The sequence below is a fragment of the Pholis gunnellus genome (genome assembly GCF_910591455.1).
Source record: "Pholis gunnellus genome assembly, chromosome: 9".
Lineage (NCBI taxonomy): Eukaryota > Metazoa > Chordata > Actinopteri > Perciformes > Pholidae > Pholis > Pholis gunnellus.
The window spans coordinates 8,891,868-9,036,046 of NC_136535.1; the positions used below are offsets into that span (position 1 = coordinate 8,891,868).

Consider the following 144,179-nt stretch of genomic DNA (forward strand, 5'->3'; position numbering starts at 1 on the left):
CAGGGGGCTGCCCGTGGAAATGAGGAACCTTTATCTGAGCCCTGGCTGAGCAAAGATTTAGGGGTCTGAATAAGCCAGACATGGCAGTAATTCCACATATTTCTTTGCATTTTAAAATGAATGACAATAGAAGCACAATGCCAATGTGAAATTGAAATTTTGATCAGAGTTCAAGGATTTTGTGAGTTCGGTTTGATAATATTTGTTTATTACCCTTTGTTGATACACAGGAAGCTGGAATTTGTTTTCATTCTGACTCAGGCTACAATATTTGGCAGAATTTCTGTTATCTTAACTCTTTCCTTGTTTTCTCTGGGAGTCTGGACTTGACTTTATAGCCCGAGTTGTGATATTGAGCTGTACAAATGAATTCAACTTTGTACAACTCTTGTTGAATTGAAAATTCATTCTCCAACTTTTCTTTCACAGTTGATACATACATTTATTGCACTCATAAATTATGCTCTTCATGAGATTCCAGTTGTGGGAGAGGCTCGAATTCAGAACAGTCATTTCCAACTAAAACTCTCCATATCTACCTCAGGCTATAGTCTGAGATTGAATGCCATTAATGTAACATTTATGTGTACGGTAGTTGAGATTGGATGTTTGAAAAATAAGGAATATGGTGTGTTGACATCTAAGATAAGCTTCTGAACTTTTTATTTCAATCCAGCTACTTTTGAGACTTTGTATGGCTTTAGATTTGATTTGAGATTGCTTCTAGTGTTACTTACTTGACCAAAATTATTGAAATATTATTAGTTGATTAACTCCATCCACTTTGTGCATGGATGCTTTTTCTGACCGTAAGCTGTTTCCTGCCTTTCTTGTGGGAAGCTGTTCCTGGTGGCATGTCCAACCTGGTGAGACATGAGTTTCTCCAGTTTGTTATTACTATTATACATGCTCTAAACTGGTGTATCTGAACCTCAAGGCATGCGTATTTAATGTATGGGAGAGAAATCTGCCGTGCTGCCGTTTTAGGACCTGTTGCTGAAGTGCTCTTGCAGTGGGACCAACCAAGCCAGGCTGGATGAGAGAGGAAGCAGGAGTGGCATAGCTATGCAAAGCCTTTTCCGGTCCATAAATGCCATGTTTATTTTTGAAGTTCTGGCCTGGTGTGCACCACTTGTCTTTTAAAGAAAATGGTGGGTGTATAAAGCCTGTCACAGCGCTGACAGGGATGGTCAGGCCTTTATAGCCCTGGGATGTAGGAGCAGGATGTTCATCAGTTCAAAGAGGTTTTAGCCACGTGTAGCTCAGGCTGAGTGATCATGTCAGCAGAAGGGCAAACTTCTTCCCTTCTGGAAAAGAAAAAAAGGGTTATTTATGACATTGGTGTCCTCCATGCCACAATGTGCTACACCACTCAGCACTGATATATGATGGAAGAAGCATTTCAACGTAGAAATTTAGCATAATTTTTGCTGAATACATTAACATTGATGTTTTTATGAGTTAACATCTTTTAAAAGTTTTTATTACAAAGTTTCAGAGATTTCCATTTCTTTCATATAAAAAACCCTTAAAGATTACACACTCATTTATTTGACTGGTGCAACTGTAAATCACAAGGTTATATACTATACTTATGTGTTTACTTCCTCCATTACGATGCCAGTAGCGCGACTGGGTCTAGATAGAGGCGCTGGGTGGTTTCCAAAGAGTTCTTTTCCACAGCTGAAGCCACTTCACCATGCCTGTTTCCACCACAGTGCACCACAGGCCCTTCTGTGAGGTTGCAGAGCTTCCGTTGTGTGCCTCTCAGAGCCTCTCAGGCCCTCCTCAAGATAACACTACGGCCAACGCTGTCGAAGGATCAAAGATCACCCTACGCCTAACAAACAGCTAGACACTTGGCCTATCAGAAACATCTGGGAGTGGTTGGCTGCAGCTGTTGGTGCATGCCCACACCCTTGCAACAATCAGGACTCAGGCCAGATGTGGAGATCATCTCACGTAAGGTACAGATGTTTCTGCTCCTCACCCCAAGGAGAAGTAGGATGCTTTCTGAAGTCCTATTATATTTAGAATGTTTGTATTGCACCCAGATTGGGTTCATTGCTTTGGTAAATGCCACTGGCTTGTGGGTTGTCACTATTCAGCAAGCTGATTGAAAACAGTGCTGCTTGCAGAAATGCTTTTGGAAAACAGTGCAAAAATGTCAATTCTTTTCCAAATGGGTGAGTGTGAACCACTAAATATCACCTAGTCTGACCCTACTGATGATATAGAGGCGAGAATGTTGCAGAACCTTTTCATTCTACATAATAAGCACTTATATTGCAGTTCTGGAAATACGCTGCCTAAAATGGTGCTTGTTGAAGAAATGTTTACCACAGGACACTTCATTACGACCCATATCCTCTCAATGTCGATTCCCAACAGCTGTTTCACTAGATTATTGCTGTGATCGTCCCACATAGTAGAACAATTCAGATCATTGACAGAAATTACACTTAAGTGCAAGTAAAAGTTCAAAAATCATATGTGGTGAAATACAGAAGTACCAGCTGTAAAATGTAATTGTAGAAAAATGCTCAGGATGAGTGTACTCCTTTCTGTGTGTTAAATTGTTGATGCATTAATGTGTCAGCCGGTTCAGCTGGTGCTGATTTTCACTAATGTATATAGTGTTGAGTAGTTTAAACTAGGGCAATGTGTGAGCGGATATGTTTTTATGTAAATGGTGTAACTACAAAGTGACTAAGTGCATCCTTTCTGATGCAGCGGAGTGAAAATTACAATTATTCCTTCAGAAATATAAATTGCACATAATGATTCCAGCTAAAATGTATGAGTTTGAAAGGTTATGAGTTAATACATGAGTTTTACATATTTTAGCTATTAGGATTTTCCATATGTAATGACAGTATTAGCTAATCTGCTATTATGATGTTTAAAGAAAATGGTCCAAAGAAACTTTTCACGCACACATTATGATATGCAATGAGAGATGAACATAGAACATAATGATAATTGGCTTTGTGTCAGTGTACAATTTACATGAGAATCCACTGTGGACATGTAAAGTTAATGATACATAGACATGAAGACACCGATTAGTGATTGTAGAGTTGACATATTAATGCACTATATGATGTTAATACCAGACCTGAGATGGTCTGGAGAGAGTCTTCCGCTCCTGCAGGCTCCCTGTGGTGATTAGAAAAACACTTTGGTGGATATTACACCCAGTTATTCAATCCCTCTGCTGTCTCTGCCTGTTCCCTCTCTCTGCACACCATTAAAACAACATCTTTGGCCCAAGCTCACCGAGCATGACATAGGAAGTAAAGTTTAGTGATGTACCCTCGCCATGACCCCCTCCTCCCCATTCTCATGAATGAAATGGTTTTGTTCTGTACATCAAAGGAAGGTCTTCTATTTGTTCTGGCTTTTACTTTCTGTATATCTCTTCTTCAAATGTTCCGTGCAGTGTAAGAATGATGAGTTAGAGCCTTCTTGTAAGACTTGTGGGTTGGGATAACATCAGTGCCCTTGATATGCATTCTTTTTTTGTCTCGGATTTAGATGATTCCCCCATAGCACGGGTCCCATGTCTGCACTATTGCTTTTGCTGTCCCTACGTCACTAGCTTATCCTCCAGTTGCCTCATGGTCTTCAAAGTGGGATCATGCCTGTACCCAAGGGCCATCACATTTTTCATGTAAATGCATACCTCTGCAGTAGAACCCGCAGTCAGGTTGGTTTTAACAGCAGACTTTGGCAATGGATCTAAATGGGCCTGGGGTGTGGCAACTAGGTTGAGCACCTGGTATAGAGGCCTGCTTAGTGTCTCCCTTTCCTGGCAGGTGTTTTAGGTAGAACCACCTAGGGAGAGGCCAAACAGTAGACCCAGGAGACACTGGAGGGGTCACATCTTTTAGCTAGCCCGGGATTTCCTGGGGATCCCAAATAAAGAGATTGAGGAAACTGGTGGGGGAAAACATGTTACAACGCTGACAGGGATAAGAAGCTCCAATGTGATTGGATAAAAAACAAATTACTATAAAGAACTGTCAGTTAAGTTTTGCATGTTTATAGTGTTTTGTAATCATTGGAAAGTAACTTCCAATGTGCACAAGAGCTGGACTGGAAGGGCAAAACAAGAACTATAACTTTTAGCAGGGGGGTCTGGGATCCCAAAGAGGGAGAAGGCTGAACAGACCATTCTAATCTGGTTTAGCAATTGGTTTTCTTGTGTTTCTTGTGTTTTCTCAATGGAAATGGAGAATCTCCTATCTGACTTGCATGCTGTTTGAATGAAGCTCTAGCATAAGTTCAGACAGGAAGACTATACTGTCCCATGCCTAAGCCCATAGCTTATTTACCATACATCTGCCATCACTCCTCATGCAGGCACATTCATTATTTCCTTGCTGTTATTGTTTGGGGCTGTCAATCATATCAGCTGTCTAGATCAGCTGGTCTCTCTAGCCAATAGCACAACGACACAAGGACATCGTTAGCCTATCATCTTGCTGCTGTCTTTCTTTAAATATGATTCTCTCTCTACCTTCAGTTCGTTCAAGCTGCTGTTATGCAACCCTCCACCTCCCCATCTCCGCCCAATCTTCGCAGATTCATCAGCTTCATCAACTCATCATTCTATCAACCTCATCAGCCACCATCACCACCAGTGTCTGGACTCCACGGGGGGATTTATATATGTTGCCGCTCAGGTCAATCACAACTCGCTCACAAATCTCCTCGTTGAGTTCAAGTTTCTGTGTAACTCATTAACGCAGCATCTGTCGTAATAAATGTTAACTACTAATCATTCACTTGTCTCTCCTGATTGAACTGTATGGGAGGTGTTGTGCAAGTGGTCGGGCAAGTGCTTGCCTGTGAATTAAAAAATTGAGCTTCAAACTAAATCAAAGATTTGTTGAGTGTCTAGTTTTGCTTCTTGTGTTTTTTGTTTTCAGCCTTTCACGAACTGATGGGTAACTGGACTACCTCACTGACATGCAGAAGCCATGGGCTGTCTCCTATCTTGCATCCCAAGCTTCTTCCACCCTTCCTTGATCATACAACTGCTATATATTTTATAGCCTCACCATTTGTTAATTATTTGGCTACAGGCGGTTGCTCTAGGTTCCTGAACTGATGAGTCAGAGAACAAAATGACTCCCTGTGCTTTAGGAAGAGGATCTGGGCTCAAACCCTCAGCAGATCATCAAAGGGACAAAACGGGATGTGGTTATTTACTATATCTGAGGTTACATAATAATTTATTTCACCATTAAAATGATTATACCGCTATATTTATCTGTAGTTTCTGATGTGTAACCTTGTCTGCGTATTTTTAGTTGTGGGCTCAGCAGCTGGTTTATAGAGTGCTTCTGATTATAGTGTTTGTTCAAACCAAAGCACATATGGCTTTGACAGTATCAGAGCAGTTCTTGTCTCAAACATCTGTGCATGACTAACACTGAAACGTGACATGCTGATGTAGGATCGGCCCATTTGGGCCATTTATATATGAGATTTACTCCCCATCACCTTTATTCTTCATCCTTCTTCTTGAGTGTGCTGTGGATTTATATGGCTTTTCTATTTAGCTTTGTTCCTAAACTCCTGACAAGCCTTTATTATGTTTCCCAAGATGGACTTATTTTACAAAACAGGACACGCTGCATGCTATAGCAGTTTTCACTTTGGTGATTTAAAGTCATAGATCAAAACTGACCAGCTGTTCAGACTTCAGGAAATAGATATATATGGTCGCAGCTGTGTGTTATAACCCTTAGATGTGGCTATATTCCTGAGATTCTCACAGTATGATTATATGAATACGAGGTAAGATTCCAACATTTAGCAGCTGAGCCTGGCCAATATGAAACATAAGTCTTTATAATTTGAAGGCTTTGCCCCAAGGACAAATACAGCAGAGACATTAGACCGCAGAGAGTCATATGTTTTTATGGTATTTATCGAACAGTTTTGTTAAACACTCAAGAGCACGAAGGAGCCAGAAAAGATGCCAGCCTGATGTTTTTTATTTTCCTAAGTACATCATCACTTAGGTAATATTTATATATAGATATTTCCTTTTGTGGTGCCCTCAGAGGAAGCAAAATGAGAGACCTTATTATCAATGGAAACCATAAGTATATTCGTGCTCCTTTGGGGATAAACAGATTTGCAATATGATATTGTCAAATAGGCCATGGTATATTCTGTATGAAGTCCATAAGAAACTAAAAACAATTGCATCATGTGTGTAAGGTTTTAACCTGCCACCAGTATTTTTGTATACAGGACAAATATGTCCCTTTCCACACATAAAATCATAGAAATATAAATTAAATGTGATAATCTGTTCACCTTCTATGATATACACACTTTTATTGTACTTATATCATTCAATTTATGATTTGTTCATATTTTTTTTAGACTTCATACTAATGAAAACCTGTGAACACATGCACATGTAAGACCTGAGGAATTTGAATTACTGAAAATGTATGACAGACAAAGGATGAGCAGAAGTGTATTGGTTCATAGGACGTTGACCCTACCAGAGGGACTCTAGAAAACCCTGAGGATGTATACATCTATGTATATAGTTCTCCTGGCTGACAGGGTTTGAACACATTCCGTTGCTTTCCATCATCACTGTGGGGGCTGGAGAGGGATAGCCTTTCATTAATTGTCCAAAAAGATGTTTTTCCAGCGCACACTTCCTCAGACGGTTAGCCAGATACACTTGAAATCTTATCCCATATTCCTGTTGCGGTTTCTGGTTGTAGCTGAATGACAATAGCACTCCCTTTTTAGCTGTGCACCTGGTAGTGAGTCTTATGAAACCAGGATCCACATTTTAATGGAAAACAACGCAGTTTTGACTTAATATAGGCTTCATATTGAACAAATAGATTGAGCACGACTATTTTGTAAAACTGTTGGAACAAATCAAGAACCCATCATGGTATTTGGTAAATTACTCTTTTATATCCTGCACTATATGGTATTGGGAGCATTTCTATTGCCTCTGAACAGCTCTCAACATGCCGATGGCTGAGCAGTGGACTTGCAGCTAATGGTGCTAACAGTCTAACAGCGCTGCAAACTGGCGACAGTGCCAACAAAGCTTGGATAACAACACTCACAGAGGGATAGCGACTTCATTCTCTGCTCAGGTCGACATTACTCCACTACCAAAAATGTAGTTTGCTGCTGTATTAATGCTCGGAATCCTGCTTAATGCACCTTTAAAGAGATCCTCAAAGCAAAGACATTCCCACAAACACAACAGTGAACACTTCTTAACTGCAACCCTGCCAAACAATAAGACTATACACAGCCTTTGCCTTGCTGCAAGATGTTCTTTTCTTATTTTGAGTCACCAAAAGAAACTGGAAATCCTCAGTTGTGTCTTTTGAACTGGTTTGTGCACGTCATACAGAAAGCTGTTTTGTATTTGCATCCCCATAAGGAACTGCTCACCATTTCTAACTATTCAGTCCTGTTTCTTGTTATGTAAATGTTTGCTCATGAGCATGACCATATGATCATGTGACAAATTGTTGGTGAAGTTGGCAGCCTTGAGGGCTGATGCCTCTCCCCTAAATACATAACTGGCAAAACAACATTCTTTGCAGATATGCTTTTTTGAAAGCACAACCACAGTGTAGAATAAGATTTGAAAAATATCCTACGGCTGTCTTTAACAAGAAAACCTTGGACCATCAATGTAGTAGCATTGCTCAGAAGAACCGTGGCAACTTCTAGTTCATGTGGAGCACAATGAGACTGAGCCACTGTTTGTATTATATCTGCTTCCCCATATGGGCCTGATTTAAAGAGGTTAACTATACGTGGACGTTAATGATTTATTTTTTTCCCCTCTTACAATTACTCCAGCAGGGTCAATGACAGCTTGCTACAAATCATTATTTGATTTCAGTATTGATTATCTTTTGACTATGTGTTGATGTTGACTCACAATTTCTTCTGAACTTGTCAAATAAGATGACATTCGCTCCTCTTGCCATGAATACAGGAGTATGATGTATTGGTGATAGGAGGGTGTGGGTCATTTATGTTTCCTGTGGAACCAACCGAAAGCTTCACATCTGCCAAAGAAAATGATCACAGCAACTGACTCATGGCAGAAAAAAAGTTTCCACGGTAATATATATTATTTCAGTTGATTCTGCTGTCACTCCGTCTGCAGGATGATTTGAACGCGCTCCTTTTTTTTAGTCATGTTGGTTGTGATCTGTGTGGTCAGGACATGCAGTTGTAAGAGTTCAGTGAGGCTGAAGAGGAGAAGGAATTCGCCCTGGTTGCTCTGTGCTGACCCTGACAGTGATTGTTCACTTCAATGCCAAAGCTTATTGCTGTGGCGTGTTTCAAAATGACAGACCAAGTAGAGTCAACAGTTGTCTAAAGTTTCTCAAGTGAGGGCATTGTGACGTGTGGAGTAATGGGATTAGAGCTTTTTTTTTCTTTCCTCAAAGAAATTTTTGCTTGAACAATTTAATTGTTTTGGGAATTCCAGGGCAGCCCTCTCAATGCTGTGCATTCCTCCCCTAAACAACAGAATGCATTCCTGAAGAATAAAGGTGATCTCCATCAGAATTACTTAGACTCCCTACAATGTCTGAGGAATTTCGTCCTGCAGGAGAACGACACACTGGCCTGTTTGATTGATAGTATATTAATTAGAAAGCATTCACACTGGACAGCCCAAAAGATTTGGTTTTTCTGAAGTGGGTGTGATTGTTATAAACCAGACGGCTGTTAACTGGCCAAGAGCCAGAGGCAGATCTTGTCCTGTGTAGTATTTAGAAGCGATGGAATTTAAAGGATAAAGAATATTATAAATTATTGTATTTGGATGTTTTCTGTGAATACAAATGCTCGTTTGGAGCAAGGGAATCAATTTATATCAATTTTAAATAGCAGAAGCTCACAAAGTTCAATTTCCAAATCACTTTAGAGCTGCATTTTCCAAGAAGAGAAATGCTTTTGCTGACATGCTCGATTTGTTTTCAAACTTGGTAGATTTTTTTTAGTAGAGTTCATTCCTTGCACTGACAAGAAGAACTCTTTGCTGCTTGGCTTGAGGGAAAATGTCAGTTTTCTTGACTTTTCTAAAACATTTTGTATATTCTATTTCTCCTGAGACTGGTGTCAAAAACTTCATATTTCTTATGTATTGAAGCTGTTTGTATGATCCAATTTGGTCAATTTAATGATTTATTTTTGTACCAGATGACAACTTTTAAGGTCACATGATTTAAATACAGTTATTTAAGGTTGGTTATTTAGCATCACGTGTCCTAGAAATCTCTCTGACTCCAATAAAGTGAAACCACAACACCATGTGCCAACATTGAAGAGAGATTCAATCCTGTAATGTCAGAGTCTTTACATATTGCAGCTGTGTATGCTTTCAGCCCGAGGAGGGCTGAAAGCATTTACTTTGTTCACTATATTTTTCATTCATCATTGATCCGTTTTGTGTTGAAGTGTACCCACCAGCCCTCAAAAAGCCTTGTCGTGAAGTTCTCCCGGTTTGACCAGTTAAATGCATGAATTATTAAAGACACACCAACAAAAACCTAAATGGGCCTTGGAATACCGGGTGCCTAGCCCATAGCTGTTTTGCAGCAACATTAAACTGATTTGTCCCGTATTGCGCAGTAGATGGACTGATATGGCCCGTCTACATATAATATGTGAGGAAAACAGAAGAGTTGCAGGGCTTACTTATTGGCTTTGTCTTCAGAGAAGGCACGAGAAACAGAATATTGTTGTGTTTAGTCGCCATTTTAATCAACACAAGCATTTGCAGAGCAGACTGGGCCTTTGTCAGCAGAGCCCTGCTTTGTATTTATGCTACACAGATTCACACCTGGGACTTGCTGGTCATAACCGCAGCACAACCACACCACAGCATCTTTCCACAATGGTCCCTCGGCACTAAGTGTTGAGGAAGAGCACAGTCCTCCCAGATGTATGCTTTGCTCGTGGGTACGATTCTACAAATGTGCAGTGCACCATGTGCCATTTGTTTTTTTAAACATCTAATCTGTTTTGCAATGAAAATACTATGAAAATAAATATATAGTGCTTTCCTTTGTCTTCTGTTATAGTGTGGCATATGGGACCACAGTTTATAATTCAAAGAGATCTGCAAATAATAGTTTACCCAGCAATAGCAGTAATGGCATAATCAGCTCTGCAGTTACTTGGAAAGGAGAAGGATCCTTAAAAATAATACAAATTATTTATCCATATATTATTATACATGCATGTATAGAATAAATAGCAAACCAAATTTGTTTTCCATTTAGTTTTATAGACTTGGTCTGGCCTCTTGTATGTCCCTCAGTGCAAAGAAAGATAATGTATTGTGACTATCAATAACAACTGTACTTATTTGTACTCAGTATATACCACCATGGTAGACTGGATACTGTCTGTTTTTCGTCCTAAAGCAAATTTAGATCATGAATATTTTATTGTTTGATATATAATGAGTTTGTGGGCCTTGATTTCAGGGTCCAGGCTAACGGTGTCTCAAATAATTTAGACTACTTTTCTTTACATAAAAGATTTACTGTTGCAAGTTTTGGAGTCAGGAAGCAGTGGTAACACTAAACAGAAACCTATAAAAGAGCTTTTACATCACGATTAACCAGAAGATGACAACGAGCTAGTACTCCCACAATTGTTCTTAACCAAATGAAAACCACCTGTGCACTTAATATCTAATACACTTAGGAAAGGATCACACAGTGTAAGGCTAGAGTATGTAGAGACATGCATATAGGGCATACACACAGACATTATGCAAGTGTGCCTTAATACATTGCAACTGAAAATACTTTTTAACTTGATGGAGCGCTGATCTCAGGTCTTCTCATTCATCAAGTGTGTGAAGCACATTCCTTCAAAAGTTACATTCAATACACCAAAGCTCATATTTCCTCAAATGCACAGCAATCTGGAGGAAATGGTCCACTTGTGCTTCTGGTTAGTGTTTTGCCTCAATAAAGGTGCACATTAGACTCCTGCTCAAGCACATGCCCAACCACCCAAAACCCCCACTCAGGTTTCTGCATCAAATATTCTACTCAGTCCACTTTGGAGACATAGCTAACTAAAGTCTACTCATACTGAGACCCTCCATTATGTTTAAATCAGGCTGTTGTAGAGAAGCAAGTTGTAATCACTATTTGCTCTGAAGTCTGGCTTACAGAATATTTTATATTTAGGAAACACAAATCAATCCAGCACTTTGACACAATGAACTCTGAATACGTTGAGAAATGAAATGCATGCTCTTTTGGTTTAAAGTAATGTCTGGTTTTAATTTAAGAAATGCTCAAATGTTTTTGACAGTTTTCAGAAACAGAGGAAGAGCATGTTTGTTCAACTGGTGCTTACGTTTAATCATCCATGGTATTTGTTTTATTGTCTTGATAAATGAAAATAAACTGAGGCCAAATATCTTCACTGTTGTGAATCCGCACAATGGGGTAAGATCATGATCTGTTTCAACTGTGTTTTCCAAGACTTGATGAAATTCATATTTATGCATGCTCTAAAAAGCATCAAACATTTAAAGTGTATTTTATTGTTACCCAAGGCACACTTGCAAATGCAAACAATAAAAAACTTGTAAGTGTAACAAACACAACCCAGACTTCAGTGATCCGTGGTTCATCTGCTGAACATAAGCAAGATACAAATTGAACTACAAGAAAACGATCTCAAGAAAAATCATAACCATCATTTTGCTATCTCATAATACTAAAGAAGGAAGATATAGGAACAGATGAATCCTATTCAGCTTCCCACTGTATTATGCATGGCCAGCTCATTAATTACATATTTATTCTCATTTCATTGCATTAGGTTGGATGCCCTTTTCTTTCTGGCTGAGAATAATTCTTCCTTCCTGTCACACACTTTACTTTAATCTCGATTAAACTGGATCTGTTTATTATTTCTTCCACGGAGTTTCAGCACGACTAAAGGAGCCAAGCTCTGTGGTTTCCATGGTCAAATGTCACTAAAATAGCCATCATAGAAAAATTACTGAGACCACAGCCTTGTGATGTGGACAGCATCTAACCTCAAAGTAAAATTGCAGATTTATCCACCATTACAGCACCTTGGCTTTCTTTCCAGGGTCTCCTACGACTCACAGCAGCAGTCAAGCTTCTCTCATTGAGCGAGGATGAAGCACTGAACTCAGTGGATTCTATTCACTTGTGCGTGGAAAAAAAATACATGAAAAATTCATTTAAAGTGCAGAAGGACCTTGAGTGCAGATTCAGTTTTAGAATGTAGAGAGCAAAATCTGAGCTTGAAACCCAAGTCGTACTTAATGTATGGAACTAACGTGCTGGTGCCAAATGAGCAACAGATGCTCGTCTGATGTTTTTATGCAATTTATTGATCTGCAGTAAAATACCTAATCTGCTTGTTGTTTTTTAAAAAACATACACAAATGCATCAGGTTGACATCTTTACATTTCGTTTACATCAGCTCATCTTTCATCGTTTATCAATGTCAGAATAGACAATTCTGTCTCGAGAATATTTTGTGTGATTAGCATGCCGTCAACAGGATATTTGACAATCCATTGTCTTGTCAACAGGCAGTTTCTATTTACATATTTATACAAACTTTAAAAAAACAGAGGATATTTGTAATAAAATGCTTCATGATAAGACAAGGAATTTATTGTTTTCTCTGTTTAACAAACACGGTGACAGACTACATAGATAGTGAGTCAAAGCCATAACTTGAGTTGATTATATGATAGAGCCCTACATGTTATCTAAGAAGAGAAATGAAAACAAACTCCTTTGTTTTCATTACAACTCCACATCTTAGTAGGCTGGTATTTATTAGACACTCGTTATAACTCCACATCATTGTCTATTTACTTTATTTTCTGCAATCTCTAAACATTATTTTGTGTACATCGTGCTATATAACTCACATTAGTGACATTAAAACACATAAGGGACAGATTATGCAGATGATTCTCTTAGTTGTCCCTGAAGAGGTAAAGCTGTAAACTATTCTGACTTAGTAAATAAATAAATATCTGACTTTGGGATTGTGTGTGTCCACGTGAATCTGTGTGGATTGGCGCCAATGTGTGTGCATGTCTGTGTGACTTTGCCTCCTCTGCTCTGCTGTCACAGTAATAATGAGTAGCTGCCAGAGCTGGAACTCATTTCACTTGGTGATATAGCGGTTCAGAGTGAGAGTGGGGAGACATAACTAGGTTGCTTGGAGGGAAAAAGGTTTAGCCAGCAGAAATGTTGAACTGTGGTAGGTATGACACTGACCACACTTTTCAAAAGTTGTATTTTTCTTAATCAGCACAAAAGGAACGTTACAGCAGTATACTGTCACTGTATTTGGCTGATAGGATTTTAACATAAATCATATGACTTTATTTTCTTTTGCCAAGGGTGCGTAAAATATGTTTCTTTAATGATGATAAACACAAAGATCAATAAACAAAGAAACAGTGAATGAAAGCAAGATGATCAGTTGCACGCATTCACTCCAGTTATGTCAACTGTTCCTTCACAATAAATATTATTGTTGACACAGCAGGACCTCTCTGTTGCTCCCTTGTCTATAACTTCTAGATGCAAAGTGATGAGGCTTTAATAACTCTCAGAGCTTTCAGACATTGACAATAAAGTGAAGCAGGGTTATGGTTCCAGCACTATTAGAGATAAAAGCTGAGCTCCTCTCGGGAGTTGATGGTAGAAGCAGACAATGCTTCTTTAAAGAGTCACAAGATGTGAGGAAAAGTTAGGGGCATTGTCTCCTCTCTATTTCTGACTTAGATGAAAAATATCCCCAGGAGGTTTCTTGACTTCTGACATCTGAGGGAAAAGGCTGTCCGTTTGATAGCTAGGCTTCCTTGTGATGCTGTGGATTTGTTGAGGTTGTTTTGTCAAAGGTATCAGATAGATGGATATAAGGCGAGCCACACTCTGGCACCCGAGAGCCTGGAGGTATCCGAATATGATATTTACTTTTGAAGATTTATACTATGATTTGCCCTATCCATCGAGTTACCCTTAATAGTGAGAAATTCAGTTCTTGAAATTCACATCAAAGCTTATGTTTCAATCTCATATACAGTATAGGTCAAAATGAGTCTTTATGTTGCTGTTTTCTTTGGCAGAGTTATTCCAAAAGGATATTTTAAAAACATAAAATGTACATATTGCAAGTGCTTTGCCAGATGAAATCTATGTTTGACATTTCAGAGCTCCACTCCACCCAGTTTGAAACCACAGTAATGTGTTTCCATATGCATATTGCGACAGCACACTCATCCAAACTTTTGGGCAATTTATTTTGAAAATCTATCACAGCTTTCTAGATCATTTAAACCAGCTACTCTGGAGCGCTGCACCGTTATGTTACTGATTTACAATTCCCTTTTCCAAAGGATGGTGGCACCAAAGTTCAGCAATAACTCGTCCAGATTCTCTGCAGTCGGCGTGGCTCCTTGTGGCAGCCACAGCAGCAGCAGCAGCAGTAAAGAGGAGAGGAGCAGGAGTTTGCACTCCGTCCGTCACGTGTTGAATAAATCAGATTTGGAGAGGGACGTCCACAGCTCAGCCCCACACTGTTTGGCTTCAGTCAGCGTGCTGCAGCAGCACACACACACACACAAACAGTGGATGCCGATAAGTTGATAAGGTCTAAGAGGACGGCAGGAAAGTTTTTACCAGACACAAGTTTGCGATTTCACTTTTAAACATTTCGTCTGGGAAGAAATCGGAGAGAACTAAATAGGAATTTAGCAAGGAAACAACGAGGAGGAATCAATACAGTCACTGGCGAAGGATACGAGTCCTGAAATGGATGTAACTCTCACTTTGGACTCCGCAAAGGAATACTGAGAAGAATCTGGACATCTTGGGACTCGGCTCGTCTTCTCTTAAACACAGCAGAGCAACAGATGAATGTGAGTATCCACCACAGCATGTCACAGATCTCCTCACATGCGATGGAGTTGTCCATCAGTGTAGGTCATCTATCATAACCACACCTTTATTTTACTTGTTTAATGTTTAATTAAAACACGTTGCAACCCACTCGTGGATCCCATGTGCAGTTATAGTCTATTTTTTTAAAATAAAAAGGTATGTTAAACGTTGTTTTTTTAGCTCTTTCATGCTCAGTCAGACTTCTCTGAAGCGGTACCGGACATACAGTTCTACGCATTCATTTGAAAACCTGTTGTAAAGTTTTAAACAATATGTGGCGTGTTACTTTCCAGCTTTCATCCTTAATCGTCTACATGCAAAAACTGTTGATAAAGTTTATTACGCAAGTTCGAGCATGAGTTCATTGGGGTATCACGTATTCGACTCCGTTGTGGTCGTAAGAGCCCTGCACAGAACTAGCTCAGCTTGTGCGCTTACTTTGAAAAGCAGCCAAAATATTTTCGCTGCTTGTCAGGTCACACTTTTTTAAAACCCCTCTGAGACATTCCTCTCCAACAGGTCAACCTATGGAGTTATTCTATTGTCCTCCGTGTGCTGCTGCCGCTGCCGCTGAGCCTTTGTGCCTCCCTCTTCCTCCTCCAGTGGAACACATACCAAATGATTACCCACATGTCGGCACAGATATTGTGTTGGCAGGCTTGTGTTCAATGACCGTGAATAGGTGTTCCTTTCCCTCAATTAATACATTAATTTGGTCTCCAGTGGGTCCCATCAGCGCGCACGTTGGTTGTGACTGTGATGGTTGCCATGGTGCTGCGTAATTATGCAGCCTTTTTTGACTTCAGACACTAGAAGGAGGCTCCTCCTTTCGCTTTTAATCCCCACCAGTCATCAGTTTGAGGTGCACGGGGGGGAGTCTTGCTTTTTGTTCCATTTGAGTTCCACCTCTACAATTGTTAAGTTAACAAATGTTTAGTTAATTAATGTTAAATCATTTTTCATCCAACCACCCATCTAAGCAATTATTCATCCATATGCAATATTTTTTAGGGACATTTTTAAGTGTTTGTAATAATAGCTATATAGAGAATTATTCTATTGTGTGACTGCATGGGTGGAGTTATATATTACAATTCACACAGAAAACAAACAAAAAAGCAGCGCTGACAGACTAAACCACCAAAATGTGGACCTCCACTGCAGCCTTTATAACAATCCAAAGATTATGTCATAAACCCTTGGTGCACTGCATGAAGTAATCATTTCACTAGTCTTGTGTTTGTAGCTTGCATATGCTGTTGATGAGGCTAGTGTTCCAGACTCCTATAAAGGAATGAAAATCACAAGATATGCGTCTCCCAGGACGGCCACACCAACACCACCCAGACAGTTTCTTGCTGCCTTACATTTCAGAAGATTGCTTGGCTGCGGTCACTGCGGTTTTACTCATCTCCTTGCAGTGTCGTCATCAGTAAAATAAGTCAAGTGAACATCAACCATGACGTTTGAGTGCGTCATGCCAGAAGGAGGTCATTTCTGGAGTTTGTTTTCTCATTTGTCAACATCAATGCTGAAAGCAGGAAACCCTCACATTTTTTAATTCCCCCCCCTTGAAACACATTTCTGTGACCGTCAATTTATGATGTGAACTTTGACCTTAGTTTTAGTAATGTTGTCCAAACTCTCCTTGCACCCCTGCTACTGTAACTCGATGCACATGTGTTTTTAATGATGCAACCACTAGTACCCCCGACGAAATATCAGATGGTGTCATCTTCAAAGGCATAAGGTGTGTGTTTTTTTTATCTGGAACATCTTACACAAACAGCTGAACCAACCCATGCTGCTCTTGCGGTGGGAAAGAGATGATCCTTCTTGTCACGGACCCTCAGAAACCTTCAGCCCATCGTGATAAAGGAGCCGGTGTGTTTTCCCAATAACGTGTTTGTTATGGCCAGGAAGTGCATGTGTATCTCAGGCCTGTGATGGCTTTTCCTGGTTTTCTTTTTTACATGCCGTTTCAAAGGCTAATGTAGGGCACAGAAACTCTGCAATTGTGAGAGGCAATAGTCTGGCAAACATTCAGGGTTTTTTAGTTTGCTTTGTGCTAAGCCTGTCATCCTCATGTCCAGTCAATCTGCAGTTCTGTCTGTGGTTTCCATTATGGCTCCGTTGAGCCTCAGGCAGCATGGCATGTTCTCGAAACCTCAGAAGTTTTCTTTGAGTTAACTGGAATCATGACATGGAATTAAGAGCTCATTTTACATAGTCTGTCGTCCTTCTTGGCCTGTTGGTGGTGAAAAGGATTTGGTGGTATTAATTAATGTAGTGCAGCTGAAGAACAGTGTTTTTTTTAATGAATTGAGATATATCTTAATTTAAGCAATATTTTGTTTAAACCCCTGAAAATCTGATATTCTGGTTAGATCAGGAAAAGCACAACATGTCATTCACAAATATCATATGTGATTATAGTTTCAGATCTTAGCTTGGATAAGAATGTGATAATTATTCAACACCTACAAGATATGTCTTCTCAGATGAAATGATATGATTGGTCACTTTGATCTGTGGCAAATCCACTGTATTTATTATGATGTTTAACAGAATCATTTTCTCTACTTCATATTTATATTTCATGAGAGGTTTGGCATTCTTCTCTGTCATGTGGGTATTGGCTCAAAGAGGAAGACAGCCTTGTTTGGTCAGATGTATTGTCTATTGTAAGTTTTGCCAAACCAAAGGCCTGCTTGTCTTCATCTTGTAGTGAGAGAAAGACAAATAGTACTCCACAGAAAACTGTAAAGCAAAAAATAAATAAGCAAAGGAATTTTCAGCTATCATGAAAAATAAATATCTGACACATTTTGCCAAACATGATCTAGCCCAGAGTGGAGTCATAGCAATGCAGAACTGATGTGACCAACATTCACTGCTGCCAGGGATTTTAATGCTGATTCTAGTCATGCTATCAAAGTGCCCAGAATGATATTGACTGTATTCAAACGGAGGTTTCATTCTGCATGTAAATCCTTGAAACCTTGGATTTGGTTGGTTCACTTGGTTTAGAGGATTCAAAAGAAAGTGGGTCAAGGCTATAGTCATTGCTAACAATGAGATGTACTTGTTGTGTTACACAAAGACGTGCTGATTTTAGAAAACTGAATATATAAAATATTTTAGAGACTTTGCTGCAGGTACATGGGGGTTAATACCACACCAGTTGCATCATCTTAACAAAACTCTTCACTGAGGTTTAGCTACGAGCTGAAGGACTCACCATGATCTTGGACAGTGATGCAAGGAAAACGTCTGAAACCAAGCAGCAGCAATGGAATCGGCTTACTAAATGCAACAGCTTTCAACCTCAGCAGCTATTTTGAATTGTTTTTTTCGGGATTGCTTTTCCCGAAGCCCTACGCATGAATAGGTTGTTACCTTTTATATCCTCTCTGCTAACTGGCCACTAACTTTCTGACATGAAACTCTCAGCAATGGAGGCCTGGGTGGGTGGGTGGGTGACAGTATATTTCATATATTTGGTGAATGTCTAAGCTTTAAAGTGCAGCCATTTCTCTTTAACTTCAAACTGAATCTTTTAAAACCATATCCTTCTTAGCCTTACATTCTGCAATTAGCCTACCCGACTGTGTCTGCTGTATCCATTAGGTTGCTTGCTCGGCAGAGGTCCTCCACTGTGGCTCTACCAGAGAGTGCATTATTTTAGTTGTGGCATTTGGACAAAAAGTTTGCTTAGCTTAACTTTCTGCTTTAAAGAAAGCTTTGTAAAAGTGCATCCACAGTGTTGCAGTAAAGTAAATCAATACTGAGACTTTAAATTTCAAGTGCTGTCAAGATTTTCAGGCCGGCATGGATGTGCTTATCTTTATCTAGACCAGCACTCACAAGGCAACCCAAAGTATGGTATGTAATGGTGAATTTGAAGGAGTCATTTGCAATTATTATAATCATTGTGAAAGTAATATGAATTAGGAATTGATGGAGCAAATTCTTTGAGATCTGTTCTATTCCTAAACTGTTAAATAATCTTCTACTAAAATATGTTAACAGCACTCATTTTCATATTTCTTTTAAATACTTCAAAACTATAGTAATGCTTGACTACAAACCAATTATTCAAGTTAAATTCAGCGTCTTCAGTGTTGTGGGCTCTGAATCACGGCAGACTGAAATTAGCCCCGGGATCTTGTGTGCTTATGGCCAATTTCCAGCAGCCCTCAATTACAATGCTGCAGAGCCAGAAAAAGGGAGAGAGGTAGACTGCATGGAGCCCTTCAACTCCACTGTACTGCTCTGTCGCTCAAACACACTGTCACCACCATGGCTGAGACAGATTGCCACACTGCGTTCATGGACACATGGGAGGCATTTAGTGCACACACACACCCACATACACACACGCAGATACACAGATGTTTTGTGAATATTTCCTTGCAGGTATCAGTTGAACCACTGGGGGGAGCCTTGAAGAGCTTTCACCAGACACTCAATTTCTCAAAATTGAATCGGTATAATGTGCTTCCGTATATATTTCCTCAAAATTAAAGCTAGATTTACTTCTCAAACAAGTCAGAGAAGTACGATTTAGTCAGAACCGCAGACAATTGGAAGCTTCTCTTTTTATTTAATAAAAAAGACACAGTATTTTTCTGCGTGCCAGAAACTTGGCGGTTTTGGATTATTCTGCAGATGGTGACAGTCTTGTTGAATAATTTCCGCACTGCTTCAAAGTGTCTCTCAGTCTCAGTTACAGATCCTATGCAGTGGTGTGGGTCCACTGCCAAAGTGTGCCTATTGTGTATGCAAGGAATTCTAACAACCGTTTACTTTCAAATATCAATATTTGAATATTTCCCACCTTGATTCAACACTTGATTCTTGAATTTCACTTTCACAAGTACTGAAAGATAGCAATGCTTGCTTCTTGAGGGTGTTTCAAAACTGCTCACTCTATGAGAGCTTAATGTGGTTGCACACATAAATATTAAATCCAGGACCAACACAAGAGGGGAGTGCTATGGTGAACACTTTGGGTGGCGATTCCTGCATCTTTTTAATCAAAGTTGAATAACCACAGCCAAAGACTCCCTGTCTGAGGTGGTATGCTGCGGCCTGTGGCTTTGATGTTTCTTTAGCAAAGGAAACCTTCTTGGTAGGAGGAACAAGGTGTTGACTTATTAGGTGAATGAAGAGGTGTAGGAAAGTGTTATGTGCTGGGTGTATTGCATGTGCTGTGGTTGGGAACACAGCCCATAAAACATATGGGAAAGTGTTCAAGGCATACACTTATTTTTCTTATACTAACTTACTCTGTATTTCAACGCAGACATAATACACCTTTTCTTAGTTTCTGCTGCCTTCAGGTTTTGATATTGCTCAGCTTTTCCTCTTTGTGTGTCTCCAGGTTTAAAAAGAAGGAGCCAAAATGAAGACAGCTGCCAAGGGTTTTGGGAAGTCTATAATGGACCCTTCGCACCGTGAGGGTTGGTGGAACAGAAGGATTGTGCTAATGGTGTATGTGGCCTTGGAGCTTGTAACAATTCATTCGCCCGTGGTCCGGGGCACTCTTGAACTACAGCTTGATGAGGAACAGCCAGCAGGCACAATTGTAGGTGACATCAGTGTGGGACTTCCTCCTGGCATCACAGCATCCTTGTACTTCATCTCAGACCATGAGGGCACCGGCGTTGGTAGTGATTTGGACATAGACGAGAGCACAGGCATTATTAAAACCGCCAAAGTTCTGGACAGGGAACTGAGGGATAGATACAACTTCATTGCAGTCACCATGACAGGTGTGACCGTGGAGGTGACCATCAAGGTGAATGACATCAATGACCACGCCCCGACGTTCCCGAGAAAAAGGGCCATGTTTAAAATCCCTGAGCAGACAGCCATCGGCACCAGGTTTCCTCTTGAGCCGGCTGTTGATGCTGATAACGGCCAGCTTACAACACAGGGTTACCTTATCAAAGATGGAAATGTTGGCCAGGCATTCACCTTGGAGACCAGGAGGGGAAGCAATGAGGTTCTTTATCTGGACTTGGCGGTCAATGCCATTCTAGACAGGGAGAAAAGATCCACATATACTTTATCTCTGGAGGCCTTTGATGGTGGTTCCCCCAAAAGGACTGATCAAATGACATTAGATATTACTATACAAGACATTAATGACAACGCTCCCATTTTCAACCAGAGCCGCTACCATGCCATAATATCAGAGAACCTCCAGCCAGGAAGCAACATCCTGCAGGTGTTCGCAACAGATGTTGATGAAGGAGACAATGGGATGGTGTTGTATGAAATCAACAGGAGACAAAGCGACCCGGACCGCTACTTTGTCATTGACTCTCGCACGGGCATCATCACGCTCAACAAGCCGCTGGACTTCGAGATGAGGAGAGTGCACGAGCTGGTGGTCCAGGCGCAAGACAACGCTACGCAGCCAGAGGTGACCAATGCCTTCGTTACCATCCACGTCAGAGACTACAATGACAACCAGCCCACCATGACCATCATCTTTCTCAGTGAAGATGGATCTCCCAGAATCTCAGAGGGTGCACAGCCAGGCCAGTATGTAGCCAGGATCTCAGTCACTGACCCAGACTATGGCGAGTACGCCAACGTCAATGTGTCGCTAGAGGGAGGAGATGGAAAGTTTGCTTTGACCACTAAGGATAGCATCATCTATCTGATCTGTGTGGACCAGATTCTGGACCGTGAGGAGAGAGACAACTACGAGCTGAGGGTGATGGCAACAGATTCAGGCACTCCTCCTCTCAGGGCAGAGTCCTCCTTCATCATCCAGGTGATTGATATCAATGACAACCCTCCTCTGTTTGACCAGCCAGTGTACAGGCAGGTGATCCCTGAAGTGGTGTTCCCAGGGAGCTTTGTATTACAGGTGACAGCTAGAGACAAAGACCAGGGGCCTAATGGGGACATTAACTACAGCATCCTACAAGACCATGGCTCTTACTCCAACTGGTTCAGTATAGACTCCATTACGGGCATTATCACCACTCTCTCCCAACTGGATTATGAAAAGAACCCCAATCCCAGTATAACTGTGGTGGCTACAGATGGAGGGAAACCACCCCTGTCCTCCACTGCTGTGGTAAACGTTGTGCTTCAGGATATAAATGACAATGAGCCTGTTTTTGAGAGAAACTTCTACAATGTGTCCATCAAGGAGAACACAACTCCAGGGACCTGCATTCTTGAGGTAGGACATTTTCTTGCAGATTTTATTCCAATAAAAGTTTGTAAATTGATTGATTATGTAAACACACTCCCACACTTTAACGCTGCGCTCATGCAAGAGTCTGAACTTAACTTGGTCGCAATTGTGAAGAGCATAACAAATGGAAATTCATAAGAAAAATAGAGGAGGACTTTGCTGATTCCTTTCATTCCTCTACAAAGATTAATTTGGAATGGTAAAACCGTTTAAATTGCACTCCCTTAGTGAGGATTTACCTGCGGTTTTGGGCCAACATGATCTCCTCTTTGGCTGTCCTCCCCTTCACCTCTCAAAAGGTTTCCAGGGTAACAGAGGCAGTGTAAAGTCCTCTGTCAGCCCAGGCACAAAGGGGTTTTCACATACTCACAGGCAGAGACAAATTCAGGGCTTTATGCAAAGAAATAGATGTCACTTCACTCTCAAAAGGCACCTTAATTAGGCTAGTTGAGCGTGAGAAAAAAATGTCTATAGATGACAAGATGAATTAAAGTTCAAACAAATTACAGCACCCCCAGTTACTGCAGTCCTGTGTCATTGAAACATATTGTTTTCTCAAGTTTTTTTTTGGCGATCTTATAAAAAAGGCTGCTCATCAGTTGTTTTAATACTTTAAGTGATTCCTCAAGTCAGAAAGCTTTTTTTTTCTCACAAGTACAGACTTTCATACAGTTCTCACAAGTGTCTGCAGTAGTATTGAATGAATCAAGGAGTTGGATGCAGAGTGCAGTTCTGACAGAGGGCCTAGCAGACGGGATCTTGGCCCTGGGTTTGGCCATGGGAGAGGGAGGGGTGAAGGGAGATGCTGGCCTTACCGCTACTACTGGCTTGAATGCAGAAATAGAAGCTTCGAGGGCTCCTTGTGGGAGGTCCCCAAATTATAAATCACAGGAACCATAATGGATAAAGCAATGTACTAAAATTGACTGTGGAATCTTTTTTTACAGCTCTCCAAAATATACATATTTTAAAATGATTCTTTGGCTCACTCTTTTCAATGTGGGTTGAAGTTCATGTTCTGAAAACCCATATTTGTTTTTCAAACTGGTCAGAATTTTGTCTTTCCTTAGCTCTTCCCACCAAAGGGCATTACTACCGGCTCTCAAACAACTCTCAGAGTATGACACATTGATCAGTGGCCTCACAGGGTCCAAGTATGAAGTAGTTCTTTAAAGCCACTGCTCTCTGGCCTCTCTTGGGCCTGTCTGGATGCTGACGACTTGTGTTTGGCGGCCCATGTGAGAACAGACTGCTCTTACTCCGGGGGCCAGCTCTACATCCAAACATCTCAGCAAGACATCTGATGACTGCCTTTTTTTCTCTGCAGATGAAATTACCTATGTCCCCTTTTTCCATACACATTCTATCTAAAAAAAGATTACAATATATATATTGTGATAATCAATTCAAGCGTTTGAAGTGTGTTGATTTTTTCCCCCTTCTCGGGTCACCAGCACAGCAGTTTGTGATTATTTTTATGTAGTCTGGCTCCACAGTGCTGTGCCTGTGATATTTTGTCACCTTCTGCTGTATACATCACTTGGTTTATGAATGACTTTAAAATGAGATGTGTGGAGGGGACAGATAAAAAAAAAAGGACTTAAGCCTATTAACAGCAATCAATCTTGTAATTCAATATTCAAGATGTACTGCAAAGAAAATAGGTCATCTTTGAAAGAGGAAATCAAATACGACATGAAAAACAACACTTTAAAAATCACGATATGCGTTGTGGAATGTGTTTCATTGGCCATTTCGAATTTTCTTCTTTATTATTACTTTTTTTGGATGGTGTAGAGGTCTAATATATTTGTTGGGCAGGTCTGATACCATAAGGGAACCACAATACCAAAGTAGCTTGCTTTCCTCTTTGCTTTCATCTATTGTATCTATTTATTTGGCAAATGATGTTCTCTTGCACCAATTCATATCTCAGTTTTACACCGTGGATTGCATTCACTCAAGATGTACTGTTACACTGTACACTGCCTGCGTGTGTTTTATTACAAATGTGTCTTCACAGAATAATAGGAAAGGGAAAATCATTACTTCACGGTCATTCATTAGGTAATTAAGCAAAGATGCATTTGGTTCCTGACATGGAGGAAGAAGAGTAATACAAAATGTCATTAGGGATAATGAGGCCCATCAGCCAGCCTTAATATCTACAAATTCATTAAAGCAAAGTCTGGTTGTTTTGGCCTGGAGGGTTATTTGCCATTCACTCTCCCTATGTGTTATTTCACTTGTGAAGTAATGAAGCTCTCCAGTTGGCAGAATCTCGCATTGGGGAATAATTTACACCTCATATCATTGTGGTTTGTGGTTGGTTTGGACTGTGTCTCTGCTAAGAATTGTCCCTCTGTCTGTTTCGGGGGCCCGTTCTGGCTCCAGCAGAAAGTGGAGAGGGGGTCTCCAGGCAGCTGAGGGGGAAATGAGCCCTGACAAGAGCTGGCATGAGTGGCGGAGGTGACATGGGTAGGGGGGCTTCCTCGTCTGTCTGTTGGTCTGTCCCACTCCCAATTCTTATCTGATCTCACTTCATTTCTCATTAGCCGGGTGTGAAGATAGGCCCGACCTAATTTTTAAACCGGCCTCCCCCATGTTCATGACAGAATGGGCCACTTGTCATCGCTGCAGCCCCCTTGGCAATATGAGACCAATATTGATTGCTGCGAGTGAAGGAGCAAATATTTTTTCCATTTTTCTTTCTTGAAGCTGTAAAAACAAACTTTTACATCTATCAGTTCCTTTGCCGCCCAAATTGCTTCCTGTCTCAGTGATGTCTTGGCAATCTTTTGACTAAACACATCACTTCTCTTGAAAAAAAACATTGGTGATATTGTGTAGGATTGTTATGCTTTGGCTAGGATTTCTGGTGTGCAACATTGCAAAGCCTGCTTGTTTTTAGTTTAGATAACTGCAGATGCAGAGTGCCACTCAAACACATTCATTATTTCTCTGGATTCTTGAAAGGCAGCGTAGTTGAAAGAGATACCTCAGTGAAGTGGCACTCTGAATCGCTTCTACATTCCTGCCAACATAAAAACAAAATGGAATACTTATAATTGCCCTTGAGAGAAAGTATGAATGATTGAAAGAATGTATTTCTTTCACACTAGTCCCTCTATTTCCACAGTCTTTTTGTACTATAGAGACCACCTACTAGTGACCACCAGGCAGGTGCTATAACACTGATTCCAATACCTTGAGCCATGGTGTCCTTGAGCTTTAATTACCTGATGAAAAAAATGTGGTGGGCAGTGTAATAGTTTTCCTAACCCAGAAATGTTAATAATGCTCGCTGCAGTACAGGCAGCATAAAGAGCTGGTGTTTGCTGTTTAATTGCAGGAGTTGCTTTTGCTCTAGCTTCCTTTTTAGAAAGCCTGCATTGCTGAAGTACATTTTGCTTCTGACAATCTCTGCCTTTCTTCTTTTGTGTTAGAGAAGACCTAGATTACATTCCCTGTAGATTAGACCTACCTACTATTCCTTCATGTTAGAAAAATGTAATATCATTTAGAAAGTTACTCTCCGACAGTTAATTGTTAAAGTTGACAAGCGCAAGTGTCACCTGGGATTAGAAGCAGAGACCACTTGGAAAACTACATTTTAACATATATGTTTTGCAGGGCACTGCTTCTTCACATAAAGTTTTTCCTCTCAGTGTTTTAGCTGCAGGTCTCAAAACCACATTTGCGAGCAGTTCACCATATGCATTTTCACCCAAATGTCACCCATACTGAAGTTCTGCAAAACTTCCATGTAAAATGCAACGACCAAATAAGACTAACTATGGTGATAAGTGAAATTGCCAGTTTCAGACTGGTATTTTTGTACACAAATCATGTCATCAATTCTCACCAGACCTTTTTCTGGGGATGGTTTGTGTCAAACGAAATGTTCACTTGTCTATTTTGATACCAGACTGGCCTGTCTCCCTGTGAAATTGGTTTAGCTTGAGGAGAGCTGATTCTGCTTTTGGTCTCCCCTCTCTTTTTATCCTCCTGTTAACTACCAAGCGTCGCTGTGGCTCTGCGGTATAACAGCACTTTCAGGGAATGGTAAAATTGCAGGAAACTGGATGTGCTACTTAATGTTTCCGAAAATGTAATACTTCCTTGAACACTTACTCCTGGGCCTTGCAGGGGCACTGAAGCGAACATAAACACTGATGTACATCAGAATAGAGTGTGGGTGTCCAGGTCAAAGTTGCTGTGCTTGAGACAGCTGAACGCATTTTATTGTGCTTAGACGTCCATCAGCAAAATCTCTGCTTCTCTCTTTCCACCCGCACAGGAGAAGGTGAAAGCTGCGGTAACATATTAATGTTATATGGTTGAATATAGTAACTGGTAGCAAATACTGTTTATTAGTAGAAAACCCAAGCTGTGGATGTTTGACCACCAAACTGTGAAAGAGAATAGACGGACCATTTTTTTGTAATTGTATATAAAAAGTTACTAAATTCTTAATGTCCATCACTCTTTCCTTTGATTTGATGCCTCAAATTGCCGTGTTGTCCAACCAACAGTGCAAAACCCAAAGCTATTCAGTTGAAATGAGAAAAGCAGCAAATCCTCACATTTCAGAAGCTGGAACCAGAGAACATATTCTGCTTGATAAATGACTTAAAGAGTATATCATTCACAAAGTGTACTGTACATTGGCTAATTAAAATGTTCCAGCAGTAGTATGCCTGATTCTGATAGCAGTTTTCCTTGGAATAATTAACATGGTGTCCTTTCATTATTATCCAAATAACTTGTGTTTTAAACAGTAATGTATATATGTAATATTGTTATACTATATTTTTGTACCTGTTGAACTCTTAAATTATGTTACTGTGTCATACAGGTGCAATCGCCAGTCCGTGATATTTTTTAAAACATTAAATCTGAATTCTTTGTTGGTAGCTGTCTGCTATGTGGGTGCCGAGTGGTAAAGCAAGCAGTATTTACAAGACTTCAGGGTGACTGTAAAGGGTCAGTACAGACTGTGATGAAGCCATGCTAGGTGTGAGAGATTAAACTCTGCTGGAGGGGTTTCCGGCCCACATCTGGCAACAAAGGAAGATGGACTTATATGCATTTCTCAAGGGACAAGACATTTCATTAGTAGCCTATACAGTGTGTCTGCTGCTGGTGAGGCAGACCTCTCAGCACCACTTCTAAGTTTCTATGAAAGGATGTGAGTGTAGTGAAAGGAGAGTGAGAGAGGGAGAAAGAAAACAGTCGAGAGTCTCCAGAGGGACAGTCAGCCTCTCGCAGCTGTGACAAAGCTCAGACTCAGCAGCTGGATCCAGCTGCTGATCTCTCCTCTGACTCTGAGGGGTGAGATCTCCTTCACTCTTCCTGTCTCTTTGTCTCCGCTAGTCTCTCTATATTCTTTCACCTTGTCCATCCAGACATCTTATCTCTTCTCACTTCCTTTTCCCACACTGTTGTGTCCTCTCCGTGATCCAATTACACCTCTTCACTTCCCCCTGTTTCCCTTCGGAGTGGTGACATGTGGATCGGAGCAGGTGAGAGCAGCACATCTGCCTGCCTGGAGACACTCGGGCCTCCCTAGAGTGATGCGAACACACTGCCTTGTGGGTCCCAGTCAGCCCAGGCCCAGGCTTATCCAATTTGATGATGCAAGAAAGAAATTTGTGTAAATTACCAACGGAGTGAAGTCACACTGCAGGTGTGTGTGTGCCTTCACGGTCACGTTGTCACAGTGTTGCGTTCAGGCTCAAGAGGAGCTCTTTTGCTCGACCTTTGTAAATAGAGACAATTATTCACTTTGCCTCCCTCCTCCTTTGAGACGACTGAATGGGAAGAGGGGAGCAGGCCGAGAGGCTCGCTGTGATGAGGGCTGCCAGGCCTTCTGCTCTCACAGCCCGTGGTCCCCCTGCACATGTGCGAGGCAGTTGGCACTGCTAAACAAGCTGGGCATCAGGAAGCATCATCTGCTCGCGATATTCATTCTGTTCCAAAGCAAATCTGTGCTAAATCAGCCATCCAGTCCCCTGCTGTCCATCAGAAGCCACCAGACCGGAAAGCAGACGCTGATTGACAGCTTGCCAGGTTACAAAAATCAGTAACCAGGAAACTAGGTCCCAAACAAACGGCAGCCAATCATTTCTTTAGTGTGATGATGAAGTGCAGGTATTGTGATGGTAGTCGGCAGCATGTTGTGTTTTAGATTCATGACAAAACTGCCTCTTCCTAGAAAAGCATGCACTATATATACACAGCCCTAACATATCTTAACCACTGAGCAAATTGTCTCTGTATCCAGAACTTGACTGTTACAAAGAATGCATCGCTTTAGTCTGCCAGCAACCTCAGCCCCCCTTTTTGCTCCAGCCTGGCTGCTGCACTGAATGCCAGTTGAAATAACGGTTGAGAAGAATGTTACCGAGCCCAACAAGCTCATGGAAAGAGTAGAGCATTCAGCTTCGGGGCGCGTGGTCAGATCGTCCTAATCCTGCTGTCAATTAGATCAATTTTGGTTTACGACCAGGTCGGGTTAGGGCTGTGAAGGTGGCTGGGCAAAAGGATTTGTCAAAACCTCAGCTCTCCATGTGACAAATAGGTTATAGGGGGTGGTGTTTCAGGAAAGAGGTGGTAAAACAGGGGGAAACATGCAAAATACAAACAAGGCCAGAGGAAAATAATTCAAAGCCAAGGCTATCTTTCTGTGTTGTCAGGAAAATGTGGAACTGACACTGTTAGAGCAGAATGTTTTGCAGATGCTTGTTAACGGTAAGAATGCTATGAAAGCTCTCAGCTCCTGTGTGGACCAAATTAGTGCCTGGGGCTGAGTATTGAATATGACCGGGCACCTTGTATCAAAAATGCTTGATTATTTGGTCTCTGATCACACGTTTTCTTAGATTTAAATGTATATTTTGACAATTTCAGCCGACATTTCATTAAGCCAAAATTGTTGTACGGCTGCTTATTTTAAGACAACATTTAACATTTGAGAAGCTTGGTGCTTTTTTCATGTAAGAAGTTATTTTCTTACATGGAAAAAGTCAAACATAGAAAAACATAGTTGTTAAGTAAAGTATTAATACGTATTATTGGTATTTATATTTAGATTGTGTTCTTTTTCAATTCAAGGTAGTCATTTATCAAGCAAACATGTATTTTCTGGTACTCGTATCTGGCTCTGTTCTAGTGAGTAGGTTTTTTACAACCTTTGTAAGACAGACAAAAAGATAGCAAGAGGGAGCGGGCGACAAACCACACGGAGAAGGAGGTTTGTGGGGAGAGATGCTCCACTTTTACATTGTGGTTGCCCAACGTTGTCTGTCTTGGCTTCAGACAGAGAGGCACCCATGCCTGCTCCAACCAGACTCCCAGTCTGTGTGTACTGACGCTCCATGGTGGTCCACCCTCACACTGCTGGTTGCATATCTTGAAGCCTTCGCCACATCTCGCAGAAACGCCCCTCTTATTATAAGGGAAGACATCTGTTATGCCTTATCTATTCTAAAGTAATGCATTCACCCTGCAGATTAGTTGTAATAAGGAGACAACTGCTTAGCTTATAGCTGCCTTCCTCTGAGGGCTAGAAGGTGATTTAAAGACTTAGCGGGGGAACTAGTTACCACAGAGTTGCGTAACTCATCAATACGGCTAATTTGGTCTGGTGCTGCAGAGTTTATGTTGAAAGTGGTGTGCTGCATCGTTTAACCAGCGCGTTGAAAGGCCAAGTCTTTGTTTAGATTGTTGTGTAGAGCCTGGTGCTGTGAGGAGCCCAGAGGCAGCGTGGGGAGCAGTGGGACTCTGCTGTAATTAGGCAGAGCTGGTATGCAGGAGTGAAGGACTCAAGATGTGTGATGTGGTATCAGAAAAGGCGAACAGAAAGCCAGGGACTGGGGTGTATGTATATGCGTGTCTTGGTATAGACGGGGTTTTAGGGTGGAAGAAATTCTCTAATCAGTTGCCTTGAGGAAGTTTCCTCCCGGATTGGTTCACAAATGCATCTTGTGAGATCCAAAGCATCAAAACAGGAGATTTAAGAGTGGGGAAATGTATGAAGCACATGTGATTGTGGATGCCCAAGGTCAAACTAAAATGATGCACATCAGTGCTCTGCACCACCTTTCGATTCCAGTATAGGTTGAAGGCTGGACATGCAGCCAATATGATCCAGTCGAGGCAGAACCATATTGAGTTGCAGCACCTTGGAATGTGAAGTGAAAAGTACTGACCTTACATTTTTGTGTTTTTACTGAGAGTTGCCTGTGCACACTGTACAGAGGCTCTCTTTCAGGCGGGGCTGATCACCCTAACAGGATCCATGAAAAAGATATGTCATGGTTAAGTGCCCAGTAACAGTATGCATACAGCGGCCTCTGCAAAGTCAACTCACCACTCAAATGGATGCAGACAAGGAGCTGGTCAGTAGCTGGGATAATGGAGAAACAAGTTGTTGATGCTTTCAACAAACCAATTCATCATGGCGATGGCTGAAGGCATCCAGACATCTGGTTTCAGAAGCCGTCTCCTCTCCAACCTGGCTGTGTCTTTATAAAGGATCCCTGGAAATGATGCATAGTGTATCAGACTCCCAATCCAACCACAAAAGCTTAATATTCCAGTGGCATTTCTGTCATGTCCTCTGGATTCATCTGCCATCTTTACAACCAAGTAACCTTTTTAATCACCTGTTAGCTCAGTGCTGCTCCAGTAACAGAACACTTTCAGAGGTTTATTTTTTGCGTCACAGTTTTGGATGGGCTTGAGTACGACCTTCCACTCATGAATTGGGCAGTGGTACTCGCATGTAATCTCACAGAAGAGGTCTGTGGGAGCGTGCAGATGTGAATAATATGGAGAAAATTGAAGAGCCACCTGCTCCCAATTTTTACTATCAACAATGTATTGCTTAAAGGACCTGATCAGCCAAGACAGCAGACAAGGTGATTAATGTTGCAATTTGCCTTTTGTATGTGAAGTCACGGCATGCTGGAACAACACTGCCTTGGATTCGGTAGTTTGTCTTTTTAACTCTTTATTTATTCAGGAGAAGTCAACCAATGGCTATTCGATTGTATTGTTTCCTTCCTGCGTCCCATTCATAGCTTTCAATTACTCCCACAGACGTCTACTGCTGGTCACTGAACAGCTTTTGGTCAAGAGCACCTAGGTGTTGAGGGAGGGTAAATAATTATTCTAGTCACATTTTCACAGACATTTTCCCAGTCTCTCGGTGGTGCGAACTGTCCCACGTGGGCCTGTTGGTCCCCTGGCAGATTAGACAACACAGTGAATACAGGACACAGGCAGTTTCATCATCACAAGTATAACAAAAGCTTTGATTAATTATAAATAATGTTTTCAACCCAGGGAAGCTATATTGAGTGACGTTTAAAGTTGATTTTGACAACATCTGAAACGTGTTCTGGGCTTAATCCAATGGATGTGTGGTCTCCAAAGCAAACAGAATGTTTGATAAGACAGTTGAGATGTAGAGTCACTTTCTGCATGGTAGATAATAGTACATGCAAAAATGATTATTTCATGGTCATGTTTTAATGTAAAGTTTGATACATTATGATTGCACTGCATCCCTAAAATGTAACCCTCATCAGCACTATGAGCAACCTGTAATGATCCTGGTGCCTGAAAGAAATTCAAATGTCTGAGAGGACTTTAAACATCCTAGCTCTATCAAGCACAAAGCATTTATAACTAATTTGAGTCTTTAAGCTGTAGCTTGAGAAGTTAAACGGACTGTCACAATACTTTGGCAGTCACCTATTTGTGGTCAGCAACGATGTGCTAAGTATATCATGCAGGAGAATGATGAGAAAATGATGAGAAAATAATAAGGCTCTTTTTTTCTGGCTTTAAATCTCAGCTAGCTTCATTCAGCGCTCTTCCCCTGTCACCATTCCTGTCATCGCTGCTACTGCACCATTTTTTATTTATGGGCCTTCCTTTTTTACCTCAAGCATACTAATTCTACACTCTAATAGGCTTAGTGGTATCTATGCCTTTTTTCTTCTCTTCTTACTGCGGAATCATCTTTGAATTATCATCCCCCCTCAATATGAAATGAACTGCACAGAAGTCTTCTGCTCATGTAACGTTTCTTAACATGGGGCAACGTTTTCTGCAGCCTTGTTTCACTTTGCTTGTGTATTTCTGAAAGGAGGGCTTTCTTTGGGAGACTCCTCTGAGCTTCTCTCCCTCCTGCAGTTCTGTAAATGACTTGTAAACAGGCTGTTTAAGTGTGAAGTCACCCTTCGCCCTGTTGCTTCCGCTCTTTATTCATCACACTAGGACACATGCACATAGAAGTATTGTGAATGTTTTTGCTAAAGACCCGGGGGAAGGGCACCACTGCTGTTATGGGACTGGGCCAAGCTCTGACACACTGCAGAAAGTTGTTAGTGCACGAGAGATACGAGAAAGAAATTATTTAGAAAAAATCAAGCAACCCTTTTAGTGAGACCAGTTTAACATGTAGCTTGTGATTGATTGTCCATGATTTAAAGCTCTGAAATAACACAATCATTTGATTATGACATTTTAATCATAACCATTTAGGCCTATATCTACATAGTCAACATGCAGCTATTCATTATATAAAGTTTGAGCTTGGAGTTTCTAACATTGGGCAAATGAGTAAAGAAAAGAATAATTTACATTACATTACAATGCTGAATGAAAAACTGAGCAGAAAAAAAGGTCACTCTGACCTGCACTTTTTCGCAGGGACATAATCAAGAAAGTATAAAATGATTGAAACAAATGAGGAACGTGGAATACAAAAGGTTGAGAAAGAAAGCAGATGCTGAGGGGGGAAAGGAGGAGATTTACCTCATGCAGTGTGTGCAAAAGTGGCGTGCAGATGAAGCTCAACTGGTGGTTTGTTACCATGGCGATATTGGGAAACAAGGTAGGTGTAAACAAGAAATACCATCTATTCACAGGCACATCATCATCCCAAGTGCCTGTTTTTCTGTCTGTGTTCTGTGGTAGAGTTTTTACACGCCAGGACAATCCCTAAATTAATTGTGAAGCGGTGAACTCATGAAACCCTGAAAACTACTCTGCAGCTGTTACAAACACAGTTGTTTTTTCAAGGTACTGGACTGTTAACAGTTAAGCTGTCCTTTTTCCAGAGTTCATCGCTGTTTCTTTTTGGACTGTCCTGCTGTCTCGGCTATCGTACGACATTATCAACACATTCTAGAGGTCCGGGGAACATGTAGCAGGGTCTTAGGATGTTTGTTTGGAGATAGAAACATCATGATCTCCTGGCTAGAGAAGGTACATTTATCCTGGTGTGTAAACACAGAGTATAAACTGAGCTATCAGATGAATCTATATTGTATATCAACTGAGGTTTTCATTTGGAGGGGGAATCAGGGGGTAGCAGAGGACTGGATATGTTTATTCAACATGTTCGCCCTCCTCAGCCCCCCACCCTCGCATGTTGTCAGTGGCTGGGCCTCTGCATCTGTCATGAGGGACAGACATGGGGAGAGTTCGCAAGGTATTCTCTCTCTCAAACTCCAGCTCTGCTTGGACGTCTTTGTCCGTGCTTTTTGTCTTGCTGCGGGGGCTTCCCTTCACCCTGTCCAACTCAGCTCCCCTGGGTTTTGAAAACAGATCGGGGGCATCCTAATAAACTGCCAGCATGATTAGATTAAATTTGCTCTTCTTTTTCCACTTTGGGAGGGAAAAGCTATCAGGCTTAAAAACACTTCCCTTCAGAAACAGGCCTATCCCACACCTACTGGAGCTGCCAGACTGTTGCTAACGTTCGGCCTTTATCTCCCAGTTTAGCCATGTGAAGAAACAAACACAAATCTGCTATCTCAGACCGGACAGAGCTTGTATGGGCACTGTGGACAACAATGTAAACTCTTAAGTACAGCTTTCATAGGACTGCTGGGAGTCTGTCTGAGCAAAGAGGATATGTTTTCCTACGATCTACATTTTGGTTAAAATAGTTAAAATACATCTTGTTAGTTTAACATAGGTTTGCAAAAAAGAGGAGTGCTCCTTTGACTTTATTTTCACCCTATTTGTCAAAATTAAATTGAGGTGTTAGTTCTGGTTACTGACAGGAAATCTTTACTGCATGACAGGAAGTGATAAATTAAAAGGTTCTAAAAGCACAACGCTGCAATCTGTTAACCACCTCAAATAAGTCCTTTTGGTCTAACCGGTTTCACAATCATGAATTTAAGTTATAAAGTAATGATATATATTGTCGGGGTATTTGGACGGAGCAGAGCAGCTTTAAGAGTGATCTCCTCTTGAAGCCGAAGCAACTGCATAACTAATATCTGTGTGATGCATTTAAAAATGACAGTAAAATATAAAGAAACATTTTGTTTTTAAAGGGGATGAGAGAGATGAACTGTGCAGCCGTTTGCGTGCCAGTGTGTTCTTTTCCCAGTCTGGGAAGGTGGAACAAAGCTGCAGGATTTGGCTAGTGTTTGCGCAGAAGGAAAAGGTGCATCAGCATGAGGCCAAGGCACACAAGCTGAAAAGATGTTTGGCCTGGACATACAAGAGACAATGCTTCAATCACCCAGAGACCGCTGGGATCTGAAAGCGATCCATGACTTAATTGACCTAAATCTTCAGCGAGAGTGCTTATGATTGAGTTGAAATCATAAAATTGGCCTGCTAATAATATTATCTGACAGGGCAAATACTTAGAGCTTACTGAAGGAAATTAGGTTACTTTGATGCAAGGCACCCTACACACTTCAACAGAGAGAAGACAACTCAGCAATCTAAATTCAGAGTGACATCTGTGGATGTTGCCATGTCTCCTAGTGGCCAATGGAGGCTATGAAGGCTAGAGGCTAACTAAGTACGAGTGAGCAAAATTTAAAACAGACCTCATGGCTGTTTATTTTTTTTTTTAAGTTGTGGGAGCCGATGGGGGACTGCAGCAGGATTTTGCACTGTCCGCATCCTGCTTTGGCTCTGCCTGAAGGGAATGATCTCCTTTAGGTCGCAGGCCATCATTATGGAAATAAGTATATGAGGAAAGAAGTACTTACAAAAACTGCCCCAGTGGATATGTTGTGTAGCTGTGGCAAGTGCTTCAGAGCTGGCGATGCAGCTTCAAGGCCTTTGTAGACTGTTTTAACCACTTAGGTCATTTATTATTTTCTAGACAGCCTCCTCTCATCTGTAGGAGCAGCGCTACCATCTGAAACACCAGTGCTTTGTTGAAATCCCCATTTTTTAAAATACTCAGATGATTTATTATAAACCCTATTGAAGTGGGTCTGTCTTTTCCCAAAAGGGAGTGAGTTCATTTCTGGGACATTCTTCTTATGGATGTGTTTGCTAAATAGAGTGATTTAAATGACCTTAACAAATATGTTTTCAAGTTTCTGAACCGATCTTCCACACTTTATAATATCGCTTACCGTTTTTTAATCTATGAAATACTGTTTAAGATTTTTATTTAATGTATTTCTTTCATTCATTCCTGTCAGCCAGTGGTTTCCATTGATTTAAGTACAATATGAAATAGGCAGACTCTCGAAACTTGTTTGAGTTGTATAATGCATTAGAGTTCAATCAAGTGCATACGAATGAGTTTAAATGCAGACAGATTTGAAAACTTTGCACAGCGTTATACAAATTGCAGACTTGATTGATTATTGTAGACACAGGGTTGGGATTTCCGGCACAACTTCACCTACTTCCAAGGTGCATGGAGTCTGAAGAGGTAAAACTCCAGCAACACTATTAAACATTATTATTGGTAGTAGTAGACAAAATACCATCGGCTGACCCTGAAGAAGACTACAAGCCGAAACACGTTGGTGTAACAATAAAGTTGTTGTATACTACAACTAAGTGTTGCTAGAGTTTAACCTCTTCAGACATGATTGATTACACAACTCAAGCAACTTTCAAGAGTCTGCTAATTGATTTCCATACTAGTGTATACAGAAACCAATGGATTTGCAAAAGCATGTGATGTCAAGTACTTGTCACTTCGTAGTAATTACATATCTGCATGTGAGTCATAACCTTTTGGGATTTTGTAGGGGGAGAGTTTTTCTTGCCTCCTAACTGGCAAACAACTGGTAGCTTTGATGTGACCTCTCCTTTGCTGGTGCAGCTCTCAGTGCTTTGCCTTCTGTGAAGTTCATTACTGGTTTACAGTATCTAATAAGCCTCATTAATTCGATCCCAGTGGTACTCACTCCTCTGCACTCACTCCAAAGGGGTGAGTGCAGGATTTGGTGTGGTCTCCCCGAGGCTTGGGTGGTATGGTGAAAGGGATTAACGGTGTGACGTCAGAGTGCTCTGACTGGAAAGGGTGGCATGATATGCTCACATAGCTGTGTTCATGCTGGACACTATAGTTTCCAATCCCTGCTTAAGCCTGGGAATCTTCAGATGTGGGCACAGAGGGAAGCTAGTGGAAATGAACACCGTGGCAGTGGTGTGCTCTGTGGATGAGCGAGAGGAAATTGCTTGCTCATACAGCACCAAACTAATTCAGGGTTTTCAAATCCTTTCCAGGCTCACCAAAGAAGACTTTATTATATAACCCACTACCTTTGTTTTCTATTTCTTAGCTCATTAGATGTACAAAAACAAAGAACAGAGGGGAAACAGTGTTTTTCTAAAGCCGAGTGTCAGATTAGATTGATGGATCAACCATTTCCCCATATTCATGCTATTCTGCAGAGTAAATTATTCAAATGAATTCATCTGAGCCAGGACAGCTCACAGAATACTTTGTGTGAAACTCCTTTTTTGAGATACAGAGCTCATTTAGCTATGGTTGTTAGCAGAGTGATGGGTGATGCTGCGAGGAAAGCAGATTGGTTCTAAATAAATCAAATAATTCCTTTATCTCTTGCCAAGGACCTTCTGACTCTGCCTTCGCCTACTACTCCAACTTGGCCTCAAGTGCTGGAGATATATAGATAGTTCCAGTCGTGTTTGGGACCTTGATAATTGTGGTCATGCCCCCATTTTCACCACCACACTGCTTACAAAACATACTGTAGTTACTGTTTGTTCTGATCTAGAGTTCTGGTAACCTGTCCTAATCAAGGTTTTATTTGCAAGTACATCAGTGTCCTTGTTGCAATGTTTCTTTTAACCCAGAGTGCTAATATGAGCTGAGGGTCTCTTTAGAAGACCAGTCTAGACCCTTTTCACTCTGTGTGCTTGCTGTTGCCAGGCTGTTAGAAAATGCCGGAGGAGTTGCCACAATGTGCTTGTATAGAATGGCTTATGGCACAAACACGGCACTGTCTGTTTCTGTAGGGACTGTTGATGTGGGACAGCTGCTTTCTGATGGTAAACCCCTTTCCTGAAAGCTAAGGACCCCCTGCTAACTCGCCAGCATAACCACATTGTACGTGAATTGACTCAACATGTTGGATTAGCTGGTTAAATACAGTGATTCTTTCCAGCAGATGTACAATCCTGACATTTAGGGCGTTAGGATACTCACAAAGACTGTTCAATCTTTTTCAGGGCTTTCTTTTACTTGTTTATACTTGGCCCAGTGTGAGGAAGATAGCCACCTGCATGTTAATTATGCTTCTCAGTGCGACTCAATGGAAGAGGTTACATGTTGAGATTAAATCAAAAGTAGAAGGAGACAAACATGAGAAATGGGACCGTTTTTTGGTTTACAATGGCTCCGTTGTAGATACAGATAAATAGCATTTGTCTATATGGGTTAAAGCACTTTGAATATATACACTGCATGGATACAGCCAAACCAATGACAGGGAGCTCTTGCCATCTTGGCAAGCATCTGCGTAAAATAAATACAGCAAGAAAGAAAGGGGGAAAAAAAGCAAGTGAATATATGGATCCAAACCAGAAACCGAGCCGTGTAGTTTTTTTTTATTTTCCTCTGTCATGCATACAGGCTGAAACACATCCCAACACCATGGAAGAAGAGGACAGTGGTAAAGAGATAGACGAAGGGAAGGCGAAAATGGAGAGTTGACAAAAAAAGAGCAAGAGAGGTCTGAATAGGGGAGAAGAAAAAAAGGAAGCGAGAAAATGGAATAAAAATAGGCTCATGATGGAGCTGGTGTCTCGATGAGGCAGCCCACTAACCTCAGAGGCGCCACACTCCCTGGCTTATCCCAGCCCAGTGAAAAGGAGGGGCCACACCACAGATCTTTCTGACTGCCAAGGCTCCAGCGCCAGGCCGACTCTCTCTCTTTCTGTCTGGTCGTGGAGGGGCCAAGCATCTGAGACTTTGAAAAGGCAACAAAGCGCTGCTCCCCTCTCAGGATGACAGGGCAGCCCGTCACGCTTCAGAGCGATGAGTTCCCAGCCAGGTGTCACATCAGACCTGCAGGGTTCTTTTTCTATGTCTGCGACTGTTAGGATGGTTCTGTTGGTTTAGCAAAGTTACTGACTCAGTGTGTGAGCTGGTTGCTACTGAGTCAGAAGCCTGACATTTGAACTGCCCTGGCAATATGACCGCATGCTGCAGGGTGGGTCGCATCAATCACAGCAAGTTGGTGGCCGACGGAGCAGACGTTAACCTGGAAGGAGGTCACTGACCTGAGAGTGAAATTCCACAAGTTTACCATCCCTTCCTTTCATCCAGAGCTGTCAAGTGGATGTGGCTGCTGAAAATGAGAGTGTAGTAGTCATTTTGAAAATGTAGGTGGTGCACCTAAATGAAATTGAAATAACTTATCATAATCCAGTTTTCTGATACGTACGAGTTACAATCAACGGCACCTTTGTACAGGTTATCAGATGTGTGAGCAAGCAAAGGATTGCCCATTTATAAACCATGACTGCAGTCGAATAGTAAAGAAAATGTCTTTTCAATTTTTCAATCGGATCAATCAGGAAGCCTACTGTCATCTGGGAAATAATGACAGACAAAGAAGGGACATGTTCTCTCAACTATATCACAAAAACTGTTTAAAAAGTTACATATTAAGCAGATTAAGGGGACTGTACACACACATTTTCCCTAAATTGAAAAATAGAACATCTGGATTACATTAGTTTTGTCTGTTAAAGAGTATTGTGCTTCTTTGGATTTGTCACTTCACAGTCAAAGAAGTGTACAGGAAATATGAACAAATAGACGGGCAATCTATTGTTGAGTTTTTTTTCTTTTTGCATTTCCCCTTTTAAGGCAAGTACGTACAGTATAATTAGATGGCCAGGATTTGAAACCTATACTTTTTTTTAAAGCCACAGAAGTTCAACATTTTCTGAATGGTTACATTGCTCAGTTCTATATCAGGAATTTCTAAGTCGAGTCTTTCTTTTGTTAACGAAGAACTGCAAGATTACAGTCTGATTTTGTTGCCTTTGAATCTACCGCTCACTTCCTTTCACTACAAAGCAAAGATGTCCATGTTGGACGACTAAAATAAAATACACAATTTTCTGTTAGCATCTGCCTTTGAAGGTGCAGGTTTATAACTATTTTCTTCACAAGCACGTGTAAGGTGCATGCATATGTCCATACTTTGTACAGTCATATACAGTCGTGTCTGTACATAGAGCGTCTGATATTTCTCCAACTGCTGCAAACTGACCACATACGGAAGTGTTTTTATTTTGTGAACAAAATAGTAATTTAAATGTGGTTAAATATGTTTATGAAGGAGATATATAAGTACAAACAGGTAGTGTAAACCATCCCATGAAGATGAGTAATCAAAACAAGTGAATGCACAAATTCCTGTGACACGCTTGCTTCTTCAACTCTGTGTCTACCAAGACAAAAATATCTTTGGTCGATGTTTTTTTTTTTTATCCGTTGTACCTCACAAGAGTAAGTTTCTGCCACAGATGATTCTTGTGGGAGTAAAAACCCACAAGTGAAGTTATGCCAAATGCCTTTTCATCCAGGTACAAACTCACCCAACAACTGACAGAGCTGAAAAAGATTTTTGCAAAGCTCATTGTTTTTTTCAATTTTTCAACTGTCTTTCAAAATGGTTAACCTCAAAATACTGTCAATACCACATAATATGTTGCTTTAGGCAAACAAGGAGAGGACTTTTCCTCCAATATCCAATCAACATTTTTTGTAATTCAAAATTCTCATTATCGGACCATAGACCAAATTAAGTTTAATTTCTGTCCATGTCACACTGGTGTTCGTCATTTAGTGTGGTCTGTGATAATTGTCCAGGGAGCGTGTAGAGTTATAGCTTTATTCAAAACCGCCCCGTTTGCACTCTGAGACCTTTTCATCTGGTAGCAATCTCCCCGTGAGCAGTTTCAGCCACCAAAAGCCCAATCCATCAGCCACTGTCATGGGCCGCAATGAAACGTGAAAGAGAGTGCAAACTCAGAGAGGCATAATGTTCTTTTAAAATGGAAAATACCAGTTTAAACTTAATTTGTGCATAATTGCTTTTTGGAAGAACAGGAAAATAAGGAAATCAATTCAAAATACCCCTTACTTATTTCAAGATGAACACCGAGCATTAAACAAAACAAGTACAACTTACGTTTTAAACTCGCCTGCTCATTACTCATAAGATAACAGTGGGATTATGGTTAAATGTGCTGATTTCATACATACACAACACGTTGGTCTTAATTGGTTCCTCTTTCATGTTTTATGAGACTGTTACTACAATGTGTTTGGGTTTGATGTAGAAAATGAGCAGCAGATTGCCTAAACTCCAATGCAAACAGGGAAAATAGGTGCTGTGTGCATGCAATGTAAGGGATTGTTGCCAGATTATACGCTTCATAAGTATTCCTTTAAGAGCGTAGACCGTACTTCCTTTTTTATGAATTCCTCCCAAAGTCATCACAGCCATATTTACCTACGCCGGCTAACTGGTTCCATATTTTTCAATTCAAATTGCCTTGAGCCGGAGGACAGATGATAGCAGGTCATAGAAGGACAGGACAGCCTTCAGCTATCTCCCACAAATCATATTCGCTAAACTTTAAGGAGTAAGACCTGGGATAAAAAGCAATATTAAATGTCTGTCTAAGATGAAAAGCAGTCAGAGCATGCAGCTTTCTCCCTCCTGACCGAGCATACGGTCAATGGTGCAGTGCGTCGTCTCATGAAGGTCAATGAGGCGCTGCATCATGGGATTAAGGGATGCAAGATACCTGCCCTTACTAGACAGAGAAAAGGAAATGAGCGGTGTCTAAATAAAGCCAGTTAAAATGAGTCTGACGAAAAGTGAACATGCTCCATTCACTTGTGGCTTGAGATGAGATGAAGTTACACACTGAGAAGGATAATACAGGGATGCAGAGAGAGAGACACAACACAAGGGAAAGACGAAGGCAACAGAGAGGGAGATACGATCTTGCAAATCACAGCTGTTGGAAACAAAAGCTGTTTCAACAGTTTTTTCAACATTATTGAATTTCTCCTCTGAAGCTATCAGGTCTGTAGGGTTCAAGTGTCCCTCGGACAGAGACACAAAAGGGAACTACACTGAAGCCAAACAGTTTTATATTCAACCAGTCTGCTGCTTTGTCATATTATGTATCAGATAACATTATTGGATTGATACCTTTAGTAGATGTCATTAAAGGCAAGATTCTGGCTAAAGCTGCAGGGTTGTTGACCTCCAGCAGACGCCCCTGATCAGGAATTTGGAATTTAGGAAATGGATGGGTGGATGGATTTTATCTTCAAGATGTCCCACAGCTTGAAACCCTCAATTACTCAGGGAGGACGATCTTCTTAAATGCTGTCTGTGCTACGTTTTTATTTGTATTAATGCGGCTACATCTGAAAGCACTGGGGTTCCACATAATCTTTAGTTTTCATATAATTGTCTGTCCACATTAGAAAGCAAAACAGACACAAAATAATAACAGCTAAATCTCTTCTTCCTTCCAGGCTAACAGTAATCATGGGAGGGGTACATTGAGACACTGCATCAAGATAATTTATTCTTCCACAGACATGTCACAGTAAAAACATAAAGATATCTCAAAGACAACACCAGTTTTATGTGATCAGCAAAATTACTTTTTTTGTGGTGATTTTGTTTTTTTGGGGGGACTTTCTGTTTCACCAGAAATAGCTACGTTTGCACAGGAAACTTAGAAAAAGCGTAAGAACCTGACCAACACTTTAAGCTGATGAAATTGATTGACTTTTGCGGTTCTCTTTGTTTTCATATTTACATAACTGTGAGTGGTTTTACCAGGGTGAAGGGAGGCACAGCAAGTAGCCACCAGTAAGCAGCTGCTTCTCATCTCGCTCTACAAGCGTGTGTTATGGCTCCGCTTGATTGGGTATCACATTACCCCCTTGTATCTCCTCAGCCCTTTGAGACTGGGCTATAGGAACTGGCTGTTTCATTAACGCAATGGTATCTGAAAGAATAGCTCATGCAGAATAGATTTGAAAGCTGTCCTAGTTAATTATAGTTTTGTTAAGTAAACTAAACAAACAAGTTTCTAAGTAAAGGGGGAAACACAATAAATGCAAGGGGCTTTCCCTTCAAGTAATCCTAAATACCGAATTTTCTTTAATTAGACTGTTAATAATAATAATGACATAAAATTGTACTGGTCAGTAACTTTTTCCAATCTTGCATGTCAGAAACAATAACCAAGAAATTCAAATTTAATTCAAGAGTTCAACTAAAGCCCAAAGGAACAACTTTGTGAACTCTGTTGTGTAAGCTCCCCATTATTGGACAGCAACTGCCATTCAATATGACTTCTCCATTCTCAGCGATCCCATCTTACTAAGAGCTTTCCTCCCTTTTCGTCTTGTCAGGGGTCACTTGCTCAGATATAAACCTGGTCGCTTGCCAGGCTCAGGTTTATATGTGTTTCTCTGTTTTGTAAGCCGGCCCTCTACATGGCTCCTCCACTTCCCTCTTCCTGCACGACGGTCCTTAGGTTGTTTGTGAAATGGAAGTAGCACGGGACTCCTCTGGGATGTAACAGAGAAGGGAAGGTCTGCAGCCCCCTCACCTCTGTGTTCCTGAAGAGTCCCCAGCGGCTCAGTTAACAGTGAGCTTGCTCTCCTTGTCTTTAGACTGTGTGTGTGTGTTTGTCTGAGAAGGAGCGAGGTTTTTACATTTGTGTGTTGAGGGTGGGCCTTTTAGCTTTTTTGCGTTACAAGTAGATGTCACATTGAGTTAGTCCAGCAGTCTGCTGAGATCTGGCTAGACTGGAGAACAATATTTTTCCAAGATTGCCCTGGAGTGCCAGTAGCCAAATGGAGGGATGCTGCCATCTAAACTTCTGCACATTCCTCCTGTTGCTCTGCAAGGTATTTTCTTGCTCGATCTTTTTACTGTATGTAAGTTAAATTATGCGTATTTTCCAGTTCATTATTATGCATTGTCTGTGCCAGCATATCAGTCTCACTTTACCCCTTTAACACAGGGAGCTGCAGTGAGGTTTGCATACTTTTATCCTTATCTACAGGATGCACCAGGCAGACTGCAGGAATACTGTCTGACTGTAGGGTGGTGCATTTTATGGGAGTAAGATATAATATATCTCCAGCACACAATTGAACAACTTTCACAGTCACGAAGCTCAATTACATTTCAGGCTTGTTTGAGCTCATCAGATGTAGAAGCAGATTTTCTTTTCTGGAAAAAATTGAGAATCCATTCATGACGATAAACTAAACGTTTTCCACCAAGCAATGCTTCACTAGAGGTAAATTAGGCTGCGTAATTTGTTCTCAACAAATGATCAGCAACGTCCTACATTTCTTGAATCTATAGCATGGGAAACTAGAGAATGTGAGTGTAGTAGCTGGCATGAATGAGGACTTGTTTGCTTCGGAGGTGAAGGCCTACCCAATCCCACATTACCCATGGTATGAAATCCAATAGTTCCCGTGGTTGATTATTTTTTCCCTCTTCCTTTAGCAGCAAATGAGAAAGTTGTTGTGGGCAATCATGCACACCTCCAGTGGCCTCGACTGATTTGGATTTGCTAGGTGGTTTCTCTGGGCAGCTGTCTCAGCCCAGGATTGCACAATGCCCAGGTGGGAGTATCCGTGACCAGGCTGAAGAGAGAGCGGCACACTTGAGTTGCCAGCTTTAGCACGAATTCCATCAACACCCGCATGTCATCTGTCAGCTGCACTAATCTGAAGCCAACAGTTGTAAAAATAGGGCTGTTATATAGTTCATCTCCCTTCATTGATTCGGTCTGTGGATGTCCGCTGGCCTAATCCTGCAGTTGTTCCCCTGATTGAAAACAAATGCATCCTTCATTACAGCTGTCATCAAAACCAAAATTTCGAATTGATTGATCTATAGATACTACTATTGCAAATGTAAAACAAATTGGTCATAGTATGAATGTAAATTAAGTTACTTTCCTCATGGTGAACGAGTTCTGAAAATATAACAATATAGTTTAAAGTGAAGTCAGTGGAGCAACATGTTACTGGCAGCTGTTTTTAATTATTTTTTTTAAACACTGGACATCTAAGATTTTTAGGATATGAGAAAAGGAAACAGAAGAAAAGACAGCATTAACTTCTGGCAGTGGTAAAATACACATTAAGCATAATTGAAATGTTATTCAAAGGCATGAAATAGTAGAATATTTGTAAGATGCACTTATTCTCTTCTTGTCCGGCCACAGATCATCAGGTGGGTGAGGCCAAGGGTCAGGGGTCAGAGGATGGCCAACATTAGGCTTAGCAACTCTGCAGGGCCTGAAACACTAGTAAATCAAACACATACTCACTACTCAAAGCTGTGTTCCAGGATCGTCAATCAAATCCAATCCAAGCTCCAAACGGTAACAAGAAGAAATACAACACTGAGAGGGTCTCTCCCCAAGTTTTCCACCTCTGCTGCTCTCTCCAGTTCAACTTTTGTATTTTCATCTGGGTCTGGTATGATCTGTTATATCCATTAGTCCGAGGATGCCTGTGGCGCTTTTTTTCCCGTCTGAAGGGATATGTCAAACTGTTAGCAGTGTATGGCCTATTGGCACTTAACATCAAGCAGAGAATTGAAGCATGCGCTTCAAAAGAGAAATCGCTAAAAGGCTGACAGACAACGTGAATATTCCAAAAGCCAAATAATCATGGAGACTATTTGTCTCAGCTTTCAAAACAGAAGGTAATCATTTGTAATTTGCAGATTAATGCCAGACACAATTTTGTTTTTCTGAGAAGTGTTAAGAGCCAATACTGAGGAAAACACTGAAGCCTTTGCATTTAGAGCTGAACAGCTAAAGAGAAAAGGAGGATGAAAGAGGCACCTGAATTTGTCAGGGCTCTAAATCAAATATGGCTTCTAGACCAACTCATCCACTTTACTTCTCAAATCTCATTAATCAGTGACTAAAAAGCAGGAACAACTTATAAACTATATAATTGGTTGGGGATTTTCAACTATACAGGGACCCTACAGCAGATCACCCTACAGCAGATCACAGTGGCTTTAAACAAGGCCTTAAACAGAGCATGTGTTCTCTGCAGAGGAAGTCACTATGCTGAAAATAGCTAGAAAATTGCCTGAACCAAAGGGATGCATTGATGTCCAAATAATTCTTTCAGAAACGGAGAGAGGTCAAGATGCAACAATAAAACAGATTTTACCTTTGAAAGTCCTTTTCAACATAATACACAGTATTTGTGAATTCAGTGACTCATGACGCCTGCTGTCAACATTCAGTGGTTATTTCAGGGAAAACCGGGATACATGAAAGGAGGTATTAGTTCCTTCATATTTGGTCCAGAGTTACTGCCATGGAGCATTAAACAAAATCTTGACATACTGGAGTGAATTCAGGCGACGGTTAAGCCTTGGCTTTGTTGGTTTGTGTATGGGTGGTTTGTTGTTTCCGTTGCCTGCGCCACTCTGTCCATATCCCCATTCCCTGTCCCTGCTCTGTTTGGCAGGGCTCATTGTTGTGTTGCTTGTGGTGTCAAGCAGCAGGTCCACCAAAGTCATCCAGAAGCCAGGCCTGGAACCGTGAGAAAAGACTGCTGTGTGATTGGATTAGCTTTTGAGCGCCACGTTGCTTAATTAATGAAAATGACCCTGGGGGCAGAGAGTGAAGCCATTGTCTGCACAGTGACCAAGTCCCTGCCCATCAACAGTATCCTTAACAGGATTTCACAAAGTATGCCAGGCGTTCTTAATTTGTTGGCTTAGACCACTACAGAAGGCCCCTGGCAGCTGGGATGTTGTCTTCTCTTCGCTTTGCAGTGGTGACTTTTTAAACACGAGCAGTTCATTTGAATATCATAAAAAAAGAAGTAGAATCTTAAATGGCATTTGTAAGTAAAAGTAGCCCGTTTTGACTAAGCCTAAGTGCTGAGCCTTTTCACTTGTCATTCACAATCGTTATTTTTACTCTGCGGCAATAATGCTGTCCAGAAATTGAACCTTCATTTCCATTTTGCCAACCAGCAACTCACACCTGCAGGGCACGGTTCAACGCATTCATTGCACATGTGAACAGTAGTTATGGTTCACTTGATGATGTGTGAGCCCCTCTCTCTTTCCATCCTCCTCCTTTAACTTTCTATTGCAGAGGGATGTAAATGTGGACTGGTATTCTGAGGGTGACGACCCTGCGGAGGTCTTCTGAGAGGTTCAGCAGAACAAATGTGACCAGATTAGTTTGCATTCCTCAGTGGTGAATGGCTCTCTCTGGAAACTATTACCTGAATTACCTCAAATCAAAGACTTCTTCCTATTATCTCAGCAGGATCAGTCAAAGCGGACCCAGTCTGCGACTGCCAACTAAGATGTTAGAATAACAATGATGCATACCTGTTCCCTAGACAACCAAACTGTGTTTTTGTTGAATTAGTAAACCATAAAAACCTTACACATCCGGAAAGCTTTAAGCAAAACATTTTTTTGGGAACGACAAAATATATTACAGTAATTAATGAACCTTTTATAATGAACCTTATATCTTATATATTTTTTTATTGTGTCTCAAATATTCTTTCTGAGTTAACTTTTTCAACAATACCCACACACACACATGCAGACAGCTTAGGCCCACACCTGTCAGTCTCTCTCCACAGCCTCATGTGTCAATCACTGCTAATACTTACTGACAGTGGCTAAATATTACCAATGGCTCCCCCCCTCATTATGTAGATGAAGATGTGTCAGAGACGGTGGTGTGCTTTGAGTCTGCAGTCAGTAGAAGACAGACTGACTCTTGTCCACCAAATAGACGTCTAACAGGACAACTCCTATATGAAAGCAAAGCTTATTGTAGAGCAGTGGCACAGTCAAGTCCTCCAAGCAATGGTTAAGAATCTGAGCTGTGTCCTTTCTGGAGAACTCCCTTCAGTTAAGGGTGATTTTATTATTATTATTATTGTCGGATTACCATGATCTCCGTCCAATCTGTAGAATCGACCTCGATGATTTGTAGTTTTCACATGGTGTATTTGTGGTCATTTGTAATATACTATATATACTAAACTCTGATACTTGACTGTGTAAGAGAAAACAAAACAAAAAGAAAAAAGCTAAAATCTCAAGGGGTACAGAGCAACCAACATGAAATCTTAGAAATCTTGTCTTAAAGTAAACTTTTCTAGCCACTGGGGTTCAGAAAGCTTAGATAAGTGTCACTCTAAAGAAAATGCTCACTCACTCTTTGTGGCCAAGACTCTTTAACAGGCCTCCTAATACATATGCATATTATATTTTAAGTTCCTCTTTGATGTTTTTAAATCTCATTTGAAATTTGGTAAAGCATGAAAACTGCCTCTTTCTGCTCACTGCTTTTCTATGAAGGCCTTTTGTTATTCTTCTCCCCCCGCAAGAGTTCGTGGTTTCAAATTTCTCCTTGGCTTACAAAGATCTTGAAGTCTCTGAGCTTTTGACTGCATCTGGTACACTGACTTCACATGCTCCGAGGTAAAGTTTTGATTTGGTCAATTCAGGGGACATTTCTTCACAGCTTGATTTCCATTTTCATGATTATATATTGAATCTTTTATTGCAACATTTGTTCTTTCAGAAGAAAAGGAGAAAATAAAGTTACAGCATGAATGGAGCAAAGCATTTGCTGCTTTGTAGCCACTGAGCTGTACAATTCAAATAGTGGAAGAAGAAAAAGTAATATATTTATTAGATCCTCTCTTGAATTTATTTCAGCTATTATGTGTGGTTTTGACAGTCTTCATTTTGGACTAGTGTTGAGTCCCAAGCTATTTATAGTTGGGCCTCTATGTCAAGGGAGGTGATCAACAACTAAAAGACAAATGATCTACTCCCCTCATAGTACTACGACCAGGGTTCCTGGGCAGGTTGCCCATACAAGTGAGCTGCAAATTCTATGAGTCCAGAGGCATTTCTTAAGATATTTGTGTGGATTATAAACTTAATGCGCAGTGTTGAGCATGTACTGTGTGCAGTGATGGTGAACAAACACACAGAAAGAGCTTTCACCTTCATACAAGTGGATACTGAGAGAGTGAAAAATTCTGACAATATGGTGCAAAACAACATCTTGCTTCCATTGTTTGGTCCTCTTCGTCAGACTTTAAAATAAGTCAGCATAAACACAGGAATAGTTTTTAATTTCCCCCATGATTAGATTGGCGGGGAGCTCTTTGGTCTCCCTCCAGTAGGCTTGTGTGATCGGAAAGATCCTAATCCCCTAGAGTGAAGGGGTCTGCTGTGGGGGAAATTCTTACGCGAGCATATGGTCACAAAGTGTGTGGCTCGAGGGTCATGCCTGGTGGTTTTTAACCAGATCACCAGAGCACAGCAGTCTATTCTTATATTGATGATTATATGCATGAAATGTTATCACTGGAAAATATCCTGTGATCGAATATGTGTATTATTCTGAAGAGAGATGCTTTTATTTGGGGTTGTAGAAGTTGAAGTCAATGAGTCTCATAATGTGTGGTGGCTTTTTTTTTTTAACCATACGCCAGACTGCTTTGTTCAACTTTTCACTGGTTTCTGTGAGATCAGACAATGACCCATCCTTGCTCAGCCTTAACCTTTCTTTGTTGAATTTGGTGTGTAAATACTTTTTTACTACAGGAACTCTACATTCTGTGTCCAACACCATCAAGATGGGAGTAGTGAATATGCTATATCCCCCCGGTGGTCATTTTTAACTCACACCACACTCTGGGTAGGAACAGCACGTACAGCACAGCAATGACCTGCTGTTTAAAATGTACATCATAAAAGTGTCAGCTAGAGGAAAAGCATTTATCATCTCACAGGTTCCCTCCGGAAAACATATTAGAAACAAATGGGTCCAGAATCTGAAAGGATGTAGCATCAAGGCTTTAGGTTATACTTGACATCTTCGCTACCATCCCAATCTGTAGCTACCTTTAGTGCTAGTGTCCCTGCCTATAGTCTTAACAGCTGTGGCAGGTAATCGGTCACAGAGACACATTGATGCAGACGTGTTTGCTTTAAAAACAGCTGTGACTCAGGTGTGAAATTGATGAGTGTGACTCTGGAGAAAATGTTTTGATGAGCTGAATATATTTTAACAGTTAATTAAACTCCAGGAAAACACAAAGTGTGTAGAAAGAGAGAAGGGCATTGCTGGTGGAAAGGGAGAGACAACAATATGTTTTCAGGTGTGGTGTTTTAAGTGGCACATGCTGTGTTCACCCTCTCAGGTCTATCCACTGTCCTTATGTATGTTTTATATGTAAATCTGGGATAGGCTTTCCCACCTCGAGTTTGAGGAGATAAATCTCCTCCGGAATAACTGTGAATGTCAATTTTAGATTCAGACTATTAACTGTAAGTCGGTAAAATAACAAAGCCAACACCAAGTCCATGTGTAAAAAAGGAACCGAAGATTTGATCGGGATTAAATCACAGCTATGTTCTGCAATGATTATGTTAACCTCATGCTTCCTTTTATGAAAATAATCAAATCCGATTAAGGAGACGTGAAACAGAGCTTCAAGACTGCATGCTATGAATCATGAATTTACCAGATCAAAGTGGTGTAAAACCGTTTCTTCTCATTGATGTGTCAAAGTCACGCAGAGATAAACAATTGTCACAGCTAATGCTCCTTACTCACTGAATTCTAAATAGAACAAACCTAAATATTGCTGTTGAACGTAAACTCTATCTATCTGTGACTACTGACATGATCCTCTCGAGGCTGTCAGATTTACAAGAACCTTAAATAAATACATGCACCTACTGTGTGTCTGATATAAATCCAGCATAAACCATATACTGTGCTGTTTATAAGATATAAAAGACACTCCGTGCTAAAGTCACTTTTCAAGTCTGATCTATAGGTCAGCTTTCCCACCTGTTTGAACATCAACCCTTAGTGAAATAAAATAGGCGAGGCAAGGCAACTTCATTTATAGAACACATTTCACTACAGAGAAACTCAGTGTGTTTTACATTAAAAAGAAAAATAAGAGAAGCCAAAGGCAAACAAAAATACAATAAACATGAAGCAAATGCAACCCAGTGATTTAAGAAATATATAGAAGTTTCCTCTTTCAGGGATGATAACATATTTATCATATTACATCTCTTTGTAAACTGATTTTGAATCAGTATTAAATGGTACAGTATCTTTGAGATATGTCTGGTACCACCCATCTCTAATATTACATCTAAAGAGGCGGGAGTGATAACAAGCCACACACTCCGCATGCTCCTTCAGCACTTTTCCTCACTGCTCCGTGTTCATTGCTAATATTCTCATTAGGACCAATGGGACTGCTGGTTAACATGTTTTCACAGCCGGTGCGTGACATCATCACATTTCAAAAGCACCTCATAAACACATTCTGCTCGACTGAGGTCGGGTCTGGGAAAGCTTATAGCCGCCCTTCCATCCACCAAGTCATTGTCTCTGGAGTGACAGTGATCTAAGAGACAATAAAGAAAACAATAAAGATAATAAGATATTGTTTATAACTTGTTTTAAATAGCTCTGCGGTATCTGTTCTTTGTTAATTTCAGCATTAATTACTAATCAGGTGCACTAATTGAGCCATTAAATATTTTCTGGAATGTCTGCAAAAAATCTTGCCTTCATTAAAAAACTCAAACTGCAGTGAAATATCAGACAAAGAAAAGCTTACAAAAAAATCAGTCTCCGGTCAGCCAAAAGGTCTTAAGTCAATTCCTAATAATAAGGCGGAAGACTTCAAATGTGCAAAGGGTGATTTCCAACAGTATTGTCCTTTAAACCTCTAACCAAAGGCCACACAGCGTGCTGAACACAAAGTGAAATATCACTAAAACTGACACTTTGATCTCCAAAGCGACTGCTTGGCAAAGACATAAATGTTTCCCCACAAAACTGCATAAGAACAGGCAATAATCATCATCCACAAGCACTTTAACAGCTTGTTGGCATTGCGACTTATTATTTGCACATGGTGCGAACTGATGCTGATATAATTCCTCATTCATTATTGATCACTGATTGAAGCTTTTGCTCAGAGTTGATATTTTTGGGTCATCATTTGCACTTTCTCACTTTAAATTCAGCATTAGAAATGAAAAGCAGAGAAATGAAAAGCTACTGGAATGGGAGTTTTCACCCGTGGATATACAGATCGGAGAGAGATTTTTTTGAATATTTCATTATTGCACATTTTATCTTACAATAAATGAAGAAAATCTGCCTATTTTATCATGCTGGACAGAAACCTCATACTATCAGATCTTTATTCAGTCCTTTTGTGTCAAAAGCTGGTGCTCTTGTATATTATGACACTGATGTGTCTCAGAGGCGAGTGGCAGCAGTTCTTGTTCTCACTCAATGTATAGTATAAGATCATCCAGTCCAACTCTCGCCATGCACCCAGTATTCTCAGTTTTACTAGTTCCCCTCTCCGAGCCTTTGCCCCCTGAAATTAGCTGTAATCCCTTTGAGGAGTGGTTGATCTGCTTATCGTTTTGCTACACAAAGCCAGTTTCTCCCCCAAAGAATCTATCATGTGACATCTGAATCTTTAACCCATCAAATGAGCTTAAGTTATACTGGTGAAGCAAAGTTCGAGAGATCCCATGACTTGCCAATAATCCACAGTCCCCATTTCCCATTGGCTTTTTGGATTACAATATGTTTTCTTTGTCCCATTTTTCTTTTCTGCCATTAACACTAAAACATCCCACATAGCCTTGGGTTTCTTTATGAAAGCCACATCTAATCCCTCATTATCCCACATTCAGTCGTTTATTGAAATGTTAGCAAGCCTTGCATGTGGTCCAGCTGGATTAGTGGATTCAGCGTTTCACAGTTGAGAATTTCCAATGCATCTGCAATACATGCATATAGATAATGCCTCTTTTAGTAGCTCTTTGCAATGACCTGTGTGTTCTCCCCTATGTCTCTGCCATCATGCTGATCTATAAAAAAGCAGGGCCCCTTACAGCAGCCGCAGTTAAAGACACTTTTGTTAGATCCTGCAACTGTTTGAAGGGAATAGACTCTAGTGTGCTGATGTAATCTGTTAAAGGGAAGGAAAACATTGTATAGTTGCTGCTGAATGAGCCCTGGAAGGCCCCAGCCTCAGAGGAAACTGGGAACAGGGGGTTGGAGGATTAGAGTGGGTTTTTTCAGACTTTGGCTTTACTTTCCCCCACTTTTTCCTCACAGTTTTTCCCCCGTTTCCTTTCTTTGTGAAGGGGTACTAAATTTGCTCCTGGCCTCATCGTACAATGCACCCTTTTACACTCACAGACAAGTATGCCTGGCAGATGTAAGTTACCGTTGTATGTTTTCTTAACATAGAATGGAAGTGCTTTACAATGAAAGATCTCAGATCAGTTTGCAGTTAGGGTTTTTAGACCAAAATCAATACAACAGAGGACATCAATACATAGATGCACTTCAATTTTCAGAAGGGAACCTCAGACTGAAACTATAAGCATGCGGTCACATAATGGTTATGTATTATCTTGAGTGTTGTTGATGTTCTTTAATGTGGCTTTATTTTCCAATCCCAGTGCTTCCAATAAAGAGTAGACATCAGCAGTTTTTAAACCATAATAGAGTTCAAACCATAATTCTGTTGCTCTGCCATGTGAGCTAGATGCTAATATCAGTCTTGAGGTCCACAGTTTGAGAGAACCTTAAAGCTTTTCCATGCCACATCCCAAATTTGATGATTTCCCAAAACCAGGATGTACAACAATGGATGGCACCAACGCCGAAGCATTAATATCTCAGTCAATACTCTATGACATGTGATCTATCTGAGGGATTAGCTGCAGTGTTTTCATTAAGACAGTTGTGTCATACGGCAGGGTTAATCAGCACCATAGGGGTTTCTCCTGCACAGTTGCTCTTGTGCTAAACCGGGCCACGTTTATCTTCTCCTCAAAACCACATCTGCTCTTCGAGAGCAGTTGGCCCTGCTCAGTTTTAATTTGAAATGGATCACTCAGTGCTGCAAACAGAGACATACCAAATGAAAAATAATGTTCCCTTTTAAAAAGAAATCTGCCGAAAGCGTCTAATGACCCTCTTCTTTCGTGTCACAAATGGAAAAACATCTCTCTTATTTTCTTTTCATCCCAAGCAAAATCTCTTTCTGCTGTTTATTTTCATTGGGTTGTTTATTTAGCTAGTCTTTCAGCACTATTTCCTTTGTCTGGCATGCTTAGAGTTGCTCTGCCACTCGCACCAGCAAGTCCACTATCCGAGAAACCGGTGACCCCAGGGCAGCCTCACTGTGTTCGCCTTGGCTCGTCTCCCATTTCAGAAAGGCACCAGAAACGTAAGACACGGGTGCATGTGTCGTTCGGACAGCTTATCCTCCCTACAGGACTTGAATTGCTTAGTAGGCCCCATTATTGGTCATTAAACAGCCTACTCTCTTTGATCTGGTCAAGGTCCGTGTCCTCCCTGTCTATCTGCTCTACTGCTTTCGTGACCTCTCCTGTATCCCTGTGCGGAAATATCACTGCAACTGCTGTTATCTCCAAATGAGGATCCGCCGCAGCTTCTACACCAACATCAGGCTTAAATATTCTGACAGTTTTATATCAGGAATAGGCTCCTCAGAAGTACAAAGCAGACTTTTACATGCTCAGGCCATTTTTCATGTAACAGGTGCCGAGAGAATCTGTTCAAATTTCTGCCTCTAATATGAAGACCATATGAGGATTAATCTGCAGTCAGTTTAGAAGCAAGAGCACATACCTGTAAGGAGAAGCACATTTGATCATAGTTAGTCCCTTGGTGTGCTACAGTAGACATGAAGAACGAAAAGGGCAAGAATGACTGCAATGGAAAATCTTTTCAAGCTGTGAAAATACAACTTATCAAAGGGGCTGCTGGACACAGTCACATCCCCTTTAACCCACATTTGCACAGATAAAGTCTGGTTTGCCTATGGACAGTCTGCTACCTATGAGGAGTGACATTTTAAATATGGGCAAAATATCAAACTGCTTAATTAAATAGCAGCAAGCTCGTGCTCCATCCAAAGGTATAATTTGGTATCCTTTCACACAGAGTAATCACAGTGCAGCTAGGTTGGTAAAAAATATGAAATATCTTTATATGATTTCTGCCTATTAATGTTAACATTTACATCTTGCTGTTTACGGTTGCTGCTGTTAAAAACGGCCTCCTGTAGTTCACTCCTGGTCTTAAATCTTTCGTCCTACCTTTCTGTGCTTCGTGGACTGCGCCATAACAACCTTGCCGTCGTCCTCTTTAAAAAGTCTGGTAGACAAGGACGACAAACGTGACCTTTGACTGTTGTTGTGTCTGTTAGGTCGGGCTGTCCTTACACCCTGTGACACATTCCACTCCTTACGATAAATCTTTCCTCAGGAATCGAACTTTGATTTATTCCTGCCATTGTCACAGGGGTCTAGAGTCAAAGCGCTCAACAAGGAGTCACAGAGGTTAGTGCCCAGGGTCTACCAGCAGGATATGATACATTAACCCATTCAATTCCTGTGGAATGTCCTCTAACACCGCTTTAATGGGCTAATTTGTTACTATTATGGGCATGGTTGAAAGACTAATATGCATGACTATGAATAATTTGTTAAACTGAACAATAGCGTTTGCAAGACACAAGAACTAATGTAGAGTAATGAGTTCCTCAACCACACACAGGACCACTGCCAGTTGGTTGTACCAGCCTTAGCGTCACTTAGTTTGGGTTATTCTAAATGGTAAGGCGCATGTCAGTGAAGCGTGGACTATACTTTTTGAGTTTGTGAAGAATTTATTAATACAATATTTATTCAAAAGAAGGACATATTGAATGTTCTCCTGCTTAGTATTAAGAAAGATATGCATCAGGGTGAAGAGGGCATGTTGTCCACGTTGTGTGTTTGTGTTTAAAAACACACTTTTATGCTTTGAAGCTGGCAACTGCACATTTTGTATGCATTGCCAATGACCTCCACAGCCCCACATACACTATACTATACTATAGCGCAGCATTAAAAATTCCATTGAAATCTAATGTATCTGAATCTGCTGGCAGTAAGTAAACACAGATACATCTTCGGAACTGATTTTTGATAAATAATCTTAGATCCAAGACTAATGAAAAAGTTATCTTAGTCGATATAGCATGTTTATGGACATCAAAAGTGTCATTTTGTCATTCAAAACATAGTTGAGCTTGATAGCTCTGCCGTGACGGGTTTGCAGCAATTTTTTGCAATTCATTTGCATGCACGATGTCATGGATTCAGTCATATAGAAGCAGCAGTTGTTACATCTTTGTTCAAAAAGGCCGACTGAAGAATTTGAGTTGTAGCAGCGTTATTGGAGTTGCAGAAGTTCCTGCGGATCAAATGAGAGAAGGGAGAGAGATACTGACATCAGCAGACAGAAATCTTCCAGGAGGTAGATCTGACGATGGTTGATTCTCCAGAGTATGGTGCTCACATAAAACTGATTATGGTGAAGCTGTGCTGGCAACAGATAATCTGTTCTCGCCCAAGAAAAGGATTTGAGATTTACCATAGAACCATGCCATATGTTTTGCTGGAACACTGTCCTACCGTAAACAAAGTAACTAGTTCACATTGGACTTGTTGAATGTGTCTGCAGATAAGGAGATGATAGATGATGACCCTTTCCCCTCTTCTATGTGTATGATGTATGCATTCAATCACAATGATGATGTTTTTCTGCTGTGGTCCTGAGGTCAGTTTAGCTCAGTTCAGTTCGTTCGGATCGTTCCAGCAATTTCATCACTCAAAGAACAAGTAGCCGCAAATTTAGACGAAATGTAACATAGAGGACGGCTGGACATGGGGTATTAGCATAGCCAATGAAGCATTGACTCCACCATCTAAATGACAGAGTGTGAATGCTGCAGAATTTTAGCCCTGCGTATTAAAGCATTAGATGAAATGTTGTCTTTTGGATTCACTCGCTTGTTTAATAAGTGGGTTACTTCTTGGGGCTTATTTGAAGATCATTTGCTGGTCTGAGTTGCTCTCTAATATAAGGCCTCAGAACATCAGAGCAGTCTTTAATTACAAAGCCAGAGCAACATTTACTTGGATCATGGAACAACACAAAAGACTTGAGGGAGATGTTAGGTGCCAATTTATCTGTGATTTACATTACTCTTCCTTTCTTTCCTGTGCCATAATTCACTTGTCTGCCTCTACATCATGGTTAGAGATGAAGGCAGAATAACCTCATCTGCCTCCCTGACAAAAGTGGCGGGTGACTGGCCACTAGATGAAAGACAGACTAGATGGTTTTCAGGCCGAAGGTCACGGAGGGCAGCTGGACGTTTGGCTGACCTGTGACCTAGGACCTCACTTTAGCCAGAACTTTTTGTTTGACTGGATTAGATTAGGAATGCCTCGTACCCCTTTCTATGTAAATCACACAGACACAGATGCACGAACTCTCACAAACATGATCAAGTATTGTGTGTAAAGGTGGGATGGGGTCGACACTTGAGACCTCTGAAGACTGGAAAATCGGTGAGTTCCAGTCTCTGATCCAGAATTTGATCTTTTCTCCAGGTATCAAATATTTTGCTGTTGTATACAGGGCAAGCACATGACAGTGTAAAGAACAACACTGAGCTAGCAGCTTGCCAACTAGTTTAGCACATTTCAAAACAAAGAAAAGATGTGGTTTTAGCTTTAATCACTTACGTATCGAGACAAGAATGAAATGGGAAAACCAGACAAAACTTTGGGAGAAATTAGTAGTAGTGTACAGGCCCTCAATTAAAGTTTTTTTTATAACATTTTAACTGTAGGTGATTTGTACAGTGTGATTTTAATTTTGTCAATAATATATCTGTCTACTTGAATGTCACAGAGCCTGAAGCTTATCCCAGAATGCAATGTGTAGAGTGCAAAAAAAACAGGTTTCCTGTTCATCTCATGGCATGTCACACTGCGCTGATTAAGGTCTTGAGTCTGACAAACTTTTTTTAATTGAGTTCCTTAAAGAGGAAGAACGAAGAGATTCATTGTTCATGTGTTTTAGTTTTTTGTTAACAAAGGAATATATGTTTCCATACATTTTCATTATTTCTCTCGAGTGTTGGATATCTCATTTTGGAAGGAAACCCTTTTCTTATTTTCAGTGAAAACCAGATAATATATCATAATATATCAGAGTACATACATACGTATATTGGCAAAGTAAAGAAAAACAAATCTGTTAGGTGTGATCTCTGCATGCCTTCACATATCTGCTGCTCCTATCATAAACTGGATTCCTTTCAGCCTTATGGAAATTATTCTAATTTATTTGGGGAATCTATATCTATATATCCAATCTATATGGGACACAGTCAGTTTTTTCTTTCAACAAAACATTTTAATACCACTAATGGTAAATGGAAATATAGCAATATACATTTAAACCTCTGATTTGCTATCACTGATGGATTGTGGAATTTCATCATTGAGCCTCTCTCCACCAAATGCACACAGAAGGCATTCGCTTGCACAGCTGGACAAGCAATTAATACTGAAGCAAATGTCATTTGATGTTAACAACCCTGTCCTATGTAAGTCTCATTGCTAAGCAAAAAGCAGGAAATGTAATCACTGAATGGACTCAGGCTTGTGGATAAGTGTGTGAGGTAAATTTGAGGTGTGTATGAGTATGAGTATAACATGGGGATCATTGGGGGGAAGTCCTGTCCAAAGCTCAGTTTTTGTGAAACCCAAACAGGTTTTTTTTCTTTCAAATAGATGAAATATGTTTGATTCAGACTTGTGTGTGTTCCTTTTAGGAGCTTGCGTGAGTGTAATCTATCGGAGGACATGTTTACTGTGGAAGTCCCTTTTGCTCTGAGAAACAACCAAAGTGCTCACTGACTACCTTATGTATACTCAGAAGGGATTGTTTGAAATGAATCACATGAAGGAGGGGACTGGACATGTATACAAGATAAAATATAATTATTCTATCACCTAAATATTTTGCTGGAAACTAAATAAATATCCTTGCGAGGAAATGAAACATACGTATTGCTTTGCTTTCAAAAGAATTTGTGTGAAGAAAAAAAAAAAAGCTCATGAATCAGATTGAACATCTGAGATGGTAAACATACAAATATCACATAGAACCATACTACCATAACAGAACGTGCTCCAGTTTAGGAGGTGACGTAGTTTTACATGTGGAAATATGGAAAATCTCACTATCACAATTAGTTTTTTCCGGTTTAAAAACAAGATGAAAGGTGTAACGATGACAGAGCGCCAGTATCTCTATCCGTCTCCATGTGACGGAGCCAGAGTTTTATGTAAAAAACAGCTGTTTGTGTTTGGCAGGGGACTGTTTGGAAAGTTACTGTACATATTGTGTGTGTGCGTGCTCTCATTTGTCTACCCATACACGATTCTCCGGATGAATCTGTGTTGATTCGCAATTATGTGACTCGGTGAAACAAAAGAAAGCGATCCAAACAGACACTCAGCTCTCCACGGCCGTCTCCATTGCCAGAACGTGTTATGTGTCCAACCCACGTCTGAACCAGGGATGACTTCCTTCAGGACTGGGCTTACAGTTAAACAGACTTTACTGGAGAAACCGCTTGCACGCCAGAACCCTGCCTGGGCAGTCTTCATTTGTTTGCAGTGTTTATCAGTCGGTGACAGGGAGTGTTTATGTGTACGGTTCCTGTAGGCCTTCATGACCCCGATGCCCTGACTCAGCCCCTCTTCCTCGCCTCGAGAGCGACGCTAGAGAGTGAGTGAGTTCAATCCTCTTCTCTCTGGATAGATTTCATTAATACACGAGTAAAGCGCAGTAAAGTGGTGGCTGTGGCAGTTGGGTTATAATCACCCCCTTCTAATCAGGAGGCCTTCACGAATGTGCTTGAACATTTACACGGGTGATGAAATGAGTGTCCACGCTTTAGCACATGCAATATCTTGAAACCTGCTTGGTGTTAGTAACATGAGACTTCATTTAATAGATTTGGATTTAAGGACAGTCAAATTGAAAAGATTGATAAACTGGGGTGGGATGTCAAGTCTTTTTATAAAGCAATTGAACATTTCCTGCTTTAAACGTGCTATTAACCCTTTACATGAGTGAATACATAGCTTTCATTTCACTGGAGAAACAAGAACAACCCTTCAACAGTAGGCTTACAGTGAGTCTTTAGGTCTCCAAGGAGAATGGCTGACTGATTTCTTCACGAAGTAAACATTAAATGAAATGCTGGTGCCACATGGCAGCTTAATTATGGTCCAGTTAAATTGTCTCCAAGCCACATCACCGAAGGAGAGTCTGTCAACTTCATCATTATGGGGAGCAGCCGCTGCCTGGGGTGAGAAGTCTGAGTAATGATGTAAAATGTCACATCGTGGAGGCCCTACCTAATGCATTCAGAGAACATGTAAGCACTGTGCTGATGATCTATTGATTTATTTACGTTTGCACACTGAAGTAAGTGGCTCTGTCAAGCTTTTTCAAGTACCAACCTTTTCTGTGTAATACTATCACTGAAAGCTTGTCAGACATACAGTGTGTTGAATCTAAAATGCGATTTCTACAAGAGAAATGATGTATTATAAACAAACAAAAAATTGCAATTTAGAATCCTCATGCTTGGCTTGCTGCAAATATAGAACATCTACCCGTTGAAAGTGTATTTGTTTGGTCCTGCCAGGAGACTGGACAGGTCTAGACACTCCAACATAAGCAAGTACACACAGTGACACAATACTTTCCAAACTATCTTTTTTAATTACTGTTTTCCAGCAAGCTCGAATTAAATTACTATGGCAATACAACTGTCAATAAACATGTCCTTCATACTGAGTGACTTCTACTATAAAGTCAACCACCTAAAAATGTCAGTGTTTTTTGGAAGCTGCCCATTGTGCAATGTTTTTTTCCATTTCCTGAAAGATGAAGGTGTTTCATGATGGCCCTACTGGTCCTGTACAGTAGAGTAAGAGCTGCAGACTCCATTCTCTGCCACGCCACAGATCTGGCTCCCTCTGCTGCGCTGGGAAACTTAACCAGACCATCCCAATCTTACTCTAACTGCTGACCTCAGCTGTGCCTCAGGCACAATACTGTCCAGTAAATGCACACAGAGTGAATACTACTTGTATATTTCTGTCTACATGTCGGTATCAATGTCCATATGTGTCGACATGGTCAGCATTTGCATGTGATTCTGTTTATGCAGGAGAGTTTTTCATGCAAATCGAAATCCTCATTGAAATAATATCAAAGCAAAAAAGAAAGCTCTGCTTCATGATCAGCCAAACCATCAGTGCACGCAAAACAATTTAAATCTGATGTCTTCAGTGTGTTATTCATTATTAGTGGTTATATGCGTTACTCAGAGTTGACCACAAAAAGATAAAATTAGCAAGTGGTTGCATTTGACTTGCTTTGAAATGTCTCTATTGGAGGATATGGATCCATGTCAAAAGAGTTCACTGTCTCCTAGAGGGATTAGACAGATATGTCGCCACTAGTTCTGTATTGATGAATGCAGTGTTCTTTGTAGCCAGCTGTGATCACTAATTTACTGAAAGACAGCTTGATCACAGGAATGTAGCAGCCCTTACTGTAGACATGGCTCACACAAAGAGAGGACAAACTCCAGCGTTGAGTCTCTCCATACTCCTCATCAAACAGGCTCGTGGATCTCTGGGAATCAGGGTCCAATCTGGCTCTGATACTGCATCTGCACTGTATTTGTGCATGCCATGCTCAGTGGGCATTCTCCCACCCACTGCAGGCAGCTGTAGCATTAGCCTAGCCCACATCAGTGCTCCTGCACCCCCACACACTGTGCATGGTTCATATTAGCTCCCCTCCCACCTACCCAGACCCTGGGATCCACCGCCTGGCCTGCCTCAGCAGACCAGAGCTCACCGCAGCCATTGGATGGCTGTGAAAGGGACGACGTGCTGAAACAGAGCCAAGCTAGAGCCCGACAGGCCCGGCTCCATGGGTGTCTGATGCAAGGTCACCTCCCCTGGTAGATGTCGCGTGAGAGTGAATCTGCTCAGCGAGCTTCTAGCATCAGTTCACCTCCCACACTGGACGTTGGGCAATGTGGTATAAATGAGCATTTTAGCATTTAGTGTGTTTTTTTCCAAATCACCTAAATTCCACATCTGCGAGGCAGCTAATGGCAAACAATTTTACACCGATTGGAAATATAAAATAGCAAGCTCCTCCGACCCACTTGTTTGTTTTAAATTCTCTAACCTCCACATTTTGTTATGAGATTGTCATTCAAAATGATTGTTCATTCTTAAACTAGCAATTTTCTCTTTATTTTCTTTCCATTGGATAATTAGTGGTGAGCATGCATGAGAAAATAGTGGCAGCTTTGTTTCTCCCATTTGACCTTCGGAAAATATACAGGCTAATGTTTTAAGCAGGAGCTCTCAGATGGGTTACTGAGCTGCCTCTGTCATTCCAGGTGGCCAAGGGTTAACGCCACACACACCAGTATGCTTACGCTTCCAGAGGAGTTTTTGTCATATTTATTTTTCCAACCAAAGCTAAACCTTCATTGAGAATTATCCCAGATATTGTGTATAAAGAGTTTGTCAGCGGTGGCAAATGCTGCACAATATGGCAAAGTCCTCCCTAGCTGTGAGCCTACACCGAGGTCAGCATCATGTCTGGCATGCAGGCCTTTCCCAGGACCCCCTGCTAACCTTTCCATCCACGTGCTTTTCAAAAATAAATTGCATATGTTTCTTTGGTTTTTTTCGGCATCTTCAGGACATCTTCAATAAGAGTTACAAATCAAATGCTCCCAGTTTACCTGTTGGGATCACGGCTCATATCAAATATTGACTGGGTTGGTACACACACAAGGGCTTTTACAAACACCTGTAAGTTGTTTTCACGGTGAAGTTACATTCCATCTTGATGTCCTTTAGACAGAATCCTTTTATAGAGCAGATATAACATACATGTTTCTACTCTGCTACCCTATTGCCCTCAGTGGGGCTTTTTGTTGTTATCATTGCAATCATTTGTACTTAATTAACCTGCGCAAATAATTAGAAAGCTTAAGAAGAAGTGTTGCATGTCTGGTCTTGAATGCAGCTTCCAGTCTGTTCAGCTCAACTAGCGCTATACCTTTTTTTCTTTAGCTGCACAATATCTCTCCTCTCTGCTCATTTTGCTTTTCTGAAACCCTTTTCTCCTTAAATGGTTTGATGCTTAACCATCTCCAGATGCAAGGTCTAGATTAAAGACAGATGCTTCATTTTTAGAAGAAAGTCTAATGAAAGTAAAAAAAAAAATAGGCAGGCCACCTAACTTCCAACAACTGAAGTTTGTCACAACTCTTAAATTGCAAACTACAAAGAGAGCCCGCATATATTTTAAGTAGTGTGAGACTTCAAAAACGTGTGGTGAACCCAGACAGGTTCAGAAACATTTTGAGTCAAGTCTGAATTCTACTTAAAAACGAAGAGGTATTTTCATTCTGAAGACTCTACATTTCTTATGTTGCTAGATTACATTAGATATAGACTCACCGACAGGCTGCTTGTTTCCTGGAGGTTCATTTGGGCAAATGTATGATAGTGAATGCCAAGCTGCAACTTGATAAGAAATTGAGTGTTAAAACACCACCCAGTCTTGTGTTGGAAACTTAAATTATGATGCCACTCAATATGTGGTATTCTTGACGTTATTACTCAATAGAAGTGCATTTGTTCCAAAGCAGTAGCATTTATAATACTAAAAGAGGGGAACAGTTCTTCTCAAAAGAAAACAAATTTGGTGATAACTAAAAATAGCCAATCTATTGAACATGCTTTTTTTTTTTTAGAAGAGGCCCTTCCAAAATCGTAACATTTGGTAACATAAACAATTGTTAGCATTCTGCTTTGATGTTCTTACATTTCATGTTCTATCACATTTAATTAATCAACACACTGACCTACTACCCGCTTCACACAGAAACTGTTACAATGTTTTGACTGCCTTGTTCCTGCAGTGTAGTAGTTATGGTGAGTGATGTGTGAGAAGAAAGGAAAGAGACAGAAACCTTATCCTGTCCTGTGTCTGCACTCTAGCACCGTGATTATATCCCTTTCTGCTATATTACCTCCCCTCTGTTCCTCTGCCAGATATGTGGACCTAACACCATACCAACCTGCTGATTGGTATGGTGTTAAGGGTTAAGGGTTAACCCCTAACCTGCCCTTAACCCAAGTCCTCCACATTTATGTCAGTGAACTACACAGAGAAAGATGACAAGCTGCAGTTCATGGGACCCTTGTTGATTTAGAAATCAATACCTTTTTTGTCTCCTCGTGTCAGAACGTGGTTCTTTTATGTCCTGAACTGAGACAATCCCATTCTAAGAAACTAGGGCAGTGAGACCTGCTGGGATCATAAGCTTGGCAAAATGCTGCTTTGTTGCTGCAGACTGGTCAAAAAGAGCTGCTCAGTTTTTCCAAAGGCAGCCAAAAGTTACTTAGCTGAATTATGTCAAGACCATGTCATTCTGGAAAATGTACTGTGAAATATTATCTGTTGTCATGTTTATCCTTCAGCACATGCGCAATGGATGTGTTCTTCTAAAGTTCTCGTCTGGTCGACTCATTAGCCCTGTAAGGACACTTGGAAATCATTTACAAACTAAAAGGACAGTTCAGGACGATATGATTTGGCAACTGGCACATAACTGTATATTTTTAGAGAAATCAGTGTGATTAAGATGGTTACTGACCTTGACAGTTATATGGTGTTTCACAGGGATACCCCAATACAGCAGATGTATTTTAATGGACATCTGGACGGAGAAAGCAATTGACAAATCTGGAATAGATTGTTCATGTGAAGTCATGCGGGGATACTGTAGGAAGTTTTGTGAATTTGAATTGCTAATAATACAGCTCTACTGCTTGGTCTGTAATCATAACATATATGTTGCTGTTCCAATGCCAGCGTAACGTTGCTGAGGCTTTTACAACAGAAATTATGCAAAGGATAATTGAGAGTCACGCTTGAATCGCTGTTTTTGAGCGTTTCCTGTGAATAGCCTTTGTTTGGCGGGCCACACGCAAAGACTTGCTCCCATCAAAAGGATGTTTTCCCCAAAAGGTTGAAGCGTGTTGGTGTTTCAGTCCATCCAACCCTCTAACACTTGTTCACATGGCCCCTGTGGCCTTTTGTCTTGCACTTGCTTCAGGTCAACATTTAGCTTTTTCCAACACTGGCACGTGATGTGATGTATGGTGAACTATTGGCTTGATTTCCGTTGAATTCCCTGTGGATATTAATGGTCCCCACAGGGTGAATCCTATAATGTTTTTGATGACCCCTTGAGCTTCTACAGCGTCACCATCACGCTAATATTTCTATTTCTATACAAAAATATCAAAATCTATCAGACAGATTGCCATTAAATAGACTTAAATCAGCTCATGACATTTCTCTAGTGCCACAAACCTTTCAGTTGAAAAATGGTCATTTCTAAATGTAAACATTTAGCATGTAGCCGATAGTGAAACTGTCACTTTGCAATGAAAGCTGCCCCTTCTCCTTTACACAGACAAAGCTTTGACTTAAAACTTTAATATACTAACATTACCCCAAAATCGGTGGAATACAAAGAAAAGCAGAGCACCTTAAAAAAAAAGAAGAAGGAAGAGTCTCAAGACCTTTTTATGTCACGTTCACCTCACAGCCAGTGTTCCTTAGACAACACAGAAGAGTGTAGCATAGCATCCAGTAGTCCTTCAGTCAGGTAGAGCTTTAGGAAGACCACAGTATCTACTCTGGCTTTCTCATACCAGACGAGCTGATTAACACAATAAGGCTGCTGGAATGCTTCATGAACAACCTCCCTTCTGTTTCAGCTGGGACATCTTTTGAAATGTCATTACTTTTATCACCCTTGTACAAAGCAGCCAGACGTCACAGGCCAAAGTTTGGTAGTATTTAATACCAACCATTTTATAGACCTTGCATACGTCTTGAACTATGCCGTGAAGATTTCAGAATCAAAATCTCTCACATATGGTTGGTTGGAATCCAGACAATACTGTCTGTGGGGAAAATGTTTATATTTTTGGATAGATTGGTCAACAGTGTGTGGGCATCTTCCTTCCACCGGACTGGTGTGGTCTCCGTCTGGGTCTTTAGTGTGGTGGTGGACATGTCACAAAGTCTCTATCCTGTCTGTCTGCTACGTTAGTGAAGTAGTGAATGAGGCTTTTAGGAAGTCTCTGCCTTGCTCTCTTCGTCTCTGCTGTCCTTAGAAGTGATGCCAGGACAATGGAGTGAGAGGAGTGTGCACGGCTTCACACCAGCTGTGAAAGCTCAAAGCAACTCTCAGTCCAGATTTCTGCAACTCGCCCACTCTTTTCATTTCTTTGAGCCTACGCTCTCCTCTTTGCCTTTACTGTCTTTTAATGATCTTCATGTCACTCCATCAATCTATCAGACCTGCATGTAATTGCTTTTGTGATAATCCTGCTATTACAGGATTAATTGGTCATGTCTGTGAAACTGTCACTATTGATTTTATGGCATTATTAAATTCATATTTGGATAGTTTCCATTTTTGGATAAAATGCAATTGATTGGGATTGATCTTGCTGTGAATCTGAGATCAGATTTACATAAATTGTGGCATTACTGGAGTTTAAGATACCTTATCCTTTATCCAGAAAACTACAATCTCTCGATTAGGTGGAGTACTCAGATGCCTTAACTTTTATAAGTCTCCGCAGTTTGTCAAATATAGTCCTCTTTATTCTACACCCTTAAAGACGGAAACTTGTTCTTGTTCAACATTGACACAGATCTAAAAATCTATAAATTGTCTTCAATTTAATTCTTTAAGCCCATTACAGTTGCATGGCCAACTGGCTTTAGAAATGTCATCCATCATTTCATATATACAGTATATATCCCGGTGAATACAGAGAAGATTTTGGTGTGTAATCAGAGTGCAGAATGAGTGTTTGTAGGTTGTTGTCTTTACTAAGATACATTCAAAGGACGCGTGCATGCAGAGTTTGATTGATGTGTGTGATAATTTCCCAGTTGGCAAACATTTACATGCACACTGCGTCATTTCTAGCCTATTTGGATTGGCAGAGGTGCAGTCCTGATTGGCTGGTCTCACTAAGGACTACGTGAGATAGATTTGTTTGACTGGGCACTCTAAAATACGGGGAGCATGATTAAAAACTACGTCGCCTTCATTTCACCCCTTGTTGGCCTCAGTGGTTTCGGCTCTACATCATTCATTTGCTCACAGGTTTTTGCACCGGTTCTTTCCACGGGAGAACTGTTTTGCATGCCTGCACGATGGAGATGAATAGAGGCGCAGCAGCTTGGGCATGCTGACATACGTGCTTTTGCCTTATCCACAAAAATATAAGAACAAGAACTAGAAAGCCACAGTGGTCAATCATGTATAAGAATAATAATTGGTCTTTTGGGAAATTCAACTCTAAAAATAGAACGCACCTAAATCCTGAGCTTGTTTTTTTCCAGGCCTGGCTCTCTCTCAGACCACAGAGTGAAGACAGGGGCCAGAACACTTTGGAGCATCCAAAAGCTTCAGGATCATTATTCCATTTGAACATATTCTACATAAACATACAAAGGCTTGTTCTCTCCTGTGAATCCTGTTCTCTTGATTGGACAGTCAGTCACTCAGAAAGTCTCCTGTGGAAGGCTCCTGGAATCTGATGGAGAACCACAAGTGCCCCAGTTATCTTTGGATTCCCCCAGCTTGTTTAACTAAGGACCCGGCCAAACGTTGCCTTTCCCCTGCTGATAAGACAGCTCCCATCATGCCCCACTCACACACACAGAGTGAAGGGAGAATACTGCTGGCTGCTGCTGATGATCTAAGATTACTCCTGCTTTTGAACTTGTAATCCAATAGAAATAGAGACTTTGCATAATACCTATACATTGCAGTAGAAAGTGTAAAAAATAAGTGGGAAACAGAAAGAGAGGCCCCTACTATCCATGTCAAGATGGGTACGACAAAGTGGTGAATGTTATTTTTCTCCCCCCTGCAGGGCGGAGAATTCCTACTTATGACAGCCCATAGTAAAGAACTTCCTTGGTTATAGCTATTTCCTTTTCCTCAAAATGTACAGTATGCTGATGTAGAGGAGGCAATACTCGTAATGTACTCATGCATATATATATGACTTTGTTTTTGTCAAAAGATAAACAAAGTGTGTTGTCAAAGTATTGAAATGAATGATGGATGACCTTTTGCTGTTACATTGCTGCTGAACTGCAGCATTATGTAACATCCCAAGTAACTTTCAGTCTTTATCTAAGATTCTGTGAGAATCTTGTTTCATCTGTTGAGATTTATACTGGCTTTGTTTCTGATTTATCTTAATCTTTGACACCAGATGCCACATTTTGTTAGGTTATCCTCATCTCTCAGGTTTCATGGTTTGGGGTTTGGCCAATTGTCCTGCTCATTTTTTTAAAATATGCATATGGCCTCATATGTCATTTAATGTGTGGCTGAAAAATGATAATCTTCTGGACAGAGAAGTCTGCGATCCAGCAATATGACAGTGATAGGCTGCTATTAACTCAGAAATGAGAGTGGAATTGAAATCACAGTCTCTGCAGATTCCAAAATAGACTGATCGCTTCAGGCATTTTACTTACAGTGGTTAGGATTTATGCAAATGTGATTGTGTGGTTTATTATTTTACAGTATATTTCCCCCCACAGTCATACACTCATGGAACATATTGTTCAAACCACATATGGCTCCAAATACCTTCACTACTCTGTGCAGTGCTGGAGCACTGGGAGAAGGGTAATTATTAAAGCAGCGGATCCTCCTCATGTCAATTATTTCATGGAGTACGCATCACTCAATCCCCTGTCTCTTTGCTCAGTATCTCTGGTGCACAAACTGTTCCATTCTTTGCTCAAGTTTAAACTTACTGGGAACCCTTACTGGTAATGTAATTGTGTGTTAAGTTTGAACACGGCAGTACGTTTTACTGTGTGTCATTATGGATTCATAGAGTTCAAAAGAGCTCCGACTCCCACCCCAACAAAAGTAACTTTCCCTTTTTCATCTTTTTTTCTTTCCTTTTTCAAGTTTTTGTATCATCAACATAAATGTGGGCTTTTTACATTGGATTTTCTTTGACTGCATATGGGTGTACTTTGTAAAAAAAAGTTTTTATGGTTGGTTGTCGCTTAAATGGAAAGCAACACGGAGTCTCCTCAAATAGCTCGTACATTCAATGCCTGCCACGCGGTTCAGTCACAATGGGGGAAATATTCCACTACAGATCTGTTTTGAAATGTTTGCAGCATATATAAGACCTAGGTATTGCTAGAATGCTTTCCCTCCAGCTGACGCTCATCACACAACTGTGAAAGAAAACAAGCATATAAAGCTGCGGGCTTGTTATAAATAACTTGTCCCCCTGCAAAATGATAAAATATTACAGTAAGCTGCAGCCTCCGCACGTTAAAAGATGGAGTGGCTTTCTTGTATTGCTCTTGGTTTCCCCTTTCCTCATGCGGTTTATTATTCTTCTCTTTGGCTTGCGTCTCTGCCAGCTTTACAACTCCCTTCACTCCTACACACCACTCACCCTCTGTTAGGAGTTACAGTCAAGAGTGTGGAGCATGCTCTCTGCTGAGTCCCCCGTCTGCCATCTGCTCAGGAAAGAGACGGAGTAGCCAAACCTTCATCGCCTTGAATGAATGATTTCCATCTATTCACACTCATACCAATGCCATCTTTAGAAAAAAGTCAGCTCTTGATGATAAGCATGACTTGCCTTATTTTTCTTGGCAATGTTCCTGAGAACTACTCCGTCTTACGCAGAAGAGGCTCCCTGCTGCTGAGTGTTGCGGAGCACCAGAGCATGAACTGAGCTTTTTCGTTTTTTTTTCTAACAATTAGCGTTTTCCTAAAAAGATCCATTTATAAAAGATGGAAGGAAGGAGAATTCTAATCAACTTGTGAGGTTTAGCCCCACTGTAATCTCTGGCAAACTGTGATCCAGCGCCAACACTTGCAAACAATTATACTGCTGGTACCTAGGGGCCCAATCTGATTGGTGTATTTGCTCTTGCGCAGTCTTGGGAGATCCTGTAGTAATTGAGTCGGCTCCCTGGCTGATGGCTTGTGAGCTGCTTTTATAGCTGCAGCCCTCTGTAGATGTGCGGCATTATTAAAACCAGACCGCAAGTTGGATATTACATTGGGTTCTAATGCGCTGCACTGAAGCATACTGTGTGGTATCCCATTGTTGCGCAGCCGTCCCTGTCACTGTCCTTTGCAGACAGACGCCACTCCTGAAGCAGGCAATTTTCCCTGCTGGCAGGCCTCCCAGAGCCTGTAGAAGTAATCCTCCTCCCCGCCACCCTCCTTCATTCCCTCCGAGCCCCTTTCTGCCAAAGGGTTCCGATAAACAACAAAGACCAGGTCCAAAGATGCTTTCAAAAGGCACCTGGTATGGTGCTCTTGTTTCAGTTTGTGGATCTCCATCACTCTTATATCCCTCTAATAAAATTTAGATTTCATCTGCTGCGGCTTTAGAGTAATATTATTAATGAGTATGGAAACTGCTGAGTTTATCCAGTAGGACATTTCCCTTCCAACTTAATAAATTAAAATTTTAATGCACATTGTTGGAATGTTTAACCAATAGCATGTTTTCTTCTCTGTAGGTGACTGCGACAGATGCAGACGGCGGCTCCTTTGGCTCCATTACCTACTCCCTTGGCTCTGGCGTTACCAGCGTGGTTCCATCTCAGTTCACCATTGGCAAGGCGACTGGCCGGATCTGCACGAGTGCTGCACTAGACAGAGATCAAGGGCCAGCCAGCTTCGACTTTACTGTAACTGCAGTGGATGGGGTGAGCCACCGCATTTTGAAATCATGCTTAATATGAATCCGTTGAGCCACAGAGTAATCCTATAAACACAGCAGCCATGCTTTTCCTACAGAAGGCAGAGCAGAGACATGGCCAACCATGCAGAAAAACTTTGATTTGAGCAGCCAAGTCAAAAACTAAATATTGAATCTCCATGGCTGGCTTAATCAAATGAGTATATCCTGTTCACTTTATGCCAAATAATACTTAACAAATAAAAGGTTTAAAATGAAAGAACAATTATTGCAGCCATGTTAAAGCAATCAGTTGGAGAAATGCCTCAACTGTCAAGGCAGTAATATTTTAACAAGGTGGGCTGCTGCCTCCCGCGTTTTTGCCACCTCGTCGAAATGAAAAGCCTGCACTGTATTTTCTCCAAATGAAATGCCTATGAAACAGATTGTTCTGTTGTGGCGGGCCCTCTCACCCTCCACGGGTCATGACATATTGCTCTTTCCCGAGGGAAACTATCAATCTGTATCCCTGCACAAACCGGCAGGGACTATATTTTAAAGGCCGCTGCTATACATTGAAATTTTAACAGGGTTTACTGCTGGTTTTTACTTTTACTGACTTTCGCTGTTAATGTGGTCTACTTGCACCATTAATGTGGCCTCAATCCTGCTTTCAGGTGTGTTTTTCCTGTTCATGATTTAATGTATGTGAAGATATAACAAAGAAGCTTTTTGTTTCCTCTGCAGGGTGGACTGAGCTCAGTAGCCTATGTGAAGGTAGATCTGGCTGACATTAATGATAACAGACCCGCCTTCTACCCAGTCAGCTATGCTGTCAGTTTGAGCACGCAGAGCGCCCCTGGGACATCTGTTGTCAGAGTGACCGCCTATGACCCAGACTCAGGCGAGAATGGCAGAATTACATACAAAACAGTACCTGGAGGGGCCTCCCCTTACTTTACTCTCAACAAAGACACAGGTAGGCACAAGTCATTTTGATGTATACTTTACATTTTGTCCATTTTATTTTTATTGTTCGTGTTTTATAAAGTTCTGCAATGTTTGTCTCAACCTTGTCTCCGTCTTTATTTTTATAGGAGTGATCTCCCTGTCTCGGTCTGTCTACGGGAAGGCCAACTCTGTCATTCCCGTGGTAATCTCCGCTCAGGACGGTGGCGGTCTGGTTGCCCTCGTCAGTGCCAGAGTCAACATTAGCGTGGTGGCAGGGCTGGTGGCTCCACCTATCTTTGAACAGACTCAGTACTACTTTTCTGTATCAGAGGATGTCTTGCGGGGGACAGTCGTAGGCATCGTCAAGGCCAGCAGTAAGATAGGTGGGGACAACAAACACATGCCCTTTATTCTTCGTCACTCACTCACTTGCTGACTTACTGACTCACTCACAGACACCCAAATTGAGCTTCACAGCCCATATTGAATAGTTCAGAATACATGTATCAGTCACACTGGATCAGGCTTAAGAGAGTTTCTTTTCTGCTCCCTGCACCACTTGTACAAATATACGCTGGGCCACTATACACACTTTACTTTGAAATAACATCAATCAAAAATACCATTCCACAAACTGTGTTTATATATTCATTTTCTGAGTATTTAGGGCTCTATTCCAGTCATGAAAATTGAAAAATGACATTGTTGGCGTATACTGTTACTTCAGTGCTTTTAGCACAGCCTCCTGAGCCATGGTGACGTGTCTCTGGTTTTTGTCATCTTTTTCCCTTTCCAGGCACCTCTAGAGATATCTCCTACACCATCAGTTCTGGGGACCCAGGAGGCTACTTCACAGTGGATCCTGACACTGGGGCCCTAAGGACCAGTCTGCCCCTGGATCATGAAGCCCAGTCAACTCTTGATCTGGAGGTGCAGGCCCGCAGTGGCAACCCCCCTGCATTTGGCCAGACCCGTGTCCACATTACCATCGCAGACATCAACGATAACCCGCCTGTTTTCCTGCCCTCGTCCTCCGAGTCCCTGCTGCTGCCGGAACATACAGAAATGGGCACAGTGGTGTATCGTGTCCAAGCTGAGGACGGAGACTCCGGAGTCAATGGGCAACTCAACTTTGACCTTTCTTCACCAAGTGGAATCCAGAGGACCTTCAGTATAGAGCGCAGCAGTGGAGAGATCCGATTGGTAGGGAGCCTCAACTATGAGATTGCTCCCCGTTATGACCTCCAGGTGATTGCCAAGGATGGCGGAGTACCCCAACTTAGTGCCACCTTTGTGCTTGTGGTTCATGTCCAGGCAGAGAATGACCAGGGACCTGTGTTTGATACCCTCACCTACCGCGTGGAGCTAAAAGAAGGGACTCCGATAAACACACGCTTCCTGCAGGTCAGGGCTCTGAACAGAGAAACCTCTGGCTCAGCTTACTTCAGTCCCCTGGCATATCACCTGCGTCCAGATGGAGATGCTGCAGGGTTTGGCATTGCTGCAGACAGTGGCTGGCTGTTTGTGAAGAATTCTCTAGACAGAGAAGTCAAGGACATGTATCTTCTAACAGTGCTGGCCAGCCAAGGTTATGGACAGTTGAAGAAGACGGGCAGTGCCACAGTGCGGGTATCGGTGACTGATGAGAATGACAACTCTCCTCGGCTCACACAGGAGAGGGTATTCATGGCTGCAAGAGAAAACCTGCCTGCAGGAACGGGCTTTGGTCACGTGACGGCGTCAGACCGAGACAGTGGCCCCAACGGACGCCTCAGCTACCGTTTCCTGCACCTCGATCGCCACTTCCAGATTAACTCCCACACAGGTTAATTGAAAATGTGATGTACTAATTGTTAAATTAATCCCAGCAGCAGTCACTGCTGGTCTCTTGGATTGGAGTGATGTGGAATGGTGATAGTTTAGCTTTATTTAATTAGGCAACTAAAAAAGTATGTGCATTTATGCAGAAAAACTACACACTCTATGTAAAGATGTCTTTGCAGATGTTTAAGAGAGAGATGCTTAAAGAACAGAGCAGTCATAAATAAATAAACAAAGCTGCAATGCCATGTTTTAATGAAGCTGCTGTTGACAAAGGTCAGCGCAAGAAAAGAAAGGCTGCACTGCAGATATTATTGTTGAATATCTTCTAGAATACTTGAAGGCAATTTACCCCAAAAATGCAGAATGCTCAATTTTATTTTTCTATTACATTTTCTTCTGTAGATTGAGCCAAACATAACCGAGCCAGTCGCTGGGCTCAAATATCCTCCATCAGTGTGAATGAAGGACAGTCATTAACTGTCATGAACTGTCATGATTCTGCAAGAATGTCATAGAAAATGTAAATGATTTGAGAAAAAAGCAAATCTAATGTTTATTCATCTCTAAAAGATGAGATACTACATCTGCCTCTTCCCCGCCGTCATAAATTAGTCAGATAATGGTGACAGTGGCACTAAGCATCTTGCTGGGCTCTAATTGGGCTGCTGGGCCTGTTAGTCTGTGGGTGGAGACTCACAGTCTGATTTGTGATTAGTTTCTGGCTGAGTTGTGACTCTCTACAGCATCTGCCAGTCTTCCAAAATTCCTATTTGTGTGTGTGTGCACATGCACACGTACATCTGCACACTGTGCATGTCTGTTACTTGTGTGTCATTGATCAAAGCCTGCTGGCTCTTAAGTCTCTCATCATTATTCCAGTGCTCTGGACTAGTGCCTCTGCATAAAATCCCTCTCATCCACCCCCTTCTCCCCCCAGGTGAGATCAGTACAAGGACTACTCTGGACAGAGAGCAGCAGTCGAGTTACCAGCTGGTGATGGTGGTTCAAGACGGAGGTTCGCCCCCTCGCAGCGCCACAGGCACAGCCTTCATCACTGTCCTGGATGACAACGACAATGACCCCGCTTTCACCCACAGCCAGTCGGGCAAAAATCTCATCATACAGGTGAGGACACAAGACCGGACACACAGACAGGCAGAAAATGAAATTTCTTTCATGGCTTTGGTTACATCGATTTGTGTTTCAACCCGTAGGTGACAGAAGGACAGTCCTCTGGGATTTTACTGGGCACGCTGCAAGCCAAAGACCCCGATGAAGGGGAGAATGGAACCGTATTCTACTCTTTGTCAGGTAGTAAAGAGAGTACTTATATGTGCAAAATATGTAATATATGTATGTAAATGTGGTACATGTTGTCTTTTAAGAAAGTGCTAGTACTCAGTGAGGTGTCCTGATAATAAAGGAAGAGAATAATGCATATCAGGACACCTTTATTAAGGGCTATCTGCCACCCATGGCCATGGTATAAGCATTTATCGTAGGATTTTTAGATAAATAAAATAGATAATTATTGGTGTCCATGTGTGTAAATACTGTAAACATACTGTAAAAATGATTATGATACACTTGAAGTGAAGTGAAATAAAGTGCATTTTGCTCCCCCACGTGCATGGTCTCCAGTTAAAGTTGGGACTGTCTTTCTCTCCCAGGTCCCAGAGCTGAGCGTTTCTCTTTGAACCCAAACACTGGGGAGTTGCGTTCATCATCCCCTCTGAGCCACTCGGAGCGGGCTGAGTACACCCTGACGGTGACAGCTACCGACAGAGGACTTCCCCCTCGCAGTAACTCCTGCCCCCTCACCATTCAGGTCAGACTTTATTTGGAGCGCGGCCAGCACAAACACCCGCACTACTCACCTATTTAATATCAAAGAATAGACTTGGGGCTGAGAGGACCCATGTCTGTGGGCCCCTCAGAGTAGTTGCAGACATATCACCCTCACGTTTGACAAGCCTCCCTCCCATCCCCTCCCTTTTCTTCCCCTGTGACTTTTCAAAAGGGGAATTTCTATCTGAAATGGAAAAGTGGGTCTGAATCAAATACTCCCAGCTGGCTTGTGATGAGGGCCAGCTGTAGACGGCTCTGATCAAGGTCATACTCAATGACTTCAACACTTTTTTAATACAGTAGCCCTTTTTTGCAATGAGCAGCAGGGCTATACACTCACGTAAAACACAGCATTGAAGGTAATTCAGTTAATAGTTAATATAGAACAGAAAAGGGACACAATGGAAGAACCCTCGAAGGAACATATTTAAAGGTTCCGGGAAAATAGAGTTGCCATGTAAACAGATCCATTAAGTGCCACTTTAGTTTTTCCTCCCTTCCAACAACAAAAAATGAAAGTCATAATTATTAGTTAACTGGATTAAACAGTGCAATGTTTTTCTTGCCCCGCTGACGCATTTCTGTAATCTCCGTTAATCATCTTTTCTAAATCCATCGATGATAGGATGGGACCATACCAATTTATTTCTGGAACACTGCTTTTCCATTAAATATGGAAGCAATTTACAGCTTGTCATGTAAGATTTCACAACAAACAGCATATTTTTTTGCGTGCCTACTGTGGGAAGTGTTCTGTAGGATGCAGTGCTGAGTACGATCACGCCTTCAGCATAAAAAAGTGTGATCAGCATAACCGCTCCCTTTACCTCCCCCTATCCATCTGCTTATGATTTATTAAAACAATGTGTCATGTGTGTTACTTATGGTGCTCTTTTCATACAAAGGAGAGAAGTATCAATGTTGTAGTCTTTGAAGACACTTGAATTGCTCATCAAAGGGAGCGTAAAGCTATCCACAGTACGGGTATATGTCCCAGTGCTAGATTCAAACCCTCTCACCATTTCCTCCTCTTGATTGTGTTACTTTTATCATTTATTATTTTTCCTGGCAGCGACATGAGTATCAGATTAAGTGTGATTGAGGTTAGCAGACGTGTTATTCATGTCTATAAAAACCTCTTGTAACGGGTTTCATTTGTTCCCAGTGAAGACATACAGTACAAGAGAGACGAGAGGACAAAATCTCTTTTTGTTTTGCCCCAAATCCATTAAATATGACTTTGTATTGACATTAATAAACTTGAGTTGCCACAAGGCATCTCAATGAAACATTAGATCCACTGTTATGTAGCTGTGTCCTCATATAATCATACAGTGTTCTTCTTCAATGCAGGTTCTCAGCACTAACAGACTGACTTCTAAGACCAATTCCTTCTCCCTATCCTTCAACTCTGTGGAGGAGACCAAGCCTGGATCTGTTATTGGCTCAGTCCGCATTCATGACAGAGAAGCTCCTGAAGAAGGGGAGGTGACCTACACGGTGGTTGGGGGTACAGACCGAGATGGGACCTTTGTCGTGGACCGTCTGAACGGAGACGTGTACCTAGCTCGTCCTCTTGACTATGAGCGAGACGCACGCTACACCCTGGAGATTGAGGTGGATAACCTCTCTCAGGCCTCTCCTAGCAGCACCCTGGTCCACCTGGACATTGACATCGAGGACAGCAATGACCACGCCCCTCAGTTCCCCGAGGACCCCATCACAATTGTCATCTCTGAAAACATGGAGCCCGGCTCCTCTGTCTATACCTTCCAGGCCACAGATAAGGATGGCAGTGGTCCTAACAGCGAGCTGAAGTACTCCATTTTCCACCAGTGGCCAAACACCCCTAGCCTACTAACCCTCGACCCTTCCACTGGGGTTCTCTCCTTGGGCCAGGAGCTGGACCATGAGGTCACGTCCAACCTGATTCTGGTTGTAAAGGCAACAGACTCTGCCCACGATGCCAGCCAGAGGCGCTGGGGTTCTGTCACGGCGAGGGTGTACGTAACCGATGAGAACGACAATCCACCGGTGTTCAGCTCGCCAACAGCTGTCAGTGTGATGGAAGACCAGCCGGTGGGCTTTGTGGCGCTGTATGTCATGGCCAGAGATGCAGACCAGGGGGAGAATGGCAGAGTGACCTACAGCATCCAGTCAGGCAACACTGGGGGGACATTCAGCCTCAACCCTAACACTGGTAAGTCCAGCCCAGTGCCAATGCAGTATAAATGTTGGATAGTTGCCAAGCGCAGATATTGTAGAATCAGATCATTTGAAAAATAACGTTATTGAACATCATTTGGGGAATCATCATGTTCTGTCTGGTGGTAGTGTTGCGTAAGTCAATATATCTGGGAGATCGTTTCGGAAGAAAATTATGATTATGATTTTCATAAAGTTTTATTTCGTACTCGTAGTTTTATGTCTTTCCTTGCTCCTTGTGCATATGCAATATAAGTACAGCACTTGTTTTAATCGGATAGCCCCATTTTGTCACCGCTCAGACGATTACTGCAATCAGTTTGCACGGTATTATCAGGAAAGGTTTTCAAATCTTGGACTTTCAACTGTTTACTTATTTTCCACCAGGCCCACTCTTTTTTGCTCCTGTTTTTTCATTTGAATAATGTTAAAATGTCCAGCTTGTCCTTTATTATTCTATATTTGTAGCACCTGTTGGGAATTCCAGTGTTTAAGAATTACTGTGTCTTGCAAATCCCCTGCTCATGATGAAATATTTTCAATTCAAACAGACAAGTGAATCTGCATCTGTTCACCTCTGTTTGAGTTTTTTCATGGACTTTTAAAGCATTTGTGCCACCTATGAATTTTACACATGCAGAGCATGTGTACTCACCTTTCCATGTGCTTCCACACAGCCCCCCACCAGAATTACCAAACCTCCTGCTACATAAACACACAGAAACTCTTGTAATACTCTGCTTAAATCTTAGTGCTGCACAACTCTTGCTTCACCTTTCATGACTTATTTCTCTCAGTTGGAGGCCAGACAGACAGAGCAGCCTGCCAAATATTAAACACACACACACGCACGCACACACAAACTATCATCTGTTATTGTGGATCTATTCCCATGAAAGACCAAAGAACCTCCTGCTTGGGCTTCTGGGAACCATTAGAGAAGGGATCAGTTACGCGTGTTTATGTGTACGCACGTGTGTGTGTGTGTGTGTGTGTGTGTGTGTGTGTGTGTGTGTGTGTGTGTGTGTGTGTGGGTGAGTGTGTATGTGTGTGTGTAGGCATGCACATATGTGTTTGTGTGCTTGCATGAGACTCTGTCACTTAGTCAACATTGACCTTGGGCTATTTGGTCGTGTGGGCTTTGTTGTGGTGTTTGAGACACGTGTCAACTTTGGCTCCGCCTTCCCCTTCAAGTCGCCAACCGGGATGCCCGTTAGAGCAGCTCGGGGATGGAAACATTCAACGTCTGTCATGCATGCCACTTCTGCTTCAGCCCTGAATGTGCTCCCATCTTGAAGTGTTTTCACGCACACTGGTTATTTGTTCAAATACTGACAGAGTTAATCCTCTGAGCACCTGGTTTGCTCCCGTTTTGGGGTCAGTGACCGGAGACCAGGTAGCATCTCTGCACACTCTGTTTTCATTACTTCTGCCCACAGTTGACCACAATAGAGAGAACTATCAAGCTATGATTAGGAATATATAAAGTCACAGTATGAGACACATTCTCATCACTCATTGTCAGAGGGGAGGTTATTAATTTCACTTTTGGAGCAAAGGGAGTATACACCGGTGATATGGTGAAGTGCTTCCTTGCTAAAGACAGCACCATTCAGGGATTAACATATCAATTGGTGATAAACGACTTCTGCATATGAGACAAGAAAAATGTGTCTGAGAAACCTCAGCTAACCCTCACACAGCAGTCCAAAGAGTTGGCGCCACAAACCTCACATAGGGTTAGGATTTTGGAATTGAAAACACCCAAAGTAAAACCTTTCTCCTGTTTCCAACTGTCTTTTTTCTGCCCATGTGTTATCAGTGACCAGGGATACGGCAGGATCACAGAGGAGTCAAATTTGGTGAAAATATTCCAGCTTGTAACTCCCAACAGATTAAAGGCTTAGGGGCAAGTTATCTCAGTCCTAGCAAGATACAAAGCAAAAATGTGAACACAAAAGTTAAAACCAAAACAGCCTTGGACCTCTTTCTTTAACAGTTGCAGCTCATTTTAAAGCATGAAATTGAAATTGAATCAATGCAAGCTCTACCATCTTAAGGCAGGATAATGAAAAGGCAAGGGTGCCCCTAATTTCTACGGAGCACGGCAGGCCTGGCTGTTGCGTGTCTAGAGCGTGTGTTTACTGCTTCTTTCTCGATGGCTGCGGCATTCTCCAATGGAAAATCTCGTAAACTGTGGCCAGACTGTTGGGCTGTTAGAGCAGTGGTGGTGGTGGTAGCGCTCAGGTAGGCAAAGCTGTGTGTGTGTGTGGAGTAGATTAGCTCTGATTTGGGCCTCACACGGCAACTTTTCACACTTGCTTTTTAAATCACTTGACTACAAACAACCATGGAAAGTGGCATGTATTATTGCCTCTGATGGCATTTTTTCAGGCCGAAGTTGTCGTGTGTAACTGCCGCTGTGAAACAGGCTATAATAAAACACACACACTCACAGATACACACACACACACACACACAAACAGGAAACCTCTCCTCACATTTCGCCCCTGATTCATCTCTCTACAGGCTCTCTGTCTATTTTCAAACCTCTGGACCGTGAGGAGCAGGACATCTTTAACCTCACAATAACCGCTGAGGATCATGGGATACCCCGACACTCGTCCAGCCAGCTGCTGTGTGTCCACGTGATTGATGTTAACGATGAGGTGCCATGGTTTGAGGAGAGCCAGTATGAAGCCGAGATCTCTGAGAACCGGCCACCAGGAACTAGTGTGTTGACGGTGTCCGCCTCTGATCTGGACCAAGGTGAGACATACAACGTGCCCTGACTTGGTTACTGCAGCCTGCACATGTAATTTATACTTTTAAATCAACAATTCTTTCCCGTTGAGAACTAATTTGGTCATTTGCAGGTCACAATACTACTAACAAGTCCTTACTACATGATGAATTATCATCATAGAAATGTTGATGTAGTTACATCTAAACTAGATGTCTAAAAAAAACGTTTAGCATAAATTTAGCCCAAGACAAGCACACATCTTTTGAACTAATTACCTATAAAGCATGCTGTGTGTTCTGTGTTTCTGTGTGTGTTTTTTTTGCTGCATCAGCAATCAAGATGGGAAAAAATGCCTGTATTTCATCTCAGCCTTCATGTGCTGATTATGTGTACACATTGCAGACATTAACAGTTGTTTTTAATTGAAGACCCAGTTGGGTGGGGGCAGGGATACAGAAAGGGTGCATTCCCTCTGACTTAGTCAGAAGCACGTAAAACCGAAGGATTATAAACTTTCTCTCCAAAAGTAATTAGTGAAGTGAGCAGGTGAGGTTGCCAGGCTGCTCTCTGTTAGCACGCAATCTGGCATCCAGACACCTGAGGGAGGGCCGTCACTGCAAAACGCTTTGACAGCAAAAACTAATGACAAACAAACAAATAGGTATACAAGCCATTAACAAGAGAAATCCAAATACCTGTTATTTTTTTCTCAAAGCTTTGGTGACATTTGGTAGCTTTGTTTTTTTACAATGACTGTGTGTTTCTCTGTAGGAACCAATGGGCAAGTGACATATGGTGGAATCTCAGAGGAGGGTTTCAGCATCAACCCAGTGACAGGTGTAATAACTACCTCTAAGTCACTGGACAGGGAGCTCCAGGAGTACTACACCGTGACAGGTACTGCTCTCCAAAAGATGTCCACCATCACAGATAAAACATGCCCAAAGAAGACTGCTTTGAGATAAAAAATATTTAAGAGTTACTTTGCGAATTTCAAATGTCACCATCTCTTTAAAGTCACCATTAATACTGTTGCTGTTAATAATGGGTGTGCTTGTTTTCTTATGTTTTGACAGTTTATGCAAAAGATGGAGGCCTTCCTCCCAATTATGCCAAAGCCACAGTGAGGATCAGAGTGCTTGATGAGAATGACAACGGCCCTTTCTTTGGACGTCTCTACTACAGCATAGAGGTGCCTGAAAACCTGGCGACATTGCCTCTGTTTACCCTGAAAGCCACAGACCAGGATGCAGGAGATAGTGGCGAAATTAACTACAAAATCATAGGTGATTTGGCAGTTTGTTTATTGTACCATTGAGTTTCTAAATGATAAGCTGAACTGGTCCCATGATTTAGCAAAAAAGTATAACTGTTTGCCCCATTACTCTACTTGCAGCTGGAGATCCATTGGGAGATTTTCTCTTGGAAAGACAGTCAGGTGTGTTGTCCACCTCAAGGCCTCTGGATCGAGAGAGGAGGGCTGGGTACACGCTAACAGTCACAGCTCAGGACCAGGGCCACCCTCCCCTCAGCAGCTCTGCTACCGTGGAGGTGACCGTTATGGACATCAATGATCACAGCCCCCAGTTTCAGAGTAGCAGCTACACTGCGGACGTTTCGGAAGATGTTCCCATCGGCTCACTGGTCCTAGAGGTGAAAGCCATTGATCTGGACCAGGGCCCCAACAGCCAGGTGCTGTACTTTCTGAGCACTGGCTCAAAGGGCATGTTTATCATAGACCAGAACACAGGCCGCATCATCACAGCAGCACCCCTGGACAGAGAGAGAACTGCCTCTTACAACTTTAATGTGTGTGCCACTGACTCCTCCCCTGCAAACCCACATAACTCCACTGTTCAGGTGACCGTCTACATTCAGGATGTGAACGACAATACACCCTTCTTCATTCAGGACCCGCTTATTGTGAACATCTCCGCCAGCAGCGTGTCCAGCCGCCGAGTGCTGGCCACCATGAGGGCGGAGGACAAGGACTTCGGGGCTAATGGCTCTGTGTTTTATCGTTTCGCCAACCCTGTGAGGGGCTTCACCATCAACTCACTGACGGGAGACATCCAGGCCACAGAGAAGCTACAGACTCTGACCCAAAGCCAGAGAACTTTGATAGTTCAGGCCATGGATCAGGGAAACCCGGCTCAATCTTCCCTGGGGGTGGTTATCGTTTATATCAGGGAACAAAGCTACAGAGGGATTCGCTTCTCTCGCAAGGCTCGAGACGTCAGTCTGCAGGAGAACGCTGCAAAAGGTTTTGATATTAGAGATCAATGTTTTTACTTGGGAATTTGTGAATGTGTAGTAGAAATAATAACTGGAAGTAAAATGTTTCAACCAAGTGTGTTTTTCACCTTACAGGCACAGTAGTAACACAGACTGAGGCCCAGTACCCCGAAGGTTCTCAAACTGGTATCAGCTACAGTATTTTCAGTGGAAACAGAATGCAATCTTTTGGAATAAACTCCATTACTGGTAAGTGCAGAGATGGCAGCATACTCTGTAAAACAATTTTTCCCAAACCTACAGTGACTCATTGTTATTTTTGTGAATTAGGTGAAATATGGGTCCAGAAATCTGAAGAACTAGACTTTGAGGAGACCCCGAAACTCCGCCTTGTGGTGAAAGCTGAGACAGCATCCTCCAGCTCCTACATGGCTGTCAACTTAATCCTGCAGGACGTCAATGACAACTTGCCACGCTTCCAACTCCAGAACTATGTGGCCTACATTAGAGAGGCACAGGGCTATGATTTCCCCATTATTCAGGTGCAGTAGCCTGTCCCCCACATGTCTATTATGGTTGGAAAAAAGTAACTTGTGCTTCAGAAACCTGGATTGTTTCAGCGGTGTATAGAAATGACTCTATTCAATTGCATGTGTTGTCAGTGTCCCATCTGAATATACTAGAGAATCATTTATGCCATGAAGCCAAGGCCATTTTGATTAACTCTTGCCTTCCAAGTCCAATATTGCTCACTAGTTCATGTTACACTGAAACAGCTGCTGCAAATATTTCCATTTTTTAATTTCCAAAATGGGTTGGTCATTTCCTCAGGTTGCTGCAGATGACTTGGACCAGGGACAAAATGGTCAGGTGACCTACTCTATCAGGTCATCGTCCATGAGTGGCTTGTTTAAGATAGACCCAGTGACCGGCAGCATCACCACTGCAGCCATAATGGACAGAGAGATCTGGACGCAAACAAAGTGAGTTTTTCTCTTTTGTTATCTTTGTCTGTTATCACATCCTGCCATGTGGCTCCTCTCGACTCATCTTTTAAAGTATTTACTTTTACATTACGTTTGCAAGTGAGCGCTTTAAAAACATCTTCTAATGCTCATTCTGACACAAAAAAACAGGGCTGATCTCGGTGGGGGGTGAATCATTACACAGCCGGATTCATACAAGTTAAAAGTTCAGACACTGACATTCATTATTTGCCACCAGGCTTGTTGTTACGGCAACAGACCGGGGAACCCCGCGACTGGCTGGCTCTGCCACTCTCACTGTGATCATCATCGACCTCAACGACAACAGTCCCATGATTCCTCTGCATCGGGAGATCCGAGTGCCCGAGGGTAAGTCAGCTTCACAGTGGAAGTTAGTCCTGTGATCTTATCATAAAGCCTCACATCACACCCCCTGGCAGCTCACTCAGTGGGGCTCAGAGAGAAAAGTCTGACCCTATTATGAAACAGGCTATTGCCAAGTTCCTCTGTTCATTTCCTGTCTATTAGATCAAGGCTCTCCAGAACAGGATATTTCTTAATAAAGAAAATGTCTTTTTTTATTTACTTAGAATCTCTGTGCTTTATTTCAGCTGCAACCTAAATGTGTTCTTTTCTTGCCTCTGCAACTTTTTATCATACAGATACTATGATTGGCACAGTCATCACCCAAGTAACAGGAAATGACGTAGACTCAGGGCCAGCCCTCTCTTACACACTACACCTGGATACAAACATTCAAGGCATGTTTGGGATTCATCGTTATGGAGGAGGGGTGTCTCTGACGGGCCTTCTGGACTATGAGGACAGGACGTGGTACACTCTGACTGTCCGCTCATCCGACTCCATACATCAAAGCGAGGCTAACATCACTGTGCTGGTGGACGATGTGAACGATAACGCACCCACCTTTACTCAAGACTTGTATCAGGTACAGCTACCTCCTCACACATGCATATATACCACCACCGTTTTGATAATTAACATGTTTTGTTAAATTGTTGAAGTACCTGTAATGGATATATAATCTGTTTTAATCTGTATGGTGTGTTTCTTATTAGGTCACTGTATCGGAGCACCTCCCAGCAGGCAGTGCAGTCATCACAGTAACAGCCACTGACCGTGACTCTGGGGAGAACGGGAAGATAACCTACAGAGTAATGTCATCAACGAGGGGAGTCTTCTACATCGACCCAAGCAACGGTGAGATTACTGTGTGCACATTAAGAGTTGTTGAGAACTGTTCTCTTAACTAGAGCTCCCCTTAATTACCCTTCATAAAAATGTTATCCCCTAAGGCTCTTCTTGGATGCACATTTGTGGTTTGGACATATTTGCAACAGGCTTTGCCAACATATTTAATCATTTTGTTCATTAAAAGTCATTCAAAGCCAAATGTATTTATTTATTGAAGTTATTTGACTCAGATGTTTTGCTTGAGATAGCATCTAAATATAAGTCCATTATAAAAGAGTAGTCTTTTTGCCTCATTTTGTCTCCTATTCTCACATACTATTCCTTTGCCTCCAATACGGTTCCATTCAACAGCATGTGCCCAAACCTGCTACAGTGTTATTTATTTCAATGAGCCACAAATCCAACTCTGGACAGAAGATTAAATTGAAGTTGCTCTTTTAATAACCACTTTCTTTTAATCTTATAGGTACTCTGTTTGTCAACCAACGAACAGAGTTTGATTTTAAGAATCCCTCCATCCTGGTGGTAATTGAGGTGCGGGACCAGGGCACTCCATCCCTTTCATCCATTGCCACTGTCCAGGTACACGTTTCCGATGTCAATGACAACGCCCCCATCTTCCACCAGTCAGAGTACAGAGCCACTGTGTGTGAAGATGGGCTTCCTGGATCAACTGTACTGACCTTAGAAGCTGTGGACGGAGACCTGTCGCGGGACAACTGTGGTTTTGATTTTGCCATTGCCAGTGGCAACTCAGGTAATACCTTCCAGATTGAGAGCAGCGTGCGCTTCTTGGAGGGGCAGGGCTTCCAGACAGTCGGGACTCTGATCCTGGTGGAGGAGCTTGACTTTGAAGCAGTGCCAAGTTTTAACCTGACTGTTGTGGTATCAGATCGAGGAATCCCTCAGCGCAGCTCCAGCGTTCCCATTCTCATCAGTATCACAGATGCCAATGACAACCCTCCAGCCTTCAGCCGAGCAGAGTACAGTGTCATACTGAATGAGGGTGCGGCAGCAGGGACAGAGCTCTTGCATCTGTCTGCCACAGATCCAGACTCTGCTCCCAATGGAGAGGTGCAGTACTCCATAAGCTCCGGGGACGAGACGGACCTTTTCCAGGTGGACCAGTGGACCGGAGCCTTGAGGCTGCAGAGGCCTCTGGACATTGAGAGACAGTGGTCCCATATGATTGTTGTCCAGGCTACAGACGGTCACGGTCACTATGCTTTGTCCACAGTCAGTATTGAGGTGAAGGACATCAACGACAACCGGCCCTTCTTTCCCCTCAAACTGATAACTGCGAGCATCAGGGAAAACCAACCCCAGAATGCCTTAGTCACCATGCTGCATGCAATCGACCATGACAGGGGTGTTTTTGGACAGGTGAGGTACTACATGTTAGACAACGCTAAAGAGGGAGGAGAGGCCTTCCTCGTGAACCAAACTTCAGGAGAAGTACGGACTCGCTCGACTTTTGACTTTGAGAGGGTGAACTCATTCCGTTTTGTTGCTGTTGCCATGGATGCTGGCAACTATTCGGCTACTGTAACAGTGCAGATTTATGTTACAGGGGAAGATGAATATGATCCTGTTTTCACCTCCTCAGAGATCTCATTTGAAGTGCCTGAGGGAGCAAAGAAAAGTCAGATCATTGGCAAAGTGCAAGCCAGAGATGAGGACGGAGGCGTGGATGGCATTGTCCTCTACTCTCTAGCAGATATTTCACCTTATTTTGAAGTCAATAAATCAACAGGAGCAATTTCCTTAAAGATGGACAGCTACAGTAGACATGTGAGTCGCTCTAAAAGAGAGGTGCGTCTAATGACACTGGATGTGACCGCTCACAGCCCTCTGGAGACGTCCCGCATAGCAGTGGCCAAAGTTTCCGTAGATGTGACCCATACATCTTTTGGTCTCACCACAGACATGAATATGCTGCTTGTCAGTGTTGTTGCAGTTTCACTTGGGACCATAGTTATATTAATAATAATTGCTGTGGCGCTCTTTTTTGTTAAATTAAGGCGTCAGAGAAAGCAGCGAAAGGCACACGGACGAACTCAAGCCAAGTCAGGCACCATGCTGCACAAGTTTGAGGAAACAAAGATAGCGGCAAGTGAAATTATTTACCATCAGGCCCTTCCTGGATACACGGCCGATCAGAGTGGCAGCTCCGGGGGTCCATACACTCGTGGAGGATCCCTGGATCCCTCCCACTCCAGTGGGCGTGGTTCTGCGGAGGCAGAGGCAGCAGAGGACGATGAGATCAGAATGATTAATGAATACCCTCGGGTGTCAAGTATCTCCTCCTCGATGCAGGAGCGCATTTCTGCCCGTGGTCCGGACTCAGGAATCCAGCAGGATGCAGATCAGCTGTCAGACGTGTCCTGTGAGCCTTCCATCGATTGGTTCAAAGGGAAGAAACTGGGCAGTCTGAATGGTACTTTATTAGCTGGCCAGGTGCCAGTTTACAGGGATGAGGGGGGTGGGTATGTGGGAGTGGGACGGGGACTCAGCATCTCCCACCCTAAAGATTATACTTTCCCAGAGGATGGAAAGCCTGCTGTAGATGGCTCCCTGACAGCCATCGTAGCCAGTGATGAGGAGCTGAGGGGCAGCTATAACTGGGACTACCTGCTAAACTGGTGTCCCCAGTTTCAGCCTTTAGCTAATGTTTTTACTGAGATAGCACGTTTAAAAGATGAGACGGCTCCTCCTCATCCTCGCAGGTCATTTCATCACAAAGCGAAGGCAGAGTCAAGAATCGACCCCCCGCCTCTCATAACCTCTGTGGCCCACCCCGGGGCCAAAACTGTACCTCCAAAGCCTGCTGTGGGGAGGACGTTCCCCCACTTGGCTTCTTTTCGAAGGTCTCCCCTCAGCGCAGAGGGATCCATCTCCTCAGTCGCCATGTCTCCAAGTTTCTCTCCCTCTCTCTCACCACTGGCAGCACGTTCTCCTGCAATCACACCCTTCAGTGTCTCACAGGGCCCCTCTGCATCAGTGATCAGCACAACTGACCACAATTTAGAACACAGTGAGGAGGCAGAGCTGAGGATTTAAATTTGGTGATTTAAAACAGAGTCATTGCTGTCCCAGACTTGTTCTACTGTATGACCACAGGTGCTGCAACCTTAAATGAGTCAAAGCTATTTTCTCTCCTTTAAGAGTACACAAGGTTACACTAAGAAGTCCAAATAGCTGACATTGTGTTGCTTACTGAAGAAAAACTACACGATTCTACGCCGAACAGGCCAAAATGGACTTTGCCTTTTTTGTGTGTTTTTGGAAAGAAACTCCTCATTTTTCTGTTGATCAGTGTTATTTTGCACATTCGAAAGGAGATTCATACATGATGTCAATATTTTGTACAAAAGCATTGTCTATATTTTTATATTCACATGTGGTTTCTGACAAGAAATGGCATTAAAGTGTCAAAAGGTTGTTAAAACCTCGGAATATATTTCTATATTTGTATATTTGTAGTTTGTACTGTATACTTGTTTGTACTGTAAGTTGGTTTTATCTCTTGTCATTCTTAACCTTGTGGTTTTAAGTGAAGCTCTTCATCAATGCTTTATCGATTGGGATTTTTTAACAGATTATTGTAAATATTTATAGAGGAAGAGACAACTATGCTTAAACAAACGAAACATCAGTCGGATTTATTGTGTGATCAAATTTTGTACGGATCCAGTGTTTGATCTCACATCAAAAGGTAATCATGAATGTGAAAAGTTGTCTTCGTCCTCAACACACGTACCTTCATTTTCTGCAAGAGGAAAACGGAACTTGACATCCAATGATCTCATCCTTCAGGTGCCCATGCTTTAATTCTCACAACGAGCCTTACTGCTCTCATTTTGCATTGTGAAAATAATTCATGTGAGGGAGAACATTGAGCAGCTACATGGTTAATGGTAAATTGCTAGCAGCCTAATCCTTCCAGAGAATGTAAGCAGGTCTTGGTCATTTATCTACTGATCAAATGTCCCTCAGTCATTACTTAAGCTCTAAATCAGTGCCATGACACTGACATTTGCAACAGGTTTTCTCATTTTTGTCCAGATTTTTTGTATATATTTAATGACAAACTGTAATGAATGTTGTTTTGGATCACATATGCCCCCTCTTTTTAATAGCACTATAAAGAATACGATATGAATTAAGAGTAATACTAACAAATGTTACAAAAAAATATTTGTATGAATGTTCAAACACCACCAGAGAATGTTTCCTAGAAGAAATTCATGCCATAATTCACATACTGCCTACGCCATAGATACATTTGTGATCATAATTGTGTTTTTGGCAGCCTTTATACAATAAAATAATGTATAAGTACATGTAGAGCCCCACTGTGGCCTAAATGTGGATTCCTCTCACTTTCAAATTATTATAAACATATTCTGTTTGCTTAATCCCCAGTCTTAGACCCTTTTCTAACATTATATAGGCAACACTAACATTCTGAAGTATTTTTATTTATTATATAGGCAGACCTCGGAAAATGAGAGGCATGGTAAATTATTTACAAGGATGCTATTTTGACCATAGCCAAATATACATGAACACTACCTGTTTGATAAAAGGTACCTTGTTGTTTTTTTTTGTTTAGTTTTTTGTATTGAACAGTGTTACCTGCCATTTCAGTTTCATATGTGTCCAAACTGTGAGTATAATAGTGCCATAGAAGAGAAATTCCTCCAAATGTTCACTCAAATGTTCTAGACTCGTCCACAGAAATGTTTTTGAGCAAAAAGTGCCTGAATAAAGTACTTATGTGAACACATTGTTGTCTCCGTCACATCTTTCTCAGCTGTTGGCAGTTATTATGTTACTCCGCAGATATATTCAGAGCTTTATGATTTCGGATAGCAAGTGAAAGGTCCCACAAATAATCAATGTTTGAAACTCAATATGGGTTAAAAGCAGTCAGTGACGTGACATTTGCCAAAGCGCAAGTCAAGACCTCCAAGCTCTAAATACAGCTACAGTCACTTCACTACTCTGTAACCTCAGGCGTATGTATACCTTGTATGATCTCAAAACTCCCTATTGTCCCAGGCACAATAAGGAGTTGGGCAAATGTGGGCCTTAAACAGCCCAGTTCAGTCGCAGTATTGTCCCAATCTTAAGAAAACGTATCTCAAATTAACAATATCTGGCTTAATGATAGCCATTAGGTGTTATTTAGAACTTGATAGGCATGTATGATGTAATCCAAACGCAATACCATAACACTTTATTTGATACCATAACCCTGATGCCCTCATTTCTACTAAAAGCAGAAACGAACAACAACAAAAACAGCATGTTCCCTTTAGTCCAGTTAATGCTTTTGCTGAAGCTTTTCCAGCATGGATGAAGACAAAATACAAGACTTTGAAATTAGAAAGAAACGCACAGGAAAAGAAAGTTCCTTCGCATTAAATTTTCAGATCAGCCTTATTTGTTTGTTCAAATGAGCTCCAAGCACATCATCATGGAGTCTTACTTATTTATATCCTGCTTTTGTGTACTGATGCCTATTTATCTATCTTGCCAAAGATCTCATTCACATTATGTTTGCAACTCAGAAGTCATTCATCATGTAACAATGACCACATGGAATCCCAGGTCAAATCTCACATTTATATCTTTAGGCGTATGCCACTGGTGTTCTCACAACAATTCTAAAACCATTATTACATCTCTGATATAGTCTTTGTACTTATCTTTGTTTTGCTACTTTACAGATGTCTGTGTTGCTGTTTCTACTAATTGCCCTTCATTTCTATTCCCCAGATAAGAACATGCTGAAGTAAAGCATAGTTGAGGCATGTGTCTACAGGATTTAGTATGACTACAATGTTTTCTGATTTTACATCAAATCTAAATGTTTAAAACCTAATACTAGCACTCAAATTATATAATGGTGTAACACAAACATCAAAGAGACTAAAAATGGTGATCACTTATCCCAACAAACAGTTCATTAAACAGCAGACAGTTCAATAGTGTAATAATCTTTCTCTAGAAATGCTTTTGTCAGAGCTCTTTTAAACTTTTGAACATGTTAGAATTAATGCGTGTCAACAATTTTAGTAATTGGTGTTATTTTTATAGTATCCAAACCCACCTGTCATGGGAGCTCATTGCATCACTCTCATATTGCCCGAGGCAGTCCTGCTGCCTGATGAAACAGAACTGAAACAGCGGTGTTTGTCGGCTCCAAGGCCTGCCTCTGACTGGTTGTGGAGCTGAAACCTAAACCCTGTGGTATTCTGAGAAATAACACACATATGCACACACATACGCGCTCTCCGAGATGAATTCATGGGTGTATTTTTTTGTCCCAGGACTGGAAACATGGGCGGAGCTGGCTGAATTAGACAGCCCGTTGATGATGCACTCCGCTTGAGTGTCACAGCAGACTCAGGTTATGAGACGAATGCTTTGACCCAAATCGAGCACCTTGGATCGGAGGCCAGTATATACACAACAGAACTCAGATGATATGAGTAAGAGGGCAAAAGCCAAGTCATTACTCAAAACTTAAATTAAAGGCTGTGAGTAAACCAAATGAAATCTATAATTTTCCCGTCAACGCAAAGTGCATACACAGGAGGCTGCTCTGTTAACGTGCAATCTTCAGTGCCAGGGTGCCCTTTTCCCTTCAACCGGTGTGTGTCTTATGGAGTTGTCAATGCTGTCATGCATTAGTTGGAAACTAGAAAAACATTTTCTTGCATTTGCTGATAAAACGTGAACCACAACCCACGATTACCAGGGGACTACATTCTGTCCTATTACTTCCAGTTGGAAGCAAAGAAAAATTGTATTATTGAACTTTTTGTGAAACTGTAAGAGGCTAGCGCCCTCTTCACCAAATGAACATGGCCCCTGCTGTTCACATGTCCCACATCTCTACACTAGAGGTTGTTTGTTATCATGAATAATAGTTACAATGGACATGAATATGAGAATAACATTCAGGCTGAAAAGCAGCATCATTTCCATTTTAAACTTGGAAAGCTCATTTGTATTCTATTTCAGTGGCCATTTAGCTACCTGTGTTCATGCTGTTCCTGCTTAAAGCTGCTTTTTCACGGATGGAGCGTTCAGCCTTTGAAATCATAAACCTGCTGGGGAACATAAGTGTTGTTATTCATATTAATCAGTTCCATACTTTGATCAAAGAATATGCCAATCAACTCAATTCATGCATTGTCAAATGATTTTCCTTTGTTAGTGGTATAGCAGCCTTCGGAATAGATGTAATATTCTCTTTTTCCTGCAACCCGTTGAGAGAATGAGTTATTACCGCTCATGCTGTTCACTGACTGCAATATCTTTGAAGCATTTTTTTTGCTTCACGATCCAGGTGCTGCTTGTTTCAGTTAAATTATGTGCAAACAGAAAGCTCTATAAGTGGCATAATTACACGTTTACCTTTTCTGATGGTACCACATTGGTAAACATCTGATGAGTCTCATATAGTTTTATTTTCTTCATCTCTAAACAAAAGGAATTCATGTCTGAAGATGATTTTAATGTTTGTCTTTGTAACTGTCATGCCTTGCATATCAATAATCACTACAGCGCTTCTGAAAAAAAGGTATTCTTTGAAAAATAATTAGTTTTCTCTTTTTAAATCCTATTTGATGGTCGCATTCTAGCTTATAGTTTGAGGGATTGATATCAGTAAAAGTTGTCCGTTGGTGCAAATCTTATTATGTTGTTTTGCATGTTATATTCAATTTGTATGTAGTATGGAATTGGGACACAGTATTTGTCTCAACCCTTATCAATTCTGAGCTTGAATTTCTCTAGACGTCTGTGAGCTTGACATGATTAAGGTCTAGCTATGCACAATTACACTTCATGATAAATTACAAACTCGATCCATTATATAACTGAGTAAGCAATTTTAACTTCAAGACAACGCCAGATTTGAATCACCTTTTACGTGATAGACCACCTGGAAATGGGTGCAGCAATGTAGTGCTACCAAAAATATGATAATTGATTGAACTAGTGAAAAATTATGATTATAGTGTTTTATTTATCTTACCAGACATTGGCAGGTGACTAAAACAGTAATTGGCTAACAAGAGTGCAAGAGGTCAGACCTTTTAATCAACCTGGAAGATGGCAATCTTTTGGTCAACACTGTTTAAGGTCTCCTTAAAGACCTTAAATTTGGTTGAATTGGAATTACCAGCTAATGACCTGGATCTAATGCGTACCGTTCTCCTCAAACGGCTATAATGTATGATGTAATATATGTTTGACTTTTGGTTAAAAAATGTGCCTTTTATCCTTTTTTGGTCTTGCGACATTGTCCTGTGTTCTTGCATAGGTGAAAAATATGGTGAGACAGAAATGCTAAACATGTCTCGGTGGGAATCTCAATTCCCAAACAGAGATACTGAGCCAAAGCTCTTTATAAAATAAACCTGCCAATAGACTGCAAATGCATGTATCACAATCGTTTTGTGCTTCGGGGATGTGTAACTACTGTAGCTACACCGAAACCATTAGCATAATTACTGTACTTTAATTGTCTGACTGACATCATTTACATGAGGGAATTTACTACATTGTTATCTAGAGAAATCCCTCTGTAGAGTTGCCAATTTATAAAGGCAGTGGAACACAGGATGAGGTCCACAGTGTCACATGTGTGCCATACCTGACATTAAAGGTATAGCCAAAACGTTAACCCTCACTCAGATGTTCCAGAGAACGTTGACTCTCTTTAGCAGTGGAGGACTTATGGAGCCCTGAAGGCATAATGACTTTAACGACGGAGGATATAATGGTTTTAACATGGCTTCTGCAGAAGAGCTTGTGCCATGGGTCCTTCACACTGTCTTATGTTCAAAAGCACTTTCTATAATGAAGCTACCAAAATGGGCAGACTTTCAAAAGTTAACCGGGGCAAGATAATGTCTCTCTTTTTTTTATAATCTAGCCAGTGATCTCATCTTGATGACATATGTGACAGATAAAAAGATGAATACCAGCTGCAGAGATCAGTCAATAAGGAAAGGAATCAGAGTGAAGGATGTGGGCTTATGGACATAAGGAATGGGAATCTTTGCATTCTGATGAGAGCTCCTTTGTCTGCAGGCCCTTTGGTAAGGATCAGACTCTTCTCTGGAGAAGCCCAGGCTACCGTCCAGCTAAAATGAGGCCAGACCAGAGAGAGGTCTCTCTGCTCATGCTTGGATTACCCATAAACCCCTCATACCTGAAGCTTGCACGGAAGTCTCGGCCGCTTGTTCCTTCAGTAGAGGGCCAGGCTCCAGGGATGCTCCATCCTCAGCTTACCACAATCCTTTCTCCAAACACTTTTTTCCCCCTCCGATCCTCTTGTCTATTACGAGTTCTGTTTTTTCCCCCCGCTCTCTCTTCAAGGTCTTGCCAGGCTACTTGCGTGACTAGAGGGAGTGGAAAAAAAAGGTTTCGAAACCCATTGGCACGCGAGCCCCAAATCTATTTTTGGAGAGCCTTCTTTTTTTCTTTGAAAACAAAAAAGCCACAGGGAGAAATAGGCAATACTGGGGTGAAGGGGGTCTGTTTCTCATTTGGCCAGGCCTGCCTCCTGTCCTTTCCCGCCAGCGTCACAACCACAGCACTATGAGGAAAGAGGGTGGCTCAGACTAGGGAGGAGAAGTGTTTTTCCTGCAAAACCACGGCCAAAACTATGGACCCTCATCTTAGCCCTTTTCACTTAGTAACCAGCCCAACCTGCTTCCCATTACAAGGCCATCTGCTTGTGTTTCAGGCTTTACTCTGTTTTGATTTGTTTCGCCCCTTTTTAACTTGGTGTCTTTAATTCGCCATGATTAAATTACTGCATTTAAATTCGTCCTTCATTGTTAATTCATTTTCATCAGGCATTGTGCATTAGGCCTGCTGCAGAAGCATTTACTGCAATGCAGCGCATGGCTTAACTCCACTCTGCCTGCGATTTGTTGCAGTTATTGTGTGCAGCGGTTTGTGGAGGAGACAGACAATGAGCTAAAAATTCAATAAATGATGTATGAGGCTTTTATTGTTTCACAAATGTGAATATATTCTTTGCTGTTTTAGCTTGTAGAGCATTATATTTACAATAGAGGGTTACAACAGCACTGAATGTTGTGCATTTAACTTCAGTCAGTGTTTTGATGTAACATTGACATTTCTAACCCAATTCTTTGAAGCAATTGTTGCGACTGCAAAACAGAGATGATGTTGTTGGATAGCAACAAAATTATCACTGGCACCAAGAATACCCCTTAAAAAAATCCACTCCTTAATTTATTTGACAGCAACGTAATTAGCATAATTTTACCATTGTTTTACAACTGGCATATGCTATCCTCTTTGATTCTTGATGAGGATGTTTGTTTATGCCAAGTTGAGTTTTTCTTTGTTCTGTTAAGAGGAGGCTACAAAATGACACTGGATCCTGTCTGAAAAACACTGTAATAAATTTAAATGATGATGATGTCACTGTTTCTCAGACTTTTATAAAGGGCCATTAAGGCTGACAACTAATCTGACTTTAAAATGACAACAGTTGTAATTGCGCCAATTTAGGCAAAAGATGCAGCAGTCTGACGTGCCAAAACATTATGGCATGAATGAAAATGGAGAGCTTTGTGGTTGTACAGTATAATGACTCACAGCAGTGTGCTGCTGCGCTGATGACGAAGTGTTTCCCATCACTGATTCTGTGTTGGGAAATTTCTTGTAGAGACTTAAGAAAAGCGCTGTGCCCTGAACTGATTCTGTCAAAACAAAAGCCTCTTTTCCTCTTTCAATATACTGTAAAGTACATGGCTGAATATCTTGATGTATCGGTTTAAACTATCCAAGTTTAGAGACATGACTCCTTGTTATCCACTTGAAAAGTCTCAAATACAAAATTGTAGTTGTTAGTGTATGTACACGTCTAAGATACATTTTTAGTGCACGTACACACTCCCAAACCAAAGAACCTTACTGATTCTAGATACACATCTATCAGGCCAAACCTTCAACTTCCAAAAGCCTGCATCTCCTGACCAGTAACCCCTAAGCACAGAGCAGTTGTCATGCATGATGATGCCCCATGCAGACTGAAAAAATGTATTGATGTTAGTATTGATTCATGTGACTCTGTGACATTTTCTCTGGCACCTCTTTCAGGCGAAACAAGTACTCGATGTCTGCAGTCTATTGAGTGCTTCCTTGTGGTGTATATTGATAAATAAGCTAATCGGTTAATGGCAAGAGCCAAATCAAAGTCAGAATGACTTGTTTAGGAGTGTTTTGGTAAGATTTCTGAAAGACAAAGCTTTGAATAAAGTTTGGGAAAAGATGAAACAGTAGTATCACTGCCTCCTCTCTATGTTTTCTCTCTCTTTCTATCTACTGTAAGCACAAGCAGACACAAGTCAGACCAAATAATAAACCAAATATTAATATATTTTCAACAAATCTTCAACCTGACAATGTTGCATAATGTTCTGAAATAAATTGTTTTATTGTCCCACTTTTAGCTCGACAACATACCATGTTGATCTGATCTTGTTAGTGCGAGTTGGGATTATTTTCTTTAGTTTGTTATCTCTGTGGGAATCTGGCTCTGTGTTGGGCAAAACCAAGGAGAGTAAGATTGATTGACTGAATGCAAACAGATTCCAGCTCCCTTGTTCTTAGTGAATCATAAAAACATGGAGAGAAACACTGATTAGTATACACCTCTGCTATAATAACAGCCGCAGGCAATTTCAGAGAAAAACATTGAATATATTGAAATCTCCAAATTATCCCCATATAAGCATCAGCCAACCTGCATCTCGTGTAGAGTGTACAGGTGCAGAGGGATAAAGATCAGAAATCATCCAGGGGGAAAAGTGGCTTCGTAGTGGCACATAAACAGCACTCAACACCTGCTTTAACAGACATATTATCTACCTTCCAGCACCATCCATCTAAAGGACATAAATCTGAGACTATGAAAACATGCGCTGACAGGCATAAGTAAGAAGACTAGAAAAAGGCATTACTCATTTTCATCTCTCTTCTCATTAAACTATCATATATTAAACTGTGCATATTTCCTTTGGGAAGTATCAGAATTACTGTCCTAATACCCTTCATTCAGCTTTATATAGGACTGACAACAAAAAGAACAAACTGTGTATTTCAAATAATCTATCTAAATGTGACAAACACCTTGAGCTCTGATTGGAATCTTCCTTACTACAATTTGTCTCATTAATTTAACAAGAGACTTCTTTAGATTACAGTTGTGGACAAACATGCCTCAGTTGGACCTCCATTGATCACCAGCTGAAACCTTATTGTGTTTAGATTTTCCTGGTTAACCGTTGTAAATATAAGACATGTTTGATTTGATCTTGACTGCTTCGACAGCTATTTTACAGACCAGTACAAACTTTCCACAGTCTTGGGAATCACTCATGGTTATAGTCAGACTCTTGTGGTCTTGCGTATTCTGAGCTTGATAAATGCTGAACTTTTACTGTTGACAGATTGACCCATTTGTGACGGATGACCCTTTAAACAAAATGAGAAACATAGATAAAAACTAAAACAAATCCAAATTGGCTGATGCCAGACAATAGGCTTAGTAACTTTTAAAAGTTAATAAAAAAGTTCCCATGCCTGGCTCCAATGGCAAACACAGTTATTAAAGGCTGAACATTTTTCCACTCGTCCACCTAACTAAAGAAATATCTAATCCCTGATGCTAATTAACCTCTTGACATCAAAATACGCTAAGGCCTGAAAGGGACTTCCAGGCAATTTGGATTTAAACCCGACGAGCCGACTGATAAACAGATATCTGGATCTTTGTTTAAACCCGTTGCCTTTAAGGGTCTGGCTTTTAATAATTGTGTTTCTGCTCTGTATTGATGGCATAGAGCACAGTGAAGCACGGCTGTGTTTGTGTTTCCTTTGAGCCACAGGGGTTCCAGCACGGTCCCACCATATATGAGTATAGCTGCGATCGTTGTGTACTGACATACTTAACCTCATCAGTCACTGCGCACTTTCTCTCATTTGCATATGATACTAGGCTGTGGGAAAAAGGTGGAGTACGATAATAAAGTTGCAGCCAAATGGGCAACAATAATTTATGATGATCCCCGATGATGTTTATATCAAATACACACACTCTCTACCGCTTTGAGGATTTATTACGGTGCACACGATGAATGGAGAACATATGGCAGTGCTTAGCTGCCAAGTTTTTTTCTTCTTTTTTTTCCTATGGCTCGCTATCCTCACAGCTCAATGAGGAGTGGTGAGATTGCTAACATTGTATGTGGATGTTAGCACAAAGGTGCACAGTCACACAGAAGTTAATCATTTGTGAGCCTTCCTCAGCAAAAGCTCTAACATTTCCCTTATTGTCATTATCATTTTCATTCAGTAAACACCAAATATGAAGCTCAAATATTTTTGTTGAAATATATTCATTTAACTTTCCACAATTTAAACTTCACATATAACTGCACAGTGACTACTGGAACTGTCTGTTTCTCTCAGCTGAAAAACAGACAGTTCTTTAGCAGTGGTTTCTTTAACCTCCTCGTCATAGGAAACAAGAGCTTTGGTGGTTTTCATTGTAATTCAAGAACTGAGATACAGCTGGGACGCCAGGTGAATGCCACTAGCTGCAATTAACAGCTTTTTGTTGTAAAAAACAAGCAATACTCTAGATTGTGAGTACCAGCACTGAAAACCACTGCTCTGTGAGCTCCCTCACCTGACTTTACTCCACTCAAACCTTCATGTTTACAACAATACAAATAGAGGATCTACTGTGTGCTGCAGCCCAGTCATTCCCAAAGACTGGGTTGGGACCGACAGGTGGGTCGCTGGAGATGTTATTTGGGTCGACAAATACATTAGAGGAATTTACTTCCATAGTCTTCAATATAACATTTACATCTGCAGTAGACCTTTGAGCCCCATCAGGAAGCTTGAATGATCATATTGTTCTGATAATTGTAGTCTATTGTAACATTGAATCGAATAAGAAAGGCTAGTGTACATTCTGTTTGTTTAACTGATGAGAGGGAAAAAATGGCATGTTCATTCCCCATAAATGCTTTTATTTGGTCTCATTTATATAGTCATGCGTTTATGTTTTCAAAAACATGCAATGCAATTATGGTTGTTGTGATTTATGGAATGTATATCTCTTCAAAATGGCTGGTTTACCTATTAAGATAATGTAAGGCGATGCAGAAATGGCAGTAACAAATTATCAGGAACATTCATTTACGGCCATTTTTGCATTCGCTTTGAATGCAGCAGAGTGCTTGTTGAGAAATTCACACAGCTTTTACTCCTTCGCTTGGAACTGTGTCACATGACTAATTGGGGTGTCTTTTTTAGCATCAATATTCATGTTTCCCATGAAATTAATTGTTTCTTTCACGATCAACAAATATTTACAGACCCTTTCCACAGCAGACGTTTTGGCTTATCATAGCAGGAAAGGCACAGGTGTAATTAATAATTGCATTCCATTTTGGTGATCTAAATCCAGGGTCCTGGTATTGTGCATGCTCACTGGCCTGTCTCATCAATGGAATGTTAACTAAATTTGTTTCACCTGTGCTTTGCCTGACATGACAAGTTAAATATCTGCTGAGGAAAATATCTAGAGCATCAGAAAACATTAAGAACTTAGATGTAGTAGGTTGATTGCTTTCTGTAGAAAATGAAAAGCAACTAGACCGCTTGGTGAATTGTTTATGATTCAAATTGCTTCTTATTCCCAGGGCGTCGGATACCAAGCCTTTTTTTCATGCCTTCATGTGTCATTTTTAGACACTCAGAGAAAATGCTCCAGGAGTGTAATGAATAATTGAACAATATAAACAACATAGAAAAATAATATTGTATACTAATTATTTTCAGTAAAGTAATCTGCTTATCAGGGCAATGCCGTGATGATCTAGCAAAAGATAAAGTTAGCCGCTGAAAAGCAAATTAATTAATGGCAAGTCTGAAATTGTATTTAATACCTGCTTTTTCTTGTCCCACCTTACCCAACACAGACTGCACTTCCGTCTGCGCACTCACTTTGTGGATGGGTCAGGAGCACTGATCATTTTTCTGATAGCTGTTTACATGTGGGTGTCACAGACGGGCATGAAAGAGCCTCTCCAGTTTCCATCATAAAACCACTTTCCACATGCTTCCAGCACCTCATTTGTCTGTGAGCGGTTTGCTGAGTTTAAAGGTCATAGTATACTATGCTTGAGTGTTGCACATAGAAACACTTAAAACATGACCATATTGATATGAATAATCATTTAAAAAGAGATAAATTCAAATGACGCCAAATGTGAATGTGTGTAAAGGAATGAATGTTGATAAAATGAATAAAAGGCACAGCTGAAACAGCTGTAACATAGACATAGCACCTACTTTCTGATAATAGTGGAGTTGTATTAAACACTTCTAGCACCTGCAGATGCAAAACACAATAGGAATGCTGAGAGCAAGGCTGCTCTCAAGCTCAATGCATAAACTGTGACTTTAATGCAACTTCTCGAAGATGTGCAAGAGTTTACACAACGTTACCTGCAAGCCTTTTTTTGTTTGGCTTTTCACATTATGTTATTTTAAATGTGGCCAATATCAGATACCAGTGTGAACTGGCCACGAGGAACTATCCCAGCATGCCACGATCCACAAATGTTTGTTTGTTTGTATTGTAGATGTGCGATATAACAAATCAACAAACAGTCAACAGTAGCTCTTGCCAGCAGAAGGCCGCCAGAACAACTTGTGACCTCGATTTCCATTTTGGTATTTTACTGGTTTCAAACAGACCGTTTAACTGCAGTGAATTATAAACGTATTTGTAGCGCTGCAAATCAATGAAGCAAATGTTTCTGTCGATGTAATCACGTTGAAATAATGAAGTTTGAATATCCTGCCTCAGCTGCACAATAGAAAGTAAATGCTTTTGAGACTAAAAATACATAGAGTAGAGGTCCATCCATGGACTGCTGCTTACAACCCAGCCAAGAACGCAGAGACGACAAAATGGCCTCAAGTGCAGCTACACGTACAGTGTGGTCACAAATTGAACTGGCTGCATCCTGTCTGTATGTGTAGTTGCATGCTACGTCCACAAATTACAACAGTGTGATGTTTCAGTGTAGCATCTCCATTACTCTCCTGTTAGTTTTGTTGCACCATTAAGGCCAGGACAATGGTTTTCCTAACTTCATTTTAAATATAAGCAGACAAACTTTTGAAAGTGAATTTCTAAAAGTTTTATAATTCGATGTGCCGCCTAACTTTAACTTGAACAGAGATCTAATTAGTCAGAATAAGTGAAAACATCTGTGTTGACATGCAGAGCTTTGACTACAGTAAACAAAAGCTGTGTACGTTATTGAAGGCGTTTTTCATAGAAGATATTTTGACTCGTAATAGTACAAAAAGCAAAGGTGTAAATAAAGAAATGAATGATGGCTGAAATTCATTGAGCTCCTTTAATTTTATGTTCATGGTATCGTGCATGCTGATTTACTGTCACTCTCACCTGAACACTTGAAAAGCACAGAGCCATCGTTAGTGTTATTAGTAACACCTGTGCTTTTCCTTCTAATGACAAGTCCACACGTCTGCTGTGAAAAAGGCCCATACTGCTTAACTTGAAATAAGTATTTGTATAAAGTCAGAAATGGAAATCATACATATATACCACAACAACATACACCAACATGTAATTTGTCTCAATTTATACTTTTAAACTCTGGGCATTCCTTCTTGGTAAGTACTTTCCTTTCCTGTATGGCAGCTGTAGGTTATACGAGTATAACATGCGACAATACTGGAATACCCACAACAAAAAAGAAAATCACTGTTGTGTCTGGATTCTTGAATGCCATTCTTCATCACTGCCCTGGGTTTGTCCAGTCCGGTAGGAGGACTTGTGTCGTAAATCAACGCTCTACCCAGCGACAGTGTGGTGAGAGTGGAGGGAGCCAAGTAGTTTGAACTTCACTTCTCCAGCCAGGCGTCTGGAAAGAGCCCAGCTACTGAGAGAGCTCTGAACAAGAGCGGCCTACTTCAAGTGGAAAGTATTTTGGCCTACAGTCCCATCTGCTTTCACTTTGATTCCCCATCTAAATAGATAGTGTCTATGTGCATGCGGATGATTATGTGTTTTACACTGCAATTCACTTCAAAAATATTGATGTTATGGAGATTTTCTCTCATCGTCATGAGCTGCTCACTGCGCAGGGTCTGCTTGGATCTTGACGTAACACACTCAGCATCTCATAAAAGTTATGGCTCATAATTGCAAAAGTTTTTACTGCTCTTAGGAAACTATTAAGTTTGAAACTTTAAACTCAGACAAGAATGTCATTGATATCCTCAGAAATTGTTCCCTACATAAAATAGACTTCAGAGCAAAATAAGCCACATGAGGAGTGAAGTTTAATCTTACACACATAATGTCTATATATATGAATAAGGCCCAATGTCAATCATTTGTGTGCGTGTGTGTGTGTGTGTGTGTGTGTGCGTGTGTGTTTCTACATGGTGTGCCATTGCGGCAGGTATCATTAAAGCTCAGAGCATCCATCTCTTCAACAGCTATTGTGCACTCATTACTAGCATTATTTTTGCAATAACCCTGATCCCTTTTTATTGCTAACCCTAAGATTTACCCTAGCTTTTCACCACCCAAATATGTATTAGTATAAAAATGTAACTCAGGAAATATTGCCAAATGCTACTGTGTACTTTAGGGCAAGTGGATTGTCACTCTGTTCTGCACCTGAACTCGTAGAAATTAAAGATGTCTCCAACTGTCTTACACAAAATGAGTTTGTGACTGAATCTGAGACATTTATCACCCTTACAATACATTTTCATTCCACCTACAGCCAACTCAGTATCACAGGTGACTGGTAGGATTTTGTGTTGAACACTGTGTGAGATGGTTGCTACCTGTACTCTACATATTCAAGGTTGGGTCAGGTTTAATTATCGTGTCTATTTGGCAAGACATGAAAGAAGTCCAGTATATTGGTACTGTTCCGCCCACGACCCAGATGCCATAAGATACAGATCAAAGGCATATGTGAGGAAAATAATGTATTAAAATCATAAATAATGTATGGTAATGAAAATTGATGATAGCAGACTTGAAAAGGTCTTTACATTCAAGATCTTTTCTGAGTTGCTTATTACAATACAGGCTGTGGCGGGGTCTGCCTGCAGAATATTTGTCTGCATGGTCAGCTATTTCTGGCCACCATGAGATCAATGTTGATATTTTTAAAGATGCTGTGTAGATTAAACTAGAAGATATATTTAAAAGCCTGTTTATTATTTTCTAATCATTTTTAAATGATCTTCTTTGTGTGCTGGTTGGATTGTTTGAGTGCAATGGCTTCAGGAATACCACCACCCCAATGTATCGCAGGACACTGCAATGCAGCACTCTTTTGTGCCTCTACTGCAATTCTTTGTCTGTCGTCTTACTTTGCATAGCAACTAATCAGTCAATGCATGTTTAATGTGGAGGACGATCAAATCGATCTATCCTTTTTTAAAACGTGTATGTGATCCCTCTGTGAAAGAAGGCCCAGATTATTATATCGAAAAATAACAATGTGAAATGCCAAATCAATCTAGGTGCAACGTGAGTGTATTATACACTGATCAGGGATTTGGGGTGAGCGGAGTTAGAGTCGAACTTCCTAAAGTTGTTTAGGGCCTCAGTGATCCTGTCTTGGATGGTGTTGATGAGAAAGTGGTGCTTTGATTTGCCAGTCTGGTTCAAAACTTCAAAGAGTATCCTCTGGTATTCACAGAGGGGGAGGTGAATCATGATTCTTCCCTTAAAGCCCATGGAAAAAAAATGTAATTGGCTCTTCCCTTACCAAGGTTTTGACCGTTTCCAATCGTTAGCAACCCCTTTTTGAGACCAATTCCACCTACTACCTTTTCAGCGATTTTAATTAAAACTGAATATACCACATCGCTCGTTTTGCTCCCAAAGAGCAACCAAACAAGCCCTGGATACGTTTTCTGATTAAACTGACCACAGTTGTCCAACCCCCGTTGTCAGTCACATTAAACAGTTGTTTGGAAGAACATTTCCACATATTTGGACATACTGCTGAGTGGCGTATCACTCAGGTACAAGAAGAGACAAGCTGACAGTGTTCTTTCTCTCCAAGTTTAACTCACGTGACATTTAATTTTAGAGTGACAATGTGTCTTTTATTTCATTGGAATGATTTTTTTTTTCGAATCTATTACAGCATCATTAAATAAGTTTGCAGCAGCACATGAATCCAATGCCTCTTCACCATGCCAATGGAGAAAGGTGCTGGCCTGCACGACAGGAGCAGTTTGGTGTTCAGTGCACTGCTCAAGAACATACAGAGTAACCAGGGATCAAACCACCTTAATGGATGACCTGTTGTACCACAGCTGCCCCAGAAAAAAATTATGTAGATTATGGGACGGTGTCGAAAGCCAGAAAAAAAACAACTAAATTCCTTTCTTTCTTTTGTGACATGGTTTTTGTTCTTGCCAAAAGTGCTGTGTGGGTAGAAACAAACAAACAAACAAACTGGCTTTTTCAACTGTCTCCCCTGTGCTGCAACACATGCAGTTCAGAATGTTAGAGTTCAGAATGTATCAGTACAAAGCAGAGCTACAAGAAAGTTTCACATATTGGTTTTGCTAGTCATACTGCCGCTTTTAGGAAACACGAGTACAACGAGGGTGTATTCATGGGGATCATAATGAACATAAAGTACCTTTCTATCCATAATTAATCCATTATTCACTATCATTAAAATGTTCAATATTCTAGCTTACTGCACCAGTGTCTGTGACCTTTTGAAATGTCTCTTCTGCAGTAGATTCTTTCGAAAGGTATCAGGCTTCAGATTCTTCATTTGAAACAGATTTACATACCACTTTGAACACTGCGAGACACCACTCAGTATGTACTGTATCTCATAAAAGTATAGACGCCTGGCAAAAGTTGGATTTAGCTGTTCGTGCAGTGCAGATAGGGTGTGTAGTTGAGCCATTAACCAACACAGGCACATCTGTGAAGCAGCTCGTACCTTAATGAGTGACAGAGTTAGCTCGGTGTGTCGGGCTTCGGAAAGGGAACCGGATTGAAGGGACTCAGAGGTCTGAGCTGATGGTGACAGAGGGTGAAAACAGACCTTAATTGACGTATATCGCTCAGCTCCACATCTGCTTTATCACATCTCGCCTGTTGCTGTGATTTAGTGGGCAGGACGCCTACAGGTGCTGTTCCACTTACTGCATGCCGGAGGAATCATGTCCCATGTGATTGAGAAAAGAAAGAATAACAGAGGTCAGATATACAACTGTGCGGTACATTTGCTCTTTGTGTGACGCTTGCTGTATTCTTTTTTCAGAATAAATGAATATAAAACTTCAGCTGATGGCTTTGTTTAACATCAGACTGCAAAATACGAGCATGACAATCAGACATGGAAGACAAAGATACATTAAACATATTTTACATTTTAGTCGTCAGTGAAATTATATATTATAAACGTTTACACTTTGTGCAGTGCCTATTTGAACAATGGTGTTTAAAAGGTTCTGGAATCCATATGATATTTCAGGTGATAAGACATCAGTCTTATTTGTATCCTCTATATTACACGCAATAGGCATGCTTTCCGCTCAGGAAGCAGAGCAGAACGATTCAGGAGGGTCTGAACACATATCCTTGGCAGATGTCCCTGATGTAGTTAAAAAGAGCTCTACAAGAGATTAGAGCTGACCCGAAATACTAATGCTCTAAATATTGTTGGATGCTGTAGATCTCAGTCAGTGTGACACAGCTTTTTAAAACTGTCAATACAAGTGGATAAGATGTGATTAAGCTTTTATCAGGAGTCACAACTCACTAGGAAAGCCTCGGCCAATGTGCTGGAAGTGAGACCCCAGCCAATATATTGTCAAACCTGTTCAAAAGAACAATTTGGATTCCTTCGTTCTTGGTTGCAGGACGGTGATCTTTTTATCCTCTCAGCTAACTGAGGCATCATGACAGTCTGCTAATCCTGTCTACATGTGTTTTGTGAATTTGGAAACAGCTTGCAACCAAGTTCCCCAAAGTATCTTGTGTGATGAAGATGTTCTGTTTGGTTCCTCTACATTTAGAATCAGAGCTGTGATGGTTCTTTGAGCATTTTTACAACCTGCTCAATGTGAGCATTAAGCTTTCAGTGAAATGCTCCGTGTCAACTCCTCTACTTGTAATATAGTCATGGACAAGATATCAACACTCACTTCAAGTCTATAAGGGTCCAAATCGTTGCCACTACGGTGGTATTTCTTTGTTTGCAGACAACACTTTGTTTTGACATCCCTGCATGTTTATCTCCAAAGATGAGCCCTAAATGCCCCCAAGACACTCGCTGATATAGATGTCTTGTTCAGGTGGGGGTTGAGCAACTGCTACAGTAGGTTATCTACAATATTCTCATGAGTGAAGGTAAGTGAGATCAAGAGGCTTTCAGGCTACCATATATCTAATATCTAATACTTGAACACTTTGATTTTTATTTAGAGACAAAAGCCAAGCTTTGCCTTTTTTGTGTGTTTTAGATAAAGTTAAATATGTTTGTCTTTTTGCCCACACTCAACCTCCAAGCAGCCCTGTCCACATACTCTCTGCCACCCGTTGGAGTGACGCGAAGCTATTGGATGTTTTCATTGTCTTACTTATTTTCATTCTTTGGAATTGTAACATTGCCCATATTATTTCTAAATTGGACTTAAAACCCACTTTTAGTACCAGTTGTTCAATCTCCATTGGGTGTCCATACGCTCACAGGCTTTAGATTGTGAACAAAAAATGAGAATGCAGATATAAGTAGTCATCTGAAGAGGCATCCATATTAGGTAGCGGGCTTGTCTGATTTAAAGTGGACCAGCTGGAGATCTAAGAAATGTTGGAGAGAATATGTCTTCCAGCTGACCTGGAGAACACTTTGGGATCCCCCAGGAGGAAAAAGAGGAAGTTCCTGCAGAATAGGGCATAATTCATACTGTCTATACTGTTGCCAGTGGAACCCTGACCTGGATATAGGCAATTGGAGAAAAAAACATTGGCTCCGGTGGTGCATTTGTCATGTTTTGCTCATAATGTTCATATCATTTGTGTTAATGACATGTAATCTAGGTTTCAGATGTATTTTCCAAGAAACAACATATTCACATGATGGTAATTAAATCTGTCATAGATATTTTTCCATCCTTGGAGAAGCTAGATGGTTACTTAATGAAGAGGAGCACAAGGCATGCAGCAGCCTGAACAAATCGTCCTCATAAATGACTTAGGAGGACTCCATTTGACATGAAAGGTAATCATGGAGATTGCTCTGCATTTGTTGGGCAATTGACTGTATCCACAGTTTATTGAAGTGAGTTCTGTCAAGGGGTACCTCCTGGCTCAAAATCAAGATTTAATTCACATAGTTTGATTTCAAGACATACTTTTATAGTCACTATAACTTGTCATCCTTATAATGGCCTCTTTCAAAAGTTGTTGCGTGTGAGTTATATTTATATTGTAGCAGTATATATTGTTATGTTTAACGTGGAGTTCAAATCTCTTCACATACTGTAGGTAGCAGTCCCACAGTAATTCATGGTTTGAGAAAATGCCTGAAACTAAAATGAATGAGATTGCAAAATTGGAGACCTGCAGAACAGAAATTGCATGACAAAGTAAGTAAACAGTATAAAGAAGCTAAACAACTGCCCTTTCGTGCATATCCTGACCGCAGCCTGTGTGCCAACCAAAGTTAGCGTTCATGAAAACAAAATTAACAACTACTTTAACACTTCAGTGAAAATGCCAACAAGCTCTGGTGGGATTTACGATTGTTAAATTGGCCGCTCATTTTATTTGTGGCGTCTGACTGGTTGTCCCTCTGATTATGCAGGTGAATGTAAGTGGAAACATCAGAGCAATAGCAAAGCCTGTATTTTCTGGGGGCCGTTGCTCTCACGCCATATACTCAAGATATACTCAAGGTTACTGTGCTCACTGCCGCAGAGGTTATATGCATAAAACAGAAAATCTCTCTTGATAACAAAAATACCTTGTAAAAAATGTTTTATGTATCAGACATACTGAATAATACCTTCACGTTTGTCATTGTTTTTCTTTTAGTGTGTTAAGATATTACTTTCCTCAGTGTTTGCGACTTGATTTGAATAATAGAAATACTCTTGACAGCGCTTTGTTTATTCCTACATAAAAGCCTTCAATATGAAGGGGATAGCAGAGAAACTGGAACAAAGTCTTTATGTCAACAGTGATCCATTTGAAAACACATCTGCTAGTCAAAATAGTGTTTACTATCATTAGAAATGTAATTCTCCCCTCATGCATTATTTCACACAGATCCAAATCTAAACTTTTGATACTGTTATTCATTAAAGGAAAAGCAGATAGACATGTATTGTCCTGATTATGTGTTGTCTTTTGAGACATTTGATAACTGACATTCACGGCATCCAAGGATCCATTATGATGATGAATTGCTGTTTCTCTGAGGGAGCATTGATAGAAACACCAACTGGGAAAAAAGGTTGACAGACCGTTTGAAATAGCACATTAGAGTCACGATAAAAAATTACTTCCATATGCTGTATAATGTAAAACGTGAACGTCGTTTGTAATTCCCATGGAGTAAGGATGCAGGCAGCACTGCTTTGCTGTGTTTTTCTGGATTCCTCTGTTTAACTCCAGAACTCTTGTTTTCTGTGTGAGGATACATTTACCTCCCAACATCTGGAAGTTTGCTTAATGATCATTAAAAACAACATGAACTATTATCTAAAATGACAGAGGGAGGGGTACACTGTGGTCTAGGTCTCACGCTCCCCTCTCATGCTGGCTTTGTGACATGCAGTGCAGTCTCAGAGGAGACCTCGCCTGAGACCTTTAAAATGTAATTTGGTCTTGTTCTAAATTTATAGGCAACACTTAAATTTGCATTCTCCTGTGTGAGAATTTGGTGTTCTAAAATGACTAGAGTAGAGAGAGAGCTTCACAAGTGGCATAACTCCCCCCCCCCCCCCCCCCCCCCCCCCCCCCCCCCCCACCCCCCCACCGCTGCTCTTGTTAAAACTTAAAACTGTTGACTGTCATGAAGCTGAAACATGAGAGAATTTGTGATTAAAGTCTACTTTAATAAGCCTTGATTACCTAATTGCAGCTTGCAATCTTGTGCAATGCCAGTAACTAACTGTTGCACATCATTTCCTTTACCTCCACTCCAAAAAACAAAACAACTGGCTTTAAAATTCAAGCCTCAGCAACATCGGGCTGTTTGTGGCCCATGAATAATGTGGAGGTCAAAGGTACCGGAGCTAAAGGATGTTGAGTCAGTCACTCTCTTCAAATAGTAAGTCAAAACATACCCATACAATTATTCACTCACCAAACTGGAACTAAAGCAGTCGGCAAACCACTGGAATATTTAACTTGGAGATGATGGTAACAGCAACAACCTCATTACCTTTACATCGCTGTGACCTCAGTTCCTGTTGACAAGACTTGTAGTATGTATATAGAATCCCTTTTTTCACCAGGTCAATGGGGATTTACAAGTAGACTGGTGTCCTGCACTCAAGGTATTGAGACATACTTGCAATAAGGTAATGTAGCGATAATAGGCAATGTTACATAAACTGTACCCAGTATAAAACAAAACAGATTGATTCTATGATACAAATGATGGCGACAAATGGACACATAAAGAGGTCAGGGAGGTAAACTTTGACTTCAACAACTTACATGTGACATCAACATATGAACGTTGTTCAACGCAATATTCTGTGAATTTTGACATCAGGATCAAAAGCAGAGCATGTATTATGCCGGTCCAATACCTTTTGGCACGTTGATTTGTTGATTAAGGGGAAAACATGACTGACCCAGTTTCATCCTTTGCCTTTAAATGCCTTTGATCTTGGGAATGCAGAAGTCAAAGTCATATGAAGAAGCCTGAAAAAAGAGGAGGGGGACGATGATGAAGGGGAAGAAACAAGGAGGAAAAGGTTTTTCTCAACATGAGATTCTAGATGTTTGGAAAATATGTCACTTGCAGGAAATCAGCACATCAAAGAAAATTAGCCATTTTACTGTAGGAATTGTGGGTGTGAGTGGTTGGTTCTCTGCTCAGACCAGGAGTAATTACACAAACTACATTTGGAGACCATGTGCACTTCCCTCGCATCCCTGATTGAAACAAATGAGGCAAATAATTGGAAGTGTGGTCAGTTTACCAGGGTGAGGTCTATCTCGAGGCATTTCACATCTCAAAACAAACAACTGTATTTATACAGTTTGATTTGAAGAGATATTGCAATCAAGGTAACAGGACGCAGCAGCCTTCCTTCTCATGATTAATAATCACAGCATTTGATGGGCCAGCGCCTTAATGAAGTTACTGATGGAGTCACTGTATGTGTGTCTTTCCTCTCACAGTCCGTGGGCTGTTAGGGACATCTTCAGGAGCAGAATGGTACTGCAGTTTGGGGATAAAGCTACGTCAGCACTGCACGACGTGGACGATGGAGCGGGGGAGGAGGCTTGACGATGATGCTATGTTAAAGGTATTATCTTTCAAAATAAGAGCATACATTCACAGTATACGCTTGAAGCCTCTCATTTGTAAAGTAACACACACTAAACAGTTTAGACTATATATTTCACTCGAAGTGCTTTGCTATTAAAACCAAGCTATGTGACTTGGAGTTGTATAAAAATCACAGAAACTTTTATTTCGAAGAGGTGCTACTAAAGCTGTCAGCAAGCTGTATGCAGGGATTTTCTGGCTGAATTACATGGAAGGCAGATAACCGTTGCAGGGGGAAATAATCATGGACTTTTAGCATTAAATGATTATTAAAAACAACGGTGGTTTCCGGCTGAAACAAGTTTGCCTTTCAAGCCTGCTGTCTGTGCAAACAACGGCTTGTTTCTCCCTCGGACGACTGGACCTCGGGTCGCTACAGTGGTGGGGAAGAGTTAGCTGTAGCTGGGGCCACATCAGCACCGCTGAGACTAGCCAGCCACGTTAGCATCCATGTAAGCAAGGCGCTATTTCTGTGTCGAGGTGGAGTAGAAGGCTGTGTGGTTACTATTTTGTCAAACTGCAAACATGATACCATCTTTATGTGTCGGTGTTTGGTGCTGTCTTGCAGAGATTGAGTCATGGCAGACAGTATCATGAGCAAGGCTGCTACCATGGAGATCCCCATTAACAGCAATGGCGACACAGGGACTCTGCCAGAGGATGACAGCCTGGAGCAGGTCAGTCAGTCACATTTCTATTTCATTTGTGTGGTCTGTGTTCAGGATGACTTGGAAGTTTCAGCGTTCTGGTTCCCTAAATGTGATGATAGCTATTGCCTTTTTAACTTCATGTATTCTCTGTATTTTGTTGTAAATCCATCAGGATTTGCAGCAGGTGATGGTGTCTGGACCCAACCTGAATGAAACCAGCATTGTCTCAGGAGGTTATGGAGGACCTGCAGGGGGCATCATTCCTACCAGCAGCATCAAAGGTACTGTTAGAACATCTGAATGCCGTCCCTTACAGGTTTCTGCTTCTTTGTTTGTTCTTCACAGTACAGTTTGTGCTGCAAAGATATCATCACTGGAGCTCTGCGTAATAGTTGCTGTACCAAAGCCGTAAGTCAGTCAAGCTGAGAACTCTAAATCAGTACAGGAGGGTTGCTGATCAATACAAATCACCCTGCAATTATTTTGCAGAGTGCTGACTTTTCTGGCTTAACACAGCTCACTGTTCATTCCACTCGACCCCCCCCACCCCCATACCCCTTTAGAGAAACCGTACCGAGGGCTTTTCTTCCTTGTATTCTGATGTGTCACTAGAGAGGCTCCTGGTTCACGTTACAAACATCCATATCCCATAGGGCCTGCAGTTCGCTTCAACCCTGAGTATCTGGACAGAAGACGAGCCCCAGCACCAGGACCAGGTGGCTGTGTATTCTGACGACCCTTTGTTGGTTTTCCTCTATATGTTGGGCTGTTTGGCCTTGTATAAGAGATTGCCTGACTGAGGAAGTTTCATGCAACCTTGCTTGTACCTCTTCAACTCACAGCTTCAGCAACAACAAGTGTTTTGGCTGTTTTTGAAACTTAGGGGTGATGCACTAACCTGATATTACAGGGATCTAACTTCTTGATGTCTAACAAGAATGTCCTATTTTGTCCGGTAAAATGCATTTTCTGTGACTGTTTTTGACATTGCTTGTTAGTGACCTCTCATCCCATGAAGTCCATTTTCATCTTTTTGTAAATCCTTTTATTCTGCATGAGAAACCTGCATGGTGGATTATTTCCAAACCCCTTTGACTCTTTTAATGTTTCCTTCACCACAGTGCCTAACATTGTTTTCTTTCAGTATGCTATTCAGCTGCCTATCTCAACGGCACACTTTTATTGATACATATTTCACACCTTCCTCTCATCTTCGCTTTTTTTTTTTATCATCACCATGCTCATTTCAGACATTCGCATGAAATCCAGGGGTGTTGGCTTACCTAAAAGCCAATCTGCAGCTAGTCGACTTGCCCAGCACACAGACCAGCATCCAGGTATCACCAGGCTCATCGCCATGTCCACACTGTACTCATTACTCATTGTCATGACCCATGCAATTTCTGCCCTCTGTAAACTTTGATAGGATGACGTGCATCAGAGTGGACATTGTGCTTTTTTTTTTGTCTCTGTTAGGGTCCTCAAACAACAACGGTGGTAATTCCACTGAAGAAGTTTCTCGGGGTGTGGCAGTGGAGAAATTGGACAGTGTAAAGAAATGGGGCATAAACACATACAAGGTATTGTGCGCTGTGTCTTCAGTCGAGCGGACCATAATGTCATGACATTTTCTTTATGCTGGGTTTAATGTAGTCTCTCTATCCACTATGCAGTGTACAAAGCAGATGTTCTCAGAGCGGTTTGGCAGAGGTTCAAGAACAGTAGACCTGGAACTGGAGGCTCAGATCGACGTGTTAAAGGAGACCAAGAACAAGTATGAAAACATCCTCAGACTGGCCACTGCACTCACCAGTCATTTTCAAAGCATGGTGCAGACGCAACAGGCTCTAGGAGACACCTTCGCCGACCTCAGCCAGAAGTCTCCAGAGCTGCAGGTACCGTACAGTAAAAGAGCTCCCCGTGTGATGTGACGTGGAGCTGGAGTTAGCAGGTGAAACCAATTTGTTTCTCTACAGGACGAGTTTGGGTATAATGCAGAAACACAAAAGCTGTTGTGTAGGAATGGCGAGGCTCTTCTTAGTGCCGTCAACTTCTTCGTGTCCAGCGTCGACACCCTGGTCAACAAAACAATGGAGGATACTCTGATGACCATTAAGCTGTATGAAAACACAAGGTAACAAACCCTGACATCCCGGTTAGGTGAAAACCTGCAAAGTGAGACAGCCTGAACTTTTTTTTTTTTTTGCATGCAGACTTGAGTTTGATGCCTATCGCTCTGATCTGGAGGAGCTGAGTTTGGGCCCCAGGGATTCAGCTGCCATGGTCCGCATTGAGATGGCTCAGCATGATTACCAGATCTACAGAGACAAATACGAAAGGCTGCGTAGTGATGTCACCATCAAGCTCAAATTCCTGGAGGAAAACAAGGTTTGTGGTTTACAATTTTCTATTTCCTTTCAAATGTCCGCCTGTATAAATAGAAACTCAATACCTCGTGAAATCTTGTTTTTGCTAATCTCCAGTGGGTTAACTTCTCACTTTGCTGCAGTGATGTATAGGTGTACTCCAGGACCCTGTGGTCACAGGTGCATGTTCACCTTTGACTACAGGTATCCGTGTTGGTGGGCGTGGCCAGAGGTGAAACAGGCATGAAACTGTCAATCGGGGAAAACCAGTAAAACACTGATTTGTTAAATGATGCCTAATTTACAGTGTTAAGTAAGTCCTCAGCTTTCATGTATCGCACACTGCAGCAGTGGTTTAGGACTGATTTGCCACATTAAGGTAGAAAATGCACCCCTTCCTTTGCTCTTAAGCATCTGCTGAGGCTCAAACTAAACTAAAGGAAGCAGGCTGACTTCTTCATCTACAGGGACAAGCACGTTCATGCTGTCGCTATAATTACGCTAAAGAGAGAGTGCCTCAGTTTGTCAAATTAAACACAGACCTATGATCCACACCGTTTTGAAAAGCAAAACATCATTTTTGTATGTGTTTTATTTGAGCAGTTTTGCCAAGTTAATGAAAATAACAAGATAAAAACAACTGTCGCCGTTTGTCTGACTTATGCCTAAAATAGCTTGGGAACTCTGGAGAATACATCTTAGAGGAATGTAATGTGCAAGTTGCTTTCAGGTTGATTCCCCAGACACTAATCTGGGCAGCTAGTAAACGTCATCTTGATAGATGTCAATGGCCTGTACTTTCCTCAGCACTTGAAACTGTTTTTGTACCGCAATGGCAGAATTTCACTCTCCTTTTCTTCTAGGTGAAGGTTATGCACAAGCAGCTGCTCCTCTTCCATAATGCTATCTCCGCTTACTTTGCTGGCAACCAGGAGCAGTTGGAACAAACTCTAATACAGTTCAATGTGAAGTTAAAGCCCCCGGGATCAGACAAGCCATCCTGGCTGGAGGAGCAGTAAAGAGCGCCCGGGGTTCAGCAGTCTGACATGTACAGTGACACGCTGGTCCGTGAAGATCCTGACATTGTGGTTAGATGGACAAGAATGAAATGCATAAAGGAGTACATAGTAGGATCAATTACGGTCAGTGGTGAAGAAAGACGAGATATTTCTGTCTGTTTTTCAGTATCCTGTATACTAGATGGTACAACAAGAGATTGTTTTTAGTCACTAAATGACCTTTTGTTACTTATTCTTTAGGTAACACAATCATTTTCATGAACATCACTTCCTTTTTATGTACAGTATAGTCTACTATTGGTGAACGATCCCACGGCAGTTTTGCACATGCATTATTTGTTTTTTTTAATGTTTGTCTAAAGCGTTATCTTATATTTCAGAGTATATCACATTAGAGGAATTCCACAAATCAGATTAGCAAGTTGGAGGGATAATGTCAAATCTTATAACAAAACCCTCGCAATTGTATTCATTTTTCTTGAGTGTGCATGACTGAACCACGTTTTTCAAATTTAGTTTTACAGATTTAGATCAAAGACATCGGGGTTTAGCATGATTTTCAAAGTTATCCCACTTGCTTCTAATATTGCTTTGTGGTATACCTGCTTTAATGGTCAGTTTACACGCATAGAAGGGAAAATATATATATATATATATAGGGAATATAGTCATTTTCTCTAACTGAATATACAATCCATAATTAGTTTGTTCTTCTAGATTTCTTTTTTGTCCTGATGAATACAGCACAGTTACAAGTGTCTGTCGTGTTTACTCCAGTTTACTCCAGTTTACACTCCGAAACTAGCCTAAAAAACAGATGTTACACTTGGTAACTCAGCATCAAGCAATTCATATATTGGATGCTTTAAATATAAATACAAATATCTGGACTATCATAAAGAAATCAAAATGCAACACACTGATTTATGTTTTATTTGGAGGTGCCTGTGTGTATCTAAAAAAATAACCTCCGAGACTCATTCTTGAAGTCTCGTGTTCTTAAACATGAATGGAACTACCGCATACATGTGATACCACATGCGTTATAGGATACAATTCCAATTTCAGTGTCTTGGAGGACGGAATGTACACGCTCATATTTTATTTTTTTCAATCTGTTTGTGACATAGCATTGTACATTTCTTTTCCATTCTAGTCAGCTGATTATCTTTGTCTTCTGCATTTCCAATAAAATCTGCTGGATGTTTTGTTTTCACCTAACTGTGCCGTCGACACAGATCTGTCAGTTTCATGTGAGAAGCTCACAATATATGTTATATGTATGCACCATTAATTATGTACATGATAATACAATCTGATATATCTCTCACATGCTTTCCATGACTTGTTATCTTATTTCATAATCATGAAATTATACTAAATTGTTTAAGGTGTGAAGCACATTGATCTACTTTTTGGTTATTTTGGCCAAAATGTGAAGTTAGAAATGCAATCTGGAGCTAAGACCATGTAGTTTACAGCACTATTCACACCGAGCTGATTCCTTTACTGCACCAGTTTTAATAAACTTCCATTTCAACAGTATCAGTTAACACAGTTGGTTTCAGCTGTTACCCATCCAGTCAGTTAATTGGTCAATTCGTGGACTTTGTGATGAGTTTGACAAATACACATCACATCCCGTAGCCTGCTGTATGCATTCACTGGGTTCATCTGTTGTGTGTATCATGTTTCCCCTCACTGATTTAGTTTCTCCCTGTTGTCACTACTTCATTTGGTACTCATTTGCAGGGAAAGGGCAAACAAAAGAGAAAATGACATTCCTGCTGAATGAGTCTATAACTTCTGTTTATGAGTGGAGAACAGCTAGTTATTTGCTATTGTTGCAACTTGCAAGACAAGCATTAATCTTAGAGCCAGGGGATTTTAACTTAAAAGTAAGTTTAACATTGCTATACATGGCACATAGCAGTTTTATTTTTTCCCCAAAATACCTGATTTATTTAGGCACATTTTCTACAACAGATCCCTCATTCTCCTTTAGGTATACTGCAGAAGAGGAGTCTATTTGAAACTGTTTAAGGTTTCCCACAGTATTTGATTGTAGACAACCACTGATTTGCATACAAACGCATTTAGGGTTTTACAGTCATCATTCTTAGGGCTTATCGTCTCTGGGGCAGAGTTGAAGTGCTTGCCGCTACTTGACGCCTCTGTGAACAGTTAAGCCAGCCCACATTCAAACACATTGCAGTGTGAGCCGGTCGAATGGCTTAATGTTTAACTAAAGCATGTGGATTCCTTTTCACTCATTTATTCACTTACTATTGTATTTATTTTTTCTGACAAAAAAACAAACAAGACAGTCCAGCACGCCAGCTCTAAAACGGACGAAGAGTTTTCATCACGGTATACTTTTCGGTCTTACTTCATGCTAAAAGCCTGGCCGACTACAAACACCCTTAACAAATCAATGTCCCTATCAGTCAGGACTTTCTTCACGCTAGAAGAGTCTACAAAAAGAGTGAACTGCTCACATAGGTTCATGACAGCTGGACAGAAAACAACGTGGCCACAAACAAAAACCAACAAGCCAAAATGTGTGGGTAAAATCCCAGAGTTCCTCCTGCCGGGAAGGTGCGGGCTGCCATGACGTCTGGGCGTGTCGTTTACGCAGGTAGTTTCGACACTCTTCCCTCGCGCTATCCAGGTTATTACCACTCTCTGCTTTTATGGCAAAGCTTCAACAAGTCAACGGAAGAGGAAGGCAAATTAGGATAATATCGCAGCGGCTGAATCAAAAACAAAGGTATGTTGTCGTTTTACTTCCTGGCGATGACGTTGGTGTATTACCAAACATTGTAACAATGGTTAGTTTATTGATTAAGGTGGATACGTTTAGCTGGATACTGAATAATACATGAGGCCTTTACAAGCAACAAGTAGCCTTTATTATTTAAAACGATGTTTATTGTATTCACATGTTTTTGCCAAATAAGCTTCAAGAGAGACTAAGGGGATACATTTAACATGCTTAATAGATATGTATGTATCATGTTATAATAAACTGCCACTAATAATCCCATAACAATTTGTGAGTATTGTGATAGATTTTGCAATATGCAAAATTCTGCAATATGATTCCAAAGTGTATTGTAGATTATTATTCTGCTTTTCATAGGTTTTGACAACCCTTGAAGTGCTACAGTCATATATTTTAAGTACTGTGGAGAAAGTGAATTCTTTAACCATTGCTAATCACTGTTGCTTAAAGTCATAGTGTATATGAGCCTTTTTTAAAATCTGTCCCCACCCTCTTGTGTTTCTTTCAGTCTGGAGGTATCATCCTAACCGACAACGTTTTGAACAAATCCCCCCAGCACAACAACTACAGCACAATCCCATAAAGACATTCAGAGTAGTTTATAGTTGACGGCAACTTCTTTTATAAGCTTTAATCCTGTCTGTATGTGTGACTGAGATGACTGCATCCCAAACCTGCTGAGAGTTCCTTGAAAAACGATGCAACCAGGAGGTCCTCCCGCTCCGCCACCACCACCACCACCACCACCACCGCCTCCACCACCGCCACCACCACCACCACCACCACCACCACCACCAGCCCCTGGCCTCCCTCCATCCCTACATGGCTTTGGCCTCAGTGCCAAGGGAGCGCACCGGCGCTCCAAGATGCGCAATTTCAACTGGGAAACCCTTCCTAAACACAGTGTGGTAGGAAAGCACAACATCTGGACGGCAGATAAGACTGATGAGGAATATGAGCTGGACACTGTTCACATGGAGGAGCTGTTCAGCCACAAGCAGGGCCAGCAACAACTCAAGGCCCGCCAGAGTCTGAGGGGCCTGCCGACTGCTGCCTCAGGAGACGTAATGGTGAGTTTTCCAGCAACAGGATTCAGGTGTCACAATTTAATGTATCGGAGTAGGCTTAACTATTTGACCCCAAGGGTTTGTAGCAATATATTGAAATGTTTGGTACTTTGTTTGGTACTTTTGTTGTGTAATGCTGAGATATGGAGAAAACTTTTGTAGACCTGGATTCTATATTTTAGAAACATCACATTTGTATTTCTTCCCTCGTGAGAGCAGAGAAATTATCAATTTATTTGTACATTGCATCACCAGAATAGTAATACAGTAATGTATTGCGTGTCTTATGAACATTGTGTTTTTAGAATCCCTCAATACAAGGGTGGAGTCTCACTCTTCTTCATATCTGTTTACTAAAGGAAGGTGTACTTGTGTCCTCACACAGCATCATTCTGTATTGTAGCCTACTTGTGCTCTGCATTCAAGCTGCTGTTTAGGATAAACTGCTTTGCCATCCAATTGAGGGCAAGTCTTAAGCCAAAACATCACTATTTATGACCTTCACCTGTCATTTCCTTTGTGGCACAATCAAGGTCTTTTGTCTCACAAAAGTTGGTTAAATTCTGTTACGTTTGCTTTGACCTGTGTCCCATTTTCTAAGAGAGACACTGAGGAAATGTCTGGCTGATGCAAAATGGTATCTTTGCCCTCATTGTTCAATACAATCAACTCAAAGAATCCTTAACCTTTGGAATCAACTGTCTGTTTGGAAAGCTAAAGGAATACGATACAAAATACACTGCTCAGGCCGACAGTGAAACTATCTTAGCGACTGAGAAGCTGATTATATCCAGGTCTGTGTTTCCATTCCCAGGTTTCCATCCTCAGCTCCAAGAGTAGCATGAACATTGGAATTTTCCTAAAGCAATTCAAGCGGTGAGTCAGTGTTAGTAGTCTTAAGGTGTGATTGGTTTTGCACAATGATTTCGTCATGTTCCGCTGTAAAACACAGGATGAGGCAGACGGACTAGTCTGCAACACGACTGCATCATACTCACAAACCCTTGGAAGCCAACATGTCCTGGCAGGTCTGATAAACACTGTTCTACTGCTCCAGCAGGTTACCTCCCTAGTAACACTCGGATAAATTATAGAGAGCTATTGTAAATGTACTGCCTCAGGCTATTTGGTGTATTTGACAGAAATGGAAAACATACTACAGTATATATCCTCAAGCATTTGTAAACTGACAAAAACAAAAACAGCAACAGCATATGTATCGAACACAATCATCAAACTATTCCAAGCTTGTGTCCCCTGTAGTTCCCTCCAAACAAGTGTCATATGTTTGTTTCTTTGTGTTCCAAATATGTTTCTTGTCGAAGAAAGTGCATCATTGTAATGTCCTGTACAGCGTGTGTTTTTCTGAGGTTAGACATCAGAAGTGTTGCTATTTCGCTTAGGTATTTGAGCAGGTAGAGGCTTGTTAATGTCAGCAGTCCAACTTTTCGAACTATGCAAAAGTCTGGAATTAAAGAAGACACACACTGCTCCTGAGCAGTCCCGACCCTCAACAAAAAAACGTCACGATAATTGCAACCCCATCTGTCTCTCCACCTCACTCCGCAGGCCTGTAAAAGACATGATTGAAGAAATCAAATCCGGAAGTAGTCTCACTTTTGGTTCTGGAAAGCTGAAGGAGCTGTGCAAGCTGCTGCCAGATGAAGGGGAGGTACGTGTGACAGCTGTCTATATTTTCCCCACATGTCTAATGTCTTCTTGTGATTTAATCGCAATAACACCTTCTGATTTTAAGATTCATGCTTGCTTTTTTTTTGTTTTGGCAGGGGAAGCAGCTGCTCAGTTTTAAGGGCGACCCCTCCACTCTCCCTGAAGCAGATCTGTTTATGCTAATGCTGGTTAAGATTCCCAGGTAAGCTGTCTGAATGGAATTCCATGTATTGCAAGTGTTAAATGTCAGTAGTCGTTCACTAATGATGGATAACGTGTGTCTGTTAGCTATGAAGAGCGTCTTAGCAGCTTGGTGCTCAAAGAGGAATTTTTCCCCCTCATGAGTGAACTGAAAGGATGCATTGGCACGTTGACAGCAGCTGGAAATGGTAATGTTCGTTTTCCTGGATTTTAAATTGATAGGACTAGTAACAGAGTTGTAAACCAATTTTGACTTTGAATTCACCGTGTGTGTCTTATTTCAGAGCTGTTGGAGTCTGATAATCTCCATTCTGTCATTCGACTGGTACTGAAGACTGGAAATTACATGAATGCTGTGAGTGTATAATATGGGATGGTGGAGTCTTGGATAACTTTCCTTTGTGTTTGTTCATCTCTGAGTCTCATTTTGTTTGTTTGATCACAGGGTGGCTATGCAGGCAGTGCAATTGGCTTCCGAATGGCTTCTTTGTTGAAGCTTGTGGACACCAAAGCAAACAAACCCGGAATGAATCTTATGCATTATGTTGTCATGGCAAGTAGCTTTTATTACTTTAATCTGTTTGCAATGTAGAGTTTTTCTGTATGTTAAGATATGTTTGTGAAGCGGGATTTAAAAGAATAAAACATTTTTATACAAACTTTCATATTCACCACAGCAAGCTCAGAAGGCAGATGTTGACCTGCTTACATTTACAGACCAACTCCAACACCTTGAAGCTGCAGCAAGGTAAACAATCTGGCACTCTGCATATGTTCATATCTTTCTTTTTATCTGCTGTAACATCACACTGTATCTTTTGTTATTCTTAGAATGAATAAAGGTGAAATTGAAGCAGAGTTTGAAAAACAGGTCAGGAAAGTTCAAGCTGCCAACGCTGACACCTTGAAGCAAGAAGACCTAAAGGCACAGATGGAGGGTTTTCTGAAGGTGAGGAAGCCTTTTGTCTTGGAATTCAGCCCAGTTTGTGTGAATTGTAATGGTGATGTTCTAATGTTTTTTGATTTGGGCTCCATTTAGGAGACTGAGGTCTGCTTGGCAGAAATACAGTCTGATCTTCAGGAATTGCAGTCAGTGAGTGACTCTGTGGCAGAGTACTTCTGTGAAAACCCAAACCTGTTCAAATTGGAGGAGTGCTTCTCCATTTTCAACTCCTTTTGTGAGAGGTTTATGCGGGCCATGCAGGTAATCCTGTGTACTGTTCATTTTTCCTTGACTGAGGTATAAAAAAAAACCTCCTGTGTGATCTATTAACTTTGTGATTTTCTGCAGGAAAACAAGGCTCGTGAGGTGGCAGAGGTGCAGCGGAGACACAGAGACAGATTGCAGAGCGTCGCCAAACGTAGGTCCACAGCTACCTGCTCTAGTAGAGACAAGGAAATGGATGGAATTGCGTTGCAATCAATACTACAGAACTTCCTTACGAAGGGTGTTTCTCGGAGGAGATCCGGAAGTCGACCCTCATCCACTCATGGAAGCCCCACGATTGGCAGCCCCAACAACGGCAGCCTATCAGAAATTCAGGTAAACCTCCCCACTGGAAAACAAATAAAAGGAGTCTCTTTAAGAGCTAAGGACATGTGCAGAAAAGAGTGGAATTCTGCAGTTGAACTCACAGAGAACCTTTCACAAAAGAAAGATCAGTCTAATGGCGAGGAAAATAAGGCAAAATGTGGTATTCCTTATGTACAAGAGGGGAAAACTTCCATAAAAAAGGACTCCAGAGGTTTTAAACACCCAGCCAATAGAACCACCGGCATTTCCTCCTCTGATGATAGTGAGGAAGATCTACAGGATAATAACGAGGAGGAGGCTCAAAAGTTGCGTGAAGCATCTAAAAAAGTGTTGCACTTTCAGAACAGCCGCAGCAGTGTCTCATCTGATGATTATTCTCTGGAAAATGCGAAATCTCCTGGTCCAATTAGCACCTTGCCTCGTCAACGCACCTTCGATGAGGACACAGAGAGATCTCCCAAAGACCCCACCAATAAGGACTTAGTAAGACTTTTGCTAGATCCTCAGTCCTCCTCCAAACGTAACCTTGGCCGCCGCTATACTCTACCTACCAAATTCCCTAAAACTGAGGAAGAGGAAGACAATCTGTTCACTACGCCTCCAGTCAGAACTCCTAATTCTGTGGCAAGAGAAAAAGGGACACTACCAGTAGAAGGTGCTGAACAAAATCCCTCTAAACAAGTGTTTGACTTTACTGAAACATCTCACAACTTTCAAAAATCTGATGCTCAAGACCAGAATTCTCTGTCAGGAGAAAAGCCAAGCAAGCCAAATGTTTCTGTAACCCATGTTCCAGATGATGGTCTTGGAGAACAAAACGAAGTGGGCAAATCAGTGGAGCCCATGGACAACCCCTCGCGGAGGAATAGTGAACATGTTCCCCTGAAAACTACGTGGAATAAGACTGAAAACTCTGGACTTTTTTTTAGCTTTTTAAAACGCCTTGGAGACCTGAGCAAACTGCAGAACAGCAAGGAAACTGTCCATAAGGGCACTGGTTCTGGTGTGTAAGTAATATGATGTCTCAAATTTAAGGTCAGGGAAGCACAGTTAGTATTACTTGTAATTAACTCATCATGGTTATGATGTAGTGTTATATTTAATGTTACTATTGTAAATTGATAGCGAGGTCGTTAAGAAATGGAGGTTTCAGTAAAGTGGTTGGAGAATGTTTTCTGTTCAGGAAAGGCCATTTTATATGTGGTACCACTAGATGGCCACTAGATGGCAGAATATAACAGGAACACAGTAAACTGTTGCTCAGAAAATATGGGGGTTGTTCTTCTGCAGGAAAAGTGTACACTGCCAAGTAAACAGAAGAACAATGGGCACACACACTGTAGAACATGTTTTATTCCTGGATATTAACATTACCTTGACATGACATCGGACTGTATGTAAAATCTTGATTTGATTCTTATTTTTGATACTTTGATAAATGACTACTTGTACTGCATGCTTGAATTCAATACTGATGTTTTTCTTTTTTGCTTCTTTGCGTTCCTCCTCAGTTTTCGCAGTCACAGAATCACAACAAAAATGCAGAAGGTTGAAGATGCCTTCAGGGTCTCACTCAATTCAGCCATTGTTCTGAGCTAAAATGTGTCAGTGTTACAAAGGCAGCCAGTATCTGAGCAGAGCTCAACCACGGACTGTCAGTGTCAAAGTGAAGTGTGCTGATCTCAAATTGACTTGAGAAGAGATTGCTGAGGTTAAAGGGCCAACTGCTGGTGGCCTTTTATGATGGAAGGGAACCAGACTACCTGCATTTAGTACTGTACACTGCTGGTGGCAATGCCAGGCAACGACCCCAATGTCTCTACTAGCTGCAGATACAAGACGTCGGTGAGGCCTCACTCTGACAATCTAGGATTTCAAAATGCAAGTTCAACTACGTCTCTTAGCTCACTCTTTAGGACTTTGTCCAGCTGTTAGACTGAAGAGTAACAATGCGTTAATGGAAATGACTTACTATTTAGTTTGGTCCTAATTTTAACACCAACTGGAGTGATCTGAATGCTGTCTATATTTCATTGGTATGAGATATTTATAAGACTGAGATGGAAGCCATCAAAATTACAGAGAAACAAACAGCATTGTCACTAAATCATGAATTGTCTTTGTAACTGTATCTCTAATCAGTGAGAGTGGGAAATAAATATGTATCAATACCCATTTTTTAATAAGAGAATCACTTAAGGTCAAAGGTCAAGGTAACGCTGCTCTCCAACTAAGAGTATTAACATCTTTGTATTACACATTTATATTCACAAATAAGAAATCAACAATATATTCATCCAGCTCTACAAAGTTTATAATGTGTGATAACACAGCATACATTACATTACATTAGTCATTTAGCAGATCCTTTTATCCAAAGCGACTTACAATAAGTGTATTCAACATAGGTATTCAAGAGAACTACTAGTCACCAGAAGTCATAAGTGCATCTCCTTTTTTAAACAAGCATCTAAGAGCATAAACCAGAGCAAAAGTACAGAGACAAACTAATACGTATACAATAAGTGCAACAAACTAGTATGAATACAATAAGTGCTGAGTGGAAGGCTCAGGGTAGTACTTCTTGAAGAGGTGAGTTTTCAGTCTGCGCCGAAAGATGGGAAGCGACTCTGCTGTCCTGACGTCAGTGGGGAGTTCATTCCACCACTGTGGGGCCAGGACAGAAAACAGTCGTGACCGGGTCGACCGGCCGCATACTGAACATGTAAAGGTCCCAGGCTGTTTTTATTGTACTGTTTGTATTGTTACATAATTTGTTACAAACCTGACAGTTATGAATTGGTACAGACAGCCATTAAGCCATTTTTCAATAAAGGATAGTTTATTGAATGGGGGGGAAAAAATGTAGCCTTTGTTTATTTGACCTCCATATCACAATGAATGTATGCTGTAAGAAAACTTTATGCAAACTTGTACTCATCATGTTTGATGATGCATGTGATCTAGGGAAGGTATTTTAATGTATACACAAGTAAATGTTGGGTACATTTGGGTAGTCATAGTTTCTGCTCATGTTGAAAGACACAACACCAACAACCATCCCGTTGCACACCAGAGAGCCACCAGAATCACCCTGTGAGAAGGAGGAAGCCTAATTAGTTTATTCATGTTTAGATTTATGATGTTTGTAGCATAAACCAGCTGGCATTCTCTCTCAACAGACAGAAAACAGAACTGACAGAATCAGAAACTAGCAACGTCTAATCATGACATAATTCCTGTTTGTTATCAGATTTTAATGTTCAGGGTGCAGTCTACCTGAGCAGAGAAATAAGTCGCTCTCCCTCTGCGTGTGTTGTTATCAGAGCTTCTCTTTGCTCTGTTGACGTAGCCGGGCCGGCCACGGTTGCTCGTAGTGCATGTGAGCGTGGCCCACTGGTTAGCTCACGACCGCCGCTCTGCACTGCGACAGCCCGACCGACCGCGTCTCTGTCAATTTTGTTGCTGCATTAAAAAGGTTTACACTTAAGACTTTTTAAGAAGTTGCTGGTGTACAACTGAACAATTCAATACATTTATATTTCTGGTAAATACGGGCTTTTCCTTATACTGCTTGCATTTCCTGCTCTGTTGGACTAAAGAGGCCGCCAAGAACCAGATTACCAGTAATTAATCTAGTTAATGAAATGTTAGACCTGGAGAAAGATTATCTAAATCTATTCAACTAAGCCTGACTGCATCCAGCTAGCCAAACCTGTCTGGTGTAAAGCTAGTAGAGAAGCTTTTCATGTACTGCTTCCCACCTCCTGTCCTTGTCTGTTTCTGGCCTTGGTGATTGTCTGCCCCGCTCTTAATTGAACCCTGCTGTGTCTCATCACCTGCACCTTCCCTGTGTGTCCCCTGTCTCATTGTCAGTTTGTCTGTGGTGTATTCCAGTCCATGGTGTTTCCTGTTGTGATTCCTGCTCTGCTTTCTGCTCTGCTTTGCTCCCTGTTTTTTTTTCGACAATGATTCCTGCCCTTCTCCGTCATGTTTCCTGTTTGATAGTTTTGTTTTCTTGGTCTTTTTTTGTCATACATTTTTTGACTCCCCTGCTTGACAGTTTTTTGTGCTGAACAGTTTTTTTGGTAATTAGAGTCACCATAATTCAACCCTCTGTTTCATTGTCCCCCTGCATTTGGGTCCATCCCCTATTTCCGTTTTGGCCTTTAAAACCTGACAGTTTCAATTGCGATTATTCAGTTACAAGAAACGTTTACGTTTCTCAAAGACATAGCTTTGCCATTACCAAAGACATACAGTTATGTGTAGCCCATAGCCTATTTGCACGTCATAACCTTGATATAAATGCAGCTGTAGACGTGTGAAGTGGCCTATACAGTAATAACAGGCTGCGCGCTCTAAATGGCAATCAGTTTTTGGCAGATTGTTGCTTTTGGGTATGACAGTTGCCCCAATTTGGAATGTTCCGGCATGGTTTACCACAAATTATACCCTGCAGGAGGTAAAACTTAACTAATTATATTACTATATATGTTTGGTTACTCATGCTTCTGTTGTCAGACATGCTTTCATACTCATGTTCTCACTCAACCAAGACAGATTTCACACTTTTACGGCCCTATCGAGCACTCAAAATAGGTTCTATTGTGGTTTAGGGGAGACCAGGGACGATTGTCACACTTGATGTCTCAGCACCTATAACTCCCTGAATTTTTGGGATGGAGCTAATTAACATCAACATAGCCAGCCAATCAGGAAGTGCCTGCCCAAATACAGAAAATAAAATGAAAGAAGTGAGCAGCGGTGGGATCATGCTTCAATGTGATGCTTTGCCGCAATGCAAATGAACTGGACCTCGATGACGTTGAGACCCCTGTTCCAACTAGCAACTTCATGGGCCATGTCTCATGGAGCAGGGTCGCATGGAGATATTTAGTCCCCAAGTGTTCAACCTTGACGATGGCCTCGCCGCTCACCTGCTTCCGCACTTCCAGTCAGCTGGGAAAGAGACAGTGGAATATTTTGAAAGGATACTTCAGCTGCAAGCTCTGCTGCCAACAGTCTGTGTGTGATGTGTGTTTCACTGGTGTCTTCCCAGCCAAATGTCCTACCTGAGATGTGGGATTGAAGGAGGCATTCCAACAGAAGGACCCTATATAAGTTAAAGAATATATAAATTAAAATTAATTACATTTTTTCAGATTACATTTTCTCCTCCCAGCAACCCTGGCTGTCTATGACGTGGGGTTGAATACGCTGGAACCCTTCAGTGGCGTTTTATGGCGCCCAGCGACAAAGCTCACACACACACACGCACGCACACACACACACACACACCGGCCATATCCGCCCATCTCCGCGGCGCCTCCAGCAAAAGAGGCAGTGGGCTGGGGGAGAACGCGAGGAGAGGAGGCAAGGAAGATTTCGAGGATATACATACTTGGAAATTACATAAAACATTTATAGTTTAAGATCAGACGGCCACTTCTCGTTCTCCTTCCGCTAAGCAAATCAGCTGAGTGTGTTGGGCAGTCAGACGACCTAAATTGCGTCTAACCACTTATCAGTTATAAACGGACTGCTGATGAAGCAGCTATAAAGTAGCCTCAACCGCTCACCAGCAAAAGAGCGCTCTGGGAGTGTTTGACGTCTCAACTAAACTTTAAGGAAACAATTCATCCGCGACCAGCCAAAACGGAATATTACAGACATCAAATTTGAACGTGAACGCCTGCATGAGAAAGGTAAGTTATGTCATCATTCTTACAGCATGAATTAAACACTATATAATTCGGTAACATTTAAGTCATTTGCAAGTACAGTATATACAGTGTGTTGAGAATAGCTTTTGTTGTAAAAGATAACACAATTGGTTACCAACACATTGATGATGGCAACTAGCAGAATTACTACAGCAACATTTTAAGTAAAATAGTTTATACAGTGTGTTACTGTTTGCACTTTAATTTCTCACAACACATGTATATAAAAAAACAGGAACTCCATCAAGGAATTTGTTACATGAACGGTTTATTTGCAAAAAATACATAAATTGCCGGTGTTATTAATTTTCATGAATTATTTTGTGTGCAATCCAGGGAATATCACTCACCCTGTTGCTGGTTTATTCATTTTAGGAATGGCTTTATCTGTTTTTGCAGATTAACTCTTCATATTATGTTTGGGTGTGACTGTGTCGCCAATAACACTTGCTTCTCTCTGACAGTTTCAGCTTCGTCCTCAGCTTTCCCTTTCTACAGTAAGTGCCTCAGAGTCTTTAGCCTGAAATTATCAGAGTACTGCTGTAGCCCTAAAAAACGTGTTTTGTGTTGTTGTTTTTTGTACTAGTTCTCCTGCAACAAAAGGAAGTTGAAGTTGACACTATATTGATAGCCCTTTGAGGGTCGCACCTGTACTCTGTACACTGTGCTTGTTATCACAGCACCGTTGTTAGGTAGCATGTAAATATGCATATGTGTTTATAGTGACTAATTCCAGCAACTATAGTCACTCGGCCGGGAAAAGATCATGTTTCTTATTTATTTGCTTTATTTGCTTATGCTTCAACAAAGAGATTCCAGGCTCTTTCACTTTTGGGCGAGGTTCCCATTTGATTAGGCTTTCGGTTTACACATGAAGTTATAATATGTTGACTGACTTCTCTTCTTGTGTCTCTCTGGTGTGGCTTGCGAGTGGTGCATCCTTAGCTGGTCTGTTGCACCTGTGCCCCATATACAATTTACCTGCCACACTAATCCACACTGCCACCCATTGTCAACTTGAGGTGGCTCCCAATATAAACAGACATAATACACAGACATAGCTAATGGCTCCAACAGTGTTTGTTGATGCAGGAAGCAGTGCTTAATTTGTAAATCAGGAGGTACCGAAACATAGAACACGTAACGCATCAACAATGCAGTGCCTGGCGCACTTCTTTTCTGGACAACGTTGAACTACAAAAATAAATGTAGTTTTAGGCAACAAAACCCTTTAGTTAGGTTTGGGGAAAACATCATGGTTGAGCTTAAAGTAACAGCCCAATGTTTAATTTGTGTCTACCATGAAAAAGGATCCTAATTGAACTTCCAGTGGCATGGTATTTTTACTGAGCAAAAAACAGGACAATTGTAACTTTGAACATGAAGGCAATGGATTGCATTCCGTAAAATTTCACAGACTGCCATGATACTGAGCTCTTTCACATCTCTATGAGGTGGCCACTCACAATACATTCATATGAGTCATTCTTGGAAAAGTCATGTGGTTTAATTTGGTAGGTATTGACAAACCCTTTTCTCGTTTGGGTATTGTTTGGTTTGCTAGTTTGATCTGTCCATCGCTTTTTGAGATGCAACGATTGATTGGCAACCGATCGAAATTGGTCATGACTAGTCACCGGCCGATCATTCTCATATTTCCGCCTGGTTGCTGAAACATGCCCAACTTGCTCAAAGCTGCCAAGATAGCTTAGGCTAATAAGCTAGGCTGTTGCTAGCTGGCTATGGTAAGCATGTGGTCTTATTGCTCCCAGAGACCGCTTAGTATCAGTGCTCACGTAAAACAATAACAACAATAATCAATCAATTTATTTATCACCTACAATCATACAAGGTAAGGTTACAACTCCAGTGAAATGCAACTATGTATTATAGAAATAAAATTGGAATCTACAGGTCAGACTTTCAAAATATTGAAAATCGGGCAAGAAAATTGCGATCGGTGCAGCTCTATTGCTTTTGTATTGTGTGATTAAATGAATACTGCAGTCCCTACAGGTCATAAGAACCTTCTACTCTTAATCTTTTTACATGGCTTTGTTTGTTTGCTGGCTACTTCTTTCTATATTCAGTGAGTCTTGATATCTGAGGGATAAGAAAAGATAAAAATCCCTCACCTACTTCTACTTGTTCAGGTTTCTACACCTGGATCAGGGAGACGTAGCTAAGCTAAAACCAACAAGTGAGGATATTTGTTTGTGATGGGCCACAATCAGCTCCCGCCTCAACTTAAGAAGTTCAGATGGTTGGTGTACATCAGTCAAGTCTTCACCATCCTCTCTTTCACCCTGCTGCTGTGGACCTACAGGTGGGTTACATCATTAGCCTGATTGACTTCAATGTGACTCAAATATCTTGGTTTCATCAACCAACTCCAACTGGGGCATCTTCCAGATGGAGGATGGACTCCATATTGGAACTCATTTTGTCCCTATAAAATTGTTGACTGCACAGGTTGAGAAGTAAACATCAATGTGACTTCCACAAGGACTATCTCCAAGTGTCAGCAATGTTTCGCTTTATCTACTTTTATGTGTGTTAGAGCTAAATGTTTTCCTGTGATTTTAAATATACTTTGCAGCAAATCACATATTTTAAAGGATTTTGCACTACTAATGACATTTGACATACAGAATATTGCCCCAAAGCAACTAAGTGCTTTTGTTTGCTGTCCTGCTTGTTGAAATCCAAAAGGACGCAGGAAACTCACTGTCCAGGGAAGACACTCTATTGTTTTCCTGATAATCAGAAGGTGTCAGATTTATTTAAAAAGTGTGTTTGTGTGTGAGTGTTCCTGACTAAATCATGTTTATACTTACGCGTTGCACTTTACGCGCTCAGTCTATTTTTTCTTGAGAGAAAAGCCTCTTTTGTTTCTAATGATAGTGAAAAACTATAGTAGCAGAACAATGGCTTCAGGATCAGCCTTGATCCTCTACCACCTCCATCCTCTAACTTCAGTTAAAAAACTGATTTAAAGAAAAATAAGTTTATTTGACCCTACCAAAATACAGTAATTTGCTGTGGATCCGCAGGTCCAACATCAACTTCCAGGTCTGGACCCAGTATTACCGAGCAACCAATGAGATCCAGTTACCAGTGCAGCTAACAGTGCCTCCAAAACATGGTCCAGAACAAAAAGGTAACTGTAACTTCTGCACAATGTTTTAGGAAATGTAAAATGTCTTTGTCTGACATCTGTCGCATAGAAAACATTCCTCCTCCTCAGCTGTGTATTCTCTAACTTCCTATTTCCTGTTCCTAAACTTCTCTCTCATGATCATTCCTGTTTCAATGTTATTCATTGACTTTGCTTCCATTTTGGATGCAGGAAATAACATTTATCTTCAGATATTTTCTGATCTTACATCACTTTTTTCACATTTATATTTACACCATTTCAAAACGATGAGAGAATCATTGGTGTTATGTGTTATTATCTGAATGCAGGATGTACAATGTAGGGGTGTATACATGAAATCCAAATCTTCTTGTAACATGTTGGTGGATTTATTTAGACACATTAAAATGGAAGCCCAGTATTTATTTAAAAAAATGTTACCTATCATTAGGCTCTGTAGTGGATTATTCAACCCTGTCTACCAAAAAATCACTTTATATAGTTCTAATTTTCTACAGCAAATACATTTTGAGAAGGATGTTGCCACCTGAATTGTGTTTTCCAACAACATAACGAATAACTTAGCACCAGGCTGAAAACCACTGCCCTCCATCATTGAAAGCTAGCCAAATTGCTAAATAATATGCAAATTCACTGACAACAAATTCACTGACAACAAATTCACTTTTTTCCCTACAATATCTGTTCGTGAGAGGAAAACATTTAGCTACAGCTACCGTAGCTTGGGAAATAGCAATAAAAGGCCATTTATTAGACCACAAATGAGACAAGAATTAGCTGGCTAGCGCACCCTGTTGTCCCACCACTTCACTGCCTTCCACTAGGAGACTGCTTTGTCTGGAAGAGAGCGGTCGGCCGCTAACTGAAGGTCCGTCTCTGGAGCTGCCGTCAGCTCTCCTCTCAGTGAAGTAGTCACCTAGCAGTGGAGAGGGAGTCAGAGGGACCACAGGGTGCGCTAGCTAGCTAATTCTAGTCTCATTAGGGCCCGAGTAACCGACAACGTCGCGCCAGCTAAGGCCCTATTGAAATTCGAACAAACATACTAAATCGTGCGCATATTTCGGGGACTTGCCATACTCGAAAACTCACCAAACTTTGCACACTTGTCAGGCCTGGTGAATATAGCCATCTGATATAGGTTGCATATTTGTGTGTAAAGAAATCGCTCTCTAGTGCCCCCTACCAGTTGGACCGGTGACGGCCCTCGGCCAATATGTACGATTTACTTGAAATTCAACACACGTCAAAATCCGCTAGATCTACAAAAAAAGCCTCTCCCACCCCTAAGCTCCAAAAACGCATGTCCAAATCCGTTAGATCTAAAAAAAAAAGAGCCTCCCCTGCCCCTAAGCTCCGCCTACTTAGATTTTCCGTCATCTTGAATTTAGTGAAAAACACATTTTTGCGAACTCCTCCTTCATGCTGGGTCCGATTGCTACCAAATTTACTGTGGATCATTATTGGATGTAGATCACGCAAAGTTATCAAAAGCGTTTTGATATCTCTTAGCGATTACAAGATACGGACCAATGGACTTTTTAGGGCGTGGCTTGTACATCAATACACATAACTTCTCAACCGTTTGTCACATCCTGTAACATACCCTGAGATCTTTTTTGCCTGCGAAGTTGTGCTTTTTGTCACTTTTTGCATTTTTCAGCCGTACTTTAACGAACTCCTCCTAGAGAATTTATGCGATCAACTTCAAATTTGGTCAGGATGCTCTTAAGACCTTTGTGATTAAAAGTTATCAAAAGCTAGAGTTTTCGTGGAAGAACCGTGACGTGGCGTGGCAGCCATTTTGCCTCATTGTTTATGAAAAAAGAAGTTGTTATAACTCCAAGGTACATTATCCAATCTGCACAAATCTTCTTATGCATGATAGTACTTCAAGCTTGAGCATACTTCAATTGAAAAAAATTAAATAACTCATAGCGCCACCTACTGGCAAAAGGAAATGTCATATTTAGGGCCCGAGCACCGACGTAGTCGGAGCGGAGGACCTATTGTAATCGTAATGTTTATTAGGGCCCGAGCACCGACGTAGTCGGAGCGGAGGACCTATTGTATTCGTAATGTTTATTATTCTTCCGATTATTTTTCATGTTTCGTCGCAAAAAGGAGGTGCTTGGGATACTGGAAGGTTTTCGAGATTTGGCATGCAAGCCAGAATTTGCGAAAATTGCAGTCTGATTGGGGTGTCCAGCTGCGTTATGAAATATTGGCTCGCTAGCGCCCCCTATTGAGTAGCCCCAACATTGGGTTTCACCTAGCTGTATGAAATTTGGTAGGTATGTGGAACGTGATGGGGTGTACAAAAAATCCTCTTGGAATTTTCCACTAAACCAAACAGGAAGTCGGCCATTTTGAAGTGTATGACGTTTTTGGACCGTTTCAAGGCATCATACTTTAACGAACTCCTCCTAGAGATTTAACCCGATCGACTTCAGATTTTTTCAGTCTGCTCTTGAGACCTTGGCAGTGAAATGTTACTCAAAGATCAAAAAGTTATCGAACTATGTATCCGTGGCGTGGTGTCAAAAAAACACCATTCGCCACGAAAAAGGAAGTTGTTGTAACTCGGCCGTACATTGTCTAATCTGCTCCAAATCTCTCATATGTCATGTCATCCTGACTCAGAACATATCTCTATCACAGCTTAGAATCATAGTAAGAGCGCCACCTAGTGGCAACTGGAAGTTGTACGTTTTCTACTTTGACATCCTGATCCTCACAGATTAATCAGATCCCTCTCAAATGTTGCCAGGAAAGCCTTAAGACCTTGATAATGCTTCATTGTGAAGATTGTAAGAAGTTATCGGATGGCGGCGACGTGGCGGCTCGGCGAATTGCGATCCTTCGCCATGAACGAATAAACTGATGTAACTTGACTCCACATCATCAGATCTTTACCAGATTTTACATGTTTGATTAGACTCCAGGCCTGAAGACATCTGCAGGCCAATTTTTAATCATAGTCATAGCGCCACCTACTGGTAACAGTAAGTTAAAGTCTTTATACTTTGTCTTGTTTCTCTTAGTAGGTAAATCAGATCAACATCAAACTACTTCCACACAAATGTAAGAAGTTCATAATGCCAGTTCATGAAGCTTTTGACGTTTCGTCAAACGCCGTTGCCGTGGCGACGCAGTCTTCGCCGTGAAAAACAAAGGTCATTTTGAGAGGCTAAAAGAGCTTGAAACATAAGCAAACTCAGCACGCAGATTACAAGCCCAAAATGTAGTTATATAATATGATTTTATTGCTTCAGAGGGGCAAATCGGCTCAATAGCGCCCCCTACAAAACTTCGACGAAGCAGCCCTCGCACTACATTTCACATAGATTTACAAAATTTGGTGGGCACATGTATCACATGTGGACTTAAATAAAAGTCTCTTGGGACCATGCTCTAAACCCAACCGGAAGTCAGACATTTTGCATTTGTTATGAATTTCTAGTGTCGTTTTTGTCATTTCCAGGCGCTGCACTTTAACGAACTCCTCCTAGGGAAATAATCGAATCAACTTCAAAATTGGTCAGTACAATCTAAAGACCTTTGTGATGAAAAGTTACTCAAAGCTTGTTGTTTCGTGAAAAGCTGTTGCCGTGGCGACGCATTCTTCGCCATAAAAAATGAAGGTGTTTTTGAGGGGCCAAAAATGCTCAAAACATAACGAAACTTGTCACACACATTTAAAACCCTGAATGTAGTTATCTGATGTAACTTTAATGTTTCAGAGTGGCAAGTCGGCTCGATAGCGCCCCCTACAATATTTCGACGATGCAGCCCTCGCAGTACGTCTCACCTAGATGTATACAAATTGGGAAGCAGGTGTATCACATGTAGACTTAAAAAAGGTCTTTGGGCTCTAAGCCCTAAACCCAACCAGAAGTCAGCCATTTTGAATTTTGTATGAATTTCTAGTGTCGTTTGTGCAATTTCCAGGTGCTCTACTTTAACAAACTCCTCCTCGGGAATTAATCAGATCAACTTAGAATTTGGTCAGAACAATCTCAAGACCTTAGTGACTAAAAGTTACTAAAAGCTTTAGGTTGCATCAAAAGACGTGGATTTGGTGTGGCAGCCATTTCACATGGTTCACCATCATCCATCAAGCTGTTGTAACTCAACTGTACTTTGTCAAAACTGTCCCAAACTTGACATGGTTGTTGACTGTCATGACTTTAGGACTTCTGCATGCCAATATTAACTCCTAGTCATAGCGCCACCTACTGATAAGCACGGACGTAAGCAGGATTCTATAATTACAGCTGCCCAAACACTGAACTTATTAAAAGGGTTTGTGGGCACACCATGAGAAAAAGACTTCTCTGATCTAAATATGTGCAAACTAAGATGTTTGGGGAGCAAAAGTTAGATAACAGTGGGTTTTCAAACCATGTCAGTCGACATTAGTATAAATGATCTGTCCAGAGCTTCTACATGAGAATCAGGTTAAATATTACAATGAATGCTTCACACTACAATCTAAAGTTACAGAAGAGCTTAAAATGAAAACAGTGTTAAATTAAAGTGTTCAAGTGAAAGCAAATGACACTGTTTTCTTAACTTTCATGTAAGTCCAAATCCAATCAGCAGGACACTGCAGGGAGTTGAACCCCATCCCAGTAAACTGACAGTCTGTTATGTTACTAACACTGAAGCGCATTCACGCACATTCATTTTCTTGATGATCTTAACAGGCTTACATTTATGATTGTATTGGAGGTACCCTCAACACATTTGAGGCTTAAGACCTGTCAACACGATCTTGTTACGCTGCTGGTCGACGCAGGAAATATCATCTAACTCGTGCACGCAGTGTTTGATGGTCACAGAAATGCACGGCCGCGTCAACCAGAGTCCTGCCAGTACCCTCGATGTGCTTGCAGCTTTTATTCTTATTTTTTTTACAGTCACTCGTCATCAGAGATTGAGGATACCAGCCAGACGCTGCAGTCAAGTCCTCTTTTAAGGTGTATAAGACTTGTTAACAAGCTAGACTGTGATGCAGTTATATTACAATGTTCTTGATACTATTTTAATTCAGCGTTTCACTCTTAATGCTATTTTGATTCAGTGTCTGAGGGAGTGTCGCTGAGATCGAAAAGTGGCCGATGGTATTCTACTGTTCAGAGGTATGTACCGATCCCTGGAGTGGTATGCTGCTGTTGTTCAGAGGGAGGTACCGATCCCTGGAGTGGTATGCTGCTGTTGTTCAGAGGGAGGTACCTATCCCTGGAGTGGTATGCTGCTGTTGTTCAGAGGGAGGGACCGATACCTGATGATAAAACAGATGTTAGGCTACTTTGTTAATAAAGCCAAAGAAATACATTTACGGCATCACTGTTCGTGAATCAAAATAATTTACATAAAATGTGCATATGCATCAAGAGACGGCACTGGTGTGCCTGTCTGAGAGTGAACTACCACTTTCAAGCGGAACCTGCCTTCAGCAAACAGTGTGCCGCTGCAAAAGTACTGGCATATGATGAAGAATACACATTGTGGCCAGAATTCCTAACCAAATGACTCCTAGGTGCTACTTCAGCCCCCCCTGCTGTGTCGACCCCTTGAATGACCAAATGCCAACTGTGTGTCCTTCCTGCAGGTCTGAATGTGAATGACCCCTTCCTGCCCTTTGTCTCTACTTGTAATTACATTATGTCTGGTCATAATGTTCCCTAGTTTTCTAGTATTTACATGCAGTCTAAACACTGCTCTGGCTCCCTGTATAAAATGCTTCTTTTTCATTTGTTCTGGGTCAACTCACCGGCTCAGATCTGCTCTGTGAGGTCACCAGTGTGCCGGCATGCTTTAATAAACTCACAACACCACAGCCACTTCTGAACTGTACTTGAATGATTTCTTCAACACATTCCACTCCAGGGATAGGTACTGTTGTGTAATATCGAATAATATTGTAACAAATGTCAAACACTGTATCATAGGGAGACCTGCTATATTATGCTCACATGCACAGTACAGGACTGAATGGGTTAACCCTCCTGTTATGTTCGTTTCTTAGGTACAGCCATGGTGTTCGCGGGTCAATATGACCCGGTGCATGTTAATTAAATCATCCAAAAGTTGTCAGAAACCAAAAAATCCTAATAAATATAGTTTGTACCTCATCACCAACACCCTTACTAACAATTCAATCAGTATTTAGTGGAATGAAGTAATTCCCCCCTCCATAGATCATAGTTCAATGAGGATAACTCACTCGTTTTAATGAAAAATACATGTTCAAACTATTTTTTAGGTACATTGGAAAAACCTAGATGTAAATTGCATTAGTCTACCATAACATGTATTTTTCTCTAAATTATTTTAAAACTTTATTTTTTTCATGGGGTGATGTAGATAAATGGAGATGAGACACCTCTGCTGTTCAGGGTCATATTGACGCGCTCACTCAAAATCAAGCCAAATGAGTCAGAAGGATTTATATTGAAAGTAAACTTTACTTATGTTTACTTATAGTGTTAAGAAATAGACATTTACAAAAATTAACAAGAGATCAGCACAATGAACGAGGTGTGTGTGTGTGTGTGTGTGTGTGTGTGTGTGTGTGTGTGTGTGTGTGTGTGTGTCTACACAGCGCAAAAGTGACATGTCGTCACGGTGTGCTTTGTGCAAATACATGTTGGCTCTGTCTTTATAATATTTGCATAAGACAGTCTTGGCTGACATGTGTTGGGTGAGGATGACCACTGTCTTTCAAAATTTTTTGACACGAATGTCTCTCTTGGAGGAACAGGTATATCAGTTTCCTCATCTGATGGTTCATAATCAGCACCATTATAATCTGAATTGACCTCAAGATGGTCTTCATCTTCAGACACATCCTCTTCTATTTCACTGTCGTGATCAAGGATGTGCTCCAGAGCCTTCAGGGCTGTCATCCTTTTGTTTCTGCTCATTTTGTCCTCCAGTAAGCTGGTGTGTTCTGTTGGGTCCTGCCAGTACCCTCGACGTGCGTGAATGTGCGAGGGCCCGGTCAATGCTGTTATTGGGGGTGAACAGAGTTGTTGTCTATAAGACCAGCAGCAGCCCTGAAACACAGCGCATACTGGACTACTACACATACAAAGGTGGAATATTTTTACAAGTATTCTGTTTTGTATATGTGTGATTGTGTTGTCTCTCTTCAGAGCACAAGGAGCAGCAGGGGTATTTAACCATCCATCCGTTTTCCACACTACATGAACAGTATGAGCAAAGCAGCCAAACGCCCTTTTCCCTGCATTGACGTCCTTCCTTTAGCTCCCCAGGAGGAGGATGAAAAGCTGTTCTAACGTTCCATGTCCTGTTTTCCAGGTCCATGATAGCTTTGTGTTTCCTCAATAGTTAGAACTCTTCCCTTTTTTTACAATAGAGGTAACTTGTTTTCTAGTCTAGAGACATCCTAATATCTACATGATCGCTATCAGCTTTAACCTCACAAATACAAAACAATGTGTTTCCTGTGGCTTCACAATAAAAGCCAACACATGTTTCACCAGTTCAGTGCTTTTAATATAAAGCATTCCTTTGCCAATAACCAAACTGGAAATTGGTGCAGCTAAAGCAGCCAGCCTTACATGCACTCTGCTGTGCCTGTTCCACGACTTGAGCACAGACACTTTTCCAGTGACCATTTTCATGGCAGAAATTACAGATTTTTTCAGAAACACCACGATAAGCTCCCTGTTCCTCAAGAAAACTTCCACCTGTGCACCCAGAGAAATACGTTCCCGCAGCAGGAACATTTTCATCTACTACCAGCAAAGACAGAAACGCAGAAATCCTGCCGCCTGTGGTTCAAAACAAAATCATCTGCCAACACAGCAACCTCCACTGCAATCTTCCCTTTGTGCTTACTTATGTATATTGCAATCAGTTCAGGGACTGAGTTTTAAAATTGCTCAAGGACACGAATCATCAAAACATCTGACGTAGAACATCATCGACCAAACTGAGTCAGAAAATCACGAGCAAAATCAGGATGTGTTTTACCACCCTTTAGCTGTTTCTCCATTCATGCTTGCTGTTGCACTCTATCCAATTACAAACACTTCTGTAAACTCAACTTTTCTTTCTGCTGTTCAAAGTTTAAGGCATATTCAGGGCGCGAAGGACTGTCAGAATATTCATGTCATACAAATTTGATCTCACATTAGCCTTAATATTTTCCTTGAATATTATATCACCAACACCTATTTCATAGTGATCGGCTATCTTTATCAACTGATCTCTTGTAGACTGATCTAGAAACGCCTCTGATGGAGAAGCGTGAATGTCCACCTCCGCCATTACGCACAGACGACCGATGCACAAACAACAACCATCCCCCGTTAACCAAAATAACTTAAAGTATAGACCTAGTATGCAAACAAAGCATAACAGCAACTCCGTAAACTGAGCATCCCCTCTAACTGTGTATCCAGATCTACCTAAACTCACCCCTAGTACTCAAGGGCTACTCGCGGAAGGTGTCATTGCAACAAATCCCACTAGCACGACAAAGTGAATAGCAAGCTGGCAACCCTGCAAAAACTACAGAGGTGCTCCTAAATCTACTGCTTGCAACCACTTTCACCCCATACTGCATTCATAACCACCCCAAAAGGGAAACGCAATATTCCTACAGGGAGTCAGCTCTACACTTGTTCTGCAAAAGAGGTCAAAACTTACCTTCCTTTGTCTCCTGACTGTTTTGCAGAAAATAAAACATTTGCACACGCACAACATGATTCCCTCACCCGACAGCACCAGACAAAACAAGAAAAAAAAACACAAGTTGTTAACCACAATGAGCACAAAAAAGGGATTCCCCAGACCTGACATCACCACACAGGAAATCCATCCAAGTCACCAATTCATATCTTACCAACAAAACTCCATCACTTAAGAACTACTCATATCTTAGTTCTCAAGTTAGACGAGCCCTCAATGTTGTTGAAGTGGTTTATTTTAAAAAGGTTGAATTAGTTTGACAAATGTAACAAAATATGAATTCTAACAAATGATACTGGCAGAAAGAACATACTGCCAGGTTAACTGAGGTAATGATAAACAAAGTAAACAGCAAATAAAAAGTCCAACATAGCACAGGGGAAAAGAAGCCGTTTGTGTAGTCTACATTTATTGGGACAGTCAGCACCTCCATATAGCCGGAATGGAATCCTTTGTTTCATTACTTCATTTTCGACTGTGAGATTGACAGTCGAGTCAGTCTCCTTAGATCGAATCGTTGAATAATCAACTATGCAGCTCACCCTTAGTAATATTCCAGGATGTAACAAAGGTGCTTAGCTAAAACCCCGTTACTGCTAACATGTGTTTTCTGATGTCTCCTTCTTAGGTCTTGTCGAGGTGATTCCTTGGTCTTTGTCCAGATTTCTGAATGTATCTCGACGATGGCTGCCCTCACTCGGTCCAGGTGACCTCCACTACTTTGGGCAGATTCCTGCTCTTAATGACTGTGTTTACAGAAACATGTACCAATCCAGATACGTGGCCCTGCATGATGTGGATGAGCTCATACTGGCCCAGTCAGTCAAAAGGTAGCACATTGTTTCAGAAAGTAGACAGATGAAATGAGACGAATGTCTTTTGATAATTTAACCTTTAGCCTAGGAGATGATGCCTGGTATCAAATGAAGTTCCTCATCAAGTTTTCACAGTACACTGACTGCATGAAGTACAGTCTCAGATCACGTACTCCTGAAAAGTGCTGAATAGTTTTTAACATTTCGTACAATTTTAATTAAGCATTACTTTAGGCCACCTTTTCATGTTAATAAGATAAAGATAAATATACATAAGTAAATAAATTATATGATTGCATTTTTACCCATTTATACACATGTACATTTCATTCATAGGGTTGTATAAAATGGTTTGTAGATTTTTCTACAACTTGAAACAAAGTATCTTTGTTCAGGATTATCCATGTTAATATAGCAGTTATTGATGTCTCACAGTAGGAGTTGCCAATATTTACAAATGCAACATTTTAAACATCCATATGTGCTTCCAACTACTACATTATAGAGTGTTGTGTGGCATTTATTAATAGTTCATATACGGTTTATTTTTGCAAATGTAAAAACTGAAATTATTCAAATAGACCTTGTAGTTAGTGAGATAAGCCCCTTAGAGTGTGGGTATGACATTTTCGAGCAGAGGTCTCAAAATAGGCCTAGGGTTTAAAAGGTTAATATAGCAGTTATATTTGTCTCACAGTAGGAGTTGTGAATATTTACAAATGCAAAATTTTAAACATATCCATATGTGCTTCCAACTACTACATTATAGAGTGTTGTGTGTTATAAGGCATTTATTAATAGTTTATATACTGTTTTTTATTTTAAATTTGTGTAAAAACTGTTTCTTATGTGTATTTTTTCCATCATTCTATTACCAGTTGGTTGGAGCTGCTGCCTTTGCTGGAAAAGAAATATGGTGCTGACAAGTGTTACATGTTTGAGAATAATGTATTCCCCATCACCGTCACGCCTCCTCCCACCTCCCAAACTCTGCCCACGCAGAGCTGCTGCATCAGCTGGCAGAATGTGTCTGGGGTGAACATCCTGGCTCACCTGTACCAAAAACCCATCCTCCGCCCCTACGAAAACAATAAGTGCATTGTCAACCCCCGAGCTGTTTTTTCTGCAACTGTCCACGGACTGCTGAGCTCACAAAATGGCTGCTCCTATGTTGACAGGAATATAGCACGGATGTACCACACAAGGTAGACTGATGGTTGTATACTTTCTAATCAAATCATGTGCGTGATTGCAAGTCATTGGTTCATGTTGCTGCTTGTTTAAAGAGTTAGTTTGATTAGTGAACAGAGGCAGGTGAAAGGAGTTAGGCTGATGATGAGGGAGGCAGACAGGTGCACTGAATGAGTTGATAGGCGAGTGAGGTGAGTGAGAAATAAAAAGACAGGAGAGAAGGGGCAGAGCTGTGACAAAAAAAAGGTTGTAGTGGAAAAGGAAACTAAACTTTACCAGTGTTCTACAGAAATGTCAATGACATCACATAGTCGCACACCCAAAATATCCAGAGAGCTGCATCGGTTAGCCTATCTAAAAATCTAGACCAACACATGAAGCTGATTCTAGGGTGCTAGTGTCTTGCTCAGTTTGTTTATAACTGTCATGTCTCTGCTTTCTGTCTGTGCAGAGCTGCTAAACAACCCGAGCTGACACCAGACAAGCTGATTTATGATGGCCGACTGCTGAAGTACAGCACCCAACTCATCCCAAATGTCAATACTGTTTTAAGAAAGAGTGGACTTCTACCAGAGGACAACATACATTAGCCTCTGTGTGTAGGTGTGTGTGTGCGTGTGTGTGTGTGTTTGTGTGTGTGTGTGTGTGTGTGTACTCATTTTGACAAACTATCAGCCTTTTGGAAAGTGAGAACATTTTGTCTGTTGCTCACCTCATCAAAACTCTTAAGACTAGATGTTCTGGTTACGGATCCCCTCTATGCTAATGTAAGACACAAACAAATACTCTGCTTTGAATTCTGATTTGCAACTTTAGCTGGTGAATGTGAAAACAAACTGCCCACACGTCATTCTGCAAAGTGAAGCTCGAACAACCACATGAAGGAACAATAAGTAACACACATTTTTGACTGGAGGGAGATTTTAAGATTAGAATAAGGTTCAGGTTAAAGGATAATTCATTTACAATTATTATTGATTACATTTTACTCACCAAGTTAATTGATGAGCTCTGGGAACACAGTGACATTTCTCAAAACAATGTAAATGGGGTAAAAAACACAAGCAGCCAGACAATTAGACAGGTTTTAAATAAACCCCCAGGTTAGTATTTGGAAGAGAAAACAACCCTTCACTTTTCCTGTGCAATAAGGCATTAAAATACAGTGGTTTTGTAAATTTAGACTAAAAGCTTGTTTCCAGCCTGTGTAAAAATACTTGACTTCAGCTACCCCATTTTAAACCAAAATACGCGTTTTTAAATCTTTCATGTAAAATAACCAATTTGGCTCCAACTTTGATTAAAAATGGTTTGTTCCTTAAGTTGGTCATTTACTGCTGTAAATTAACTGTGAATTCTTTGAGTAAGTATTCTAGACTGTATATTTACTGTATAGAAAAAAGTTAATTGAGAAAAATATATTTTTGGGGCTGTGTATCCACAGCCTGATATATCCTCTTACTTTGTGCCTTAGAACTCAAATGTTGTCCAAAATATAGAAAAACACATGCTCCTTCAAAAAGTGTCATGCTCCTTCATTACAAAGAACTGGCCTGTCCTTGAAGCTTGTGCATACGATTGTTTTTTTATAAGTGAAAAAGTGACAACTGTTTTATTGCAAGTATTTTGGGGTGTTCCATGCCTTTATTACAGAATACATAGCAGGGAGTGAGTGAGGGGAATGTCATGCAGCAAAGGTCAGACTCATGGGAGCATTACATGGTGATGGTTTTGTTAAAACTACAAGCCTTATGTCTGGAAATATGCGGGTAAATAAGAAAAATCATACACTTTTTATATGGCATCTTTTACACACAAAATTGCAGTTCAAAGTGCTGCATTTGTTTCTTGTATCATGGGACTGTAATTTGTTTCTTTGCTTGGATTGAATTTTTTTCATAACGTATATTTTATTTTTTTGGGTGATTGATTAGTTGTTAATTTAATTTAGAAAAAATTGGAACATAGCATAACGAATAAACGTACAGTAAATGGTTTATCACAATCCTGTCTGGGAGCAGGTTTTCAATTGTTTTCAGACAATGAAACATCTGTGTGTTTCTGGCAGAATTACAGCTTCAGTTTCAAAGCATTGTACTAAACTCTTGAGTGAAACTAACTTATCAAAAGTGTATTAATTAAATGTAAATGACAATCCACTGCACTGGTCTGCAGTGTTTTGCATGTTAGTGCGAGAAATATGAATAATTTGTTTACAAAGACGCAAAATCAAATAAAAACATTGACTTGTGACTTATTGTGTAACTGTTGTGTAATTGTGTCACAAACACTACTGTAAATGATTAATACAAGTTTTGGGATGGAAGCAAATTCCATTTTACATTGTCTTTTTTAATAAACAAGTTTTAATTTTGCAGACATTAAACTTAATTAAATGTTTATCATGAACAGGATACTTGTGTCATGTCTCTTCTTTTTTGACATTTCAGTATTTCTTGTTTTCATTTGTGTTACTTACCTCTCTTCTCGTTTCAGGGTCTTCACTTTCTGCCTATGTGTGTTCTCCGCCTTTGTTATGGTCTGCCCCGCCCCTGATTGGATCCACATGTGTGTAATCCCACACACCTCCCCAGTGTATTTAATCCCTGTGATCCCCTGTTTCTGTGCTAGTTAGTCTTTGTCCTCTCTGTCAAGTGTTCCAGCAATTTCCTGTTTTTTGTGATCTCTGCCTATTTGTTCCTGGCCTCGTTTTTGCCTCATCATTGTCGACCTGACCTCTGTGGTTATGAAGTCCTTTTAGCACCTTGTCCTGTCCCACTTAAAAAAACTCACTGACCCACTCCTGGACCCCCTGCAGTTCACCTACAGAGCCAACAGGTCTGTAGACGACGCAGTCAACATGGCCCTTCACCTCATCCTTCAGCATCTGGACTCCTCAGGAACCTACGCCAGGATCCTGTTGTGGACTTCAGCTCTGCCTTTAACACCATCATCCCGTCTCTGCTGCATGACAAGCTCTCCCAGCTACACGTGCCCGACTCCACCTGCAAGTGGATCACAGACATCCTGTCTGACAGAAAGCAAAACGTGAAGCTGGGAAAACATGTCTCAGCCTCCCGGACCATCAGCACCATCAACACCACCCTCATTGGACTCATC

The 144,179-nt window shown here is 41.1% G+C and overlaps 4 protein-coding genes and 1 long non-coding RNA gene across 7 annotated transcripts; all 5 read left to right on the forward strand.

Annotated features, from left to right (window-relative positions):
• Positions 1–20,413: 20,413 nt before the first annotated feature.
• On the forward strand, positions 20,414–87,513 carry LOC306701033 (protocadherin-16-like; the record flags this gene model as incomplete). Its single annotated transcript, XM_079166254.1, has 20 exons — positions 20,414–22,213; positions 70,283–70,471; positions 71,191–71,422; positions 71,541–71,777; positions 72,191–73,219; positions 74,156–74,343; positions 74,433–74,529; positions 74,889–75,046; positions 76,420–77,266; positions 79,801–80,040; positions 80,789–80,914; positions 81,094–81,303; positions 81,414–82,280; positions 82,388–82,501; positions 82,583–82,794; positions 83,084–83,235; positions 83,477–83,607; positions 83,901–84,187; positions 84,318–84,459; positions 84,920–87,513. 20 exons carry the CDS (start codon positions 20,414–20,416, stop codon positions 87,511–87,513), a joined length of 9,852 nt encoding a protein of 3,283 aa, XP_079022380.1.
• A 22,846-nt stretch (positions 87,514–110,359) lies between these two features.
• On the forward strand, positions 110,360–115,509 carry LOC306701038 (arfaptin-2-like). Of its 3 annotated transcripts, XM_079166262.1 has the most exons (10): positions 110,360–110,602; positions 110,719–110,827; positions 110,973–111,081; positions 111,454–111,516; positions 112,051–112,137; positions 112,277–112,380; positions 112,474–112,695; positions 112,777–112,934; positions 113,014–113,188; positions 114,030–115,509. In XM_079166262.1, exons 2-10 carry the CDS (start codon positions 110,729–110,731, stop codon positions 114,183–114,185), a joined length of 1,173 nt encoding a protein of 390 aa, XP_079022388.1. In that variant the 5' UTR covers positions 110,360–110,602; positions 110,719–110,728; the 3' UTR covers positions 114,186–115,509. The 3 variants fall into 3 exon arrangements, with proteins under 3 accessions (XP_079022388.1, XP_079022386.1, XP_079022387.1); XM_079166260.1 differs by lacking the exon at positions 111,454–111,516; XM_079166261.1 differs by lacking the exon at positions 111,454–111,516 and having other exon boundaries at positions 114,099–115,509.
• A 1,343-nt stretch (positions 115,510–116,852) lies between these two features.
• Positions 116,853–124,207, forward strand: LOC306701036 (uncharacterized protein). The gene is made up of 12 exons (XM_079166257.1): positions 116,853–116,955; positions 117,479–118,040; positions 118,852–118,913; positions 119,607–119,709; positions 119,825–119,910; positions 119,997–120,097; positions 120,194–120,264; positions 120,355–120,466; positions 120,591–120,657; positions 120,741–120,858; positions 120,949–121,113; positions 121,201–124,207. Exons 2-12 carry the CDS (start codon positions 117,669–117,671, stop codon positions 122,452–122,454), a joined length of 2,511 nt encoding a protein of 836 aa, XP_079022383.1. The 5' UTR covers positions 116,853–116,955; positions 117,479–117,668; the 3' UTR covers positions 122,455–124,207.
• A 2,841-nt stretch (positions 124,208–127,048) lies between these two features.
• On the forward strand, positions 127,049–130,321 carry LOC306701041. Its single transcript, XR_013767221.1, has 4 exons — positions 127,049–127,151; positions 127,634–127,666; positions 129,323–129,495; positions 130,223–130,321. It is a non-coding gene; the product is annotated as an uncharacterized lncRNA (long non-coding RNA).
• Positions 130,322–137,345: 7,024 nt separating this feature from the next.
• On the forward strand, positions 137,346–142,530 carry LOC306701040 (uncharacterized protein). Its single transcript, XM_079166264.1, has 4 exons — positions 137,346–137,429; positions 139,682–139,883; positions 140,747–141,073; positions 141,511–142,530. The coding sequence occupies exons 2-4, from the start codon at positions 139,816–139,818 to the stop codon at positions 141,647–141,649; spliced, it is 534 nt and encodes a 177-aa protein (XP_079022390.1). The 5' UTR covers positions 137,346–137,429; positions 139,682–139,815; the 3' UTR covers positions 141,650–142,530.
• Positions 142,531–144,179: the final 1,649 nt, after the last annotated feature.

Coding starts and splice junctions, on each gene's coding strand:
- LOC306701038 (XM_079166262.1), top strand. CDS start 110,729: ATGGCAGACAGTATCATGAGCAAGGCTGCTACCATGGAGATCCCCATT. Junction 110,828..110,972: donor AGGATGACAGCCTGGAGCAG/GTCAGTCAGTCA, acceptor TAAATCCATCAG/GATTTGCAGCAGGTGATGGT. Junction 111,517..112,050: donor AGCCCCAGCACCAGGACCAG/GTGGCTGTGTAT, acceptor TGCTCATTTCAG/ACATTCGCATGAAATCCAGG.
- LOC306701036 (XM_079166257.1), top strand. CDS start 117,669: ATGCAACCAGGAGGTCCTCCCGCTCCGCCACCACCACCACCACCACCA. Junction 118,914..119,606: donor TTCCTAAAGCAATTCAAGCG/GTGAGTCAGTGT, acceptor CTCACTCCGCAG/GCCTGTAAAAGACATGATTG. Junction 120,467..120,590: donor GCATTATGTTGTCATGGCAA/GTAGCTTTTATT, acceptor CACCACAGCAAG/CTCAGAAGGCAGATGTTGAC.
- LOC306701040 (XM_079166264.1), top strand. CDS start 139,816: ATGTACCAATCCAGATACGTGGCCCTGCATGATGTGGATGAGCTCATA. Junction 139,884..140,746: donor CTGGCCCAGTCAGTCAAAAG/GTAGCACATTGT, acceptor TTCTATTACCAG/TTGGTTGGAGCTGCTGCCTT. Junction 141,074..141,510: donor GCACGGATGTACCACACAAG/GTAGACTGATGG, acceptor CTGTCTGTGCAG/AGCTGCTAAACAACCCGAGC.